Genomic DNA, 144,179 nt, shown 5'->3' on the forward strand with positions numbered 1-144,179 from the left:
AATGTATGCTAAAACTGCATTGTGCTTTTCTTTGAAACTATTGGGAAAGTTTTTCAAATGCCACATTGGAAAATTTAAATAACTGATGCAATAGATCATATGAATAGGTAAAACAGTAATATATGGAGGACTGTACAAGCAAATAGAGCATCTTTTCTCTGTCATCAGTATTGTCAATATTTTTATCTATGACTAAAAAACCTACATACATTGTCAGAAATACTTTCTTTTCCTCCCAAAGTATCCTAAATCTCCTTGTGTACACTTTCTTTTTGGCACAGTTTGCTCTTTTTCAGTAAAACGCAGCCAAAATTCCTAAGTTTCAGAAGAATCAACATCCTTAAATGCTGTAATTTAGATTCATTTTAGGCAGAGATAATTAAAATATTTGCTTCCAGATTATAGAGTCTTTACTTGCTGTTAATTTGGGGAATTGGTTTTTTCAACATTCTTATGCAAAACAGAGCTGGATTCCAGCTTTAAATGAAGGTGTGTGCCTGAGTACATGTAGAGGGCTGTCACCAGTATGTCCTTTAATTTTCTGCAGGTCACTTGCTGCAGAACCTCACAGTAAAACCAGGGGAAGTCAACCCAGCTGAGGGGGCCATTATGCACAAGCCCACTAGGAAATAAATCCCTTTTTTTCCACTAAAAATATAGATGTGAAGTCAGGAGCAGAGGCCTTTTTGCACACATGGAAATTCTTTTCAAAAACCATAAAAGTAATCAAGATCTTGCATGTTGAAAAACTGGTGTGTAACCATTACAACCAATCAGAAATGCATAATTAATTGAATGCTAATTAAATACAAATCACAGCTTGGAAAGAATACAAGTTTACAGCAGCTTTTCCACATTCTAGGATTACTTTAAAAATCCCCTTCTTCAACTTCTGGTAACTCCCCTTCTTCAACTTGTGGTCGTAAGTACAATATGGGTTTTCCATAGAACAGTTTTAGATTTCTTTAAATGAATGTTTCATAAAATTTAAATGAAAATCCCCTTGCAGAAATCTAGTTATAAAGTTTGTGTGCTTTTTTTTTTTTTCTCTTTTCTTGAAAGAATCTCCTGTCTTTCCAAGATCAAGCTCTTGTGAACACATGTCCTTCCAACCACAGTTCTCAGCTTCCCAGAGCATGCTGTGGTGGGCCCAGCAAGGGGCCCTGAAGATCATTAAGGGAGTGGAGCTTGTCAGACGAGGAGAGGCTGAGATAGCTGGGACTGTTCAGCCCCAAAAAGTGAAGGCTCAGGGGGATCTCATCAAGGTGTAAATATCTGAGAGGGGAAGTAAAGAAAATGGAGCCAGACTTAGTGGTATCTGGTAAGAGCAAGAGTCAATGGTCACAAACTGAGATGCAGAAAATTAATCCTATTTAAACATAAGAAGAAACCTTTTCACTTTCAAGCAGTGGAAAAGGTTGCCCAGAGAGGTTGTGGCATTGCTGTTCATGAAGATATTCAAACCACACCTGGACATGGTCCTGAGCAGCCTGTTCCTGCTGTTGCTGCTTGGAGCAGGGGGCTTGGACTCCGTGATGTCCTGAGGTGCCTTCCAACCTTAACTTTCTGTGATTCTGGAAAACTGAGATATTCCCATGTTACACAGAGACACAGGCACTGCTAAATCTGCAAAGCCAGTAAGTATTTTTCTGGGTTCCCAAATATCACCATACACCCTGGCTTTGCCCCAGCCTGACGTGGGGATGAAAATCATATTCACACCACTCCTGCCTCGCACCAGGCTTTGTAAAGATAGGAAGGGAGTCCTGGTTGGGAGCCCCAGCAGCTGAGTTGAGCTGCCCTGAGTCCCTGCAGGCAGGTTTGGATGCAGCCTGAAAGACTGATGGCTCCATTCAGAATTCCCACAATAGCCCGGATGACAAATGTAGGGTCCTGCTACTTCCCCTGAGATTAGAAATGACAAGCGAGTAAGATTACATGTTTTCCATGATTGCCAGATCTTGGCATGCTAGAGACTTAAGGGAGAGAGGTTATCCTTAAGAGAGGCATTTATCACACGCTCCGGCCAGCCTGGGGCAAGATACTGTCTTGGAGGTGTCAAAGTCCAGATTTCCCAAAAACTTAACAGCTGGACAATTCATCTTCTCTCCCCACTGCTCTGCTTATGTTACAAGAAAAATTGAGGTCATGGAAGTTTATCAAACAGCTAGAGAGATACAGAATTAGTTTATTTAAATAGAATTTAATATTTGGTAGGCTTGAGCACAAGCAAACACACAAATTTCAGAAAAGTTCAGATTTGCATCCAAAGACTTGAATTGCCGTTATTAGGGCATTCACTGAACAGCAGAAGTCACACTCAAATTAATAAAAACTAATTTAACAATTACAAAACCAGCAGGATGACTTCATTGTCATTTGCCACTAATGACAAATGTTTATTACAGATAGTGTATTTGTCTTCTGAGCTATTAAAACACCGTTTCTATTCATAGCTCCTCAAACCTTTCCTGTAAGATGAAGGATCCATCTCGTTCATGGAAAATAAGCCAAGCTTGTAGAAGTACAGCACCCCTCCCTATTCTCAATCAATCAAATCTGAGGGAGAGAGGGAGACTGATGAGAACAACCTACTTTTCTGTGCGTGGCATTCACTGAATGTGAAAAGGGGTTTCAGCAGGACCGAGAAAGTAGCTGTTGTCATGACAGCACTGGGAAGCCCAGGGACTGAAAAGATCTTCATCAGCTCACTGCAGCAATTCTGTGCCAAAGGAACTGTGCTGCCTGTCTGCATGCTGACAACAGAGCCAGGGGAATGCCTGCTTGTCAAACCTCTGTGGTTTTACGCTGCAAACTTCCCCACTCTTGGCCTCTGAAGCTGGAATATAGTTGCAATCTGGCAAAAATGGATCTCTCCTGCCCCCCTCCTCCCCCTTCAGTACTCCCCACACCTTCTGTTTCTCTCTCTGGTGTAATAAGGGCAGCACCCAGCCTTCTTGCACTCCCTTTTGCCACAAAAATGCCATGCTGAAGGCAGTAGTAACCTGTAAAAAACCCTAATCAAATACCAGCACATTCTGCAGTCCAACTCCATCGATGTAATGACTGCCACTCCTGTATCCTCAGTGTGAGAGACCAGCATGTCTGTGTGCTCTGGTGTTTGCCTGGCAGCTCCGGGGCAAGAGGCTGAGGACTTCTGTGGCAGGATCTGCTCCTTGGGGTCATACCCTTGGCAAGGATAGAATGTTACCTGGTCAGCTGTGGCCACTCCAACCCAAGTAAATGCATTGTCTTTCACACTGAGTTAGGCAGCCTGCTGTCTGTGCCAACTGTGCCCCCCTGTAATCACCACAAGCACCAGTGTTGGGAGAACTACGAGACTCTTCCATTCCCAGTGAAGTTTTGTTTTACAGAAATGACTAAAAAATGGTTGCTGCATAGGTGAGATCCTCATAATTTAGACAAGGAAAGAGAAAGTAAGGTCTTTTTGGCTGTGCACATATTGATTGAGTTCTGATGCTGTTTATTTGAAGCAGTGGGAAATGAGAACATTTGGAAACTTGCATTATGCCCCCACTGGTTATCACTGATGGAATGAAAACTGAGATTGAGTGCCTTACACCCAATCTTGCAACAGCCACCTCTATTGCAAACTAAATGACCAGATGTGTGCTCTCAGATGAGTTTTACAAGCTTTGTCTGAAACTTTGGCATCTCTGGTATTGATTGCAAAAATCACATTGACCTCAGTGGGGCCAGACTATCAAACTCAGCCTGAGATCTGGGGAACTGAGGAATTTTGAGGAACTCACAGCAAATCCTGATACCCTGATATTATTGATGGCTGCTAGGAGGTGGGGACTTGGCCCCCACCACACAGGAGAGCCTAAGTTGCACTGTGACCCCTCCATCATTCAGAATTTCAGTAGTTCAGAGGTTCACTCTCTCAGGAAGCCTGGACTACGTGGCAGAATTGGGAGATGTAGATCCTAAATTAGCTCAATGCCCTCATGATGTGCCCTATGGATGCACTGCGTGTCTTCTAATAGGCAAAGCAGCAATTCCCCTCTTCTGAATTCTATTCCCAGCTCAGTTGCTCCCAGATTCTCCAGACAACTGACTGCACAGGGGTGGCCAAAGCATTTTAGCATGTTGTTATGCAGCAATTTATGCATGGTTAGGATATGCATGAGAGTCTCTTTCCCAGGACTGCTCTGAGGTGTAGTTGTTTGTCTTTAAAGCTTCCAGTGAAAGCTGCTGTTAAACCCACACATGGAGTGTTCTCAACAGGGATGGGCCTAACTTTCAATGACATGATGCTTTTGAGTCTAGCCAGTCTTTTAAAACTGCTTTTTGTTCAGTCAAAGTGAACATTATGCACTTAATGATTTTTGCCTAGTGACACATGCAACCTGTGTTCACGAAACAAATACTGCCCAGTACTTTTTCTAGGCAGATCAGTGCCCCAAAACAACATAATACAGAAGTTATAGTAGGAAAAGGAGCACTATATATTCTTAGCAAGCTGTTGCTATAGAGGCCTCCTGTCAGGAGCAGTTTGGCTTTATATTGCATTTAACTGGATAATTTATCAGAACCATCATCTTTGCAGTTGCATTTCTGTCTGGGTTTGGCAACGCTAAGTATTTGTTTCATCTCAGTGAAAAGTGGATTTGGCTATTTAAAGCCTGGAAAACATAGGAAACTCTTTAGGGCAAGGCAAAAAAGAGCTGATTTTACATGTGGTGAATCTTACAATCCATGCCTACATGTCTTCACATAAAACTGGGGACTCTTAAATTGAGGAAACTATTTGATTTAGGTTGTGCTAGTGCATAAGAGGTACAACAAAGAGAGATGTATTATAGAAGTGTAACTCAGGCACTAAAAGCATTAAGGTATCAGCTCTGTAGAGAGCAATGACCTACTTCTGCCTTGTTTCTTCCAAGGAAAATCCTTTGGCACCACTTCAGGCCATGGTTTCTGTTCTCCCTGCTATCTTGAGCACCTGATCTTACACAAAAGTGCCTCAGACATGTTCACATCCCCGTTTCTCAAGCCCAAGTTTCATGTAGAGAGGAAGCAAAGCAGCCAATTAAAAATGGGACTTTACAGAAAAGAAATTTACATTCTCCTCACCATCCTCAAGAAAACATAAATTAAGTGCTGGACCAATGTCCATGAACCACTTGTATTTCAGATTTTTTATAACAGTACAATTTTGGAGGTCTTTTGCATATTAATACAGTCAGATTTTGGGACTTTCTTATATTGCAGTAAGTGGTCTCAGTCCCCCACCTGCACTGTACTATGGTAACTTATTTTGGCATATTGCATGCATATTCATTTCCATGACATGCAACATATTCTCATCAGCTCATGTTCTATAACTCAGTTTATATCATGCTTAACAAAGTATGACAAAATAAATGCTGGTTTAAAAGCCATATAAATATTGAAACACAAAGCATTCGAAAGTTACTCCCCTCCTCCCTTGTCTAATTATACTATTAATAAGCAACATGCAGAATTTCATCTGAGATGTAGGAACCACAAGAGATCAGATTCTTGCACAAATTCTCTCCTGTATCATAATGTTTGCAGTGTGAGTGTGTTTAACTTTAAATCATGCAATCTGTCCACCTGAAATCAAAAGGGCTGTTTCCATCTGGGCCCAGATCTGTTGCATCAACACAAATTCTGCTGCCCTGGTTATGCCCAGCTGCAGGTTAGGCCAAGAACACATTTTCTCTGTTTTGCAGTAATTTGTCTTGTAGTCCCAGTGTAATATGATTGTCCCCTTTTTATCTTTAATCGTTGCTGCGCACCATTAAGCAGCAATACCACGACACTTAAAAGTCACTTTGTCTTTCCATTTGGTGAAGCAACCCCATTTTTTGGGCAAAAGACGGCTCTGAGATGTGGTTGCAGCCTTGCAAAGAAACCTGTTCATGCAAAGTCGTATCAAGAACTTCTTTCATTTAGGTTAAAGGATCAAGTCCTTAACATTTGAAAATACACAATAAACACACAACACTGCATCATTGAGTAGGAAGGTTAATGAAAATACAGCCTGGCATTAACATTAAAAAGGCCCTAAATTTTTCTTCACAGGTAATTAGTTCACACAATGAAATAATCTCCTTTCTTATCCTGGAAACACATGCATAAAACAGCTCCGATAACATCATTTACATACAGGCTGCTGCATCCGCATGTTAATGTCTGGCAGTGAAAAGTTCAGACAAGTTTGTAATCCCCGATTTCCTGCGCGTGCTCAGCTCCCAGATTCCCAGAAGGAAGAGAAAGGGATACTAAATATTACTGAGATGACAGGTCAGCTGCAGTCCGCCACATCTGGACAGCTTGCGCAGTTACAGAGTTTCCCAGACCACGGGGTCTTTGACTGTCCTGGACATTTTTTTAAACTCATCTTGGTATTTGTTTCTTTTGTCCGTCACTTCTGGCCATGGCCATCATCCTAAGCCTATTGTCCTGCCGCCACTCGCTTTGTCCGCGTTGCTCCATCGCGTGGTATTGGGAGTAATCTGCATTCCCATTTAAAGCACTATCATGTCACCCATCAGCGATCGCTCGCTTTCATCCCTTAAAACTCCCACACAATGGCAACCACGCCGTGAGGACAAAGGGGCCAGGCTGAGAGGGAAAAGGAGGGAAGCTGCAGTGGGAAAGCAGCAGCAGCAGCTGCAGCCGGGCTAACTTTGTTCTCATTCTGCGTGAGCACTTGAACTTGCACTGATAACACCCGTGCCCTTCATCTCCTGCTTCCCCATTAACACAACTTATCTGCCCAGGGCAGACACTGGAAGGAAGCCTGGCTGCTTCTGCATCAAGGCCAGCAGGTAATAGCAGTGTTTTTCCAGCCCAAGCCAGCGAGGCCGTGCCTACCTCCAGCTGCAGGAGAAAGGGAGGGCTGCGGGAGGGAAAGCCTCCTCTTGCAGGAATACTGATCGCCAGCAGCACTTTCCGAAACACAAACCCAGCCTGCTGGGCATCCTTAAAATCAACAGCTCCTCAGCAGTTGCTGGAGGAGGCAATCCATTCAACTGCACAGAAATCCGGTTTGCTGCACTCAAAGATGCAGGTACAGCACCCAAGGGTTTGGGAATTGCCTAGAGAGTCTGCAGTGCTTAAGCTTTAACTGGGATTCACTCCTGTACACTGTCATCTTCTTAACAGTTTGGAGGCATCAGCTGTAGAGATCCTAGACTTCACAGACCGCCTATGATTAATTGCCTGAAAACGTTGTAAAAGCTAGGGATTTTGTTCATAGGTGAAATAACTGCAGTGCTCCAGCCTGGAACCAGCCAGCCAGGGAAGGATGGATGGGAATCCGAGTGGAGCACTTCTGTGAAACAGGCATGGCTCAAATTGAGCAAGGCTTTAGAGTCCCACCTTTTACAAACATGACCCAGCTGTGCTCCTTGGGGTCCGCGAGATTTTAATGAGGCAAAAATGATCAAAATGTCATGACCTCTGTTCTTCCTCGTCCTAAAATCTGGATGATGGAAATGGAGTTTAGCTAGGTTATATTTAGCTGATCACACAGAATTGAATAGCTTTAAGATAATGAAATAAAAGTTTTAAAATAAAAGCTGTGAGGTCAGAGAAGTTATCCTCCCAATACTCCAAAGGATCAGCTTATATAAGCAAGTATGATTTTTCCCAATGTTTTAGTCCATGAGTATTGACCAGTTCCTCTTCACTAAGGCAATCTCCTAAATGGCTGAGGCTGGTTCACTAATTTGCAGCTGCTACCTTGGAAACAGTGATCAGGATTTCACACATTATCCAGGCACTTTGTTCTTATTAAAAATATTTATTATTTGTAGGCACAATATACTAGAAACAGCAGTTACAAAATATTATGGGTCTGTTGGCATAGGCTAAGAAAACAGCCAGGAATGTTATTCAAAGGTGAGTTTGGTTTCCAGGCAATTTCCCTGCTCACAAAATGACACTTGCAGCTAGACCTGACCCCTACAAGCTGGCTTCTGTGCAGTTCCAGCGCTTGCACGTGCAAACTCTGAGACATTCTCCAGGTAGCCAAAAACCAAACACAAAATAGCAGCAGTCACCAGCGTCAGAAAACATTCACCAGAAAGTTTAGCCGTCTTTTTTCCCCTCCGCCTAGATGAGACCATTTCAGTGTATAACAACAGTAAGCCCAGCAGCCATTAACAGCTGCTTCCTAGATGGATGAGCATATTAAAAAAAAAAAAGAAAAAAAAAAGAAATAAAAAATCATGCCTCTTTAAAGCTAAAACATCTGAAACAGCCTCCATGTTCTTGCTGACTTGGGAATTTACCAAGAAGAAAGTTGCACAGTATGAAGCAGCCTACTACATGTGTAAGACTCACCAGAAATTCATATTGTGAAGAGGTGATTTATGAGTAGAGTCGCTGAATTTTGCAGCCTTTCTTCCCCCTCAATTGCTTTGAAATGTCCTGTCAATTAATGACAATTTTCTCAAGTAAATTCTTATGAATTTGTTTGTACCTACTAATTCTTCTATTTCTAGTAATGTAACTGTTACTTAGAACTGGTTTTTTTTCTAAATAGAATCCAGTGCTGAAAATAAGGGGGATTCAGATGCAAGTTACTTGGAAATGTTGGGTGTCTCTCATTATATGCTTTGACTCAATCTTTCAGGATGATAAGCACCTGCAGATTTTCATTACTCCAAGCAAGAAACTGATTGCTTGGGTTCAGCTGCTCATGTAGGGACAGACAACAGGGGTGTGGATAAGGCAGTTTTTCTCCACATAAGGAATGCAGAGTATTTTACACACTGGGCTGTAATGGGTTTAAAGATGCAGAAGAGAGCCCAGGATAGCACCAGTCACTTCACTGTGACCATATGACAACAGATGAGGATGAGGTATTTTCCTGAAAGTTTTCATTGACCAAACCTCGAGGCTGTAAGTAAATCTTGCTTGTTCTACATATAAACATGCAGAGTCTGCTTTTTTATCTTTATTTTTTTTAACAGTACTCATTTCACCTTCAAAAGAGCAAGAGGGTGTTTCCATTTTTAGTCTGAAATACTTTGAAGTATTCCCGTTCCACAGAATGGGGATCTGGATAGAATCTGACAAAAAGAAAAAATTAATTCCTTATTTTCAATTTGGTTTCAGTAATAAAGAAGTTAATGATCCCACATCTGGTTTTGTCCAGATATACTCTACAGCAGTCCACTGGAAACAGCACCATTTGCTTATAGCTTTACTTTCATCCCAAACAGAACCTAATCTGTCCTAAATAAGTGTTCTTAAACACATCCCTAGCCAGACTGCCACATGAGGCAATTAGCAACCTCTGTGCTGATGTCACTTACCCAGAGCTGCAATTAAATGTTGCTTGCAGTTTCACCACAGCAGCCAGATAATATTTAGACAGACCTTAAAAACATTTTCTTTGGCATACCACAGAATGAAGAAACACCACAAAAAAAGAAGTACCAAAACCTTCATTCCACAAGTAACATTTGAATGCTGACACATCTGGAACAGCTGGGTAACAAGTTGTGCGTGTCAAGTTCAGAAAGCAGCTGCTTTGAGCCTTCATTTTGGGTCAGGCATTTGTTTGCAGCCACCAGTATATTCCATTTTATTTTGTAGCAGCTTCTTCAGTGTTCCCATATGGACAAGCCAAACAGCTCCTAGGATATACCAGCAAGCATATTTTAGAAGAAATGAAGGCCAGATGTTGCTTTGTTATCTCCATGTGCATCCTTAAAAAAGTTAGATTAAGTTGTTTCAGATATATTATTAATGCCAGGTACAGGCAATTTGTTTATCGGTCGTTTAAATGTCAACTTTCTAAAGGATGGAAAATAACATTTTAACTTAGGATTCAAACTGAAATAAGATTAAACTACCCTAGAATAACTTCAGAAAATAATTATAGCACAATCCAGGATCACAGGGACCAAACAGTATTGTGTAGAGAAGACATGATGAGCCATTTCTGAGATCTGAATGAGTGCTACTTATGGTTTATTAGAAAAGGAAAAATAAAACCCCTCCACCTTATCTTTAAAATATAATGAAAAGTTTGAGGTAAGACTTCCCCAACAGCATCACTAATTAAAGGCCTTCTATTCTGCTGCTTTACTCAACCAGGATACAACTTAAGCCACCAGTCTAAGTCCTAGAGAAGTTAATAAATCTATTACTGACAGTGTAACTCATTAATGTTTTTCATGTATGCACTCCTGGTACATCTAGTGGATCCAATGGGGTGGACAAGAATTCTGTCACAGACTGTCCAATTAATGTGATTTTGATAGAAATGTTTCAATTTTTTTTTCTGATTTCCTGAAAATAGAACCCTATTGGACTCATTTTATGACATGTATTTCTGAGGAAATGTGAACCAAAGACTACTTTTTCCACCTCAGTAACAACATAAACAAGGTTTAGGTTTCAGCTGCCTGGTGAGGTCTTTCCCTTTGAGCCAGTCCACAACATACAAGAACTGCCAAGATACCAACTATAACTTTTTGAGTAATGTCACTTTATTAAGGGACTTAAAAGAATCACATTCTCTAGTAGCCTTGGAACAATGCAAATGGTGAACAAAAGACAAAAATAGATGTAATTGGTTCTGAAAAGCATGAACATCTGTAGAGAATGTGTTGCATTATTCCCAAGGACTCCTGCTTTCGAAAAAAAAGCATGTTCCATATATACAAGTGTCAGTGCAATAGCCAATAAAGCAATCAGTCAGAAATATAAAAATATCCTAGATACAAACTTAAAATAGATGTTTGAAGGCTGACCATATCAGTATTCTGATACTTCTATATCTCAGGAGTATGATCACTGGGATGACTTATTCTGATGAGGTAAGAAACAGTAGATGCTCTGTGATAACACAAAGCCATACATTTATTATGTTTTTTTCCATAAGACAAAAAATAGAGCACCCAATGAAACTCCCAGTCTTTGCAGCAAGTGCCCACAGGAAGTGAAATTATAGTCTATGCTCATTACTACATTCCTGCATCATTCACCTTTGCTGTCTTTGCCAACAGTTCTATCAGCAAAACTTGCTCATTCTCCCTCCCCTTGCCCAGCTCCTGTATAAACTGCACATTCCTCGCAGATACACCAAACCAACAACTGCTTTAGACACAGACAACATCTATAAATGTCCAAAAATCACTTAGTCATTCTTTCCTTTATTGGTTGCGATTCTTTCCTTGGCAGCAAGGGCAGAAAGAGATTGCAAAACTTGACAGCGAACAGCTCTCTGTAGAAGGGTTAGGGAGAGAACAGGGTGTGTCCTATTTGCTTTGCCTCAGGTGTTCAACCAGTGATGCCACTGAACTTAAGCCTTGGCTGGTTGAGCAATAAAAATCACATTCCTCTTTCCTCTGTCTTTTGGATGGAAGGATGCACTAATTTGGGGCTGCTGTTCCAAAAAAAGAGGGCGATGTGGTAACTTTTCAGCTGGATGCTGTCTGCCTGCATCATCATTCATCTTTCCTTCAGCCACCTCTTTCACTGTGACCCTCCCAGCTCTGCTGCTGAATTCTGATCCCTATTTTTTCACTTTTTAGAGAGAATGGCAGAACAACAAGTAGCCAGACAACACACTCTGTGTCTTGTGGCAAAGAGCACCAGGAAGAACCAGCAGCAGAGCTGGGAGTGCAACAGAATCCAACAAACATGAACTCCTACTTGGGGAGGGGGGCAATGGTAGTCATTCCAAACTGTTTGACTGTATCAGGCACTCCTCTATGAAAAAACACAATGAATTATATAGTCTCTAGAACAGCAATATTAACTTGATCAGGATATGATTTGTATGATAAAAAAAGTACAACAGGAGCTGGCAGCTGCCTTCCTGTGAAACTTGCCTTACCACTTATGGCACACACATGCACTGAAGCACACAGCAGTTGCCTGAACATGCAAAAGATTCCTTAGCTTTACATCCTAGATTCAAAAACTGTCCCTGAAATATTTTCATTTCTCATCATTCTTTTCTAAATCTCTTCTGTCTCAGGTAAATTCAGGCAGCTGCGCGAGATGGAACAGCGAAGCTGGTAACATCTGTAGTGTGACAACACTTGACAAATTATTTCAGGTTTTCTTTCAGTTTCTGGAAGATGCTACGCAGATACCAAAGCCTCCAGGAATCATCACACTTCTCTCCTTAACCCCACTGAACTTGGCAATCAGCATTTGCAAATATTGAATTACTGCTCACCACACCCCACTAAGACAGGCTATTACCTCCCATGTAAACAGACAAGGAACGGAGGCACAGAATGACTGAGTATTCCAGTATCACAACACAAGTCTGGGAGAGCCAGGAGCTGAACCTGTATTTCTTGCATCTCAGTCTCAGGTTGTCTGTTTTGTTCTGTGTTGCAGCCTTAATTCTTCCCTGAAGAGGAAGACTGGGATCTCTTAAGAGTCTGTCACTGCTACTCTGGTTGACAGGTGATGTTGCCAATGCGATAGGAATTGTTGCATTCCCCACATCAAAAGGTGGAACACAGTGTGACATCTGTTTGCTGGAAGAAATACTAACCATACAAGTCCTTAAGAACATCAACATTTATTTAATATGATATAAAAGAAATGGGATATGAACATTCGTATTTGAACAATAATAAGTGGCTTCTTATACTTACATCGTATGTGCTCATTGTATAATATATACACAATGAACATAATTACATTTGTACACAAACTAAGTACTGGATTGAAAACCTGCTTATTGCTGTACACACCCTAACCCCATGAAGGAAAAGCCCAGTACCTCAAAATACCTACACTCCATTTTAGTCAAGAAAAAGTAACCACTAACATTAATGTCTATGTTGACAGAAGTGTGGCAGTAACTGCTGACATTGCAACCTGACCAAGAAATCATTACAGCAGAAACAGGACATCTTTTACTAAGCAATAATAAAAATGGCACATTTTAAATATATCTATATGTATATATATATAAAAATTTTACAAATAAATTGTTAAAACAATAAATTGTAATGTTTAAAAAGTGTAAAACAAGGTTTAGTGGTGATATGTAAAATTAACCGGTTTATGCATCTAAAAGAAGCAAAAAAAGTTAACTTATATGATCCATAATTAAAAGAACATTAAACTCTGAAGAATAGCAAATTAAGTTCTGACTGTAGGCTGCACATTAAAAAGAGCCTTTATTTTATGTGCACAGAAATCGTAGCAGCAAGCTGGTATCAGGAGAACAATCTGAAGGTTGCTGAGTGTACACGTGGGCCATTTAAAGCTCTCTTGGAATAAACATTTTCCAGGAAGTGATAAAACGATGCTCTGTGGCCAAAAGCATCAGAACTATGAATTTCATAGATTTAAAATATACTGTACAATATCTTCTCATATTTTCATAGGTCAGGTCCATACATCTCAGGCATGAATTGTTTCAACAGAAGCCATTAGTGCTGAAAGACAGACACAGATTAAGTTACTCTATTTTAGCAACTGAATATTGTCTAAAGAACTCAGGGGATTAAACACAGCAAAGGATTCCTGACCTCATCCTAGCAATGCAGGTGTAGAACATAATAAAGTATCTTAGAAATCAGCTGTTTCCAAAACCTGTTTTCCTGATGAATAATACTGCTGTCAAGATATTTTGACAGCAAGAAGCAAAACCAAGATTTTTTTCAAATTTACACCACTTTGAATGAAAGTCTGTTTACTCTGAGAGTTTTATCCTGTTACACATGGTCACCTCCAAATGCTCTTCACCTAAAACCAGTAATAGTAGCAAAGATCCTAACTGGTCTTAGAAATGACAGGCACATTTTGAAGAGGGATGCAGAACTGTCGAGCTGCTACACTGTACTGGCAACATAGTTCAAGTGCTCCACCCAGAGCTTGCTGTGTTTTGGTAATTGCTGCAAGGACTTCTAGAAATAGTTTTCAACAGTTCATTGGTAAAAATGTTCCTGAGCTTTGAATCCAGGTGCCATATAAAATTTCATTATCCCTCCATTACTCAGTGAAAATGCAATGCTTAAAATCGAACAGTGTTAGTGGTACACACAGAGATTTGTCTCTGCAAAATAAGGACTGTGACAAAAAAGGAGCCTTGTGTTAAGGGGTTTCTCCTTAGTCCTACAATATCCTGTGCCACCAATTTCCTAAGGCAAATCCCTCCCGGCATCGTGCCAAGAGTATCATTTTTCTAATTGACTGTAAAAGCCAAATACAGGTATTACCTCTTCATTCCCTGAAATCTACTATATATTTTCCAGATGCTGCCTGAATCATTTGGTTGCATATGAACAGGGCTGATCCTAGAGCTTGGAAGTTCCCTTTGCCACATAAGACTTCTTGAAAATGAGGGATGCTGAATTCCTTTATGCTAAAAGATGTGCCAGAATCTCTCAGCAAAGCACTGGAAAACTGGAACCACAGCCCCAGAAAGGAAAGGGCAGTAAATAGTGCAGGCAAGCACTATGCTTCATCCATCTCCTCTGTATGCTAAGCCCAGCTCATGGCATGAATTTGTTTCGGAACTCCAAGGAAACAATCAACAGAGGCATCACATGCAGCGATGTGGAGTGTACATGCACATGGTTAGGAGCTTTTTCCAACTCAATCCGAAGACTAAAGAGCCATGAGGGCTGTGTTTGAAGTTCTGGGATCCTTTCCCCAGCACGGTGAGGCATGTGCAAGCAGAGCATCAGATTGACAAGTGCCATCCCAGATGGACCATCCTGTCCCAGCAATTAAAGCCTCTTTAGGGGCTGTAGAGGGTAGGAGTTTCCTGAACACAGGAATGCTCCACCTGCAGTACTGGCTGTGGGGATACACCTCACCAGGGGGCCAAGCCTTGGGCTTTAAGTGATGGGGCAGATCACCAAATGAGCGCCTTCCCTTCTCCAATTTATTTCTATTTTATTTAGCATAAATGCTAAAGAAAATGAATTTGCCAATCTGATCATCTGAGCTGAAAGCAGATTAATGCAATTGGTGATAAATCTCTGGTTGCTCTCCCCGTCCTGACAGGTGCCCTGTGCCTACGGACAGAATCCAGCAGTGCAGTTTCACTTTCATTACTGACCCAAAACTCAGCTGGTGGGGGAATGTTTGTCCTGTTTAAAAAGGAGATGCATGATAAATGTGTGTATATTTACACAGTGAACCTGAAAAGCATTAACACAAATCAGTATTTCCAGAAGAAAAGTCCCACTCATTTTTTTTAAATAGTTCTGTAATAAAAATTTTGAATAAAAGTACATGAATTCAAGCTAAATCTAATCATGCCAGACCACGCCCATCAGGAAGGCAGGAACAGTGTCAGGACTGAATGTGAAGATGGCATTTTCCACTTTCTCAAAAGGAAAAAATAATAAAATAATTTTCCTTTTTTTCTTTTAAACAGATTTTTTTTTTAAAACAGTTTCTTGCCCTTAGTTCATATGCAAAAGCTCTCTGTGATGACTAAGTAGTCTAATTTTGCTAAGATGAAACCTTGGCAATTGAGATTGGTACAGCAAATTTAAAAAAAAGGCATTTTCAGATGTCCTCATGCTAAATGACTGAACGTCTCAATTTTAAATTGTTCTTGATTTTAAAGGTTTCTTAAGTTACATTAGCTATGGCATTTAACATTGCCATTGAAACAAAGCTCATTCTTTGGTAGAAAGCTTATTTAAACAGACATTTCCTGACAACAAAGAAATGTGGATTGATTTAAATGCTGGTAAAGTGCTGAAGCATTCACACTGATATCCTACTAATTTTCTTAAACACTTGTCTAAACAAACACATACTTTATATTTCCATTGCCATTCATTAAGTGGGTAACATCACAGGTAGGAACATGTAAATCTAGCCTAACTCATGCTTTCTAACTTGATTCCTAGAAGCAATCACCCACTACAACAGGAAACAGCAGCTGTGTAGGGCTTTCTTTATAGAAAGAAAAAAAAAAAGTTTTTCAATTGCTGTTTCTATGTCTTAAGCCATAAATTCTTCAGGCCATTAGCCCATTCCCTCCTGTGCATCACTAAGTCTGAGCTCTGGTTGCCCACTTTGCCCATTACCATGACTGAAGCACCAAGACTCATTTGCACCTGTGCAGTGATGCTCATGCCTTAACTCCCTGTTTTGTAACAGCTTAGGCCTCTCGTGTAATTCCAAGGGCTATTACCCTGCCAGTTGTGGAGAACATGCTTGATAAACCAATTAGCCCTTTCTCTTTGTAGCTGGATGGAGAATGCACTCCTTGCAAGCAAATCAATACAGGGATTTGTTTGCTTTCTGGCTGATTTATATTCAACACTGCAGGTAACTCTGTCTTGCTGAGTATCAGCTACAGATGTTTCTCACAAAAATAACAGAATTCAAATACCTGGAAGAATATTAGGAACAGGAGGGGTGGGAAAAAAAAGAACGTACTTCTCTGTAACTATACACACATGAAATGTGATCCTTCTGTGAGCTGTGTCTGTGTGGATGGAGCTGGTGACAAGGACGATTCTGGTGAAGAAGGCAAACTTTTCACTGCAAGTCATACAGCAAAATAAATAAGAGTACAAGTTAGAGAAGCCATAATAAAGATAAGCTTGAAAATCACCATTTTAAGCCATGGTAAATGTAAGTAGGAACAAATGAAAGCTACACAAGTAAGGACTCAAAATCTGATCAGCACAAAAAGCACAACTTCAAGGGAAAGCATAGCTGATCCTTAATCAGGCTTAGAAATAACTAGTAGAACAGCAAACACATGAAAGCTGATGTTTTATGTTGCCAAGAAAGAGAGGGAAAAACAAGTAAAATTTAAGTAGTTGGGATAGGCCCAGACCCACCTTCATATCCCAGCTCAGATTAACTCAGCTTTTTCATTCTGCTGAGCAGTACAAAATGCACATACAAGTTCTGGTTTTGATTATTAAGTCACAGAAAGGATTGCTGACTGCACTACAAAGGTCCAGATCACCTTTTATATCCGTAAGTTGAACCATTTGGCTTGCTTAACCATTCCCATCAGCAAATATCCTAATAATGTCTTGAATTCTGTCTTCTCCCTTCCTCCTCCCCTACTCACTCCAGCCCCCCCTCCCCCTTTTTTTCCTTCATTGCATGCAGTTTTGCTTTATTCCAGTCTTCTCTTCTTGCAGAATAGTCCACCACCAGTCACTGTACTAGACAGGCAGTGTTTCCTGTTTCTTCATCTTTCTTACTCCCCAAAACATGACCAAACTGGGGTCTTTTACTTGCTAGTTTAAAATATTGGAAACTCTCAATGATTCCACAATCCTGGGCATATCTAAGGCCACTCAGCAGCAGGGAGCAATGGTAAAAAAATCTATATATATCCAGGACTGAGATGAAAAAGGAAGGATTTGCTCCAACCAACAACTACAGTATGACTCAATTTCTGGCAATAGTTATTTAAATCCCTGAATTAGCAGCTATAAAAGCTATATTAAAACCTCAAAAAAAAAGGGATTTCTGTAGCTGTCCACTGGGAAACTATTTTTCTCTACGTTATAAAACTGTTCACATGTAGACTAGCTCAGCACTTCCAATTCACAAGGGTTTCAGAGCATCAAAAGACACAATCAAAATGAAATAAAGTTTTACATATGTACTGTGTAAGTTGTGCTTCAGTCAAACTCTTTTCCATACCTGCTGCTGCCTGATTTCCTTTTGAAGACTGTGCTGCTAATTCAAATGAAGACACAATCCCTTCTTCTTCTTGAGCACTAAGTATTTCACTTTCTTCTGAGCTGGTTTTGGGTTTGTGGTTTGCAACTGTGGTCACACTCTGCAAGCTGCTTAATAAAAGCACAGCGTTTAGAACTCGCTCTAACTTAATTTCAGGTGTTAACCACTAAGTATAGGAGCTATAATTTAATTTTCTCCCGTTAATAGAAAAAAGTTGCAACTTGCAAGTCCAGGTAGCATAAATTAAGCAGGCATTTTGAAACCCTTCTACTTTGTATAGCTACACTTTTAAAAAGGCACCTGGAATTAAATTCCTTTCCTTTATATACTCCTGCAGTTTCCTATTGCTGAAGGGTCCTGTGACAAAGTTACGACCTAATGTGAGAACTCACTTAGGACCTGCAGTGCAACTTACACTGAAGTTATGAATCCTTAGAGAGAACTATCCAAGATATAATATCCCTCTAATTCTGCAAGGCTGCAAAGTAGTGAGGTAAAAATTAAAGCAGGAGATGTTGAGTATGATGTTTAGTTTGCTCCTCAGTATCAGCAATAAAGAGCATGCTATGGAAGCACTGGCTGAAGTGTTCATAATGAATTGATGCAAAGCTTGAACTGACATTATTAAACACATTTTGGAGGCCAAAACAAGGATTATGAACGAATTCTGTTTATAACTGGGACAACACTTGAAAATAACCATTGCTTCACCCACCAACTCATCACCTCTTACTGAACTCCGGCAGCACTTAAGCCTCTAGATTTCCCTATATGTAAACCACTCAAAACCATATAAATATACCTTGTCAGTATTTATGGCAGTTGCTTGGTCCATTCAGATAATAAATACAACATGGAAGTTTAAAATAGCCTCTGAACATCTTGTTTGATTTTTACCTTATATCACCATCATGTGTTTCTTCCAATTTATTTTTCTTTTCTGCTTTCTCTTCATTACTCACTTCTTTTGAGTCAGATACAACATGTGCATCTGATAAAAGATCATCAGCTTTGGACAGCTATAAAAAAATTGAAATCATGAAACAAAAGGCTGTAACACACACTAAGTGGCAGATAAGAAATACAGTACCAGGAAACAGTTTTATTAACAGACAAATTTTGCCATCATGTATACTTAGTAACTCAGAATTACATAACTTAAGAAATTTTTATCAATACCATGCAGGTTAATAGAGTTATCCTAAAACTTATACCAGAGTCTATGGGCAGGGCTTGACTTAATAACTTCCAGAACTTATCTGAACTCTTTGGATTGCAGCCTGCCTGTTTTTTCATGCTATCCCTCTCTTCATGATGCCAACAGAGATTCCAGATACTGCAATATTTTGTTGATAAGAATGAATGCTGCTCTTAAAGGTCTCTGATTACATGTGATCAATTTGAGTGTATTACATAATTTTCCTTTTGAAATATTTGCATATTTAACAAAGCAACAGTTAATGATAACTTCTCAATAAGGAAGTGTTTTTAACGGATAACAATTAAATTAGTTATTTGATTTTATACCATTCTCCATCAGATATGTATTTTAAAAAACTAAATATGAAATAGGAAAACAAAAGGAAAAGTGAGGAAAAGGAAAAGTACAAAGTGATTAACTGAGGAATATGGGTATAGAAAAAGAAAAAACCTCTACACAATACTTTAAAAAAAAACCTATAAGCAGGATGTGATTATGTAGAAGCAACTCTAGTAATCCATTCTTCACAGTCAGTCTGGTTCTGCTGAGTGTTAAGGGCACTTCAGTACCAGAAATACCAAGGTAATTCCCTGCCAGGTGAGGTTCAAACTATTTCAAGACAGAAATCAAACCAGTGACAAATACCTAAAAGTACAGGTACTGCCTACTTCCATGTATAATTTGTTGTGCCAGCTTTATTCTGCTTTCTATAAACTATTTGATGCACTACAGCCAACCAAACAAAAATCCAGGGACATTAAATGGCTGTCAAAAATTACACTGGGGTAGGCTAAGCAATGAATATGTCAATGATTATTATTTAAAGACCATATACATGAAAATTCAATGTAATTTTGTGAATCTCTATGGAATACCGTCTATCCAACAATAAGTCTTTATCTTCCAAGCAAAAGGAACTGGCTCATTTTCCCATACTCTGGTGTGTGTGCCTCAAAATACTTTTTTACTGCAAGACAAGCTAACAAACAGTTTAATAAGGAATAGTTCTGTACCTCTTTAGCAAAACTTGAATTATGTTCTTGTTCTCCATCATTTTTCAGTTGTGCTATTTCTTCTCCAGGACTTCCATTATTTTGTTTCAAATTATTTTCTCTACTGGTGCTCTCCAACTCCTTCATGTTACTAGACACTGTATCATCCTTTTTCCGATTCTGTGGAACAAAATTGGTATGTGAACACACTGTTACAGAAGTTATCACAGTCTCAGTTCCGAGCCTTGTGCTGTCCTCTGACTGTGATTAAAAAAAAATACTGGAAAAAACCTTAAGCATACATTGCAATAAGGAAAATGGAAATTGTTAAGGACTTGGAATTTCCTCATTTTTGTACCTTTCAAAACAGTTCAGCCTGTCTAACATTTCTTTGTCTGTAAGATTACTGTACTTTCTGCTCCCCCCTTCTTCTCCAGCATTTCAATGTCACCCTTATCTTCTGAAATTTCATTCATATTTAGCTCAGTCACACACCAGCTTAGCAGCATTCTTACTTGCATTCATAAGTACTGCTCTTTTTATAAAATAGCTTTTTATGGTTTAAGAAAAAAAAAATGATAAAAATCTGCTCTCAGCTCAAAATTCATAGTGCACCTGCATGTACTTCCTCCAATTATCTTGGGTATCCTCCAAGCCTATGGTGTGAAATGATTTAATAGAGGACAACATAATATCTGATAATGGCAGAGGATATTAATTACTTCTTAAAAAAATATATCCATTGCACAGAGAATAAGGTGATATAAAAATTTTGAGGAAGGATGGTAGAGGTGACTTAAGATTGTGAACTGTGAACATTATATTGGCAGAGCAGCAAACCAACCCGAAGGGAGGCTCATCTAAGAACTGGAGCTGAGAAAAATAGGAGCCATGGAAGCAGTAAATCTCAAGGCTGAATTCCTGTGATCTAACACATGCACTCTGTTAAGAGGAAATTCCACGTAAGTCAGTTCATAAATCAATGTCTTTGCTCTCCTAAATTAAAGTATGCACCCCTTATCATACGCTTGTGCCAACAACGATTGCGAAGCAACTTCCTTTTGTATTACGGTAATCACTTCAAAATTACACAGCAGGCCGTTTATAAAATCCTTTCTCCCCTCCAATTCTTAAATAACCAAACCACAGTCGAAAAGACTTCCAGCTGTTAATGCCACTGCACCATTTTTCTAAAAATCAATAGACACAGAAACTATGCTTTTAGAAACAGAAGCTATTACTCAGCATAATACCTCATCCTGGGGCTTTTAGCCAAATAGCATTCTGGAAGAATTTAAGTTGTGATAGAAAAAGTGACTTTGCAACATGGACTATTAGTTAAATATTCAATTCCGAGATCTTCTCACTTACTATATAAATTTCTTATCATCCCCAGAGCCCTGATTTCACAGAGAAGACTGAGGAACATGGTGAAATGAACAGAATTATTTTGAGTTCTGACACAGATTTGGCCCATTCCCTCACTCTGCTGCCCTGTGCTGGCTACCCAGGTACCATGCACAGGACTGCAGCTTCCTCACCTTCAGGTATGAAACAATACCACAGGGAAGAGATAAAGCTTAAACACCTCTGTAAAAACGACTGAACAAAACATCTGCAAAGCTTTGCTTTGCACGACCTCTTCTCTAGAAAGGCAGTGTTAATCACAGAAATATTTGTAGGAACTCCCTTCATACAGCATTCCTGATGTCAGCCCAAATACAGATGCTCTATTGCAAAGGCAAAACTGGAATTCAGAGTCTTCTGGGGATGCAAAGTTCTTGAAGAGAAAGTAACTTTTGTATAGCTCTGTAGCAGCTTACCATGCTGAGAGGGAAAAAACCAACTCAAAATGCAAACCTAAAACATCTTTGGAAATATCTGATTTCCTGACACTGCAATATATTTAATCTGCTTTTGGAAAATCAGATGTTTAAATGCCTACAAAACAAAAAAAGAAGGCATTTCCATACCAGTGGAAAAGCAAATAATTTTTAAAAAGTTAGTAAACAGTGTGGTCTGAAGAAAAAACTATTCCAGAAGATTAAAAACCCAAACAAACCAAAAACCAACCAAAAAATTAACTCCATTACACTACTGGAAAAGAAAACGAATTCTTGATATTAGAAAGTAGTAGGCTGCTTAATATCTGCTATCCTATATCTGGGTTTGGTTCAGCGTTTTGGGGCTTGTTTGTGGGTTTTTAGATATATCTTCAGAATAATATTTCCTGGTTAATGACAAGCAGTTATATCTTCCTCTTCTCTCTCCATCCTTCACCCTTGACTAAACTTCTTAGGCAAACAAACAAGTTTAAGAATGAGTGAAAAAAAAAGTGTGGGTTCTATTGTAACGTATTTATGGGCTTAAACACCACAGCAGAAGAGCACCACTTAGGAGCTCTGATCATAAACACACATTCCTACCTAAAATTGCTACAGATGTTTGAATATATTACATGGCAGAAAGATCAGCATTGACTTCATTTCAACAGAAAATGAGTCATGATTCTTCCTGATCCTGTTTTCAGTCACAAACCTTGCAATTTCATGTTGTTTGCTAAATCTGACTCAAACACCCCACCCTGTTAACAAACATCACAGTGCATAATCAAATGGATGTGGATTTGAACTGTCCGTTTTCCAAAAAGGCAAAGAAGTGGCTTCTGTCATTAGGTGTCAGCATGAAGGTTGTCTTTTTGCATCTGTGACTCTACAGTTGGTCTCAAATAAACTCCTTTGTTTTTTAACTGGACACATCAAAGCTTGTGATCACCGTGGGACCCACCTGTGTCACTTTGAATGGATTATCCCTGACAAAGGACGAGGTCTGGGAAGGAGACTGGTCTGAAACACCAATAATATTGAGTCCTTTCCTCTTCTCTCTCAGACAAGCTTGTTGGTGTCTCTTTATTCTTTCCATCTGTTCCTCTACAGTCATTCGAGGCCGTGAGCCTTCTGCAAGGCACAGCTGCTCCACTGCACTCCTTGGTCTTTCCTTAAGTGGAAGCAAAAATATATGTATGTGTTTCAAAAAAACGAGATGCCAAACTGGTAACTCACCAGAAGAGATCACTGATTTACTGAAGAGCAGAAAAATAAAGACCTCCTATGTATGTGAAAAAAAGTACAAGAACCAATTATCAATGAACACTGAAATTCAAAATAAAAGGAAGGAATAATTTGCTCTTCTGAACAGTAACATTACCATCACCAATGATAAACATTAAGAGAATGGGTAGATGCTCTCTCAAAGCCACCCTCTCAAGCTGAAACAATTTACCAGACATTATACAACTGGCAAACACAAGATATTTGACTGAGACAGAAACATAATTGAAATTTAATGATCCAGGACACTTATACCAGTTGATCTAATAGTAATTCCTGCCTTTTTATTTCAAGAAAAACTACAGCTGGGCATCATTTAACTGCAAGTGCAGGCTGAAACTAAGTGAATTTATTACTACTTAAAAATCTGTAATCCTAAGCATTATACTTTTCCCAAAATAACACCTATTTACCTACTCTGTTCTTGAAATTCACTGGTTTTCAGACAGATTTATACTTTTTTATGACAGAAAAATCGACTTCAGGCTAATCAGCTGCATTCAGGACATTTACAGTAACTGATTTCACTTATGAAAAGTGGTATTCTTTCTCCAGTCAACATCCTGTGAGCTTCTTTCTCCTCTCCCAGTCTTCTTACAACTTCTCCTCTACTATCTGGGCTGTAACTATGGTGAAAGTTTTCCTCTCTTTTGCACAAACTCCATGTAAATGTGTCTTTAACCCAGAGACTACAGAACTGTCTAATCTAACATTTCAGGTTTATTGCCTGCATACTGCTTATTACATCCTTATTTTTTGGCTGTTTTAGCTATTTCCCGAATTGTTTTAGTAATGAAATAAATAAAAGCCTGTGATTGTTATAAAGGGGCTGTTAAATTGCCAAATACAGGTCCTTCAAAGATACTTCATATGCTTTCAACTCAAGCCTGAACTTCAGCAGATCAGTAGATTTATCATTTACCATTTAGTTCTTGCCCAGTTTGAGTGTCTCCATGCAGTTTAACACACACAACACAACTTTATCATTCTGTCTATAGCTGTCTCCATTAATCTGGTATATAATGCTTTTATAACAGTGATTTCTTTTTTTTGTTAAAGAAAATTAAGATAACTTCAACTTTTGAAGTAACTACCAAACTTAAAATGAACACGTCCAATACTCAGAGGTTATTTTGAAGTACCGTTCTTAGATCTATCTTCTTATTCTTCCTCAAAGTGACATAGGATGCTATTGTTGAAGACTCTGGCATTGGGGATTTGGTTCTGGGTGGTACAACTCCCACAGGGAAATGTGAGCCTGCAAAACAGCAAAGCAACACACTAAGTGCTGTGCAAAACACTGCAAAAACTGTTGATTTGTCTTCTAGAAAACACATGTTGTCAGCCTTGGGAATTCCTCTTCAAAAGGCACATTCAGAAAGTGGAGAGGCCAGAGGGACTGAGAATTGATGGGTGAAGATACCGTAGGTCCAGCCAGCTCTCAGATGGCCTCACTTGTGTGTGCACACCCATGCTCATGTTTGTGTGTGACTGAAATCATCCCTGAGCCTGGTCAGCTGGGGAGTGAAAACAGGAGCTGAGGATATTCTGCTATAAAGCAACAGTTTGGGTCTCCTTTAGACAATAAAAAGGATAAAACACAGCAGAATTCCATTTTCTTTTTGTGTGACCTTTATGTACTACACAGGTCATCATATTCCTCTGGTCTCATATTTGACATGGTCCCATTTCTCTTTAAATGCTGATATTTGAAAAGAGAGGGAAATGGCTGGCATGAGAAGTGTTCAGTACTCTAATGTGCACAACCACTAGAAAAAATGTTTAAATTTCCTCTGAAATTTTTAATTTTTAGAACCACCCTCAATAAGAAACCACCATCATTTAAGTATGACTTCTTAAAACAGCAAGAAAGAAAACTCAGAGATGAGCTGCCTTTAAGTTTCTTTCCTTATCAGCTTAAAACCTTAAGACAGAATGGCATAAAACTGTTTACTGTACCAGCATAGAGCTGTAGTGGCATACACACCATAACAGAACTTAAACAATCAGAAATGGTTACATTTTCCTACTGCATGGGGATTGTTACTACGAGTGAATGCCCAGAACAAGAAATGTCTGTTAGAAAATTTCTATGCTCAGATGATAAAACACAGCTATGATAAACAACAGACCAAAGAGAGTTTTAGAATATACAAAGCCCCTCACTGCTTGCTACCACTGCAGCTGTTCTGTCCCACACCCCTAAATATTATTTATCTTAGAGGACACTGTGCTATTGCTGTCCCTGACTGAGGACTGTTTTTCTACAAATGGACGTAATAAAATAATTTCTGTCTTCGAGATAGAAAGCAGACTGGGGTGCTTAAAAAGTGTTGGGTTGCTTTATATAGTCAGTGTAGACTTTCTTATTTTGTCATGATCATTACCTCTTGACATAAATTACTATGAATAATAAGAAACATCACAGGTCAATAAAATGTAGGCATGTTGTCAGAAAGACAAGTTTCTCAATTTAGGTCATTGATGATTAGCAAATCTCATGATAAACCTTCCATTTTTTGCCACCAAATTAACAGAAATTTAATTATGTGCCTTAACATTTTATCTCAGCAAATACCCCAGAGAATCTGAATTGACAAATTGTGTGGTAAGTGCAAGCTTAATTATATCACAGTATCATTCACACAGTTTATACCCAAACTGTATGCTAACCTTAGTTTTAAAAACCTCTATGACCATTCTGATGAAGACAGTATCTTTGTGTAATTATGATTCTTGGTAAAACTCTGCTACTGTTGCACCAGCCTGCTCTGTAAATGGCTTCATCAAAGTACCAAAACAGAAGGGAGTGGTCCTGCTGGCACTGGAAACACCAATCCTTAGGGGTAAAAAATAGCTAAGTTTAGGTACTTTTTCTCCAAGCTCTTAATACGGTTTTTGGGAGGCAGTAAAGCTGAGCATTTTCCTGAAGTCACCTTTAACAAACTATTCTGTGTGTTTTAACAAACAGAATTGAGAAGTACTTCCTGGTAAAAGACTCTACCAAGCAATTAGTAGCTTTTATGGGAGCTAGATGAAGAGAAGAATCTAAAGCATTTAGCAATTGCAAAGACCTTTATTGTCTGTACACTCCAAGGTCATGATCATTATTCCTATTATATCAGAGGACAGAAGGCAATTCAACAATTACAAGATTAAAAAAAAAGAAAAAGACATTGTTTCCCTGCCTTATGAGAGCCTGAAAATTCTGTGGTGCTGCCTTTTTGGACGTTCCAGCGACATAACATCGGGAGCTTGATTCAAAAACTGAGTAATTGTTCAAGGGCAAGAACATAAAATGGGTAATTGTTCAAGGGAATGGTGTGTGGGGAATGTGAGTGATGTGATTAGACATGGTGTCAATAAGGATTTCAGGGTTGTTGGTGAGTGTAATGTTTGATTTTTCTGCGGTGTAATTGACTGAAATTTCTCTCGTCATATAATTAAATCATTATTTTATTGTGGAAGCTGTTCCATCAAACTGAGAAATGGACAGGCTACAAAGGCACGAACCATGAGGCAGCTTCTGTAACACAGCTAAGCTCTGCATTCCTTGTGAAAAAGCTGAAAGGTTGTAGTGCCTGGGGACGAACCTTTAGCAGAAGATTCTGATTCTGAAATTGGTTCTGTTTTTTCTTCACCATTAGACTCATCCACTTCTGCTACTGTAGTTAACTCCGGCTCGCTCTTATAAAGCCTATAATCAGGACCCTGAGGAACATCAAGGTGTGAGGTAAATAAAGAGGCAGTTTGGTACAAGTATTTATGTCTTAAGACCTAAACCCAATTATTTTGTGATAACTCTGCTCTCACTTTAAGACAGAGTTCCATTGTTCGAGTGCTATGGCAGAAGTACTTTTTGGTAGTTATTTTGAGTAACAATGTTTCCAGACAATCAGAAATTACAGGAAAAAATTGCTATAAAAAGGCAGAGTTGTGGATTTTTTAAAATTATCCTCTAGAAACAAGCTAGTAAAAGCTTCAAAAACTGAGTCCAGAGTTTTTTAAAAAACTAGTGAGGAGAAGAATCTAATTTTATGAAATTTAAGTCTTAAGACATTTTATATATGCACAGAAGGTATGACAGGAAAATGTGAAGAGCAAATGATGCAGCTATGAACAAAACCAAATAAAAGTAAAACCATAACACAAAAGTAGCCAGATGAGTAAACAAAAATGGTGACTGTGCAAAGGAGGGAGGATGCTTCAAGAACAACGTGGCAGTTGAAGCCACTTACACAGTAAGATCCATTTCTCTGATATCCTTGAATTTGGTACATCTTCTTTTCTTCTGTCAGATGTACTGGGCCCCTGCTATAACAGAGCAAGGAGCTGCTATCACTGGGCAGAGGGGGGATTATGGGAGGATGCTCTGTAAAGTCATAGGACCGAGGGAGTGGAGGACGAGGTGGGACTACTTCCTCTTCCTAAAGATTGTAGAATAGTCACCTTATTTAGACGTGTGCACCTGGTACAATTATTTATAACTTAAAAAGAAAAATATATTACCATGGCTACAGCAGCTATAGATTTTGCAATTAAAGGGACAATGCCACATTTAACAACAACAACAAAAATTCTAACACCTGCACTTCCTATTGGACATGTACAAACTCTCTAAATCGTCCTTTTAAAAATTAAATCCATTATTTTCTGCAAGATTTTTACATAAATTAAGCTTTTAGAAAGTTCTGTAAGCCAGATGTATATTGCATACACTTTAGATAATCATGACAATGTCCCTTTAAAACTGTAACTTCTAGCCAGATTTTCAGAGGAATTGAACATTTGGGAGCTCCCACAGTTTCAGCTCTTCTTGTGGGTGCTCTGGCTATCTGAGAACCAGGCTCAGTATCTGAATAAACATATAAAGCAATGTATTTCTTCCCATGAAAAGTGTGGTGGGTAGAAAACATATCCGTAAATCAGGGTTTATATTTCTATGGTAAGAGCCTAGGGAGAGGAAAAGGTAAGAAATGGAAAAGAGAAACATACCAGTGAGAATATAGAGACACAGTACAAATGAAAGCGTTAAAATTACTAGTGGAGGTATCAGTCTTTAAAACTAGTTCATAACGCAGTGTTTTTACAGAAACATACTGAATACATCCTTCAGACATCCTTAAAATGTTCAAGATAATGCTTGTTTTTTATCATAGCCACATTACAACTTCCATAATGCTAAAATAGTAAACATGCTAAAACCATACCTCATTTTTATATTTAATAGAAGAAAATGTCCTTGATATCATGATGCCTGTTTGGGGGAAGGGGGAAAGGTGTAGGGAAAAAAAAGAGAAAAATTATTTTCAATAAACAGCTTTAAAAAAAGTACTACAACCTGTTGCTATCAAACAAATACACCAAGCATCAACTTAAAGTAGTATTTGCTTGTTCTTTCCTCAGCCATTGTGCCATTTTTCCAAACATTCAAAAGCACCAGTGGAGCTTGTACTTTAAAAATTTGTATGATCCAATTTCATGTCCTATGAGACAAAACCATTGGCCTACCTGCTTCTGAAGAGCTTCTTTGCTGTTTATGTTTAAGTAAACCCTCCATGACATCCTGAATTCTCCACAGTTCCTTCTGAATCTGAGCACGCTGTATCCCTGCTGACTCAGTCTGTCAGTGAACAAACAGCATATATGGCCAGTACATTAGAATACACTGCAAGTGGGAAAAAAGGGGAAAACCTTTTTCTCTCTTTAGACCACACTGCGTATCCTTTCGCAGTGAAGGAAAATAAAATGCAGTAACGACAGACACTCTCCCATAAAACATTCAAATATAATTTGGAACAAGAAGTGTAAGATTAATTAATTTCATAATGCCTCAGTCAATTTGAGAGCAATCTGCTAGTTCAAACTTCATTTAAAGAACAGAATTTCATCTGCTGTCTGCAAAGAAAATCCAAGCAGACTTTGCACAGGAGACCCACACACAACCAGAGAGAAGGAACCATCAGTTCCAGCCCCAAAACAGGTGCAGATGAACACAGTGTTTGCACGCTGGCATATAAACCTATTTACATTCATGGACATACACACTGTGGACCAATCAATGCAAGGTTTACAGATTTTGGGCTTCCTTGTAATCTGATTAAAACTGCATAGAAAATCAACCCCCAGAGCAAAGAATCTGCAGTGCAAACCACACCCATCTGCCTAACCCAGGTAATCTGCGCACACCTCCATGTCCATGTCTCTGTGTGTGTGTCAAAGAGAGCTCTCCTTAGGAATTCAGCTCCAACACTGTCCACTCCTGCACAGTGAGTACTAAAATACACAGCAGAACCTTTCGCTTGTAAGGCCTGAAGGAACACCTACACATTTGCTGTAATAATTTATTTTGATAGAATGATTTAATTTTAAAACATTCAGTTAAATGGAAGGATTTGTGTGAAGATTTATTATGACTGTCAGTACAACTAAGGCCTGAGAAAGCCACCCTGTTTCAAAGCTGCTCACTGAAACAACAAAAAAAGGAAGCTTCCAGACAAAGGAAAACCAGTGTTATAACTTAAAAAAACAAAAGGAAAAAGTGAAGACTTCTTCAGAACTTACAAGGTAGAAAAAGAAATTGAAAGTTTGTAATTTAGTTCACCATTTGTCCCCCTTTTTTCATCTGTTTAGTTTTAAAACTCATAGAAAGTCAAAGTGAATTGAGTGTACTTTAAGACCTTTGCCGCACCTGAATTTCTCCAAGGCGATCGAGCTGCTCCTGCATATGGTTCCTTGTTACAGTTACATCATACTCCAATTTATCATATTCTCTCCAAGCTCTTTCCAGTTCCTAAGTATACAAAAAATTTAAAGCATTACAGATGCACATTCAATTAAAAAAAACCCCAATTTTTTTCTTTTTCCAGTGGCATGAAACTTCAGGAAGTAACACATAAATAGGTATCAGCAATAAATAAATACTTAATTTAGAGAATGCAATGTTTAAACAGCTTTTTGATTTTCTAATGACACTGAATGAAATTCAAACAAACAGCATTTTGTCTTTTCACCAACAGAAAAGATAGGCAAGGGCAAATTCTTCAGAATACGCCTTTATAGTCAGAAGGCATGTGGATCTTAAGCTGTCTTTCCAGCGAGGCAGAAAAGCCACAAAAATGGATGCAAATTTGTCTCTTTTATCACCCGGAATACACATGTGTGAGTGCACAGCATGTGTGTGCATAGGCAATGCATTATGCAAGGCAATGTAACTCATCCAGCCCTGCCTGCGAGGCTGCCAGGGAGCGCCCCGGGCCCGCGAATGCACCGCTACTTTACATATGTGCAACTGCAAACACCACAAGGAAAAGGTGGGGAAAAAAAATTATTCTTCTTTGAGGTCGGCCCCATCATCTCACTTTTGCAGCCTACATCAAGCAATTTACTCATTTGGAATAAATTAAAAAGTTAATGAGGGAAAGTGTATCTTGAGGATTTCCTTTCCCCTGGTTCCCTTTCCTGTGTCCAACCAATTCCTTCTACAAGATAGTCTAACATTCAGTTAGACAGCCAGTATTTCAGGGCTGACATCATACCAGTTTTACCACAGCTACCCCCTGGAATCTGACACTGAAATACCTTTTTGGATATATCTGTAAGTAGGCAAAAATGATTCTTTGTCATTTCAGTGCAGAAACCATCACAAAGCGGAAAAGGACAGCAAACAGCAATTCCTTCCTTTCCCCCCCTTTTTTTTTTAAGACTTTTAGAAGTGCATAATTTGGAAGATCTTTTAAATATAATGGCCCACTGTTAAGAGAGACTACGGCAGTCCTGCAGCTGGCTTTTGCTTAAAATAAGTCAAATAAAGTTTGTGCTTGACACTATTTTGCCATCACATGAAATAGCTTATTTTCGTTATTTACTTCTTCTGCTATCAATTTTTCATTTCATAAAGATGATAATCACCACACCAATAAAGTCTGTATGCACCCATTCCTGGTCAGAAAAAAAAAAAAAAAATTAGAGAAAGACCACTCAATGAATGCACTGAAAAGATCACTTTCCATCCGCCTTTGACAAAAACACAAGGGAGTAAAAGACAACTGAGTTTTTGTTGGGATGCAGTACAAAAATAAGCAAAACCAATGCAATTAAGAATATGAACATAATAATTTCACACTTCATTAAGTTTTGCTGGAAAGAACGTGGTACTTACTGCAGTGGCTCGGGATACTTCCCGACAAGTGCTGAGCAGTCCGTTCTGCAAGTCATCTCTCTGTAAGACTACATTTTGTATGGCTGCTGGGTTATCTGCATTCATTTCTATCTCCTGACTTGCTGATAGCAAAGCTTGCTCAAGCGTGTACTATTGTAATAAAAAGAATTATTTTTAATGTTCTGCATCATTGGGCTGATTTTCATTTTATTTCAGCTATCAATGTTCTGATAATAAGCATGTAAAATAACATCCAGTTTAGGTAATAAATACAATTGTCCTACTTTCTCCTTGTGTAGCTGTTGAAGCTTCTCCTCCAGTGCTTGCACAACTTTATCCTGTTCACATAAATGGCTAAGCTTAGCCTAGTATAGAACAGAAAATTACCACAATTAGCATTTTGTTATTTACATCTTCAGTAATCAAAATCTAACTTGATCAAATCATTACACAAATCTGTATAAAATGTTATTAAAATAAGAATTCTAAAATTATGAAGGCACCAGTCTTGCATTTTCAAGTTACTTAAGAAACCCTCTTTACTATGAAGTGCTATTATAACTTGAAACAGCATAGCTCAAAACATATAATTTATGATTCTACAGCTAAATCTTTACAACTTAATAATAGGTATTAGATTCTATTTTAATTTACATATTGCTTAGTATTATAAAGATGATTTTATACATTCACAGTCTGTCCCATGGTTTTTCAGGTCACTGTATCAGAGAGTTAAAATTTCAGCCAAAAATATAATATTTCCTGCAAGTCAGAAACTTATTGCAGAGACATGTCCCTCAATTTCATGATGCAATTTCTGTTGGCAATCACCTGTATGAAGTGGGTTTCAAACCCAAAAGCCAGGAGGACAATCATTGCCAAAATCAAGATACAAACACCAACATTTACAGGGAAGAAGGAATACAAATGACTTACATCAATGTCCAGCTCTTCAGTTCTATATTTGTATAGTGTACCCCTACATTCTTCTTGTGTTAACTATAAGGAAGAATAATATTGCCATAAAACAACTTAGTTGGACTGTGAAAATGAAAACTACTGTTCAACTTAAGAGCTTTAATACAGAAATCAGCTTTTGCTTGAAAGGTAAACCTACCACATTGAACAATACATATTTAGCCAATATACATTAATGAAGGTAAATAAATGGAATGTCAAGCAGACTGCCAGTAGAGCTGCATTAAATTAGCAGGCTGTTTCTAATGCAAACTGGAGTTTTAAAGATGTACAACTCAATCACACATGGATTATGTAGGAAGATGAAATTGCCAGAGTACATCTAAATAATGATGCATCATTGTGTCCAAGTTTTGTTATATGAATTCTAAATACAGGGGCTCATTCTACTCTGAATTAACCATTCTAGGCCCACTAAGGTCAGGTATTTCACAAGCAGGATGATCTGATGTGAATCCAAAACCAGAGCAGAATGACCTAAGCTTACAACATATATGTAAATATCTTGTTATAGATACGTCCAGTAAGAGCCACCACTTTTCACATGGATTTTCCATATGGATTTCCTACTTTTCATAGAATTTCCTCCCCTCCAACAGAGCATTACCAGAAATGCCACAAATGGAAGCTCTTCTATTTTATCTTTGGACCTAGGCAAACTTGTCTCCTCGTTCGAGTAAGGATACAAAGTACCTCAAAATACTTTCATACTTTCAAGCTCCTCACATTAAGTTCTTAACTTTTTCAATCTGTTACTGACCAGTAACAAGATTTTAAAGTATTTTACAAGAAAAAAGGCAGCTCCCCATTTTAGAGTGAACTGTCACATGCAGTAACTACTTAATATCCTATACAGCAAGTATGGACATAACACTATCAACCTTCACATTCTATTTAATTAAAAACATTGTGTGTACAGAGTCCTGACAGAGATGCTTTCCTTCCATGTGTCTGTCACAATTAGGCTATTGTGACTTTATAGTACAAGAAGGACTACCAAAACACAAGTCTGTGTTAAGGGACACTTATAAATAAAAGGACTAGGGAAGGGTTAATGAGACAAGCATTCCAAACATAAAATAAATCTTCAACACACTGAAGTGTTTCATTTCACGATATTATGCCCACATATCTCATGCAAATGTACCTGGTGACAATTTAGAAGTATGTATAGTGTATTAAAAACACACAGTAACTTTCTTTGAAATGGACAGTTCATGAAAATGAATGTTGGAATATGAAAAAAGCCACAGCACTTTTGCACCTCATGAATGTCACACAAATTGAGATATCTATTTAAACTCCCACTATTGTAGAGTTGTGTTGTTTTACTGTTGATTTTATCACAATGAGAGAAAAATGAGGAATGGAAATATTTAAATAAAACTCATAAACATGGCCAAATGTCTTTAACTTACAGAGGAAACCTAGTTATATTTCACAACAGAAAGATACTACACAAGAAAGATTACCCCCTATTAGAAAAATACACCTTTCCAAGTCACTGCTCAGCATTTTATGTGGCTTAGCTGGAAAAATATACTGCTTTTTCAAGCCAGCATTTTTTATACTTTTTAAAAAAGAGAAACCTTCATTTTTCTGGCATTTCAACCTTAATTATAGCTGAGTTTAAAACAGTTTGCCAATTCAGCATCCCTAGCCCTGCGTACCTCCTGAGAGGAACACATCTTAAGTATTAAGAAGAGGAAAACAGATTCTCAAAGAACACTGTAGCCATGCTAATTCTTCTTATTAAAATCCTAGCACACTTTTCAAATGCTACCAACTTCTTGCTTTGGTCAGCAGTACCAGCTCCCCACAATAGGCACTGCTGCAGAGCCACCTCATTTTAACATTTCCACTGCAACGCTTTACACAGACTTAGCACAAAACCTCCCCAAATAATGTGAATAACTTAATCCATCTCTGACAAAACAGCAGCTCCACTTCTCACGGCACATCAGTAAATCCGCTCAAGGCAAGAAGTGCGCAATGCTATCGCATCCTGCTGGAATGACAACGGGAACTGCAGCAGACAAAACGCAATTACACATTTCAGGCAAGGTTAACAACCTCATAACCCTGGAAAACGCATTATAAGAGCTCCAATGACCAAGTTATCAAAATGTACTTCATGTCATGTTCCACAAACGCCTTTCTTGCCAAATCGCTCCCACAAAGCCTTTGCCAGGACAGTAATTCCAGAGCAAGAGTGCCATCTACTGAAGCAGTGACAGGAGTTGCTGCTGGCTTCCCTTTCCCTCGACATCTGCCTATTCAAACACACCAAATCCATTCCTCTTAACGTGGGGAAACACACCAAAAGCCCCCCAGTCAGTAGAGAGCAGCACCCTGAGGACCTACGAAAAGGACTTAGCATTTCTGAAAGGCAAACTGCACATGCAGAGTTTGGCCAAATGTGTATCTTGCATGTGAAAAAGTAACATGACCTTAACTGAACCTCCTTCTTAGGTTAGAAATCCTTTGCCATCAACTGTACAGTCCCCACCTCTGTCACACACCAGTACCAGATGATTCCCGGAAAGGGAGAGATCCCCCATGATGGACACCATAAGGTGTTGCTGAGACACAAGTGGTTAAAGCTATTTAAGTAGCTGATACTGAAAACAATTAAGTGACAGCATTATTTCATTACTTTGTAAGCTATTTTCAGATTCCACTAACTGTTTTGAGTCAATAAAAATACAGGAGGACATTTCACACCCCAAAAGCATGCTATGCACCTCTGTAGGATGCTGCACTTAGGAAATTAAACCAGGACAACCTAGGACATTCTGTTGTTGAGCACAAGATTAAAATAAAGACTTCCAAGAGGCCTTTTGCTTTTTAAAATACTTCTTGCTATCAGGAAGCAGGGCAAAGGGCATTTAGCCCCATTAAGCAAGGGTCTCCTTCAATTTTGAATTCTGTGACATAACACACTTCAAATACATATTGAAAAAATAAGATTTTTAGCTCAAACACAATCATCTTGTGTTCATAACAAAACCTGAAACCTCTCAAAATCTAACACGCCTAACAGCTTAAATGTATGAGCTCCTATAATAATAATAAGCCATAAGCAAGACCTCCCTATCCTTATAGGAACAAAACACTTAAGGGCTATTTTTCTGTTATTTGAATTTATTAAGAACAATTATCCATGGCAAGACCTGGATGTTAGCTTGTTGCACTCAGATTTTAAGTTTTCCTCCTCAAGAGAACTCACATATAAGAGGAATTGAGGAAAATTTTGCTTTTTAAAGTCAACCTGTACTGGTTTAGAGAAAAAGATTAGTTAGAGAACAAGATTAACATTCCTCATCCAGTATTAGGAAGAAGCAAAAAACCCCAAACCAAGGTAGAAATGGGTCTAGTCCATAAAAATCCTTTTTCTCTTGTCTGTACATATGGAATAATTTCCCTGGCTTGTACTTGTGAATTTACAGCACAGTCTGCAGAGTAGACTGATGGGAGTCAAAGTGATCTAAATAACTCTGAGGATGTAACAAATCACAAACAGAAGTGTCTTATAAATGACACATTTGAAATAGATGTTTTTGCTATTTTACTAAAGAACCATTAATCATTACAAACAGGAAGCAAGACATCTGAAATTAAATACAAGCTTTTCTTGCTTTCCTTTGCTTAACTCTAAATGAGCTCAGACTTAAAACGGAACTGAATAAACTGAAGCTGAGAAAGATCCTTTTCTTTATCCACAGGAATGGCTGCAGTCATCACAAACTATTTCAGCATCCTGACAACAAAACAACTTTCAGTCACTTGCACAGAGGCTTCTCCCAATTATTCACATCTCTTTAAAACTGCAGCAGGAAAGATGACTGTTAAACCAATTTATTTTATTTGAATAAAACATTATACATTGTTTAGACTTTAAACAAGTTGCTAGAATTTTAAACAGGTCAGTTTTGCATTACAAAAGTTTAGAAGACTATTTAGGCAGTGAAACACTGAGTGTGTTTTTAGCCTATCCTGAAAGTCAGTTAATTCAACATCTCATACAGGAAACTTCATCCATGAAAGCAGAAGATGATGTTACTCTTCAGCTAAGGCAGCTTCTGCATAAGCCTTCCGACATGCCACAAACACTCTGACCTGAAGAGACCTCATCTCTAATGGCAACAGGTTATTCAGTCCTCATGACCTGTTAGAGTCACTGTTCCTCTGACAAGAATGTCAAAAAAGGTGTTTATTCAGTGTCAGATAGGAAGCAGCAGATGTGCCTGCAAGGTGAAGGCAGATACTGCAGCTGACAGCAGAGCTTCATCAGGGCAGCACCTGGGAATTTATTGGTATCCCCAAAGACAGGAGCAGATCAGCCCAGGCACAGCTACACCTCAAATATGTCTATTTAATATTAGAAGCTCGGGTGAGTTTCCCCTGACACATCTAAAGCACCTCTGCTCATTATACACCTATTGATTTCTCTGTCTTACACACTCTATCACACAAAATTGACTTGCTTTAACAAAATCCTAGCAGTCAGGCTCCTTTAAAAAATTACAGCAACCCCCCGAAATTTCATTGAGGGCTTGAGGACACCTTACTTCTCTCATTCCCCCCTTCAGGTTCCATGTTAAAGCTCCTGTTTTGCATTAGGAGCACAAATTGGATGGTCATGAAATCAGTCAATCCCAACCCAGCTTCCTTTGGAAAGCTGAGATTTTTTTGGCAACACTTTTGGATCGGAAGTAAACTTACGATGTGGAGTTGACTTTAAAGAAAATGAAACATGCAATTAAGCTGCAGCATTTTTTAGAAACACAGCAACAATAAACATCTGTTTTACATGGCAGAACATCCCCTTTTCTTCAAACTGTGCAACCTTTATGCATAATTTTGGCTCACAAGGGCATAAACGTAAATTCAAGGGAACTGGCCAGATATTCCCTTGTGAGAACAACACCTTCATTGTAGCTGAGGCAAGAAACTTCTTAAGCATCCCCTGCCTGACAGGGGCTATTCAGTTCGGCCCCAGCATCCGTAAGTCACTGCGGTGCCAACGGAAAGGGATTGGCCATGCTCATAAGTTAATGCAGGTCTCAACTCACAGAGAATATTTCCATTCACATTTCCGATTCTTCTTCCATCTTACCATTGCCAACCAGCACTACTGGTAAGTACTCTGTAAGTGTGCACAGTAAAGTCTGCTGTGACTTTATGAACAGACACTGCCTTCTGGATTTACAGGCCCCAGATCAAAGTAATTTTGATCCTTGCTTTCTTCAAGTGGCTAAAGGCTTGGTAGGTGCAAACAAAAACTTGTAAATCCACTTCCTAGAACAAAACAAAATTGCCAGAAATGACCAGGTAAACACCACTCACATGCTTTTGTAGTGGTCAAAAGAAAGAAGCACCTTTGAACACTAATTGCAGAGAATCATGCTAAGACAAATGTTGGAAGCTTATTGGAAGTTTCATGAATTTACTGGACGCCTGCATAAAGCACCAACTAATTAAATTGTCTAGACAGAAAAAGTTATTCAAAAGTGTACATTTAATACTAAACAACAAAAACGCAGCGAAAGCCATGCTAACGATATTGCAGCATTTTAGGAAGCATGGATGACTTGTGGGTTTCCAAAGCAAATCAGAGAAACACCAATGTTATGAATAAGTCTGAGGAACAACCAAAACTGTCACTAAGGAAAATTTTCGCAGATGATAAAGCAATTTCATTCACTATCCAAGACCTTACTTGCTGGTACAGTTGCGGTCTTAGCGCCGAGTTCTCAATCATAGTGTGAACCATGGTGATTAAAGGTTCATTCTCTTTCATCTATTTCAAATCAGGAGGAGCATACAGCAAACATCAGTTTACAGCATGGCTAGATTTGAAAGACGACACTGTAAAATATAGCCTCTACTTTAATTCTTTCTAATAATGCAGTAGATTACATTTTAACCCATGCTTTTTTATATATTCCATCATTCAGTAATATCAACATCTGAAAAGTTTAATAATATCGAACAAATATATCAAAAATAACGTAAATGCTCAAAAACCAATGTAATATTTATTCACCAACACTCTCCCTTTTAAAAAATAAAACCGCTTAAAATAAGTTTGGCTTTGCATGATATTGAAACAAAAAGGATTACTGGATTTTGCAGCAGGAACACTCAAACCCTTATCAGAAAACCTTTTAAATTACAGATTTAGTAACTCCGTGTACATTAAAAAGATGTAAGCTTTCCCAGCCTGTGAATAGACTTATGTTCATGTATCACAAAATGTCTTTATATACTGCACTGATTTAACTTTGAATCATCGCCTGTTGCATTTATCCACCCCCATGCACAGGTGTGAAACTATTTTGGATCTGGCAGGACATTTTCTATAATGATCAGTATTTATTGTTAAGCATGCAAATGTCACAATCGGGTTTTTTAGTACAAATTGCATACATTTAGGGTTTCAGAAAAGTGTGCAACACAGGAAAAAGTACGGCATTTTGGTTTTAGAAAGGAGACTTCCCTAACAATAGGGGAAAATTATGAGAACAGGTGGTTTTCTTCTCCAAAAGAAACTGAAAATTCACTTAATGCACAATCCTCCTCCTATTTTTGTTGGAAACTTTAGGACCTGTTGGAAACTTTAGCAATACCTGTTTCAGGTATGGTTACGAAGTGTGTGAAGGAGCATTCATGATCTTTCACTTTGCATTTATGTGTATATATATGCACTCTCTATGAATGTGCACAGCAAGGTTTTCTTCCATAGATGGAAATGCAACAGAATGAATTTTTGATGCCTTCTAGTATTTCTTGCCCCAAATTATTTAGGAAAAGCCTAACTTGTACATTTGGAGCAGTATTTTTTCATCTTATGGTATAAAAAAAGTTCTTATTATAGACAGAGGACCTTTTTGTTGTTGTTGTTGTTTTTTATCCACTGCAAAGTCTGATCAGGTGGTAAGTTAATCAGCCAATAAAAGGTACCTTAAGAAGCTTATGATGCTCTGTTTGTTCAAGGCAGAAAAAACCCTAAACAAGCAACCCTAGCATTTACTCCATCATCTCCAGTACACGAACAGAAAACCAGAACTGACACAAGAAGTTGTTCTCCCTCTACATTAAAATTTTCTCCAGAGAGTGGGTGCACTCCAGACAGTGGGGATACCAAGAGAGATCTCAATAGGAAGAGCAACAATAAGGTCCAAAGCCAAGTAATCAAACTACAGCCAACTGATATATTTATCAAAGAAAAATTTCTCTGAGGCTCTAATATTTTATTAGGAGCAATCAGGTTTGTATGCATTTTTATTTTCAGCATTTCAACAGCTTCTTACCCTCTAGCTAATACCGTTCTACAATATCTCAAATTTTTCTTTTCTGACCAACAACAGACAGCACCAGAATTAATTTCTGTTGAACTGTTCAAAGTTTGTTTCAATCCACATTAGAAAACAAGCAAAGTGTATTTGCTCAAAAGACATTTTGAAGTTATGTTTTGTTCTCTAGAAGCTCCAACTTTGATTTACAAGAGTTCTTCCAATATTTTTACTACCACTGATGCTTAATCACACTTATCTAACCCTGTCTACAAAGGCCAGTTATATCCAGGAAAGTCACAGTTCCTTAAGCCCCTATGGAACAAAGATCAAAATCCAGTCAATTGGTAAAGCAATGCCAATCAAAGAGCCTTTGGAGCAGTCAAATACAAGTGTTTTTCTCCTTTGGGATCAATGTTTCCAAAAAAACCCTGACATTTAAGTATTGAGTAGTTAGGATCTTGAGGGAGCGTCTCTGTGTCACAAACCTTCTAAAGGCTAAAGCCAGTGCACAAATAAATCAGAGTAACATGGGATACAGTGGCAGGTTCCATGCTCTAAAAGATGACAAGAATACCTATTTTGTGGTCTTCAACCATTATCATAAGGCTACTCTCAAACTGAAGCTGGACACTATTCACATTGAATAAACAGCTCAAGGAAAAATATTGGCTTGCTCATAACAGAGGCAAGCCTTGGTTTTCACTCATTTAAGAAAGAAAATCATTCTTGTACAATAAGGGACAGATTTTAGACCCTACATGTAACACTAAAAGTATAGATTCTCTCTAGTTAGAGAAGTCACAAAAATTGGAATTCATACCTCCATAAGCAAACCAAGGTTTGAACTGCCACACAGCAACAAGCCCAAATAAAATCCAACAGTCTTGGCTTTATCACTTCCTACTTCAAGTAAACAACTCTTTCTCTGCAGAAGTGATGTTTCATCTTTCCTTTTTTTGTACTGATGCAGTGTAAAAAAGCAGATAAAGACCCTACCTCCCTGACATGTGAACTACATGAACGGCTAGTTTATTTCTGAGTGGGTATTTCGTGTTTTAAACTGGAAAGCCAAGCTATCAACAGCTTTTCTCTTCCTCCCTTTTCCTAGATTCCACGTTTGGTAACACCCTACACAGATGACATTCCAGCCTGTTCTAGTGAGGTGGCAGCAATCAGCTGGGACAGTGGCTGCCTACCAGGACAGGTGACCTCCCTGCTGAGGTGACACTGTATGTTTTGGGTGACAAAAGACTCAGATTAGCCATTTTATCCATTTTCTCTCAAGCCCCCTGAGGGTAAAAGCAGTGGCAATGGGATCTTTTCTCCCACCTTCCCTCTGCTCTTCAATCCTCTGTCCAAGAAAGAAAGGAGGAAGCACTTCTCCTTCCTCCTTCCTGTCTTCTTTCTACAGTAATTCTGTCTCAATTTCACCCTAGAGCCCCTGTCCTTGAGCATTCCTTCTTCCTTTGAGTAAGGGAAAAAAAAAAGGGCTGGGTCAGCCACTTTACCTGTTCCACATAACCTTAAAAATACAAACAAAAGTAGTATCCTGTAAGGCGCTAACATAGGATATAGAATTTTAGGCTGAAACACAAGATACCATGTCCTTGTACTATTTCAGCCTTCCTTAATTTACTACTTGTTCCCAGAGCCACTTTCAGCATCTCAGAAAAAGGGAGATGAAGAAGAGAAAACAGAAGCAAAAACCAAGACAGTGAGGATGTTGGCTGTGGGACCTTCACTCCTTTATTTGACAACTTCTTGCTCAAGTTCTGTTTATTTTTAGGCACACTTTGAAAATGCAAAGAAACTAAAAATTAAAGTCCCAGCAGAATTATTTTAACTCCTAAACATCTAAGCTATTTACACAAATAGCTATTCCAAAAAAATGGAAAAAATAAAAAAAAAAAAGACTAAACTAAACTAAACTTAGTGAAACTTCTACTGTGACCAACCAGCCTGGGATAGGGAGTTTTACACAGATAACATGAGCTCAATAGAAAAGGGTGTTTCAGCCAAAGGAAAGTTTTACTATCAAGATAAAGTTCAGAAGTGTACTAGGAGACTGGTGTGCTGGAATTCTTGATAATAACAAAGATTCAAGTGGGACCTTCTGCCATGGCTTTATTTGCAAAGGACAAAAAAGCATGTCCAGTTTTTACTTGGGGAAAAAACCAACCTTATGTTCTGTGTTGGTCACTCTTTTTGTAACTACTGGGTACAAATAAATTAAGGAGACAGCTGGCTTGCATTCAGCAGCACACAATAAGTGATTCTTTAAAGTTTGATAACGCAGAAGACTTGAGATGGTACATGTACTCAGTGTCTCACACTGGCAAACAAATCATCATTGCCTAGGGTTGCTAGCTATGTCCAGAACTACTTCCTAAATTGGACCTGAATCTCTCTCCCAACTCTACAAACCTTGAGCCAGCAGAGTGGTTTGAAAAGAAAAGGGTGCTGGACAACCATTTACTTGGCCCTAAGACATCAAAGAAATCATGTGACTGGGTATCTGTGAACCAAGTCTTTTCAATCTTTTTTCCCCCTCTATCTCTGAACTTCAACAACAACAACAAAAATTCTGAAAGCATAATACAAAACCATCAGGAAGTGTGACACGAGAATTTCTAAGCATCGCTAAAGGAAACAGCCGTACAAAAACGAAGCGTGATTTCAAAACGGCGATGGAATATTCTTGATTCTTGATAAGAAAACCACCTAATCAGCAGCCAGCTTATTGCAACAGAATGTAAGTTACCTTCCCTACACGTGAATTTTAGTCTGCCTGAAAAGTCACCTGTGCAACCTTGTAGCAAACTTACTATTTATTGTGTACAGTAGTGAACTCTTTGTGACCAAGAAGGTGAGAGTTGAAGATTAAGGGACTGGAGTCCCACCATGTGCTATAAGCAAAGCAGGTTTTGACACTATTTTCAGAGATTAAATACAAGTGGAAATACCTACTTTAAGTACACAGGACATTTAAAATCAGAGAGGGTAAGTGACTATGCTCACTGGTTACAGATGCTGGCAACAAGGAGGAAAGGCCTCAATTACACTGGAAGAAATTTTGATTTTTTATGCTTTCCAGCATAAGGGGAAACTGATATCTGGCAAAGTAATGAGAAGTTACAAATGTGATACCACCCCTAGGAGCAGTGGTACTCAAAGCAAAAAGACACTCAGGGGGATTTATTTCCTACAGGTAGATGACAGTATTATAAAACAGGAGAAAAAAAGAAAAACTAATCAGAAACTGAGACAAGTATTCCAATCTGCTCTTCCATGATTTTGTGATTAAGGTAATGTATTTCAGACTTGACTTCTAAGTTGTTCTGATTCCTTGCATCTCTGGTATGGCACAACTACAGACTTACACACTTTCCTAAATTAATGCTTACCACATCACATTGCTAAATTTTACCTGGTGCAAGTAAAAGGAAAATAATTTTTACCACTTTGCATCTTGTACGTAGACAGTTCCCCCCATTTAATCCTGTCCATCATACTCACAAGCTTGGCTAATCAAGCAACAACAACACAGTTTACACTTCACATCAACAGTTATACTTTCTTGAGAATGAATTTCAATGTTGAAGCCAGAATCACTCCCTTATTCCAAAATATTATAGACTGGAAATATTTGAGTTGGATGAAATATTTTGGTCTAATTTAGCAAGCAGTTTGTTCCTACTGTTTTGGACCTCCTGCAGCCCCTTAAATAAAAAAATATAGAGATGTTTAGAAATGCACTGCCATCCAACTGACTTGGTCATAATTCCCACCCTGTTTTCAAGAGGTAACAGGAAAATAAAGCTACTGGGTGAACCAAGCCCACGTGAGAGTGTGTATTCTTTGTCTCTGTGCAGAGCTGGGGTTTTTAATAACTCATTGAAACCCCAGTAGAGGAACATGCAGAATATAAAAGTTCTAATGGGTTTAAGTGTAAGGCTCAAAAGTCTCATTAAAAGGCAGATTATTACAAAAAGTGATTTTTGTATTTTTAACCAATGGTCATCCAGTTGCTTATTTTAGTTCTAAGCAATTATGACTGTCTTTTATAACTGCTAGCAAAAAAAAAAAAAAAATCCACTTCAAAACTTCTCAAACACAACTTGTACAGAAATCCTACTTGGTCATGCAACATGGCTATAAAGAGAAGTATGTGATATTGCAATTCTTCACTTGGCAATCAATTATGTTCGTGAAGACAGAACTCCATAAGATAGCAGAAATTGAAAAGAACCAAAATCTTACTCTTATATAAATCCTTCAGAATGAACTGAGAAAAATGAGAAAATGAGTCATGTTATGATTTCTTTTAAATATTTCTTCATGTTTGACCTCCTTTTCATTTAATGTCCTGTAGAAACACCTAATTCTTCCTAATTTGAAAAACGGACATTCTCAGAAGTACCCATTTTTTATAAATTGCATGTGTGTCATATGAGCTTGGAAATCATATTAAGACTGGTTAAACAAGGTAAAATGCTAGAGTTAGTGTTATTATGAAAAGGACATTAGGAACATATTTAGAACAGAAAAATTAATTGGTGATTGGCTACTGTTTTGTGACAGATTTTAAATTTAGGGATTTTTTTTTTCCCCCATAACATCTCAAATTTGTGATCGATTAAGATATTCTGTGCTGTGGGCATCATCCAACTTCATAAAAAGCACTGAAAATCCTTCTCCCCAAATATTTCCAGCTTTGATAGGAGCAGGCAAAAAGCATTAAGAAATATAAATGCACAAGTAAATTGCAAATCCCACCTGGTGATCCAAATATATGGCATTCCTTTGAAGGTGATGTGAAAGAATCTCATTCTAGCAGGCAGCAGTCAGAGAGAAAAAGGAAATGGACAGAAGGTGCAGAATGCATGAAAAGAGCTTTAAAAGATGCAAACTAGACAGTGATCTTTCTGTTTTATGGAGAAACGTAATGCTGCTTTTAACTGCCTTTTTTTGTTGAACTGTTAACAAGTTTTGAGCCCGAAACAGAAGTGATGAAAGTTTGCTACGAATCAGACTATGAACTACTACATTACATTTTGGTTTACAAATAAAATACAGTAAGCTTATGTAAAAGTCCACTACACAGGCAACTATGAACCCTTTGATAAATCTGCATTTTAAACACATCCTGCTTTTCACAGATTAATTACAAATAAGATGGCATCTGAGAGGAGGCTGTATAAACAACAGATTAATCTATCACAACTAATTTTGTTTGTAATACCGACAGATTACAACAACTTAAATTTTAAAACTGAACTAGAACGTATTTTGAAATATTCCCATGTAATTTTGACTTGGCTTATTTCAAAAAGTAAAACCTCAAAGGCTTAATAGCAGAACACCACCCACACAAAGGATTAATGTTACTCTATTCAACTCGCACAGGAGTCAGAAAATCTCGCACTAGCAGTACAAAGCAAACGTTGATTAATGAGTGACTAGGAGTTAGTGAGAATGGAACATGACACACATTGCTTGGTAGCTGACCTTTGGGCTGCTGGCCTCAAGCTTTAGCTGCATGAGCTGTGCTAGTGTGTGTTCCCGGATACTACTCAGCTCCGCCTGCTGCCGTCTCAGCTTTATGAGCAGCAGCGTCAGCTCCTCTGGCTGAAGGAGTGCAGTGTGAGAAGCCAAAGAGCAGAGAAAAGGTTAATTGGTACCCCAAACAACACTTCAGTAAAATAAGGCACACCTTTATAAAAAGTTTACTTCTAAAGTAACGTAAGGCGCACCTTCTGAGTGCCTTACAGAACCTCTGACAGTCACACAACACATCTTCCCCAACTGAACACTTCCAAATATGAAATGAAGTTAACTTTTGACTACTCAAACCAGCAAATGCCATAAAAGCGAAACATTCTGTTATTAAGGACAAAAATAGTTGAGGATTTTGCAGGACGAAATCAGTGCAGTCCTCAAACTTTTCCTGACGTGGATATCGAATTGATGATATTGACTTAAGTCAGAGGGAGACAATTCCAGCCCTTAGGATGTCATTACCTGTACACGGGCAGCCATTTGAGCTTGGTGAAAGAATCAAAACATGCCCTCAAGACAATGGGGTTTTTAAAATAGTTCTTCAAATGTATGGGTCAAAATTGAGAGAAAAAATGATGACAAACCCATGTTAACTGAACTACCTCAGAAATAATCACCTTTCAAAAAATAAATCTGCAGAAGCATGACAAAAATAATTTTCCAACCCACCTTCCACAGGTCTGAGGCTGCCAGTTATTTTATTGCTTTACTTTTATGACTAAGCTGTACAATACAGCCTTAGGAAGGGACGAAGAATAGCATTTAAGACTCAAGATTATATGTATTATGGAAATAAAGTCCAACTCAAATGGGTATTTGTCAGGTAATTCCACACAGATCAGATTAGGTCAGTTCGGGAAACTCTACCTGAACCATTTCTGGGAACCATTTCTATTAGCAATACTTCAAAGAAAACAAACCACTGAACATCACAAGTATTTCTGTTACGTTCCTGTTTGCTTCTGTTTCTTACACTTCTCCAGAAGTCAGCCTTACAAGAGGTTAAATATCCATCCAGCATGTTGATTTTCTCATAAGCCCTGTGAGTTAAATAAAGCCCAAACACAAAAACCTCCTAAACCCCTGCTTGCTCTCTCCCACAGCCACAGAATTTCTGCAAAGCGAAGAAGTAAAGAAAAGAGCTCCAGAGAACCACATATGAAAAATGCTGAAAATGTTTCTCAGAATAAAGAGGAAAAATCCCTGAGAAGCAGCATGGCACTGGCACTTTTGTGAGGGAACAGACGAGCCCACAAGAGGGAGCAAGGGATTTCCACACAGCTTCAGTGGGCAAAACCATTTGCTTTTGAGGGAAAACCAACACCAAACCCAAATTGTCTAAAGGTAGTTTTCCTTCTTACAGTACTCTTTCAATACCTGGATTTAAAATACTTAAATTTCAGAGAGTAGGAGTAAGAATCTAGACTGCTATGAAAGGCATTTTCGAGTTCTCTCCAAAAACAGGCGACAGTGCTTTCAATCTGGAAAGTAACATCAATTCAAAGCACAAGAAGTCTTGTTTTTAGGAATATGAGAACAAGAAGTAGCATCTTCAAACAGAAGGAACAGTGATCCACTTTTTCAAGATCAAAACTCCTTTTGGCATGTTCTGAAAAGGCCCAATTTTAGTGCATTAGGAATAAAGCATTTAATGGCACTCCAATCCAAACTTTTTCCCATAGAGGAGCCCTTAGAATGGAACTCCTACTCCTCTCTAGACCTGCATAATGTTGATGCAAGTACTGTGCATTTGATGCAGGTCTTGGGACTCTTGCAACAAGCACAACACTAAATTTTCTCAGAGCTACTTACAGGTTTCCTCCTCTGGCCCTTGCAACATTCTGCTGTGGGCAGGATTTCTGGGTTCTACAGGCAGAAGCTTGGACCTCCTTGCCCCTGTGGAGATCAGCCCAGCTCCATGAGCAGAGCCCAGGAGAGCTGAGGGGGCCATGAACCCCAAGAAATGACTGCAAGGCTCAGCTGCCAAAGGCCAACCCACAAAAGTCGCTGGAGATGCCAGAAATCTGTGCTGGGAAGTGCATGAAACAGGGCTCAAGGCAGTGGAAGGACTGACTGTCCACAGCGTGGTTCCAAAAGGGGGGAAAAAAAAAAATCTTTTTTCTTAATTCATAACTCTCTCAATCAGTATTTTCAGACTGACAGAGAGATGGCAAAAAAGGAGACAAAAACTGGTAAAAAGAAATGACATAAATTTAGGGCAGTTTTTTGGCTGAGAGTCATGTTTCAATTAGGAAAGTGGACAGTACTCAACAATATCACTTTGAAGAAACATCTTCAATGAGAATTTCAGCTCTACCACAGTAAAGTGTCAGAAAGGACATCATTTTACAAAATGCTGTTTTAGTATCTCTTACATTTCCAAAAAAAGCCAAACTTTACTTCTAGGATTTTCTAAATAATTAATGGAGAAATAAGTGCTCTGTGATGTAGTCTACCCTCTCCCAGGAATTTCAGCAATGTATCAACGATGATTAAAAAATAATAAATCTGTATTTCCCAAAGAAAACCTTGACTCAGCAGCTACACATAATTCTCAGAATTCCGTGGAACCACAGAGCACTTCTCTCCTTGATAATTTAAATAAAGGCTACATTTAAAGCAAGCTTTAAATACAATAAAATTTCAGTGTTGCCTCTTCATACTTAAAGGATTGTTCTTTAAAAAACTCCTGATGTACCAAATAAAAATCCAACTCACTGTTTTGCCTTGGAGACTCTGAGGAGTAACAGGCTGTAAACCCAGACCTGCTGGCATCGACCTTCTGTCCGGCACAAAGACATGCTGTACAAAAAAAATAGCACAGTATGATCCACAGTTATTTCTAAAGACTCAAGAACTTTTAAATGCTAAAAAAAAAAAAGTCAAGCCAACTTCACTCTCATGAAAATTTGCTATGATCTGTGCCAATCGTGCTCCCTGCTGATCTACTTCATAGGCCATTCAAGTAGTCTAAATTTTAGAAATACCCCAAATTTCATGATTCATTTAATTAACAGTTCTCCCTCTTTGTTGTTGCCCTACTGATAGACTGTGTAAACTACAATTTTAGCTTTTCACTTATGTTTCTCATCCTTTTCCCCCCTCATGTTTCCCATCCTTTCTTCTCTCCCTTTCCCCACCCTTTCCCCCTCACCTTTCACGCCCTTTTTTCTCCCCGTTTTTCTGTCCTTTTCCACATCACATTTCAAAGTGACACGACACCGTGACACTCCTCAGGCAGTGTGTTTGGGCACCCAAACACTGCATCTTTCACTTTTAGCCATCCCTTCATCTGAGCCCATTTTCTGGGCTCACACTTCTGCCTGCTTTGGAAGTGGCGTGTCACAACTGACTTCCACAGGCAAAGCTTAAAATATCCTTAAGACTTTGGTCTCAGAACTAACATTCAGGCCTTGCCAAGCACAGTTCTATCTCACATTTCCCGTGTCTTCAATTTTGGATCAAACTTTGTTTGCTGGACAGGGCAGTTCCTGTTCTCATCATATTAGTAGTCCAGGTCTTCAGAGAATGCATATCCTGAGTCTGTTCTTCCATTGGTTTTGCAGGGCTATATTTTGCCTACACCACAGGGTTGCCTAAACCAGGAGTATGAGTGGGCACAGCCTCACATACATGACCTCCTAGAAGTGAGCAGGCATAAAAGGGAAAAGAGAAGACCATCCCACCTCTGCCTCCCTATACACACAAAAATACACAATTTTTGTACTTCAGCCAGTGCCAGGGGTGTGGGAAGCAATTCTTTTTCTGCTAATACAGTTCAGAAGAAAACTACTACTCTGTCCAAGCAAGGAGGAAGCAGGGGAGGATTTGTAACTCAGCAGAGGGCCTGAGTCAGATCACTTCTGGGAACCACTCTGAAGTGGTGGAGTTGATGCACCATCCCCAGCCACGAGCCAGGCCTACCCACAAATCACATTTATGTCTGATGATATACCAACAGACTACAGTTCTATTTCCAAAGCACAAGCAATATAACCAATAATATTCCCCAGAGTGGATCTTTATTATTTAATAAATGTAGACATTGGCTAAGAACAGTGAAAAATATGAAATATTAATAAATATTAAATGGTTAATAGAAATTTTAAAGGAAGCCTGGACACCAAGAGACAGGTTTAACACAAAAAGATCCACAGTCATGGCAAGATACCTCGGGAAAGTACATCTACAATGATTTGTGAGAAAAAACATTGAGGACTTGCTTCACCAGTGTTGCAAAGGGAACTCATATGATGCAGTTCATTTAAGGACAGCTGAACAATAGCAATTTGGGGAGGTAGTCCTTTTCTGTTTTGCTGGAGTCTCAAAAGATTAGTGGCAGATGGCTAGATAAAGTAAATTCTGTGGGTGGAGTGCAGCATTCTTGGGGCTGCAGATGCAATTTCTATTTCAAGAATAATAGGGAGGGTCTTGGAATAGTAAGGAAAGACACAACACAGGACAGAAAATTAGTTGATAAGAAAAGAAATAAGAAAACTTTCAAACTGAAGGGTGACTATTTTGGAGTCGGCAATGCCATTTAAACATATACAAGCACTCAATTCAAAAATAGAAAAAAGGAAGTTTTGGCATCTGCTAACTATGTTCTCATTCCTGCATTTTCAAACTGTGTCTTCACTGATTTCCAAACTGAAATACTCACACACAAAGAGATTCATTCAAATGGGCAATTGGACATGAACACAATTGTTTCATGTTTGCCATGTCTTGCAACACCACCCTTGCCTCATCCTTTGAGGAGAGAAAGGATCAGCAGAACAAAACCAAAAGCCACAACAAAACCCAGCTCTTCTTTCTGGATCCTTTTCTCTTGGGAAGCAGTTCAGCTTGAGTATCCTCTGCCTGTCAGAGTGACCTAACTTAGGCAGAAAATACAGCTTGCCCTGAGCAGGGTGGCCACACAGCCCAGCTTTTGGCTGCCTGAGGAGGATGCTTGGATAAATGTACACATGGCTTAGGCTCCTTGACTCTGTGCTGGAAGAGACCTCTTCTACCTCTCATAGAAGCATCCCTCTCTCCTCCTGGGGCCTTTAGCTTTTTTTAGTAGCTTTTTGTTCAAAGTATGTAAGTGTCCAGTTTCTTATAAAGTTGCTGGATGACTAGAAGATCTTGTTCATCTTTCCAGTTCCAACACATGAGGTAGCTCCTGCAAGTTCAGCCTTATTCTCTTGCCATTTGATTTTACCACAGTTCAGCTGAGGATGAGATCCAGGAAAGATCTTCAAACTTTAATTGTGAAAAAAAAAAACAACCCAAAAATGGTGTGGTGTTCCTCCCATGCAGCTCCCTGCATATAGAGGAGGAGCATGGAGAGAAAAGCAGCAACTAAGTGCCTACAGAAAATTGCACGTTTCAGAAAAAAAGCCATCTTGAACAAAACCAAAATGAAGTTTGGTGAGCTAACTCTGAAGCTGTTTGGAACAAAGTCCACAGTGTGTTGCAAAGTAGTCTTACACTGAGAGGGGGGATGATGAGGTCAAGTACTCTCTGCCACACAGGGACTTCTAAAGATTAAAGTTAAGGCAGGTGAAGGGCATTCAGGAGCCCTGGCAGTTCCTAAGCCAGCAAGGATCAGCTCTCACCCTTTCCCAGGAAACAGCTTTGATTTTCTGCTGACAGGATGATCATGGACTGAGAACACCATTCTTGGAGTCACTGTGAAGGTTTTATCTGTACTTAATCACTGTGAAGGATCACAGATAGGAAGAACTTTTCTTGGCTCCTCTTCCTACCGAGCTATCCAAACCCAAAGAGAGTCTGGCCCAAAGACTGCCCCAGTTCTCAGTGAAATGACCCATCACATTTCTAAATTTTAAATTTCTTCATGTGCAAGCACAGCTGTTACAGGGAACAGTCTTTATAAGGGGAAATTTTGGTCTAGTCCTATGCCACTGGATTCAATCAGAAAACTTGTACAGGAATATGGGTTCAAAGCACTTGGGTCTCAATTGTTTGAGTGGAGGACTAATGACTTCATAAAACTGTCAAAATTTTTTACAGTTTATTGTCATGATTCCTCAGGTAAGTGGACATTAGTCTCCTTTCTGTGTTATACAGAATAAAGAGTATTTTAATTGTTTTATGTCCTTCTCCAGATATTCTTTCTAACTCATCACTTGTGAACAAGTTTAAAAAAGGTAAAAGCTTAAAAGGTAACAACTGTTAATAGGAATTCTGCAAATGTAGAAGTCCAGCCAGAGATGTTAACATTACAGTCCTGCAGTACATGGAGAAAAATATATTGGTGACAAAAATCGATCTTCTTGTGGGTTAAACACTCCAGCAGGTAACAACCAACATATTGCCAGGCACACTAAGTTTTAACTTCTCATGATAGAAGAATTACAGAATATTGGATAAATTCTGTAACTTTCTGTTTAGATGGCCATCTAAGCAGAAGTGCAGCACTGTACATGACAAATATAGGCTACATAGCCCTGGAGAAGAAAGCTCAGCCCACCTCTTAACTTGGGACAGCACTTAATGGGCACAGATGGGACTAAGCTCTGGAGAGACACAGCGTGACATTTTCAAATCACTGTCACAGAGGGGTTTCAGGAGGATTTTGAGAACCTAAAAATAGAAAGCCAACCACTGACAGCCATCAAAAAACCCACGATCTCTGTGTAGATGGGGTTTAAATGTTAACTTTGCCCCACTGATTTCAAATAATCAGTCTTCTAATTTCCCACCTCTTAAAGACAGGTGTGTTTTTGAATTAACAGCAAAAGCTGGTTGTGTAACTAATGAAATACAAACCAAATAGCATGAAAAACTCAAGGGAAACAGGAGGCTTGTATAAAAGATACTAAATACTAAATGAAATACTAGCATAAAGTGTTTAATGAGGAGAAAAAAACATCAGGAAGAGAAACATGGCTGACAGGACAAGTAGTATGTGCTCTGCAGCCCTGACCCCAGTGATGTTTCCCAGATATGTGAGGACCACTGATTACTCATTTCCAGAGCAGTTGAGGCATAAAGGCTATCAAAACAAAATGACTCCTTTGGTGAAAGGGATCTAAAAACTTTAAAATACAACACCTGATGATCAACTCTAAGTTGTTTAAATTGCTTTAAGATGTAGTTATAGATTCATTTTTCTCTGCATCAAAAGAAGACATCCAAGGACAAAATTTTTGGAAAAATGCTCAGGAGTGTTTTACATCCAACTGAAGGAGTAATTTTTACTCAATTATTTCCAATCCATTAAAACCCACGGTAACACAAGCAGGCTGGATGTATCAGAGTGGCACATATGGCACCCAAGTTTACAGCTCCTTGTGTCTCCCTCTCAGTGGTGAAGACCAGAAGAGTTAACACTGGACAAGCACTAAGGCTGTGTGCTTTTAGACTGGTCTTCAGTGATCTCCCTAGTAACTCAAAGGCATAAAAAGGAATAATACACTTGGTTTGCTGCTGGAACCCAAGGCAGCTGAACTTGTTGCTGAGGAACAAAAAGCAGCATGTGGAAAGAAACCTAGGATTTTGAGTCCTCTTGGAGCTACAAAGGAGATAGATTTCTGTACATGCACAAGCTATTCTGAATAATTTGCCTATTGACTCCTTTTCATTTTCTTTTTAGTGAAACAGATTATTGTGGACAGTAATATCAGGACATGTCTTCATCAACTAGTGTTTTAACAAAATACATTTTTACTACCCTTAGATTTTCCAGTACTTTTTAAAATCAAACCTTTCTCCATGAAAACAGTGATGTAACAATCTCGGTTATAATAAAATACACTACAGTGCAACACGAGTTTTACAGTAATCAGATACTTTCTACTGAAGAGCCCTGTAAGTGAGAGTTTTAACTATTAAATGAAGCATTTTTACCTTTGTGTGATGTGTCCTGTGCCTGCGATCAATGGTTACATCTCCCCTCTGCACCGGCGATGACACTTCCGATCGGTACGTCCGCTGTGGGGAGTATCCCTGGAAACCAGCGATGGACCCGTGCGTGGGGGACGTGGGAATCGAATGCATCGTCTGATCAGAGATATTCATCATGGTTTTTGGGCTACTCAGGGTGCTGTGCCTGCTGAGAGTGGTCTGCTTGTTGTAGAACTGGCGCTGCTGCCACTCGTAGAGCTGCCACATCGTGTCATCGCGCATCGAGCGCCGCTTGTCCTCGGCGCTCACGGGCCCCATGGCTCTGTCATAGACCGAGGGAGTGACACTGCAGAGGCTGTCTGGACGTGTCTTGCTGTTCCTTGGCAGTGTCCTGTACCCTTCTGGGTACCGGGGCAACACCTGAGCTCGATGGCTTGGCATGTTCCTTGGTAGCGTCTGGTAGGAGATTATGCTGGAAGACAAGTTTCCTTTTATTAGCATTAATATTATGGCAATATGAAGTTGTTCACTATGGGTTGGGTTTATCCAGCTAATGCTCACCTTTTATAATATTTCAAATGCCATTTAAAAAACGCACAAGAAAATCAAGGCAACAGTTCAAGAACCAATGATACTGAATGAACGCACTGCAGCAGCCAAAAGTGGATCCTTTCTCTCTGATTAGCTCTTGCTGATATAATCCATATTTCATCTTTTTACCAGTTTGCCAGTCTAGTAGTGTCAAGTTTTGATCAAATCTTGCAAGTTGTCTATATGCTGGATAGGTGAAAGTTTTTACAGTTGTAGAGTTCTACACTGTTTCCATACGTTTTCCATATTTCCATTTGAAATGTTTGCTTCTTCAAAAGTGAAAAAATATCCTGTTGTTTCCCTAAGAAAGTCTTGAGCAATTACTGTGTACTTAACAAAAACCAAAAAAGATTCTTTTAACAGCATTCCATGGGAAAACTGCAGTAATTGTCTAAATAAATTATATTTTGCAATTGTCAAAGACAAGCCATTCCATATCAGCCATTCAAGTGAAAAAAGAGCAATATCTGTCTTTGTTTGATAATAATACGTTACTGCTTTTCAACTCGGATATGAATTCAAAGGCTTATTTCTTTAATTTTTTGCACTATTAAAATTTTGGAGTTCTACAGTCATTTAGCAACTTTCAGCACTAGTTGAAATGCAAAATTTCCTATAGCAAGGATCGATGCATACCTAAGTATGACAAAGCACATCTTGTTCATTTTTTTCGGAGGACAAAATCTAGGTCATAAACATTGATTCATTCACCCCTTATCTAAAATGCAAATGAGCACCTCTTAAAACCTTTTGCTACTGATCAGGCATATTGATGCTTGCTCAGAGACAACAAAAGCAGCCTCAAATTGGACCTGCTTTAGCCATGAGAGGGCAGCAGCTTCCAGCTACGCCCCACACTAATGCGAACTAAAATCCCTGCCTGCACCACGAGGCACCAGAACCTGAAAATGGTTTTGAATAACTTCAGCGCCACAAAAAAACAATAAAGAAATGAGGTAGAGCGAGTGGCAAGGTAAACCAGCATTATGCATGTGAGATCCTTATGGAATAACTATCAGAGAAATTGATGATGGTAAAACCCACTTTTCACTGAAAATAGTTAAGCTGAGTATTTACCATCACCTGTAACACTTTGAAGATGAAAACTGCTATAAAGAGCTTTATGTACAAAATCTGCTACAGTTTCTGAAGCTTTTCAAGAATTAATAAAGAATTATCCCCGCTTTGTAGATTGGACAGTTTCCCATTCTTGCAAAAAAGTTATGAAAAGGGAAAAGGGATTCTAAGTTCTAGTGTTCCGTTGCAAAATCTGCTTAAATACCTCTAAATTTCTTTAGTTAACATACCATTAATGATAATAATTTTGTCCATCTCCATATTTACAAGCAAATAAACAAGATGCTTCTGAGCTCTATATCTAACTTTCAGAAGAGAATTGTAGCTATACCCCGTAACAGCTACAGTGAGGCCTGACATTTTCATGAATATATTTAGTAGCAAGACACACCTCACTCACTGAAGCTCCTCACACATTTTATTAATTAAATGGGCAGTGTAACCCTGTTGGCACCTTTAAATATCCCAAACTTGCAAAAAAGCTGCCTGAAGTTCTTACCGTGTAAACTCATCAATTTAAAATCTGCATGCAATTACTTATAGTCTTGAACATTTAGAAAGATAACATAATCCATCTTCAATTGGTAAACCATGAACACTGTAAAAGCTCCATCACCTCAGTATCAAGCCTTGTTTTACATAACTCAATAAAATCAGAACAGATTTTCACCAATGTACTGTTGATAATTGCAAAAATGTTGTTCCAGTCAAACCCAAAACCCAACTCCAGACAGAACTGCAGCTTCCAGCTGTCTTGCACACAAGGGGAGACTGCTGCAGCTGGGTCTGAGGTTGCAAAATATTTCTGCAGCTGTCATCATAAATAGCTCCCTTATAATTGCTCCCATACGAAAAAGAGGCTTCCACATGTGTTTACAGACACCTTTAGAGGTTGTCTGTAGGACTAGTCCTGGGTAGCAACAGTGGTTCTGGTGTCCAAGTTGGACTGTTTGGGACAGCAACTTTGCTGCTCAGCCTTTAGGGGCTCAGTTCTGCAACGTTACGAGTATCTCCTTGTAGTGAAACCTCAGAACAGTCCTTCATCCTAATGAACACAAATACCAGCTGGCCCCAAATACAGACCTTCCACATAAGAATCAAGAAAGGGGGGCAGAGTGCAGATGGAAACCTGGTGTTTTATAGCAGGCATTTATTATTTCAGATGAATCTTATATAGGCAAGGCAGAGAGACAGGCTTACATCCTGGGTTAGCAGCAACAAAAAAACATCTCTTGGTCCCAAAAAAACCTTCTGTGTTTTTTCGCATTTGACAAAGACCACTCAAGGGAACCACTTTTGTGGAAAACATTTTTTTCATAACTGACTTGTGCAAAATTCAGTAAAATGATGCTGAAGTGGAATGTGTTTATTTTTCATTTAAACCACATTGATTTTTGGTTTTAAAAAGTTTGTCTTCCTTAAGGCAGCAGTTTATTCATGTGGCTTTTGCCAAACTAGACGTCTAGATCCATGGAAACAACAGATAACACCTTCAAGAATTAAAAAATCCATTGCCATCACTCTCACTACTTTTTTGGGCAATCAAACTACTGAGGGGTCAGCCTGTTCCTCTAAAAAAATTTGTAGCTCCACAGTGAACCTTTTTCATTCTATATTGTGGACAGCTAAGAGCTCCTCTATTACATATAGTTATTACATTAAACCTCTTTGTTAACATTTCAGCATTCATCCTAATTTTTTTTTCAGTCTGACACACCAGAAATACTCAGTTGGGTCCTCCACGATTTCTCTAAGGCAGATACACTAATACAGATGCACTGGAAAGCAGCTCTGTGGAAAGTCAGCAACTTTTCCCCATAAAGTAAAGGCTACTTTTCTCAAAACTTCAAGTTACGGTTTTTACAGGACTTAAACAGCCTTAGGAGCCTCTCACCCCAACTTTAAGCTTTAACATAAACCAGAGCTTCTTTCTACTCTCATTTACCAACTTTGATCCTACTTAAATTTCTGTCTCCAGCCAGAAATTGGCAGGCTGAGCAAAAATAAAATTTTAAATTTAAATGAAGCCACATTTAAAAGACATCACTATGTACATTAGAAATTTGGATCACTATTCAAGGCCGTTTCCACGCAAAGCAAAAAAGATAGCTCAAGGCCAATTCTCCTCCAGTTTGCTACTTTTATGTAGAACTGCATTTGAAAGCATTTATGGTATCAGTACCACCCTTATCTAGGCAAACAAGTGTTCCCTATATTCAAGAATAAAATACTGTTAATTAGCAACATATTGTTAATCGCACTTCCCGCTATTTGATTCCCACAATGAAATCAGTTTTAGGGTTTTTATACTTGTTCACAACTGAAAAATAGCACAGCTATTCTAATTTCTTCTGTTTGGTTGCAAGTTTTAAAGTCCAATTAAAAGAATTAACTGCATCAATGAGCCTTCTGAGTTCTCATTATGCAAGTTTAAATAATAAAATAAATGTCAGGGTGTGCAAGTCCCTGTCTGTATTGCGAGTTTAAACTTGATCAAACTACTTGTGATGAGAATCTCATGAAACAACACATTAACAATTCCTAATTATATTTAATGAAGGGCAGTGAGGAAATGTTCGACCTTGGCAAGTGGAAGCCAAACTCAGGGAAATTTTTCAAGATTTTGCAAAAACTGAGAAGTCCCCAGTCCCGTATTTTGAAATTTGTTGGGGAAACACATTTTCTGAACTTGGTTTATCTTAAGCTCTGCTCTGCCATCCATCTATACTCAAACTCCATAATTTCCAGCTCTTCAAAACATCTCCTTTGATAGCATCTCCATACTTCCCATCAAATGTAATATTAAAAACCTTTTACATTTTCCTGCTAGAGCTGTTTGTCTGTAAGCCAGCCTGGAAGCAACATCCCTACGCTTCTGTCAGACAGAGAAATTGCTATTGGCATGACATCCAATATTGTCAATCATTCACCCATCATTTTAAAGCTTCATGAATAAGCACTAGAGCTCAATATTATTACTGGGAGATAGCTAATTTCATGAGAAGAGAAGGTTTAAGCATCAAGTTAGATTTCTGTGTCTTACTTTTAGATAAATCTCCTCTCTCCCTCTTCATTTAAAGCTGGTTTAAAGTTTAAAAGCTCCTGGGAATATTTTTTTTAAGAATTTCAAATAAAGTATTATTACAAGAATTTGTGAACACAAAGTGCAGAAGAGAGGGCAATTTCAAGAACGGATTTTAAGAGGAAACAGAATTTTTATGATTGATGACATCATTTCCCTGCTAGGACAGGGAAATTTCTAATGCCGAAAAAGGGTTTCTGGCCATTTTTGTTTATCGAGTTATTAATATACTTTAATTTATTAATAATGATTCAAATGCTAATAAAAGAAACTTTCATAAATCTGTTCTGAGAAGTCATCCAGGCATTTCTTACAAAGAACAATGAAGAATGTTTTTATGTCATATAGACCAAGACTTAAAGAAACTAACCAGGGTACAAAAGTAAGTATTATTTATTAGAAAGCCTAACAGGAAAAGAAAATAAAAATTACACAGTACTTACCCTCTTGTTTCCTCTTCCTGTCCTTTCCCCCTCTGTATTTTGATCCACTGTTCCAGCTGCAGCATGGAATTAGTTCTCTGCATAACCCGCTCGGACTCCATGTGTGCCTGCACCGCGTTGTGATGAGCCCCATCTGCAGCGTCCGCCAGCACAACTCCCATGGATTTCCTCTCAGATCCATTCAGATGGACGGGTCGGAAGTGCCCACCCGGAATGGTGCTTATGGGCAAAGTCCTGTACTCGGATCCCAAAGGATTTAGCTTTACACTGTTAATTTTTGTTAATGGTTTATCTTGCCCGACTTTCTGGAATCCGTATTTTTCAGCTTCCAAAGCTTTCTTCTCCTCGTTTTTGTTCACTTCTTTGTTTTTCTGGTTGTTTTGTGCCTCTGGCTTAATGAGCACCCGATGGTTTGAAATATTATTTGCCTCTCGAGGTGATGTATTTTCAACAGTGAACTTCTCTGTTCTGGAAGGGAACATATGACAAGCTATAACACCGAAAAAGCATTCATTACAAATAGTAATGAAAAATTTAAAGTTATTTCAGTGAACCCCTGTCCATATATTTTACAACAATATCTTGACTCTGAGAGAAAAAATCAGGACGTTTTCACAATAATCGAGGACAGGCTGGGGGGTTTTTGTTCCCGTTGTTTTGGAGGTTTTTTTCTTTTGTTTTTAATTTTGTTTGGGGATTAGTGCTAGTGGTAGTGCTTGGTTGGTTTGCTCTTTGGTTGGTTGATTTGGGGTTTTTCTGGTTGGCAAGTGTATTTTTTTCTTCTACACTTCTCTCTTTCTTTGCTGTTTTAAAAACAATTATAACATGAGGTAACTTACTTTCTGCAGTCACCAGTCAATCAACTCCCTAGAAAAAATGTGCACAACAGGAAATAAAGCCAGAGTCTGAAAAAGTGGATGTTCAGTTCCTGGAGGGCTGAACATTTAAAGGGTAAAAATATTCAGTGGCTCTCCAAGAGCTACTGAAATGTCCACAGCCTGAAATTCAGGTGATTTTCAAAGGCAGCTTGTGATTCACAATACTGCTGAATTTAGCATACAATGAGTTCCTTTAAAGAAAGCAAATGACTTTTCATGGCCATTGGTATCAATTAGGTTTCTCTGGTACATTATCACTTTGGCTGGCACAGGTTTTGTGGAAAATGACTGCGGCTTTTCTAATTTTAAGGGGAAAAATAGCTTCTGACTTAAGGAACTGTACCACAAAAATAATGATATTTTTAGGATTGCTACTGCTTTACAGTATTTACACAAGTACTCGATGTGTGCAGTTCTATTAGTGATCTTTTTAAAATTTCAAAATGTCAAGAAGATCTATCTTTTGCTGTACTGGGAGGACCTGAACTTCAATTCCAGCTCAGATAGTGAGTTTTGGTTTTAGCTCACTAGAAAAAAACCACCGCCTTAAAATGTTTTGCTCTACATTTTTTTGGTATGGGAGGAAAGAAGAGGAAGAGATACAATTCCTTAAGATTACATCTCTCTGTAAAACCAAACTAAGAACAACACTTTATTTTAAGATGATGTCGAATTAACTTTTTGTTCTGTTCTGCTTTTTTTTTTTTTGCAAATGCATTATTCATCTTTGTAACTGTGTCCAGTTCAAGTGTCTGTAAAAAGGCCAGCACACACACAGCTGACCAGGAGCAATAATGCTTATCCCATTGTGAACAAAAGGCATTTATTTTTCCCCCACAAGACCTTAAATTGTTCCTGAGACCAAACATTTCAGCCTAGCTTCCTTCTCAAGGTTGTGGAAAAAAAAAAAGGATCACCTCCTCACTCCCACCTCAAAACTGTACTACCCAGTCTTCTAGCAGAAACCAAAGGAGTTTCCCAACAGGAACGTTGACTGGCAAACTCCATTTCCCACAATTATCATGTCAAAAAGGGTGTTAAGGTTTCAGTTTTCAGCCAGCACTCTGCAGTTTCCAAATGAATATAAGGACTACCTTGCAAATAATTCTGAACACAGGCATTAATATTTGCAGCATGTCTCAATTGCACCACCCACCCCCTTACATAACATAAAACTTTTTATAAATCGTTCTCCAGGGGCTTTAGAGCAGAAAAACAGGTGGAAAATCCGTGGTGGAGAGGGAGAGTGGCATCTCTAGGATACTCATCCTATATGTGGCAAAGTCAAAACCTGGCACTGTGTTCAATTCACACTCTCATAGTACTTTCCACTGTGTTTTAATTAAAAACCAACAACTCCAAAAATCACAGAATTTTTTTTCCATGCAGCCTCATGCTGTATCACTTGTTACTATGGTTATACACAGCAGAGCCAAACATTTCCATCTTACAATCTTTGTGATGCTGTAGAGGCTTGAAGGACTGATATTCAGAGTTCTGGGCTCTCTAACTTGGTGAAACCACATCAGCCAACTCTGTGTGAGCAACTGAAGGATCCACAGTGAAGGATCCATATGGGAAAAAATTATCAGAAACTAACAGGCAAATGTAACAAATATAAATCCATATGTATATTTGGCTCCATATTTATAGCTAGTTCTCAAAGACATATTCAATGAGGCTTGCAGGCTATTTGAGGACGGGATGGGGAGAAGAGGAAGAGAATGAGCATAGAACATGGGTCTTTCAGCATATGCTGAATGCAATTTATAGATTTCTGCAACCAAACAGGAATCATATGTATAATATGTAATATGCAATACAGGAAAAGTACTATTTTATGCTGGTTTATATAAAGAAATAATTCTGAAAGGGCTGGAGAGGGGGGAGCACATGCTTAATGATCAGATGGACATGAGGGTTGTGATTTAACCAAGCAAGGCAGAGGCATTTGAAAAGGAAAAGCCATCTTTTCCAAGCCCAGTGATGTCAGTAAGCCCCCAGTGTGGACGTCTCTATGCTAACAAGTGCTTTTTTGGCAGCCTGGCTTATGCTGTTCAGGGAAAGTAACTACACCAGGAGGGAAAAAGGCAATCTTTTCTTAGTACATGCTGCATCACTGAGAAGAAACAAAGGCTGCAGCTGACAGTGAAAGGACAGAGAAATGACACTGAAACCTGGAGAGTGGAGAATCAGCACTGAGGGTAAAATGGTAAATCAGTGTGCTGGTGGACGTGACCATCTACAAACACAAGCAAGCAAACAGGACTCAGATACAACCCAACTGTGGCCTGCAGGAATACAGCATGGAATAAGCAAGATGTTCTGCTGATCCAGAGAGGGTGTTTGAGACCATATTTTGAGTCATCAGTTTCAGTAGTTCATCACTGACTAAAGTGGTTTAATCATTCTAATAGGTCTCTCAGTACATTATTAAACTTCAACGCACTATCTAGGTAAAATCAAAAATGTTTAGAAAGGAGTAATTACAATTAAGTTAATAGGGCCAAATACTGTTTGTCCTTCCCTGCAACTAAACACCAGAAGGGGATATTTCTGCTGTTAACAGAAAAGAGTTCTAAGAGAAATGAGTACATTTTTATTTTCTCACTTCAGTATCTCACTTGTGGTTTATGTCACTAACTATGTGTGGAAAATAAGAGTAGAAGAGTAGCTTATGAAAAACTTGGCAACATCTCTCCCCTCCCACCAACTTAATGTTTTAAATATTCCTTTTATCTTTATCCTCTCCAAAGAACTCACATCTCCAGAAAAATAAGGACACAAATTAAAGTGCTAAAATTATTTAAAAGATTTGGTTTCACAGACCGTTGGATTTGATTTCCAGAGTACCATAAGCAGTGAAGTACCCTGATTTCTAGATTTAAAGAACTATACTGTAAAAAACTCTTGATTTATCATTGGGCATTTGATATTAACAGGCAATCAAAAGTGGCCCAGCATCAGGTTACATGAATATCTATGGCAGCAAGTTCTTAATTACTCATTTATTGTATTGCAAGTATCTAGTCTGTTAGACAACTGTAGTCAGTGCAATGTCAGAACCCCTAGAAAGAACTTCTGAGAAACAAAAGCACTGCCAAATTTGGCTGAAAAAAACTCCTTTATGTTTAGAGCATGCCATGCCAAACTTTAGGTTACTTAGAGATGAGGTAATAAAACACTTAATACTTAACAGATTTTTACAGGGAAGGAGAAGTATTTCTTCTGCATAAGATCATATCCTGCTACGTTTCATTTCAAGAACTGGTTTGATAGCCAAAAGATGGATTCTTTAGAAAACAGATGTCTGAAGGGTTTTCTTCCTTATTATAGCTAAGAGATATTAAAGTCTTTGAGACTTGGTTTCTTGAAATCTATTTGGTCTGAAGTAATTATTTCCAGGCTACCAAAAAAGTTTTCAAAGAGGTCACATCTACTTCTGCTTCATTCTGAGGTTCCTTGCCTGAACCAAAACAAGACCATGTTATGTAAGTTGCTTTTCTGACAATTGTTTGGCTGTTGGCAAGCCCGTTCTCCCTGTGATATCCAGGCAGATATTCACAGTACTGCAAATAGCAAATGAAGGTCACTTCACTGGTTCAGAAAAAGATTCAGAATTACCCCCTTCAGTTTTATTCCTCTACAAAGTGTTTTTACAATTGATATGTGATTTTTGTTTGAAGTAGAGTGGGTTTGATTTGGTTTAGTAATTTCTCCATACGTAAATTACCATTCTATCTGCAATACAAACCCATTTTTTCAGATTAAGTTTATTACTATTAACTTCTCTGGTACCTGTGTCCATGAGATTTTTTTACTACTTTTTTAAACTTAAGAGTTTCTCAGCACTGCTGACATTTATTTAGCTCCAGGGTAGCAGGAACTAACAGAGTGGAGAACAGATCAAGTGACAGCAGCCATCAGCAATAAGTTCTGTGCTGTCAATAACGAGGAGCTTTTAAACTTTCGGTTGATGAGGTCTCCATTAGAGATGCCATGGAGCTGACCCTAGGGACCACATTCCGAGAGGAAACTGCTCACTGGAGAGACAGCAGCAGACAGTGTGCGGTTTCTGAGAACACAAAGCTTCCGGTGATAAGCTGCTTTTCGTTGTCAACACACAGGCACAGAAAGATAAGGCTCCAGATCAGGTAAGCATAAATTTGATGACAGCTTAATGATGAACAAGAATGGCTCCCCACAGGTTGCCCACAGGTACAACTGGTTAATTTAGCTGGAAACTCCAGCTGTGAATTTGAGAACTATGACAGTTTTAAGCCACAGGCTACCACCAGTTGAGCTGCTGTTGCTCAGTCAGGAGGGCAGGGAAGTCAAACACGCCTGCACACAGCATTTGTCATTGGACTTCTTCTGATGCCACTGGCTAAAGGGATAATTCATTTTTTTCTTCTAGCTCCTTACAGTCAATATTCAGAACAGAACTTAGATTATTTCTATTACTTCAAAATTTTATCCAATTCTGTCCAGTTAGTAAGGGGTCTTCAATATAAGCAGAAATCACTTCGGCCAATTTACATTCTATTTTAAGGACCACCCTTTCATTAAATAAACTAAGTAAGAGAAAGCAATACACTGTCCCACTGTTTTGTCAACCCACACTACCTTTTCACAGGCTCTGTTTGCACAAGTGCTGCATCTATCATGGCTTTCATCCACAACTCCATTTCCTTCCCTGTATCTGTGCAGAAATAATAGGTCCTCATGTTTGGATGAGCTGCCTGATTGGAAATGACATGGTCATTGCAATAAAAATGAAAGGTTCTGTAAAGGAAGAGAGACAAATATTATTACTGCATACTCACTCTAATGCTTTATCTAGTAAGACTTCTGCAAATAATATGATCAGAAAAAAAAAATCAAAAGGAACACTACAATGTTTCTTGGTCACTGCATCCATATTTTCAAAATAACTGCCTGTAATTTTCAATCATAGTGGCTTCTTCATTAATACATTAAATAAAAAGCACTTAAATTTCTTCAATCTACTAAAAACTATATTGAGCATTCATTAATATAGATTAATATAATTCTTATAAATAAGATTTTGGCATGGATTTTGGCAGTCTGAATGATACAGTAAGTTTTAATTTGTACTTACCATAGTAAATAAATGATGTCTTGCTTAGGAGACCAAATGAAGTGCCAAAAGGAGCTCATAAAACAACAACAAAAAAAGTCAGGACAAAATATTTAGTAAAGTAATTTATATCATGATTTAAAAGATTGTCATAAAACACTCCTGAGAGTGATTCATGTAATTTTGTGATTTAAGTGATAATAAATGATTATTCTTATTTATGTGTAAAGATACTTTGTATCTAAATAACTAATGAACTTTCATTAGTGGGCTAAGTCCAGCTGCAGATGCTGGTTTACAATTAGTAAGCACCACCGAATATTTAAGATCCACGAACTAAAGAGAAAACCCTATTACTAAGTGATATCCATCCATTTTCCCATTCTAGTGATTATGTCTATATTTACATCAGGCTAAGTACTTGAAACTTCTGCTACTCTATTATGTAAAAATCAGCCTCAATCTTTTTTTACCAAATAACTCTGTCAAAATGAGTTCTTATGACCAGGCTCTCGTGCTTTCAGATATAAAATCAAATGGAAAAGCTGATTCCCTTACCTTGAAGGCATATTTGCGGTTAATATGGTCCTCAGCAGACAACACAGATATCTGAAAACTAGGCAGAAGTATGCTCCCCAGTATTCCTTCCTCTTTCTCATCTGGGAATGCACACTTGGATTAGAGAAACAGCCTTTGGACACACAACACTTGCATTCAGACACTTGATGAAACTCTTTTAGCCTCACACGAGCACTAACAAGAAGTTTAGCTCAGAGGAGAATGCATTAAGAACCAGGAGCCCAGACTAACTTTGAAGAGAAGATGGAAGTCAAGCCTCTAATTCAGTGACAAGAACAAGAACACCACATATCTACTGCCTGCTCAGTAAAAACACCTATGACAACACAAGTAGTTTAAAACACTGCTTACGACTGTTGGCCTTACCAAAAATGTGCACATTCTTCTTCTGATCTCAGGCATATTATGCTACATAATCCCCATTATAATATTTAATTATAAATTATAACTATAATTCCCACAAAGAGTTTACAGTCAATTACATTCCATTTGTAAGAATACATACGTTTCAGATAATTTGTAAAAAAAAGCTCTCCCCCTAAACAAACACCCTTTTCCCAGAACCTTGTCTTACACAAAATTTTAGATCAATAGATCATAATAAAAAATTGACATTTTAACTAAAAGCCACATCCAGCTTTTAAATCCAATTATACTCTAATAAAGGAATAATTGGATGCAATTCACAAAGTCAATCTTAATTGTGTTTCACGTACAGAACTTCTATTTGTAATCAGTATCTTAAGAGACTGTCCCCCATAACTCTTCTCTTAGTTGAAGAGAGTGCCCACAATAAATGACTGTGTATCTATGAAATTAAGATGAAAACACAGGTATTACAAAATGTCAAACACGAAAAATAAACACTTACAATTAAAATACTTCAACAGCACAAAAGGATTATTGCTTATGTGTGAATTTTCAAATCTTTTCCAGGTTCTTCTTTTAGTCCTTAGATTTTGAACAGGCAGAACCTTCATTTAAGTTATTTATATGGGGAAAGTTGTGCCCAGCCATTTTAGTATCACCTGAGAGATTAGATGTAAAAACTACGCTTTCTGGGATAGTTGTTTAATTGCAGAGATGAGCACAAAATGATTCCAGTTAGAAGGCAGAAAAGAAAAGGAGTGGATTTGCTTTCAGGAACTCAACAGTACCCTTAAGTATGACTGAAACCATCCCACCTTCCCTTCAAATATTAACTCCTTGCTAGCCACACACAAAAATGTGCCTTTTTTCCCCCCTGTCTCAGAACATGTGGCAAATGTTGGGGTTTACTTTATTTGGACTTCTGTTTTGGGGAAAAGCTCTCTTCTGCTAGATTATATTTTGACTAATCACTGAGTAAATCCCCCCACTAGTGCCACATAACAGCATTAAGCATTTTTGTTCCACTGAAGAGCTGCATGTCTGGAGGACTTTGGTCTTTGTTAAAGACATACCGCTACATTCCAGCTCCAGATTTTAAAAATCTGTTTCCAATCAGGCTTGCTTTTATCTACATATTCCAGTGCCCCATACCCATCTTTACTTGTGTGCTGTGTCTGAACAGTACACGAGAAAAAAAAGGAGATCTTCCGTCCAGTTCTAAGCACTTTTATTTGTGCCAACAACAACCTTCCAATATGGAAGTGGACAGTCCTTCATGCCATGGGGGAACAGAAAAAGAGTATTCTCTAAGCTGTGAAAAAATACAGTGACATGATTTTTCTTTTCATCTATAAACTATATTTCAGCTGCCAACATTGTAACACGATTGTAGAAGTTTAGTAAAATCTACTAACAAAACCAAAAAAACCCAACAACCACAACTGCACAACCACAAACACAGTTTCTGGTTTGATCTGGGAGCAAGTGCATGACTCTCCCTGTTCTATTTTTTCAATATCTGAGACAGAGTTAACAGAAACATAAAAGGTTTAGTGTAAAAGCTTCTTATATTTTAGCAGCCACCTCTAATATATTTTGGACTCTCACTGCACAGGTTTAATTCCATTTTAACAGCTTTAACTACTTTCTAGTGAGTGATAGCTAAAAGCTACATCTATCACATAAACAATTCAGGTTATTCTGCTTGTATTTCAGCTTGTTGGGCAGATTAACAGTAGAAAATAAAACTAAGGTTATGGAGCAATTTATATTTATTTGTTGTTGGTTTTGCTTATTGCTTTTTTTATTTTGACAAACTTCCTGTGCAGTGCTTACATTCAATTTAATCTGTCCTTAAGGCAGCTATAATGTAGCACTTTCTTCACAACTTTTTGAAGAAGCCTGAAGATGTGTTTAAAATAAGCCTGTAAAAAGCACAGAGTATATAATGACCACTTAGGTAACCACAGTGTAACTGAATCAGTCAGTCAATGCCTCCATGACTGAAATTTTAGCCTGATTTTTGACTCACCAGGGGTTTATCCAACTATGTGTACCACTTGGGATAGAGAAGCAAAGTCTAATTATTGTATTTGAATAATTCAGAATTTGTTAGCTAAACCAGTTGCAAACAGAGCTTTTATGTTTCAGACCTGGTTTGTCTTTGACTGGATCCATGCTGCACTTTCAGAGAACACCATTTTAACTTCATCAGTCTCTGCTTGCAGCATCACCAGCATCAGCACCAGTTCTACCAACTCTGAAGTTTCACCCCAAACTGAAACCCTTTGCTACCCTTCACCCACAGTTAAGGCTGCAGATGGCCCTGTTTACACTCTTCTATTCTGCCATGCTTTACAATCCTCTTCATTCTCAGCCTCCTTTAAACTAATACGGTCGTACACTTTATTTCAGGATTGTCTGTGTTTCCCTACGCCCAAGTCCTATATGTTTATCTCCTCAGGAGCACTACAGTTCATGATCTGCAATGGTGAAGGGATCACTAACACACGTAACTCCAGACTAGAATGAGAAGCAGCTAATTTTTTCCATGTAAAATACGTCTAATCTAGCTACATGAGGTTACTCACAGATTCTTTTGTTCCAAATACAGCAGAGACTTCTACTCACATGGAATTGGACAACATTTCATTTTATAAGCATTCATGAACACTGATTAGAGTTCCCAAAGGCATATATATCTTCTTTATCATTCTAAAGGCAGAGTTTCAGCTCCCCTGCACTAAATCCCTTCCCCGTCCCCATTTCAGCTGCTTAATTTGCATGAAAAATCAGATTTAACCTGGCATACTTAGTTCTAGCAACAGAAGCTGTGAGAAAACCACAACCCAGAATTAAGTAACAGAGGTGGCTGTGAATGGGTTTGCCCTTTGAGCATAGCCTGGCAGGCAGGAAGCAATTATGTGAAAGTGGTAATTAAGAAAGAAAGAAAGAAAGAAAGAAAAAAAGATAAGAGTAGCAGGCCTGGATATTGACAGCTATACAACCATTTTAATCCATTAAGTTAAGCAGCAGCTTATTTCTTACATTTGAGTGGTGTGTCAAAATTCATCTGCTTCCAGCAAAATTAGCAAATGAAGCTCTCAGGAGCTGAACTTACCTCTGTAATAGAAGAGACACAGATCTGAGAGCACAAACCACCTCTTCTTCCACAGCTTCATTCCAGTGCTATCCTGCATGAATCACAGTGATCGAGTCAGAACCCTCAGACTGGTGGCAGCAATGGTTCACAGAGTGAACCAGGCACTGCACAGCTGGGCTGTGTGTGCTGGTAGCTCATTTTCTTGGCTATTTTAAGTATTTGACTTCTCATCCTGACCTGTCACTGCAAACAAAGACTGTAACCCAGGAAGCCTGAAGTTAACAGAGAATCACAGAACTGTTTAGGTTGGAAAAGGCCATTTAGATCACTGAGTCCAGCTGCTACCCAGCACTGCCAACTCCACCACTAAACCATGTCCCCCAAGTGCCACACTGACACATCTAATTATACTTCAGGGTTGTGACCCCACCACTTCCCTGGACAGCCAGTTCCAATGCCTGACAATCCTTCTGGTGAAGAATTTTCTGCTAATATCCAATGTAAAACTCGAGGCTATTTCCTTTTGTCTTGCCACTTGTCACCTGGGAGAAGAGACCAGCCCCCACCTCACTACAATCTCCTCTCAGGCAGCTGTAGAGAGTAGGAAGGCCTGCTCTGAGCCTCCTTTTTTCCAGGCATGCTAAAGATTACAACCTACCGTTTAACTAATTAAAAAAAAAGCTTTTTTTTCCTTAAAGAGCAAGATAGTATTTCAGGTACATCCTCCTTTGTTGTCTGAAGAAACTCTCTGTTGAACTTTGTCTTCTACTACCACTCATATATCTAGAGCAAATTTCTTTCCTAAATAAAGTTTATTCCTACAGCAATTTAATTTTCTTTTATGCTTATAACCAATTTACACCACACAACTCAGAATGAAAGACTGCCACCACTACTGCAGTGTAAATAAGCCAGAGCCTTGCAGCACACACATCCGGGTAGAATCTGATTTAATAAATATGTTAATCTGTTCCAAGAAGAAAAGTATGTGTGAATTAGCAATATTCTTGTAGTAAATAGCTTTTGTGACAATGAAGAAGAGGGATTCTGTGATGACAAACTGTGGGGTGGGTTAATTTTTTGGGTAGTTTCCCCACCCAAGAAAAGCCAGGATAATTTTTAGCCTCATATTTCAAGCTCTGCTCTTTTTGGGGTGGGGGAAATGAGCTGAAAGAAGAAGAAAGGATAAACCAAGCATTAGCAAGGAAATGTTATTCAGAAAATGTATGTTCACTTCAAACATCTTCCAGAAAGGGAGCTGGCTCTGGACTTAAAAATTATCAGAAAAATGACAGAAGAAGGTCCTTACGTGCACAGAGACAGCACACCCTGAATGAAACAAAAATTGCCAGTCTCTGTGACTACATAAACATTATCTTAGTATCAGAAAGAAACCTGCAGAAGCTTTCACTGTAAATTTTTGAAGACCATACCTGTTGATAAAACTCTTGACTAAATTGGCTTTCAATGACTACCACAACATGGCAATAAATATCCAGCAGCACACTTTCTTACAAACACCAATCAAACATCACAGCATTCAAATTGTTTACCACATAAACCATCTCCAACTGGATCAAAAACTGGTTGAAGTGCCAGGCCCAGGGAGTGGGCGGCCAGTGCCTCATGGTCTGCCCCAGGGGTCGATACTGTGGCCAAGACAATTTAACAACTCCATTTATGAGCTGCACAGAGCTCACCCTCAGCAAGTCTGCAGATAACAAGAGTTAGGAGGCGTGGCTCATACTCCAGATGGTTGTGCTGTCATTCAGAGGGACCTCGACAGGCTGGGAAATTGGGCAGAGAAGGATCTCTTGAAGTTCAACAGAGGGAAATGCTCAGTCCTCCATCTGGAGAGGAATAACCCCATGCACCATCATAAGCCAGGAATGCACCCTCGTGGCAAAGAAAGGCAGCAGCATCCCAGACTGCATTAGCAGTGCTGCCAACAGCTGGAGGGAGGACATCCTTCCTCCCTGCTCAGCACTACAGAGGTCTGGCTGGAGTGCTGTTCAGCACTGGTCTCACTGGAACAAGAGAAACGTGAACGTACTGGAGTGAACCCAGCAAAGGGCCACAGAGATGATTGAGGGATTGGAGCATCTTTCATATGAAAACAGGGTGAGAGAGCTGGGACTGTTCAGTCTGGGGAGAGAGCAGCTTAGGAGGCATCTTATGAGTGTATATAAATATCTGATGAAAGACTGTAAAGAATGTGGAGCCACACTTTTGCCAAGGACAAGAAAACAAACAACGCACACAAAAGAGCAGAGGCAAACTTCTTTACTGTGAGAATGGTCAAATACCATCACAAGTTGCCAGAGAGGTTGTGGTGCAGTCTTTATCTGTGAGGATATTCAAAGCCCAGCTGCACAAAGTCCTGTCCAAGACTCTCAAGCATATGGTGTGATTCTGGGGGTGTCCTATGCAGGGCCAGGAGCTGGACTCAATGATCCTGACTGGGTCCCTTGAAGCTCAGCATACTCAAGCTGAGCCTGCTTGAGCAGGGGAGGTTGTGCTAGATCATCATGAGGTCCCTTCCAACCAAGACAACTGTGTGATTCTGTGCCCCAAAACACAGCAACAAAATCTCTCACCTTTTGTGAGAATTTTTCACTCTCAACATTGAACGACAGTAGAGGCCACAGCATTGTCTAAACCTGGGAAAATCTTCCACTAAAAACACACTTCTGGATCTTATTATCTGAGAGTAGTTTTTAAAAACTGACTCATCACCAGCACCCAGAAATCTGTGCAGGTCATTCCAGTCTATCTGAGTAGGCACAGTAAATGACAACGTAGATCAAAATTACATACACACATTTGTCTCAGCTGAGTTTAAATGACAAGTTCTTACAGAGTTCTTGGTGGATTTGAAAAATAGATTCTTATTATGGCCTAATGGGTTTTGTTGTTCAGTTTTTTTGATCAAGCTACTGCACTCTGAATTCCTGCAAACCAATAAAGTGCAAGGGTAGTCTGGTATTGCAGAATAGCAAATCTACAGCAGGCTAGAACACTGTCACAGTACTACGGAGCACATACTTCAGATTAGTTTACACTCCACAGGAAAACCTAAAATAATCTCTGGTTTTAAGATGATTATCTTTGAATTAAGAAAATAGAAATACCTATGTGAAATATATGAAGAAATGGCTTCACTTACAATTGTTTAATTGAAATACTATTTTTAGAAAAAAGAAAAAGATAGAGTCTAACAAAAGAAACTTAAAAAACACCCATACTCTGGGTCATACACCCTTGTCCCACGATCTTGACATGCCTGAAATTAAATCAGCTATTTACTACCAACACCTGCTTAGATTTTTTAGAGAGAATCATGTATATATAATCTATCAGTGTTCACTTGTCTGATGGCCTTATTTGTATCAGACTGATAACCAATAAGTAGTTAATTAACTGAAGACCCCAGTTTATGGCTTCACTCTGCTATTGCTATCGTATTTTATAGAAGTGGTTGTCTTTTGTACTACACACATTAGAGGAAAAAAAAAGAAGGGGGTGAAGAGGGGCAGAGTACCTGTTTGTAGAGCCAGCCTCGTCTGACAACTGGTGCATTAGGATTTCTCTTTATGGAGTTCGATCTCTTTCCAAAATTATGAACCTTCTTTGAAGATCGCGATGTCTAAATTGAATGGAACACGTTAAAGAAACCATGACACCAATAACTGTAGAAAAATCAAAACGCTTTTGTTTTCTGTAAGATCTTTTTCTTCTTTGTGTTCCTCTGGGGAACTGCAGAACACCAACTGTATTCTTTTTTTTAGGTAATTATTGTGATGGTTCTGCTGGTTTCAGCATTTCGTTCTTTTCTTCTGCAGAGAATATAAAGACAAATCCCAAGACAAGTACTTAAAGGTATTTTGGGGGTTTTTTTAACAGGAAAAAACCCAACCAAATACATATCTGACCTTCTTCTAAGGTAGGTAGAATGCCTACTGAGCTGTAGGAAGAGGTAAACTCACAGAACTATTATTAGTTATGAAAAATTACATCACCTGGGCAAGCAATTCTACTCTTTCCTGCTTCCAACACTGACCTAACACATGAAAACTTGTTCAGATTCCAACAAGATATAATTCCCCCTTTCCTAAAATATACTGATTTTTTAGTATTCTTTCTTTGTTCTGTGATCTCTTGGTTGGTTTGAATACTCATTATTTTACTTGCTTGCACTGAAGTCAACTTAGAAACCTTTTCATGAAACTCCAGAGGTCACATCAGCTGTTGCTTACACTTTTTACAATCTTGTAATCATCACACATGATTAAGAGAAGTAGGAAAAATAAACCATTTTAGATTTCATCCTTCTACTTGAATAACCAAAAGAAATTGGAAAAGATACAAAGAAACCTGCAGTGCTTTGCCAATTCACACTTCATTCTTCTCAGCCTACATTTATAAAGTTTGTTCTGCAACTAAAAGAGCCGAACATTTACTTGTGTTTTAAATTCTGTAAGAATTGGTGCCTCAGAGACCAGGAGATGTGATAGAGAAAAGTACACTCCCGTGCAGAAGTAAAGTTCAAGTGAATTTTTAAAGCTACATTCTCATCTCTGCTTCAAATCCACCATTTGAATTGAGACAATACAATCCTGTGTTTCAGCTTCCCTATCTCTACTACTGAGACTAATCATGAGGTTATGCAAAATTCCCAAAGGAGGAATGCTAAACAAACACCCAGGTTTTGTTGCAAATGAGGGTGTGGGGTCTCTGTATGGAAATTTTCTCAACACACATCACAGAACTAAGTTGGGTTTTACATGTGCTTCAGAGAGAATCCGGCAGCAGGTTAAAAAAATCATGAACTGAAAACTTCATTTAAAATGATGAGGAGCATCTGTCAATGATGCCATTAACTGAAGAATACAACATTGCTTGGCAAAAAAAACCTAATAACATTACAAAAACTATGTGTGCTTGCCTAGAGTCTACAACACAATGAAACAAGGATGTTTTGTATTTCCTTTTTGCAAGAATCACGAGGGAATACAAAAACAATCAGAGTGCTTTTAATTTCCCTTGGAGATACGGAAATTTGACTCAGTTCTGAAAAGCAAGACAGAGCAAGCAATTGAAAACCTAATTAAGAATAAATGTCAAAAACTTCCACATTTTCTTCTGAAAAATTCTATCAGTGCAAAATGGACCAAGATTTGCAAGAAGCCAAGAGAGTTATGACACCCAGCTGTGAAGAAGGAATAATACATAACAAAGAACATACAACAATCCAGTCATAAAGTGAACTAATCTCTCCCTGTTAACCTGTGTGACTGCTCTATTGGCATACCACACAAAAGCTGTGCTAACACTTTGATCAGAAATAATTTAACACTCATACCTACTCTAATATTAGGCATTCAAAGTTCAAAACCTCTCAAGAGTGCTCCAGAATTCCTATACTTGTAAAAATAGCTATGGCATTAAGGATGCTTCTGAAGACAACCAACCACTTATGTCAAGTCTAACAAATTCAGATAATTTAGACAACCCTCTCTAAGGTAGGTCTGATAAAAACCCATATTGACTCCAATTTCACTGAGCTAACAGCAGAGTTTTAGTGGGTTACATCCTACCAACTGTGAATACAAACTTCCTTTAATTAAATGCAGCATCACAAGTGTTTTCTAATTTTAGTTAATACAGAGAACACTTCAGATGACTTGTAATTATTTTACCACACACTGCATAAAGAGAATAACTTCACAACAAATTCTGAACCTTAAGACAATGAGTATTTTGGGATATTGAAATACTGTAGGTGCATATATAAACTAATTATGAGTTCTCAGACTCCAGATCACCTCCTCCACTTGTTATGCCTGCGATCCCTGGTCATCCTGTGGTCTCTCAGACATAACTGATTATCTGTGTGGACATAGGAAGACAGAAAAAAAAAAAAGAACGGAAGGTTTCGAGTACTTTTTACCCCACAGCACAAAAAAATACAGGACATACTGCCCAGCTCCAGCTTCTGGAGAAGGAAAAGAGAAAAAGAGGATAGTGAATGAATGATCCAACTACTAATCACTTGTTGGAAGGTGTAGAAGGTAACAAAGCAAGCAAACTTCAAGTCACACCTGGTACTTAGTCACATCTGATGCATTCTAAGGCACAGTCCCAGCAACTCAGATGCCTCCAAAATCAGCACCTATGGGAAGAACCCTGCACAAATCCAGTACTGGGAAAGAAGCCAAGAAGTCCAGCCAGTGATATTCACTGTTTTCCAAAACTGAAAAAACAAACACCAGCAGGGTTTTGAACTCTGGGTAACAGACCAGTCAGCATCTGGGGCTGCGCATTTCATCACCCTGCAAGTGTCTTTTCTCTCTGCTTAGCTGGTAGAAAAACACAGGATTTATGTGAGGCTTCTTCCCCAGCTTCAGAACTAGCAGAAAAGGAATTAATTAACATTAAATGTATTGCATGTATATTTGAAAAACATAGGTTGAGAACCTTGCTAGTAAGGCAATTTTTTCCATGTCAACTCAGAGAGTACAAATATGTATCTTTGTTACTTTCAACTTCAGTTTAAAAATATGTTGCCAGTCTTCAAGGCTTACATTATCTTGCAAACCACAGAACAACATGATGCTACTTCCTGGATTTTATAGGCAATTTCGGTGTCTTCCAGTGCTGCAGTTGTCCATGAGCTGGGTGGGTTTGTGCCTCAGCATTTGCCCTTGGACCAGGAGGTTACTCTTGAAGCAAATCTCCCAATCATTCCCTCTTAGTGTGCTTTGGTTTGCATAATAAAGCAAACTGGATTTCATTTAGGCGAGGCTAAAATAGAAGATGCACAAGGAGCACTACTGGACAGTCTGAATATAAACCACAAAAACACAGTAGGGATGTTCAGCTCTGAGCTGTACTGCCCTTCACACTGCTCCTGCTCACCGTGCTGTTTGCTAATGAACCCCATGACTATTAACCCAAAATCTCCTGGAATCGGAGCAGACCTGTATGGCTACACCTAGAGCAGCCATTCAAAGCTGGACTGGCTTGAAATACCTATAAACAAACTGATTAATATTAATGAGCACTGGGAAACATCCCAGCTGTAGTGGAGTCACCAGGAGTTCCTCAGCAGCTGTCCTGGGCTAACACGGCACACCACTTCCTGGGAGAAAATTGTTCACCTTATTCTGCTGATAATCAGGACAGCAGTGAAGAGCAGCAGATCTGAAATGTGGAGGGTGACTGGTAATATGACTGACTTTACACATTAAAAAGCAATTCAGGACACATAATCCTGTTTGTCTAGGTAGTGATTTTAACAGCAGGAAGAAAGATAAGATAAAAAAAAAAGACACTACTAAAACAATTTCTTCATTCTACATATATACTTCTGTAGCAGTCTGAAGCCTGCCTAGACCTTTTTCACAGCCAGGGGTCTGTGCTAGTGGCTCCATGTTTGGAAATATGCTTCAAGCTAACAGGAGACAAGCAGCACTTAACAGAACTGCAGTGTGTTATTTGGCCCCCCTCATGTATACAGTGGGAAAGCAAGATTGGAATTAAGACTTTTACTGGGCAGCAACTGATTTTTGCCTCACCTCATATTAGCCCCAGTATTAGACTCCAGAGAGTCTTTCTGACACAAAATAGAAACTTCTCCAAGTTCCCTATCTATCTGGGATCAATTAATGTTAATGGCAGGAAGAACCTTCTTCTGTACCCCTCAACTGTCTGAAACTTTAGCTGTACCCCAAACTTTTTTTCCATTCCTCATTACATGCCAGTATCAGGTGTGTTCATGAGTTATCTCTGAGAACAAAAACCACCTAAAAAAAATTGGTTTGGCAACCACACAAAGCATCCTTCTCCTCTGTAATTAATTCTCTGTAACTTCCCTCACCAACATTTTTTTCCTGTTTTATTGTGCTGTAATATACCAGGCCTCTATATATTATATTCAAAAGCTAGTAAGACAGCCAAGAATTTCAGGCTCTACTGTTTGAAGACATGTTTGAGTAAAAGCACAGAAGAAAATCAGTTTTGTATCCAGGTACAACCCATGGGCCATTTCTACATAGGCATCTTTAGAAATGATTCAACTCCTTAGCCTTGAATAGCTGCCAGAAAAGGCAGACTGATATTAGCTGTGGTTATACTTTGCCAGCATTCACCTCCCAAAATCAACATTTTTTAAATGGTGGTGCACTAATTCAGACAAATTCACACCTGAAAACTGATGGGCAGTAATTACACATACAGACACAATAATCACATTAATATTTTAAGTGCACTTAAATAACTAGAACAGGAGGAATGAAAAGTAGAACAACAGCCTGTTTTTTCAAAATATTATTTTCACAGGGAACTAAAGTGTCATTAATCAATGAAAGTAAAAGTAATCACTAAGTGGGCCACAGAAACCTCAATTTCCTTCTAGAAGACTATGGAACAAACACTAGGCTAAAGGGCATTTTCAACTACTCTTTTGAAAGAGAAGTGTGAAAAATGTAAGACACATGCTCCTAAATTGTAATTAATTTTGCATATTTAACCTGAGATTGCTTCCTAGAAAATGAATTTCAAGAGAACTAGCTTTCTAATTACTGCATTCTACATCACTATTACGACTCTATCAAGAAATTACCTTGGGTTTTTTGCTTGCTTAGTTGTTTTAGGGCTTAGCCAGTTTTGAGTTTATTTTTTGCTGTTGTTTGGCGGTTTTCTAGTTTGTTGTACTTTAAACTGGTTTTCCTGCATGGACTTACACATGATCATATGAAAGTTGAGATGGATTTTGTTACTGTTTATAATACATCTGTGACTCTCTATTTTTCCCCCCAGCAACATTAATAGATTAAGACATTTTTCTCATTAAATAACAGTTTTCTAATGTAGGTCAAGGATCCTGCCTGTCTCGTGAGGTATGTAAAACAAAAAAAGTCTCCAAAATGCACTTAAAGGAACCCTGCAATGTTTCTTACCACACGGTAAGTCAATTATTTCAATCCAAGTTTCTGACATTACGGAATTTCCTCAGTTAGAACACATTCTAAAGTTTATTTTTCCCTTGCAGGCTGGATTAATCTGCTGAAAAAGCATTTCTCAGGGTTAAAATTTTCAATGACTAGCTAAAGTATAGGGTTTTTTCCCCCTTGTTTAGCTCTTAACTACTGGGTAGAAGAGATGACAGCTCTTGTCTGTCGTCACTGATCAAAGCTGCTATCTTGGTCTCTTAGGAAACTTAAGACACTTCTTAATTTTGTAGCAAGTGCACTTATCTCTCAGGAAAGTTGAAAATAAAACAAAAAAAAACCCCAAACAGACAATAGGCTCATCAGCTTCATCCGATAAACTTAAAAGTTGATAAGAACATCTGGGCATTTACCTTCACCTCCTGAGAAACTGGGTGAATGGAGAAGCAAAACACAAATTAAAGTGACCCTAGGATTCTCCTGAACATTTACCAGGAATTTTCCTAGGAAGGCAGGACTTCTACTTCTGGTCCAATGGCAGGAAATCATTCCCCTGCTGTTTAGCACAGGGTCACCTCCCACCTCTCTCACAACTCCTTCTTACCCACAATTCCAACTCTCTCTGTTTTACCTGGAGACATCCAGGCAATTGTTTGTGATGGAGCAATTTCTGTAACAATGCTGGCCCAGATGCCTCATCAGTCACTCAAGGTTTTTGCTGTTCACACAGATCAGAAAGGTCAGGTTCTGTAGACAATTTAAGTACGTGCAAGTCATAAAATCTGAGATACCTGATGGAAATTACAACTACAGTGACAATTTGTTTCAGACACTTCAGTTTCCAAATTAAACGTGGAAGCAGTCAAGTGCCCTGAAAAATATATAAGCTTTGCTTCTTTCTTTCAGTGGAATACTAACACATAGCACTGTCTAGTACCTTCTGGAATAAGTGAATTATTTCAGTCCTAATTTATTTGGACATAAAGACTTACTCTGCCCAGAGGGCTCATTGGATGAGCAGCATAATCTGATGTCAGATTATAGTTAGTTGCTTCACATATCATGCTTACTGGTCGCTCCTTCTTTTCTTCAGATGACATTGCTGCAGCAGTCCTGAAAATAGAATATGTAATAGCACTAGAACATGCTGTGTGTGCAGACTGCTAATAAAAAGCACCCCTAGATGTAGGCTTGTACAGCCTGTGTCCTACTTTTCCAATTTGAAAGCAATTCAAACTTCACTGCAGAGTTACCTGCATTGTGTTCTAAACTCAAATCTATTATAGATGAATTTTAAGATGTTGTTTAAAAATAGAATTTCTCTATTAGTGCAAGGTGTTGGTGGGAGGGAAAAAGACAGGTATGAGCGTGAGATGGAAATGGGAAGAAATGCTTTCCAGAGACCCCATCTGGCTTTGCCCCACTTTGGTGAGAACAGGCACATTTGTGAAATTTGGCCAGTTCTGATGGTTTTCACTCGAGCCACCGTGTAACGTGTTGCAGCAATGGTGGTGAGTAGGACACCCAGAACCCAGACACCAACAGAGTCTTGAGGTCAGATATGAGCTCCATGCAGAGCTTCTTGCATTGCTGTGTATTCTACAAACTAATGCAAAGACAGCAAATCCAAGTTATTATCCAATGATTCAGGAAGTGTCCCAACTGGCCAAGGAAATAACCAGCTGAGGAGAAACTATGAGGCAAAACATTATAGATTAACAGCTTGTGATTGTCCCTAAGTGATTATAAAATGTATCCCTTTCTGGAAGTTTATTTGATTGTTATATAATATCTAGGTCATTTACTAAAATTACAGAAAAACTAAAGTGACAAGTGGAAATTCATAAAGTGCATAAATATGATGCATTTCTATCATAGAACTAATTTGGGCTATGTTTATATCTTAAAAGTTAGCATAAAATATTTATCATTACTTTCAAGTAATTTAAACAAGTAAAACTATCTACATGTTGATCTGACTTGGAAAAAATATTGCCACTAGTAATCACTGAATCTTACTTCATTATTAATGGCCTTTAAAACCTGTGTTTTATAGGGTCAAACAGAAGTCACTTACTGCTCATTCACAACAAAAATACAGTTGTCCTGCGAAGGCTGTCCTGTTACTGGATGTTTGCAGGTTACTTTTCGTTCATTATGACTGTGAAAAAGAGATAAAGAAAAGTATTAGGAAATAATGTTTTGTTTTTCCAGCTCGATGTAAATCCAGTACATCAAATGTATCAGTACAGTGAAAACAATTAAGAATATTTCATTATGGCACACAACAACATACGTGTAAACACTCACAAATGCATATATATATATATATATATATACACATATATATACTAAGAAAAAGGATGAGAACTAGTATTGAAAAATCTTCATTATACACTGAAAAGAGACAGAAAACACTGGTACTGGGTTGGTAACCACTTTGAATTTTAAAAAGTAAAAGTGTTTTTAGTCCATATATGAACATAGATAATTCACTTCAGCTATGACTTTATGTATTCATAAACAGGATTTCAGCTGGACAGGGACAAGTTAAACATGAGACACATACAACTGCTCTGTAAGGATAAAGTAACACCACTGTAAAAGCAGTTGTCTTCATCCTCAGCACATGAAGATACTAGTTTAAAATTTCCAATATTACAGAGAAATACTCAGTGACTGGAATAAGAGTGAGGGGGTTGCAATCACAGTTCTACTTTTGCAGGTGGCTTTTTAATTCAGGGTGCTGCTCTGAAGTACCCTGCAGTGGCAGGGAGGCTGAGCTTCACCCTCAGCAGCCCAAAAATGCTCACTTGGCATTATCTCATTCCCCTGAACTGCAGATCCTGATAGATCACAGTGGCTCCCACAGCTTGGCAGAAATTGCCCAAATTCAACAACTATCAGCTGCTGCTGTGCAAGAAAGAAATGTTTGGATTTGAGTCCTCCAGCCTCTGAAGGGAAGGAAGAGAAAGGGAGGGCTGGTTCTGGGCTCTTCAGTTCAAGAAAGACAAGGAGCTACTGAAGAGGCGCAGGGGTATGGAGATGATGAGGGGACTGGAGCATCTCTCCTGTGAGGAAAGACTGAGGAAGCTTTGGTCAGCCTGGAGAAAGATGATCTTATCAATGCATCCACCTATCTGAAGGGTGAGTGACAAGAACACAGGGCCAGGCTCTCTTCAGTGGTGCCCAGCGACAGGACGAGGGGCACAAACTGAAACACAGCCAGTTCCACCTGAATATGAGGAAAAAGTACTGTGAGAGTGACTGAGCACTGGAACAGGCTGCCCAGAGAGGCTGTGGAGTCTCCTCTGGAGAGATTCAAAACCTGGCTGGACAAAACCCTGTGCACTCTGCTGTAGGTGAGCCTGCTTTAGCAGAGGCTTTGGACTAGATGATCTCCAGATCACAGGCACTTTATCCTTAACACCTACTGCCTACTCACTTAACCATCTGATCTTTCAAAACTATGAAGCACAGCTCATCTCACGAATGTCACGCTTTCCACCCTTCTTGCTTCGTAAAAACAACCTCAATTTAACAAGCCTATCTTAATATTCTCCACTTTTAAAATAAAATTCTTTGAATCATAACAATTTGCAATTTTAGAGCGTTATTGATTAAAAGCTGCCTCCAAACAAAAGCCGAATAAAAAATCCACATTACTTTCATGGTGAATGAATGGATAAGCCTTCATAAACCTATAGTGCAAGACTAGAAAGGTAACCCAATTCTTTGCACTTCCTCTACTGGGATTTTAAAAACCTACTGATGCCTAAATGGAGAGACTGTGTTACAGCTTACTGAACGAGCTAGCCATTTCCAGTACTTTATCTTTGTACTAAATTCAGCAGATAGTTCTAAGTTTAGCTCCTGAAGAAGCTGTTGTTTTAGAAATGTATCAATTACAATGAGGAGACAGGAAAGAGACACTCCGAGGACAGTCTGTGCCATTTCTAATTGCCGTGGTCATACAATGCCTCTCAAGGAAAGTGGCCCAGATTAAAGAGAATTCAGATTCAAAACATTCCTGAGGAAGCATCCAGGTTTATTTGGTTGGGTGTTTTTTCTTTTGTGATCCCTCTTTTTCTTCCCTTCCAGAAACTTTCTTTTTTTTTCCCCTCTGACATTTCAGAAACTCTCACACCAAAGTGAAAAAAACAAACAAAACCTACGGAGATGAGCTGGCCAAAAAAGCTTTGCCAAAACATTGCTTTCTTGTTTGCATTAAACCTTGACAGGTCACAGTCAGCTGACATCCATAAATGTAGAAATAAGTGGATCAGGACTTCTGCTCAGGGACCATCAATACTCAGGCCCACCCAAGAGGAGGCACATCCCATGTTTTGTGTGAGTGCACCTCACTGATGATACAGGAAGAGGCCAATATTGAAAGACTGCAGTGGGGAAGCCATGCAAAACCAGGAGAGAAATAAGGGAGAGGGCAGAAAAGTGAGAGAGGAGAGCAAAGACAGCAATATTCAAGAATATTTTGCTTCAGGTTTGAGTCATGTATCAAGTTAGCATTGCAAAACCACCAAAAAATCCTTGAGGAAAACACGGTTTTCCTCACTGCTCACACAGATGTTGAGATGTACAGGAGGTAGTTGGGATTACATAAAAAAGGCAGAAAACATATCACAGACATGAACCATGTTCCTGTGGATTATGAAGTACTTTCCTTCTGGATCTGCATAATCACTTCCTTCTAAAAGGGCAAGGCAAAGGAAAAAACAGGCTTTTCTTTGCCTTCATCTTAGACACAAGTGACATCTCACAAGTGAACACTGGAAATTCAGCTTGTGCAACTAAGAGTGATGACTGTAAATATGTCTAACAGGATGAATAGATTTTAAATACTTCCATTTGAAAACTTTTTCATTACTCATCTAATTACTGCATATTTGGCAGTAATTTAGCTGGTATTTTGACAAGACTCCTCTAAATACTTGCACAAGGTGTAGCGAAGCTTGATAACTATTGTCATAACCCTCCCACATAACAGTAGCTTAAGGCATTTGTTTTAAACTCCATCTTGCAGAGCACAGAGTTTTATTCAACTCTATTCAAGCTACAATTTGATATTCACAGTCTTCAACATCCAGTTTAGACAGTTGTTCAGCTATCCATAAATTTCTGGGTACACACACATACACTTGGAATTTCAATTATTATACTGTTATCTATACATCATCAATAAATCTCAGGGGAAATAAAGCAAAAAACTGAGAGTTTTTTTTAATGAGAACTCTAATTTCAACTTTATACCAAGTCCAATGTGTAATTCAAAGTTTCAACTCTGCATATTTATGTGTCTGTACTTTTATTATGTGGAAAGAGAGTGATTCACTTTGATACAGCCAGATAGAAGCCAGTGTGTTCCTTTTACTTATGCAGAGATACAGCCTCCTCCTTCCAGTTTTTCCTGTGTTTTGAGAACACAGGATAACCATACACAAAGTCTTCTGCACTTTTTCTGAAGGCCATAACTGATCCTTACTATTTTAGGATCCACATTAATGGCATAAGAGAGACAAAGACAGGAAAAAATTCCCTGTGTATTTCATTACTACTCATGAGCATATTCTCCAGACTTGGTAAGTGCCACAAACTATTCCTCATTAATAATTGCTACTGGAATGTGCTGGGCTTCAGAAATGACACTAAGATGACATGAGATGAGCATTTCAATGCAAAATAAAGGATAGTTCTTGGCATGGATGAAGATAATATTCTATGCTTGATTCCAGCAGTGGTTTGATACCTGCCATAAATGAATCAAAACCAAACTAAACCAAACCAACAATAAATAAGAAAACACACAACCCTAACCACACCAAAATAGCCTCCCATGGGTGGAAGGTCCATTTTTAGTTATCTCAGTGCAAGACAACTGATACCAACCTAATAGCACCAACCCGACCCCTTTTCTTTTCTACAGAATTTTCAAACTTCTCCTTTCCAATTCTTTCCTCTGAAAACTGCAAGCTTTAGCATCATTAATAAGGTATTTTAGTTCTGGCACATGGACAAGCCCTGAGAGCAAAAGGATTTATCCTGTTCAGTTAGAAGTTGACAGTAACCTTGAATTTGACTCATGTTATTTGCCTTCTTATCTACTCCCTTTCTCCTTTCCATCCTTTGAGACTCTTAATCTCTTTAGGAGACAGGATTATTTTACTTGTTTTCTAGACATACTCAGAAAAACCTTGTTGTGTAGTTTTAATCTACTCACTAAATGTACAGTCAACAGCAATCTTATTGTTGGCTTAATGTGATCCAAGGACTACTGAAAAAAGAAAAGCACTCAAATATATCATTCAGAGATATTATTCTATTTGCAAGCAGCAACTGAGCACATCATTCCAGGTGCAGAGCTTGCCAAAAGAAGTCCTACACAAGCAGGTTTCTTTGTTTTCACGCTATCTTGCGTTTACAGGACTGCTGACCCAAAATGCTGTGTACCAATGGTTTGTTCTAGCACATGTTACAGAAGCCAGCCAAATCGAAATTCTGATCAGTTTTGCTATTTTGAAATTGCTATCATCTTTGTCAGAATATTGGATAGGAAATTAACTCAGATAACTGCAGCTGGAACGGAGAAAAGAGAGATATGTAATCCAGTTGTCCAGGATGATGCACACAGTTGAAATGAAGGGTTAGACAATTTTTGCTCTGGAACAGAGCAGTTCACTCAAAAGTGGCAACAAAGATCAAAGTACCAGAGTGGAAACAGTTGGTTTGGGGTCTCTCCATTGAATGATTTGGTTGAGCTCCCAGTCCTCTTAAAAAAATAAAGGGAAAAAAAAAAAGAGCTGGGCCAGAACTCCCAAAGATGCATCTGGTTTCCTCCCACTAAAATTAAAACTAGATGCCACTTCAAAGCTTCTCTCATGCCCTTTCTTTGTAGCCTTTATTTATGTGTTCCTCAGTGCTAAGGCCTTCTCATTTGCTTATTCTCAATGTGGCCATCAAAGCAAAGGTTGAATACAAACAAAATCACAAACCACGACACCACTTTGAAGAGGCCTCCACATCTTTAATTTAGAAACACTGTTCCTTTTGACAAATGAACACTGAAGAACACATTTCAGAAGAATACTACACCAAATATCTGCTTCCTAGCACTTACTCTATGTCTTATCTAAGATTTACAGACTGACAATCTAACCTCTATTATGAATACACACAAGTATACTATATATCACAAATACACTCAGAGATATTTCTTCTGGGAAGCAGTTTTATGCATTTGTCATGACAAAATACTTTAAAAGATGGCAAGTAAGGTAAGGAGACCAAGATTACCAGAGCAATAAATTCATTCTCTCTGCATTAATGCTGAATTTTTGCACTGATATTTAAAGGTGAGGTGGAAACAAATGTAAGACAAGCCTAGGCCAGTTTTGTTTGGCTTCTGTGAAGCCCTTCATTCTTCACCTGGGAGGGGGGTGGGGGGTGAATCAAATCAGCCATTTCTACCTTGTGTGCTTGCTTTCTAGCATAAGAATCTCTAATTTCTACTGGAAATAGATGCAGTAGCTTACAGTAACCTAACAAAGAGTTGTCTGAACTCGGAAAAAATTTAAGTAAATGTAGTCCCTACACAACTGTAGCAAGGATGTGGTCTGTGGCTATACTGACACTTCTATTTTACTAAATCTGTAATGTCTCATTTTACAGTAAACAGCAAATGCAAGCACTTTTTTGCCAGTGCTACCATACCCTAGAATTATGAGCCTTTTTTCAATTATGATTTTTAAACAACAAGTTTGGAAATGGGGCTGCATGACTCCACAGGGCAACATCTGAGTATGGTAACAACATCAGGGAGTCCCAGCAAAAGGGGGGGGGGGGGAAAGAGACAGCCAGTCCCAAAGTGTTGACAGACCTGTAACACATCCCACACGCTGCTAAGAACAAAGTGCAGAATAACCCTTGGTGTGTGCACACGCTTGGGAAGGTGCAGACAAAATTCCACTCATTTTCCTGGCAGACAATGTAGCACCTCAACTGTAGTTACTGCTGCCACCATTTTCCTGGGCTACTCCGAGTTTATTTTTTCAGGCAACCTGCCAGTTCTGTAGACTTTTCCTCTTGAGCCCTTCTCAGTTACAGTTATAGCAGCTTTGGTATCCCTGCTGCTGCCGTAGTGAAAAGCATCTGGACATTTCTACACAACTGACTGTACTCCAGCTTTTCATTTATTACTGATTTTTATTTTCCAAAAGATTAAGCACTGCTGCCCCAAAATTATAAACCTTCTTCTCAATGGGACCTTCTAAACCCACATTCATATTCCAGTGAAAATCTTCATACGAAAACAGCTTTTTCTCACTTGAGCAGATATGATTAACATGCTCTCATGACACATTTCCAACGTAAAACTAAATTTATGTAAGCAAGAACAAATATTAAAAAAACCCTTTCAAAATGCTGGGATGAAATAGTTGCCAAAATAGCATGTACTCTGTTAGAGATTGAGAAGGTTTTAATAAAAGACTCTTCTTCCTAATCAAACACTCCATTGTCAGAAAAAGTTACTGTTTTCAGGCTTCCCAGAACTTTGTAGGAGGTATCTTTCATTCTGCAGGTAACATATCTGGGAATTTGTAAAATACTGAGACTCAGTAAGGGCCACAAAGCCATTGTTGTAATTTGTGAGATGTACCTGCCACGTGTCATCAATTTATGTAACATTTCACTACATTTTAAGCCCTGGGCACAGGATCTATCAGTACCTTGATAATAGCACTGCAGATGAAGAAAATTTTCAATTCTGTAAGTATTAATCTGTGCTAAAAATGACTAACACAGTTTGCTATCTGAGGTAAGTTTAGGAGAATAGTGAGGTACGTGTTAGAAGGCAGAACTGTCTCTAAGCCTCACACTTGAAATCCAAGGATCCTTCAATGGTTAACTACCTGTAGAACTTACAAGAACTAGAGTAACATAACAATTCTGAAACCCCACAATGTGTTTTCTGAAGAGAAACACGATTTGGAGCAGCATGGCTATGCAGATGGTTTGTGGACCAGAAGCACCACTGGATTCTCCAGTTTGGCTACTACTTGTCTCTTGTGGATGACAGGCCACTCATTATCATCTTTGAGAGGTCATAGAGAGGTGCCACCCTCCTCTGCTCAGCCCTGGTGAGGCCATGCCTGGAGTGCTGTGTCCAGTTCTGGGCTCCTTGGGACAAAAGAGACATGGAGCTCCTGGAGTGGATCCACCAAGGGCTACGGAGATGGTGAGGGGACTGGAGCATCCCTCTTAGGAGGAAAGGCTGAGGGAGCTGGGGCTGTTCAGCCCTGAGAAGAGACAGCTGAGAGGGGACGTCATCCCTGTCTGTGCCTGTCTGCAGGGAGGGCTCAGAGCATGGACCGTGGGGCCCAATAATGCTGGGACAAGAGGAACAGGCAGGAACTGATGCCCAGGAAGTTCCACCTAAATATGAGGCAGAACTTCTTCCCTGTGCAGTGACCCAGCACTGAACAGATTGTCCAGAGAGGCCATCTCCCTCACTGGAGATATTCCAGAACCATCTGGACACAATCCTGTGCCATGTGCTCCGGGATGACCTTGCCTGAGCAGGGAGGTAGGACCAGATGAGCCACTGCGGTGCCTTCCAACGTGACCCAGTCTGGCATTCTGTGAAGACTGACAGCAGATGTCTGATCAGCTAATGTTTTCCAAAAGCTCATTTCCCTGATGCAAGAGGGACACTGCAGCCTCTCCTGAAGAGGTAGAGAGGGTAGAAGTAGTTAAAACTAACTTGTAGAGAGGGAAACAAAAAGCCACATTCAATTAAAACAAAAAACCTCCCAAAAAACCCAAACAAACAAAAAACAAAACCAACCAACCAAAAAAAAAAACCACCAAAAAAACCAAACAAACCCAAACAAAAAAAAAACAAACCACAAAAAAACTCAACCCCCCCCCCCCCAAAAAAAGAACAAAGAAAAGCTGTTCCAATACAAAGAAAAAGCTGTCTTTGCTGCTGGATTAGACCACTTAGATTAGCACACTAATAAACTGGGGCATTTCATTAATATGAGTAAATTAGAAACCACTAATTAGTATTTTCTTACTCATACAATATTAGAGATTTTCAGAACAAGAAATAAACCTGACTTGAATTTACAAGGGACAAATGAACATTGATTGCATGAGCACAACTGTACAATACTACCAGCAGAAATTCATCACACCAAGTAAGTTAGATATAATTCAGTTGTCTTAGTCACCCCCTCAACAACTACAAGCATCAAATTCAGTAAAAACTTTTAGAAAATGCTTTTATAGCTACATACCAACTGTTACTGTTTTCAAAGCTCACTAGACAGAAAATTATCTCCACCACATACCACTAAGCTCAGTTATGCAAGCCTTGGCCTTCCTTATTTATTAGAAGCCTAAGTGAAATGTGCTCTTGAGCAAGCATTAGAAAGAGAAGTAGAAATTCAAAAGGCAATTCTGACTCATGCCTCCATTTCACTGTATGAAATTTAAAGATATTTTACCAGAGAAAGCTACTTTAATAGCAATTCCTCTTAGCAATTTTAACTCATTTTTCAATAATTATATTTTGAAAAAAAAAAAGCTAAATATACTTATAAGAAAAGTGAATGTAGACAATTTAAGCCGTTTAATACCTATAGATGCGTACATATGCATATTAAAATATGTTAATGTGAGGCCTACGCAAAAAGGCCAGTCTTGCTGTCAAAAGTACTCCCAGCTGAGGTCTGATTTGGGTCGGACTTCTCTGCAAGCTCGCTTGGTACCAGGAACTCAAGATGCCTCCAGTTAGTGTACCCTGTGAAAAGCTGCTCTGCCATGTCTCCATTTCCACTGGGCTTGAGGAACCTGCACCACTGTCACTCTTCTACTCCTCTCCAGCACTGACAACCTCGACTGTCCTGTCACTCAACCCAGCCCCTTCTCCACTCAAGGTTCAAAAGGGAGCTCAGTGGATTTGGCAATCAGAGGACACAGAAAAACCAAGATAAGCTTTCATTTGGAAACAGTTGTGCATTTGTTCAACAAACTCCTCCTCTAGAACTGCAAAAAAGTAAAGCTCCTGAATTTATTAAGGTACAAATCCAATGGATATACAAAAACAGAAAAATATGTATAATTTCAGTGAATTACTACCTCAAATAAAGCAGCAGAATTTCAACAGGCATTTGGTAAAACCACAGTGTTGCTCTACAAATCTCACTAAGCACATTGGGATCAAGAAGACCAATATTCATTAACAGAAGTAGTTAAATACCTTATTTATCTTAAGTTTTCTACCTTTGGTGACATTTCTATCTTTCTCTTAACTCATCTACTATTACTTATCATTATTCATGTTTCTTTGCTTTTTGGGTTTTTTTGTGTGAATGGTGGGTTGCTTTGGGTTATTTTTGCGTTTGGTGTTTTCTTAAGATTGTGTAAATCACATCAAATCCCTTAAACATCTTAGACAAGGTTATACAGAAATGTAACAACATTACACTGTCTCCAGACAGCTCCACAACTTTCATTTCTTGATCAGTTCAAATATGTGGGAATTGGCATCGTCACCATACAGTCACACCTCTGGTAAACAGCCATATTTATTAAATAATAACATATTTCTATTAGCAACTCAGTAGAAGTTTTAAAAGAAAACCATGCTTATCAAGCACTTACATCAGAATATATTGGGTCATAACTAGACCCTTCCTAAGTCTGCTGAGCAAGAAAAATGGTCTGGCAAACTTCTGGTAAGTCATTGTCATCTGGGAAATGATTAGAAATCTTTCTTTTAGCAATCTGACAGAAGAAAGCAGCTGAAATGTTGGTGCACCCCCTTGTATATCAGTTGTAATTGTGGTATGCATTCAGACACAGCCCGTATTTCAAGCTGTCTCTCCCAACAGATCCTATTTTTCAAGAAATAAGCACCGAGACAGAAATTTATAAAAAATAATTATTTTATAAATGAACAGTCATGACTAAAGCTTTAATCACTGGCCTTCTTAAAGCCATTGTGAGGATTTAATTGAATAATCTTGGTGGTCCACTGACAGAGCATATGCAAATATGTGCAGCAGACCCCAGAGGATAATTAATTGAAGCTTACACCATGTGTGGGCCTGCATTCATCTCAGACAAAAGAGTACAAACTCTATTAAAAATATTCATTGCCTGTGACGTAAAGTTCAAGCACAGAGACGCGCGGGGTATAAAGTGTGGCACTGAACTGGAACACTGAACATGTCACTTGTCATCTCCAAGGTCCGAGGGCGCAGCTGAGCCTCACTCAGCTCTCCTTTCTTTCAGCTGATTTGGGTGCAGCCTCAGGAGCTGATCATTTCAGAAAAATTGTAATATTATTGCCTTAGAAGAATAGCAGTAAGTTGTTCTACAAGTCTCCAGAAGATTAAAACATCAGCAGCAAATAAAATTGGTTTGGGATTTGTTTGACATCACAAGTAGATCAGAAATTATCTCAGGATTTTCTCTGAACTCTCACATCCTTTAAAAGAGACCCTACACCATTTCTTTAAACATCCATACCTAATGTTCATTTGCTCCTATTTCAGACTAAAGATCCTGGTGCAGATATAATGTATTTTAATTTAGAGGTGAGAACGCCAATCAGGCTTGTGGGGAAACCTCGAGAACTGATCTAACTGCAAAGAGGCCACATTTCCCCTCTTTTATTTAATTTTAAATCCATCACTGCCTATTATTCACCTTGTTAACTTCAAGTATTTATAACAAGTAGGCAGGCCTCAACGCTTCAGCAAATACTGCTTTTCAGGAAAAGCATCATTACACTGTCCACAGAAGAATACCAAAGAGCAGCACACTTTGACGTGGTGCTCTCACAACTTCATCTTAAACATCGACACAAGTCCTTATCAGGCAGAGAATGTCAGCCCAGATGGAGCCACCTTCTGATCTACAGCGATGGCTCACTGCTGCTGTGGCTGTCAGAGTTCAGTGACTGTCTGCACTAATTGTTGGTGCTAATACCTGTCAGCAATTAGCAAAACCAGCCCTTTGCAGCACTGAATTCCACACTGCGTAATGCTATTAATCTACAGCATCAACTCCTTGCTTTGATGAGTCTGATCAAAGAGCAATGGAAACCCACAGTTTTATGACACAGAAACAGGCAGAGCCAAATTACATCCGAAACTGGAGACTGGTGCCCTCCCTCTGTCACCAGGCCCAAAATGGATCAGTGGGAGCATTTATCCAATAGTATCCCATGCTGCATCCAAAGCAGCAGGTTGAGGGAGGTGATTCTGCCCCTCTACTCTGCTCTGCCACCAAGTCGATCAGAGGGATGGAGCACCTCTCTTATGAGGAAAGGCTGGGAGAATTGGGATTGTTCAGCCTGGAAAAGAGAAGGCATTGGGTGATCCAACTGTGGGCTTCCAGTGCCTGAAGGGAACCTACAAGGGAGAGGGAGAGAGACTATTTCCAAGGGCCTGGAGTGACGAGACAAGGGGGAATGGCCTCATACCGAGAGAGAGTAGGTTTAGGTTGGATATTAGGAAGAAATTCTTCCCTGTGAGGGTGGTGAGGCCCTGGCAGAGTTGCCCAGAGAAGCTGTGGCTGCCCCATTCAAGGCCAGATCAGATGAGACTTTGAGGAACCTGGTCTAATGGAAGGTGTCCCTGCCCATGGCAGGGGGCTGGAATTATATGATCTTTAAGCACCTTCCAACCCAAACCATTCTGTGATTTTACAATTCTACAGTCTAGATGCTCGAGAAGAAAATGTCCAAGGTTAGGCAGAAGTCAGATTCATACCAAAAAATGCAAAAAACCCCAACCCAAATAACAAACTCTCTTTCAAATACAATTTTAGTTTGCTTTCTCTTGATCTGTTATTATATGCATTATCAGAACTGGCAGGATCCTCTTTCTGTTAGTTCAGAATACACAGAAAAAAAGTTAGTTACATTATAGCATTGTTAATCAAATCTTGCTAAGACTTAAGATTCCCAGCTGTGCAGAATTCTTTCACATCACTCAAACATCTTCTCCCAAAGTTATCACAAAAATGCCAACTTAGAAAAAAAAAAAAAATTAGGAAAAGCAGTTCAAAGGATGCTCCCATATAAAAAATATCCACAATTAAAGTTATTATGAGAAAATTCATTGATTCTTAGAACCAGTCTACCCAACAAATAGCAAAAAAAGCAGGTCAACCTGAATACATTAAAAGATTAAATCCTATTTCCTTAACGAATGTTTTGCTTTTTCCAATCTCAATGCCAAGTTTCTTATAAAATAGATGAAAACCACAATTAAGACAGACAGTTGAAGAGGCAGCAACACCAATACTCACTATCAGGTAAGGAAGCAGAGCAGATGAGTAACACTTTCTCTCTAATTAAAGTAATTTGGCCTTTTTAAATGAAGAAAAAAAGAATCTGTACAATGGGTAAACACAAATGAATTATTTAAAGTGTTACTGTTAGTATACCGCACTAAAAAAACCCGTTTCAAAAGGTGACTTGGCTAAAATAAGTACCACAAGAACAACAGCATTTAGGTAGCAGGATAGATCATTATTCAATCTACCAGATGAAATTTTAGAACCCCATCTGATCAAGAGTTTACGTCTGCCACCCACTGCTTATATGCAGACTGTCAATCACTTTGATGCCTGTTGATCTCATACAACCAAACCGTTGGCTCTAGAAGTTTAGATACTTCCATTTGACAAAAGTATTTCTTGGCTGCCTCCCCTTGTATTTTCACATCTTCGATTTCAACACCTACACAGATTGATCTGCATTATCCTTTTACTTCATAAATGCAAAGGAACAACTACAGTTTATTTACAAAGTGAACTGTCAGCACATTTGACAGCTCCGCAGGAAACATACCCAGCAAAAAGACATTACAATTCAGCAGTCCCCTAGTTTTACATCCTGACTCTCACAACTGTATCCTTATCTCACAGTACAATGGAAATAACAATTAATATTTATTAAAGACTTTTGCTGACCCAGCAACACACACTGCTTCAGCAAATGGCACACCAGGTTGTTCCTTCCAAGGTTAAACTGCAGCAGTAGGGAAAACTACAGGACAAGACCTCTTGAACAGACACGATGCCTCCAATGACCTTGCCAGCATTTTCTTCCATTAAATTCATACCTCAGTGAGAGCCAGAATCTGGGAGCTGTTTTTCTTTCTCAGGTGATTTTTCAAGCTCAGGGTACAGTACAGTGACATGGAACTGGCTTTTCTGGCAACAGCTCACTATTGTGTTAAGAACATCTTCAGCCTCAAGCAGGCAAAAGTGATGATTTTAATGTGAGAGCAGCTCATCTGCACCACAGATTTCTAAGACTGCATCTTTATGGTAATGAAAAATATCCTGGCGAAGAAGACTCAGTTCATTGACAAACACCTTATGCAAAGCAAAAATGTTTATTTCATTTGTGTCAGAGCACGGGGTCAGTGACAGAAAACCATTGGGATGGCAGACATCACACTCAACGTCAGTCATTTCATGTGATTTTAAAATGGCAATGAAAATTCCAAAGAAAAACACCCTCTGTACTGGGTGGGAATGTAATTTTTTATCGACTTCTTTAGGAACTTGTTTAAGTTTTTCTTATGTTGAATCTGGCTTTGGAAACACTTTTAAAGGACTAGTAAAATCGTATCCAAAGAAGTCAAATTGACTGCTGTTTACCATATGGAGTATTACTCAATTCTCCTCTTAGCAGTAGAAAACATGAACATAAGGAAGAGATTTGCAAGGCAGGGAATGTTCATATGAAACCCAGAAGTGAAAACTCCTTCCATCCTTTTTTTCTTTCTGGATTACGCATTGTATCAGGAAAGCAGATTTTAGGCTACATTTCAAGACTATAAAACAGAGGATTTGTAAAGAAATATGTTTTTACAGTATCTCTCACCTTATAGACTCTTTGCAAAATCAGCAACTTTAGAGATATTCCAGATCTATAAAGTAACTATGCTATGCAGAATTTTTACAGATCTCCAGCTACTCAATACAGTTCTACTTGTTATGTACCTTCTAACATTAAATTGTTTCTCAATGGTTTTCTTCTGGCATGCCAAATTTCCTTGCATTCTTTCTGGGTATCCAGCCTTTATGCGGGTGTACTCCCTTCCTAGATCCAAAGCGTGGCAAGTTTTGAGATGTGTTTATGGCCAGCAGGTTTGGAGTAGCACAGTACTTCAGAACTGGCACAAAGAGGAAAAAAAAACAACACCCCTGGTCATTCCTGTCTGAAAACACCAATATTTACTTGTTTGCTTGCTTTAAACCCAGATTGCTGGTGCTCACTGAAGCTCCAGGCACCATGTAGCTCATGGAACAGGAATCACAGATCATCTCTATCTCCATATCAGCCTATTTTTGTGCATCCTGCTCTGATGAAGGTGGCAGTGAAATCTCTAGAACAGGCTATTGGCTACAGCTGTATGGACAACAATGTCACTCTTTAATGGTGGACATCACAAGAAAAGTCACTTGAAGACACAGCCTTTGAAGCTATTTGTGAATATTATTCTCCTCCTATGCCATTTGAATCTCATAAAGCAATGAATTTCAACAACGGAAGGCTGGGGGGAAAGAGAAAAAAAAGACATCAGTTCACCAGCAACTTCTCATTCCACGTGAAGAATGGGGAGTAAAGTAAGTTTTGCATGTTGAAAACAAACTGTCACTTGAATAACTCCTCCATGGAGAACAAATTTAGGGAGTTTGACTGCACTGTTGCCTTGGGCTGGGAAGTTTCCCCATGCCTGTTGACTATATGGTGTGCTAACACTCAACACGCTCCTGATCCATGCCTGGCCTCAGGCAGGCACTCTGAGGATGCTCTGCCAATGACCAGTCAGCAAAAAACACTTGCCATGGTCTCCTCCCTCCTCATGCCCTTTTCCTGGAGATAATTAAGGCAAAAACCATCCAAACCAAACAATTCAGCCTACTTCATGCATTTTAAAGGAACAGAAAATGCACAAGCCAAAATACATATTGGTCGAATAATTCCAGATAAAATTTATTTTCACTTTTACTTGGAGAGTTCCAACCCTGAAATGACTGGCACTGCCCCGTAACTAAAGTTTTTAATGATTTAATGCCAAGCTAAAAGCTTGGTTTCATAAAACGTATGTTATAAAAGCAAACATGGTCTCCACAAAATAAGCATCTTCAGTGTTTTGCAAAAAAGAACATTCTAGAAAATGATAACAAATCAATGTATGAGGCAAATGAAAAAAAAAGTGAAGTTCAAGCAATAAATTCATCAGCTTCCCCAAAAGCAAGTGTGAACAAGCAATAGTGCCTTGCCATGAATGTTGTTCATATTTCTCCTCATTAGGCAGAAGGTATTTTGAGGTAAAGAATTTGTTCCGTGATCATCGCTCTACTTTACTGCTCAGAAATTTGAAATCAGAAATTCGTCCTTTCATCTCTCCACCTCCCAAAATAAACCCCCCACTTAAAGCTTCTGAAAATTACTGTCTGCGTGACAGCTTTCACTTGTTTACTGCAAAATATTTGTTTCTATGGCTAGATAAGTGAAACTGCAGATCACACTGAATGTTCACAGCTGGAGTTCCAGCAGGGATCGTATTATTTAGATAAAATAGGAGTTTCAATACCAGAAGAACCACATGTAACCCCCTTTTCCCAGTAAAACAGGCAGACTGATACACCTGGCTCAGTTTAGAAGCAAAGCCAGAAGTTTCTTTCAGTCACATAGTTCAGTGACATATAGCTTTAAATACATCAATATATTCCTCTTCTAGCTTACATTAGGTAGCCACACATTTAAATGAAGATATACCTTAAGGTTTAAAAAGTCTGCTTATATTTAAACTGTATCCTTTTCTCCTTTAAAAAAAAAAAAACAAAAACAACCAACCTAATCTGGAAAGAAAACGGGGAACTCATGAGCTAGAATGTAACTCCTGTAGGTTGGAAAAAGTAATTGGAAAATTCCAGCCATCACTACTCTAACTATGGCTCCATTCCGTTAACCAGCAAACCCAAGAAGTTTCATATTAGCAACCATGATCAAGCTAACACATGCAGTAAGCATTTCTAGGCCTATACTTAAGAAAGGCCTCCCATTCCACTCCCTTTTCTTTTCTGGAAAGAATTTAAGCACATTATTATGTGCTTAACTGACTAACTTAGAAGTATAGCTGCATGGGTTTTTTTGCTAAAGAAAAGCAGGGAATCAGAAGTTTATGCACAATCCTAACTGTCAACAGAACAGCAAAATAGTTATTTCTGCCATTCAATCTATACAATTCCAAACCTAAAATGTTACCAGCACCTCATTTTTGTGCATAGCCTCTGTATTCATTTCCATCTAATAGTACATTCAATAGGGTTTATGCATATCAAAAAGCACAGCACACTTTAAACAACTTTGAAGACAGTTTGATATAACTGCCTATAAAAACCTATTTTGGCTAAGCTCAAGCCACACTAAAAAAACCCCAACAAAACAAACTAGTGATAAAACTTGCAATAAAATTTAACTTATCAAGCTTTAAGAATAAAAAAAAGGCCCCAAGTACGTAAGATAAACATCTCACTTAAATGAAACATTAAAATTTATCTAAATTCAACATTAGAATTTATTTGGAAACTATAATGACACAGAAAATAGTTCTTCTATTCATGACAACAGAATTTAAAAGGCACACAGCTCATTGCTTTTAGTTCTGGGTTGGGAGCCAAACCACCTACATGAAGAGTCAGAGCTACAAAGGAACTTCAATGCTAACAGTCATCTTCCAAACCACGTAAATCATAAATATTACATCAATTCTGCATCTACAATTTATCAATGCTGCATCACAAAAATTGCCAGCTGATGCATTAATGAAATTACCCTAAACACAGGTCTCTGAAAGCTGATGTATTACATCCACGTAGCCACCCACAGCTCTGATTCAGACCATCCAAATTCAGTCTGGAATTATTTCCTGATGAAAATCAATACCTAACTTTTGCTGAGATGAGTTGCACTATTCCCCAGAATCTTCAAACAGATGAATAAGACATTTTTGCCTGTATTCATCCATCAAGACTTGTCATCCTTAAAAGAACACCAAAAGAAACCAAAACCAAAGTGACACAGCAAAACCCTGGGCTTCCCTTGCTAAGTACCTCTGTGTAGATATGTGTGCTGTAATTTTCTAGCTATAAAAAATATAAACCTTTTCAAAATTGGAATCTGACAAGATTTCCAAATGCCACAGGACTGCAGCAGTTTTACAATGAGACTTTTAACTGCCAGGGAGGAGAAAAGAAGACAAGTATTTTATATTTCTCCTATGACGAGAAAACAGCTACCATGAAGTGGAAACTGAAGTATTTTTCAGTTATTTAAATCCTAAGCTACAGCCAGATACAGTTTTGTGGGTTGGTTGGTGTTTTTTTCTGAAATAATTTTTATGCTGACAGATTTTGCAGCTCAATATATGACATCCATACAGAAACAGACATCCAGCTTTGCAGGTGATATCCACACAGATACATACACTGACTGGAAATGTACCTGGTTTTCCATTTTGTGCCCTGAACAAGCATCTAAAATCCCTCAAATTACATCTGAAACCTGGCATTCAGTAACACTGCCATATGAGCTGTGTGTTAAAATCAGATACCTTACAAGTGTCTATTTGGAAAGTTCTTCCCATTCAGCATTGCAAGCTAATTTAAAAAAGCTCAAATTCCTGCTACGTTCAATCTCCAAGGCGTGATTTAGCAGACAAGCATGTCTAAATAAAAATCTTGGAAGTTAGACACAGTTACAGTAAGTAATAAACACAACTACTACCTGCAATTAGGTTTCTACTTAAAATCTTAACTTAAATGCTAAAAAATTGTATTCTGCTTTGCATATATTGCGAGTTATTGAATGCTGCATTAAAAAAATCTGAAAAAAACATTTTTCCAAAGAGGGAGGAAATGCTTTATGTCTTAAGAAAAACAGTTGTTAAAATGCATAAGAATTACTCACCAGTCTCCAGAGACATTAATTCTTTACCACAAGCCTGACACACAGACAACAAAACACACGTAAGGATGTGAGGGACGACCCTTTTCCCTTGGAAGCTGTTTCCCAATGAGTACTGCACAACCCTGACCCAGAGGAAAAGCAACTTAGCTGTCAGGATTGCTAGACTCTGAGAAAGCTGATACCAGAGTGATGTCATTTATTCCTGAAATGTTACTGCAGCTCCAAACTATTGACTCTCTCCTACCAATAAAATCTCATCCTCCAGATGATGGAAAACAAAACGTTTAACAACAGGATTAAGTTTCAACAGGAGCTAATAGTACAGATTTTAACGTTCTATCTTGAGGTTAGACAAACTATTACAGTCAGAAAAAGTGAAAAAAAAAAAAAAAAACCAAAACCACCACCAACAAAAAAAGCCTCAGATGTTATCTAAATATGCTCCTCTAACTAACTATCTCCAATCTGCAAAGATTTGCTTTCTGGCAGCAGTAGTCAGAAAACACTTCGAGAGGTGAAGAGGAAGAGCAAAGACTGGCACTACAGCATTGGGCATCTGGCTACCAAGCTCCAGCTAATTCAGCTGAGAAGTTCTTGGCCTGGCAGGGTGGCCTTCAGCCAGGTCACCTTTCTCCCTTTTTCAAATTCTTTCTGCCCCAAGATTTGCCCCACAATGTAAGCTCAATCCTCAGGAAGTCCTTGTACAATTCCATTGTGAAACATTTCTTTTGGATGAAAAGGAAAAAATAATAATGAGCAAAATCACAAGCCTTATGTGCTAAAATCAGGAACTTTTAATACTGAAATAGATGCAGCCAAACTGCTAATGCAGGATGTGAAGCTATAAACACTGCAAAAAAAGGAAAGAAATGATCACAACAGGCACTGCAGGAAATTTCTCTACAGGAAAGAAAAACCAGGGACTAATATTCTACTTTAAATATATAAAGCAAGAAGGAGATGAAGAACATGAATAAATTACGTGGTACATAAAATTCACTTTAGTAAGAGTAAAAAGCAGAGTTGCAGGGATGGCTGGGGTCTTCTACAAATCCCAAATTTTAGACTAGAGCACAGAAATCTTTCATACTAAAATCCTGAACATCAAAGATAATCTTCATGAATATTTTCAAATCAGCGTCACACACATCTTTAAATATGACAGCCCACAGATTTCCAACAGTCCTGAGCCAACACCATGCTAATTTAGAGCTGGTTAGTAATCAACGGGGGCACTGAGTGGGCAAGCACCGCCTTCAGTCAACTACACTGAGGGCAGTGCAAGCCCTTCTGCACAGAGCAGGCCTGGATTTTTATACATTTATTAGTAAAAACATGTGCACTACAAAGAGACAAATCTTGCAGAAAAAGGATGCAAATTCACAAGATAAATCACTACTTTTTAAAAAATGATCCCACATGTGCAAGATGAGAAATTCTAAGGAATGCATAAAGTAACAAACTAGAGGGAACACAAAAGCCTTCAAAGTAAAGAAATGGCAACTCAAGTTAAAACATCAAAAACGTTCTTCTGATAGGAAAGAATAAGGCCTGGGAAAATACCCCAAAAGTGGCACACAGTCAGAAAAGGCTTAAAATGGGGATCAAAACCAGAGTTATCCTTCCTCAGTTTTCAGTGTGAACAGCATCAAAACCAGAAGCTGGGCGGCAGAATGAACTACAAATAAATGCACGGCACAAGCTGCCATGGGGGCTAGGAAGAAACTGGTTAAAGAGAAGCAGCCAAGTGCAAGGCCAGGACTCAACTGGTGCACAGGACACTCCTGCCAGAATCCTGTTCAGAGGTAATGGGTGAGATCATCAAACTCTTCTGTGTCAGAAAGAGGCTGGCTTCAAAATCCACAAGTGCTAAACCTTGAAGGCAAGTGACCTATTTTCAAACAATTTCACCTGTCACACTTAGAATAGCAAAAATCTGGAGTGCAAAACCTGTGAAATGCTGTTTCCAAAAAAGTACAGAATATGAGACTTGAGCCAAATACTAACAATGTAGAAATGAGTTGGAAAATTGAGGAGCTTTACCATCAGTCATGTGTTAAGTAATCAATATTAGAGACTGTGCCTCCTTTTCTTGCTCGGCACATTAAATTTACAGAACTGATCCACTGCTTGAAATGAAGTTAGCAATCTTTTCCTCCTTTTTTTGATAGCATATGATAAGTTTTATAGAAGTAATTAATCTCCTGTTAGCTCTGTGGCATTTAAAGCCTCTCTTTGTAAGAGATGTGCTATTTCCAGAAGAATCTAAATTTCATTAATAGCCTCCAGCCCTGAGTTCAGTGTTAAGATCTGATGAAGCATTAGCACGTGATGTTGGAAGACAAAGACCAAAGCAGCTGGAAGAGGGAAGAACCACCAGTTCTGAGACACAGTAGCTTACCAGAATGTAAAGGCTGATTTTGAAAATCTTAATATTTAATTACACCAACTTCCTGTTTTTATCCAGTTTTCAATTTCATTTAAAAAATAGTTATTTCATAGGAAAAATGACCATTTCTGAAGGCCTTCAAACGGAGATTGCAGTCAGTGCTGAAGCATCATCATTTTAAACGAAGAGCTTAACTTCATGAAAATATAAGATAGCTAAGACTCATCCTAACAGTCTAAATCAGAGTAGGACAACAGGACACAATTCATCACTGTTGAATGAGAGTCATGCACTGTTCCACTTAACGTAATTTGCTATTTTTAAGAAGAAAAATTTTGTTTTTTTCAGCCAAACCAATACAAAGACAAAACAACATAATTGGGCTGAAGGAGCAGGGGAAAATGAAATTGCTCTGGGCACATGTACAGATGACCACATGGCAATCTTACCTATATTTTCCACAGAATGTAGGGGTTTATGTTCACGTCTAAGTTACTAAGGTCTTTACCAAGTTATTTTACTCAGGTCTTTAGACATCTGGTTTAGGAACGTGCTTCTGATTAGTTCAACAGGCTGCCTTATAGACAGTCAGTGTAAGTGCTGTAATATACAAAAACCTTAGGTCAAAAAAGATGTCACACAGGAATGAGGCTCATACAAAAATGTCAGATGAACAAGACTCTTGGTGGTCATCAAGTTCAACCCCATGCTCAGAGATAAATCCAATGCCAGATCAGATTGCAAAGGCCCTTCAAAAATCTTCAAGAAAGACATGGAATCATTCTGTGCTCAAGAGGCTTGGGGTTTTACTAATACTATTTCAATCTGTTAGAATGTACTTTATTGCAATTTATGACCACTGCCCTTTTTACAGTTCTGAAAAGTCTGTCTCATTTATAAAGCCCATGTAGTTAATGAAAGGCTGCAGTTAAGTCCCTGCTTTTGTCTTCTCTTCAGGCTAAACACAGGAATCCACTTCAGCTCTTCTAGCACGTCATATATCCTGGCCCTGTAGCCGGCTAGTGCTGGACTCATGTTTGTCTCCCTCTCTCTCTCTCACACTGATATGACCGAGACCAGACAGATTATTCCAGGGGTATTCCAAAGCAACAAACTGATGGGAATAATCACCATTCTCCCCACGGCAGCTCGACAGTTAACCTTCATCCCCATTCCAGCACGACATCCTGCTCCTTTCCCACCAGGACCCCCCCCCAGGCCATTTTCCAGGATGCTGCTCCTCCACCTGCACGCCTGCCTTTGCTGAACTCCAGCATGTTCCACTCTGCTCACGCCCCCAGTTTGCCGAGGTCCCTGGGGGTGACTGACCTGCCCTCTGGCATTCTGATCCCTCCTCCCAAGGGTGCTGTTATCCAGGAACTTGCTGATGGTGCATTCCTCTTGATTTGCTGATCAGTGTTAAAATAGTTTCACCCCAGCAGCAACTCCAGGAAAGACTCCTTGTAAACAGCCACTGATTTGAAACTTCAGACTATCGACTGCTTAAGCCTTATGGTGCAATCAATTCTTCACCATTCATCCAATCCATACCCCACACTTAAGATACAAAGGTACCACATGAAGATAACATCAGAAGCCTTGCTGAATGTAAGTGGTTTCCACTGTTTTCCCCCTCAGTTGCAGAGGCAGTCATTGTAGGAGGTAGCCAGGTTGGTCAGGCAAGATTTTTCCTTGGTACACCCATGTTGGCTGTTTCCAGTTACCTTCCAGTCCTTCACATGCCTAGAAATAGTTTATATAAGAATTTGCTCTTCAGTATTCTCAGGGAAAGAGGTGAAGCTGGCCAGTGTTAGTTCCCTGGATTCTCTTTCTTGCCTTTTTTTTTTTCTTTGAACACAGTAATGTTTGTCTTTTTCCAGTCATCAGGGTTATCCATGTTGATAGAAATTACTCTCATGGTGACATCTGTCAGCTCACTCAGCACCCTCAGCTGTTTATGTTCCTAGAATAAGAATCCATGGCTCTTTCAAGCATCAGTCAAAAAATAATTTATAAGTGAATGTCATATTAAAATAAAAAACAACAAAAAGCAACCTAGGAGGGGTAAGGGTCTCAAGTCAGCTTTTATCTGTCAAAACAAAAGAACAGGAGGTGGAACAACAAATGACCCCATAGGAAACTGTCTTGGGGTGACTTGATGTTGTATTCCCTATCGCTGCACAATGCCCAGAAATTAGTATATACACCTTTCTATGCTTTTAAACTGAGCCTAAGCGGAGAGAGAAGGAAAAAAGCCTTCAAGGATGCAGAGATAACACACTCTCGTTCTTGGCATTTTTTTTTGGGGGGGGGGGCTTCTGTGTTCTGCTGCGGTGGGAGAGGAGCCGAGAAAGCACCCTGATGGCTTGTTCAGCAGTTTTTTGGTTTCTTTCCTCCAGAGAGTTGAACTTTGGTTTTCCTGGAATTTCGGATTTTTATCCCTTTTTCTGCTGGACTGCTTCAATAGCAGAACACATCGGGAGGACTTTCCGCCGAGCACAGAGGGCCTGGCCCTGGGCCAAGTCCCAGCTCCGAGGAGGAGGGAGACCAAAGGGAGGACTCTTAACATTTTCCCAGGTTTTTCTCAACAGTGAGAGATTTTATTATTTAGCAGCACTATCCTTTCCCTGTGTGTTTGTTAAATAAATAGTTTTTATCTCTTTCATTTTCCTTCGAGGAAAAAGTTTCTTTTTTTCCCGAACCTGGTGGGGGAGGGGTGGTTTATAACCTGCCTTCTCTCAGAGGATACATTTCTAAATTTGGCCAAACCGGCACAGAAACACATCACTGGTCCAGGTTGCTGGTATGCTCCAGGATCTACTGGGAGCTGCCATCTGATATTTCTGCTGTATCCACAACCCTGCTGTAAATCTATGACTGAGAGCACTGAAGTGTTACCCAAACATTTCTTTAAGCTTGCTCTGCTTAGTTTAAGCTGTATACACCATGAGCAAAAATGATGATGATGAATTTTGAAGCAGGAATTCTGACTGCTTGCTGTTGACAGTACAGACAGAACAAGTTTTCCCAAAGGGAAAACCCAAACTTGGCTTGCAACAGGAATGTCTTGTTCTGTCCCAAACATCAAAGAAGTTAAAGACATGTAATAGAAACTGCATGCAGCATGAACATTACCAGTCCAGCAACCTTAGCAGGGAAGGCAAGGCCTCAACAGCCCATGGGGCACTTGTTTCCAATTACAGTGACAGACAAAGACACTGACAGAGAACCTGAAATGAGCTTGGGAATAACCAGTCAGCATTTAGAGTTGTAGTCTGTCTAGAATAACATGTTTAGAGTTTATATACAGCCTTTGATTCTGTGCCTTTAAAATGAAAAGAAACAAAGTGAATGTTTCCTCCTTCCCAATGCTTTCAAAGGAAGGGAACAGCATTTTTAGATTTACTGCTGAAAGACCAGGATTAAAGCAAGTATCTGGTTAAAGACTACATTAATTTTAAAAACATATATAGATTTCTCAGCTAAAGCATCTTCTGTTAAAGCAAATTGCACCCCAATGCAGTGATGTAGTGACATCTACTTTCGTGCTGCAGGAGCTGCCATTGAAACAAAACATTTCAGGAAATTTCAGCTCACTGCTTAAATCAACACCAGTCAGAATCTACTCTTCACACAATTACAGAATGGTTTGGGTTGGAAGGAACTTTAAAGATCATCTCATCTCAACCCCCTGCCATGAGCAGTGACACCTTCCACTGGTACCAGGTTGCTCAGAGCCCCATCCAACCTGGCCTTGAACACTTCCAGGGATGGGGCAGCCACAGCTTCTCTGGGCAGCCTGTGCCAGGGCCTCCCCACCCTCACAGTAAAGAATTTCTTCCTAATACTCAATCTAAACCTGCCTCTTTCAGTTTAAAACCATTGCCCCTTATCTTGTCACCACCTGCCTGTGTAAGTCCCTCTCCCTCCTTTTTCTAAACCCCCTTATCTCCTTCCCTTGCTTTTCTAAAATACACTTCATGTTTTATCCAGAACGCAACTCTTCAGAAAAGAGCAAGCGCGAAACCTGATTATCTAGGAATTTTATTCACTGTAAAACAGGTCTTCAAGCATGTGCCAGACACGAAGGACCCACAGTCTCCCACAACTCAGCACTAAGGCCTGAGTCTTCTGAGATGGAAGACACTGATTCCATTCCCTGAAGCCTGTGACAGTCTTCTGCTCCCCCCAGTGGCAAAAACGCAAATAAAATCCACAAGGAGGCCACTGAAGCAGCATCACTTGCTTACACAGCACTGTTCTCCGAGGTTCTTCAAACCCAAAATTTCCAGTATGCAAAGGATTTTTGTTCTACAAAAAGTAAACAACAGTCTAAATCAACATTTATCTTTATTTGTGCAAAAAAAGCTTTAGGAATTGATATATATAACGTAGTTGATAATGGTAACATTTAAAATTAATCTATACTCCTGAAATTGACAGCAATTTTCTTGGGTTACGATAGAGGAAAATAAAACCACCTTTAAAAAGAAAAATATTTTTGATACAAGTATTAATAACAATCTTCTGTTTAAACAAAAACGTCACAGAAAGGTGCTGCCACACAGACATCACTTGCCTATTCTTATCAGCCTTCTAATGTTTTCCTTCTTTTAAGCCTCGAATAGTTTTTTAAAAAGTGAGCATAATAAGAAAACTTATTTCCTGAAAGACTAACCAAATGAGTATTGAAAAAATAATTCCGACAGTGCAATTTGAGGATATATACTTAGGTACAGTAAATACTCTTCTATATTTAAAGACCGACTGCAAAATTACGTTATTTGAAATATTTTTTGGCTTGTATTAGTGGCACCTGTGATAATTTAACAGCTGCATTCAGTAAGGAATGATAAGAAAAGAACCCCAGGGCTTTTTTTTTAATTTCATGCACTGAATGAGGTGAGACACTGAACCCACATTTGAAGGTCTAAAACATTACCACAAGACTTTAAACACCGTATTAAGGAAAATCATTTACTGAAACTCACCAGTCCAAACTGAACCACTGAATGCAAATATAACTTGATAAAGTTACCCTAAAACTTAATTCTAAAATTTTCCTGAGGTTTTATGCAGCCCAAAAACTTTCCAACACAGGTATTGAAAATCACCTATAGGCTGTACTACTTTTAAATATATTTAAATGTGCAGTGTTTACAAAAACTCAAAGCTATCTAATAGGTTAAAGAAGCCCCAAATGATATTGCAATTAATATGGTTTAAACTGCACCTAAAGAACTTCTATTCTGGAGCTTTTCCTCTTATTTCCAAGGATTCCTTTACTTCTAAACCAGAGAAATAACAGCCTGCATTACTTTTGCATACTTCAAGTTTCTTAAGTGCTATTAAGCTAAAGCCCTTGGACTGTCACAAAGCCATTCCAGCCAGACATCACATCCTTTATTTATTCTGAGGAACTAAACGGCGAACTCTCACTGAAATAAGTGAAGTAAGTCAGTGAAATAAGCGCTATCCACACAGAGTAATGATGCCAAATGTTGATATTAGCATTAGTACATGCTGCACTGAAGCCAGCAAGGCAAGGTTTACACAAGGACCTTTCATTACATCCATGGACTGCGCTGGAAATGAGTGACAAGCAGAGCCTTTGCTTGAACCTAAAGGCAGTGCTGCTCTTTGAGTCAGGAAAGCTGAAAACCACCATGCAGAGCTGAAATTAGGTGTGTTCATCACACCAACGAGAAGACTGGAGTTTTAGAGTCCAACAGAGGGGAGCAAGACTTGTTAATTTCATTTTATATTATTCTTTCTGTTTTCTCTCCCTAAAAAAGAAGGTGCTAAACCGGTGGGATTGGCTGAAGTGGTCAAGAGAATTATGTGGTTTAAAACCACTGAGTTCATGAGTTTTAAGACCTAACAGATTCCTGAATTTCATTTCCATGCTTGTCTTTCAAATGTATTTTGCAGACTTTCCCTGAGGATTAAGATGACAGTATGACAAGCAGCTTTCTAAGGATTTTTCTCCACTGTCTTTTAATGATTTTGCAAATATTCATACCAGTGCACAGCAGTTGTTTAGCTTCACTGGCATGGTTTCCAAAAGTACATTCCAGTCAGGTTAGGTCAGTCATTTTGCTATCTCAAAAATAATCAGGACATCAAATATTCACTGTTCACTACTCAAGCTTGAGGAGAAGTATTTTCCCCCAATAATTATAACAAGATTCAGATTACAAACAGTTCAGCTCTTCACAGAGTGAATTCTGATGATCCACATCTATTGGATACTGCCTGTCAGAACACATGAATTTAATGTTTTGACAGAAACAGAATTACTGGTAACCATCTTGAGTGTCATAAAGGACTTGACTTGATACACTGAAAAAGCATCTAGTTAGAAGCTATAAGCTTCTCTACTCTACATATTGGTGTATTTGTTTCTAAGACAGATGACATGACAAAATTATTGATAAATAACTTGAAACCTGTAAATTATAATTTCTGCCTCTAGAGCAAGGAGTGTGGTGTCAACAGAATCAGCAAAGGAATCCATTGTCTTCAACTAATTTATTTCCTAGATAAAGAACAGTAGGGACTTTCTCACTGATTATTATTCCTTGTTACTGTAATTCTTCAATAAAGAATTATTCTTCTATGTTCATTCAATATGACAAAGCTGCAGAGAAGTGGAAGTGTATTCACCAGTCACAGTGTCTACATTTTTATCAGTAAGAATGGTACTGGTGTGTGCATGAGGTCCCACAAGTTAAAAGTAAAGCAAGTGTAGACTATTTGCAGACACCGAAATGCTTTTCAGTGAAGAAGGGTCCAGTGTTCAAATTGTAAACTTTTCCTCAATGCCACAGGGATATCAGAGCTTTGCAGGGAACCAGCTGGAAACATTTTAAAACTGTTAAAAGTGTTTTTCTTCTAATGTCTTTCAAGAAAACGGCTCTACAATTCTCATTTAATCTTTTATATAAAACTGTGGAGGCAAGAGACAAAAAATTGAGCCTGGGAAGCTAAAGAGCTTCCTGGATCAGAACATCTAGAAGTGTTAGAGAAACTACAACATGGTTGTGGTTAGTGTAAAGCAGTGGCTAGACTTACACATACAGGTATGGACACACCCCATGCACTCACACTGCACTGACTCTGACATTTCTTAGCTTCTCTTCTCTTGACTGATGTTTTATTACTTTTTCACATAGTTCTCTTTGCTCCAGCTTCACAGAGGTGCAGAAGTTTTCACAAATTTTTGCATGAAAATGGAGAAGGGGAATGCAGTCAGAGTCTCTCAATATCACTTCAACACAGCTGTCAGAAAATGACACATCGCTGCACTATGAGACATGTCATTATAACATAAAATGAAGGAATAAAAAATAAATCTAATTCTGTTGAAGTCCCGCACTGATTAATGTATTTAATAGTCCTGTCTCAACAAAATCTAAACTGTTCTTACTTGGTTTCAACATAGACAAGGTAATGAAATAAAAAACTGCATCCAGTGGATGAAATTATCAATCTGAATCTATCCTGTGAATGTGAATCATTACAGGACACAACGAGACAAGAATATCTTGGTGCTCAGGGCCCTGAGCTGATGAATTAAGGATCTTAAACTTTGTTACAGGGGAGTGCAATGGTAAGATACCAGAACAGACTGGACTGTGAGTTCACTGGAATTTCTAAATGGAATAACACAAAGCTGGTAGCTAAGATATTAAAACCAATCCAGCTTCATGAGCAAGAAGTTTCTCTGGGGCTATTTGGCTTTTCTTCCTATGGGGCCAGGTGCAGCTTTGCACTGACATGCATTTCAGTGGTATTTGACTGACAGTCATCATCAAGCTAATTGCATCAGGGATGTGCCCTTTGGCTTCACTTTCTGCTTCACCAGGCTTCCCCTATGATCCTGGTTAAGTAAACCTCTTGTTTCTATTTCCAATTTGTACTACCATGATATAAAATACTCCCCGTCGTGAAAGCAACTAAGTACAACTGTGAGATACTAATGCTGCAATGGAAGGTTGTGAGGAACATTCTCAACCTATTCTGATCATCCAGGCAGTCAGAAATTAAATCCAGCTGCTCCTGCAGGAAGCACATCACGGCCGGAACCACACTATACTTGGAGACGCTTTCAGAGGCAGCACTAAAGAACTTATTTTGACAGCCTCAGTGTGAGGGCTACTAAGGATATCTGTCTTGTCTTTGCTCATAGAGAGAACAAATGCACTGGGCAGAGTGGGCTGAAACAGATGGTATTACCAAAACTGGCATTTAAGTCTTGCCTCTCCTTCTCTGCTATGACAACCTTGATGGCTTGGGCTATTTTCTCCGAGAGGAAAAAAAAAAAAAATCATCCTATTTCTCAGAACAGTAAAAAAAAGAAAGAGGAGGTCTAACATAGACTTGCCAGATACAATGTCTCGTATCAGACAAATTTCTATCGAGTAAAATTGTTAAGACTTGTATTGATATCCTGCGTTTTAATGACAGCTCTGGAAACTTCTTCATATTTCTTGTTTCCCCTCAAAAACCTCCACAATAAGCTGAACACACCTTGTCAAAAAGAACTGTCCATTTTAAAATAATGCAATAAAGCCATTTTGCTGGTCTTGTTTTTAACTAAATCATGGATCACACTTAAAGGGACCTCAGTAAAAAACACTCCATAGCAAATGCTGTTCCATGAAAACTGTGCAGGTCCTCCCACTAAAGATGTTACTCAGTTTTGTCACCAAACACCATGTTTTCACTGATTAAAAGACTTTTATTCAGCTGCCCATATGCTAATTTTCATGTAAATGACAGATTTTCTACCAATATGGTTATGATACCTCTACAATTCCCTGGAAAAAAATCCCCGTACACATTATTATATATATTATGGCAAAAGAGGCAAAGGGACCATCTGAAATATAAAGACAGACAGACAAATTAGGGAGTAAATTTTAAAGACTAAAAATACTGAAATTCTGATTAAGTTAATAATTCCTATATAAACAGGGAAGTATAAAACATGGAAACCTTTTGATATTTGAGGTTTTTGGGCAAGATATGAATTGCACACAAGTCCCTTCAAGCAGCCTGAAGTACATAATAATTAACATTTCCTTTCTTTTCTCCTCAATGGTCATACTTTGAAAGAGCATCAAGTTTTGATTGGCTTAGAAAAAACTAAGTGACTGTACGGCATGTGCTTCCAATAAAATCAGATTAGTTAAAGGAAAGCACAAAGCAATTCCAGTTTTCTTACAGCCTTTGACATGTTTAAATACTAAACCATTGTCTCCCCACCACAGCACTGAAATGTGCTAAGACTGAATATCCTGAAAACATTTTAAAATATGGATGCATGCAGCATAAACATAAGGAAAGTGATGTTGTACTGGACACACATTGAAAAAATTAAAACTCATGTACCACTTTGAAGAACATTCCTGTACTTTCTTTTTCTCTGCCCTATGCTTCTTGGGGGGGGGATGGAACTTCTGATCTCTAAAAAGGAATGTTTTACTCTTGGTCATCTTTTATGAAATTTAAAGCTCCAAACAACCCCTTTATATAAAATCACTTGCTAAATTTTCTCTGACAGTTATTCCTGATAAGTATCTATTCACTACTGAATTTCAATGACCTAGTGTATTCATGGCAAAAATCTGCCAAAATTCACAGGGCTGTGTTTAATACCCATTTTAAACCTCAGTGTATTGAAAAAGTAGACAATTCTTAGCTCATTCAGCAAGGACTTAGCCAACTCATTATTTCTACTCTCTTGGTACAAAAAAAAGCCAAAGTTTTTAAAAATAAAACAATGCCAAATATCTTACGTTTTCACTTTAACAAAGCCGTTTCTCAACTTACACTAGACACATACAGACAGAACTAACAATGCCTTCTTTACTTTTCCATAAAATCTCACACTCAATGCTGACATTTGAGCCAATTATTTTAAATGAGTACTGGTGTACATTTTCTTTTTCATTTGGAAAAGTAAATTTAGCTCATGCTTGTGAAACATAGCTCCAGTCCTTCCTCCACTCTATTAAAAAAAAAAGAAACTAATAAATGGCAGTATCAGATTGTAGCAAACTGTCTAAAATAGGTCAAGATCTGATGCAGAATGCTGACAAGGTTTTTAGACACAACCTTCAGCCTAAAATTGTCACAGGCTCTCCATCTGGCACACCAACTGAGTATGTGCAATTGTCAGCAGTAGTAAAATCTTTCATTTAGAACACAATGTGAATGGAAAAGACTGAGCCTTCACTGTCCAAAAAGATTTTAATAATTCAAAAAAGTTGGAAGGCAGCTAAGGTGATACATATAGAAAGGTTCCCCTTCACCCCACATCCTTAACTGACTTTTTTTCCCCCCTGTACAAACAATTATATTTATGAAATTCAAGCAAGAAGTTTACTTAAACATTATTTCAGCAGTGGTGCTCCCTCAAAATGACTAAAGCCACCACCACCACATTCTCACTGCTCTCCTGGCCAAAAAGAGCCACACAAGTCAGTAGCTTTTTATTCATGTGAAAAACAAAATTAATTTTTTCATCCTCTTGAAAAATAACTCAACAGGTTGAATTACATGCCTCATATTTCCAGTCACATGAGCGAGTTCCTCAAAGATCCTTCCAGAGACCTCCAGTTTCTAAAAATCAGAAAATCGACATAGTGGAGTCCTAGGAACTTAGATCTTCCACTCTGGTATTTTATTGTGAGTTACAATATACTGATCTACAGTAAAACAGAAGAAAATCCTAATAACGGCTGGCATGTCTAAAATGACTGAATCATAACATTCTTTAACATGGAAAAGCATAATTTTATTAAATTTCAGTTCTCAATTCAGAGTAATTTAAATGCATTTTGAATAATCTTGTTCAGCCAGCAGCCCTTACACACATTCATCCTCCCTCTCTGCATGTTCTCTGTGTGTGTGTATATATATATATGCACACACACATCTAGAAATGTAAAGAAATCAACAAAACTAGCACAGAGTAAAACTGCAGCAAAACAAAAGGCAGTATATTGTTGTCAAGTTTTCTGAGTTCTTAAAATAACCTCTTTATGCACAAGCACCATTAAGATCATAAACACAAGGCAGATTTTTTTCCACAAGCTATCCATGACCCAAGGTGGACCTGCGTGTTCAATACAATGGGTATAGACAAGAGAAGCTCTGCAGAGGAGACAGTACCTTACCTAAAAAATTCAGTTGACCTTTGTAATGATAATGGAAGAATTTAGCTTTTTGGCAAACTAACCTGAGTCAGCACTTATTTCAAAGGAAAGAATAAACATTATCCTGAAGAGTAAAATAGACACGATCAAGGTTATAAAAATAGCTTGAGATGTTGAACACTTGCAAACTCCTGCTTTCCTTTAGACTAAAAACTGTTCCTTTACAAAAACTGTGAAATACAACTTCCTGAGAGGTTTGAAGTTCTCTAGGACTGCTGTTTATCCAGAAATTCTCCTATGGTAAATCTGTATAACTTCACAGTATTTTCCAGATCTCTGTGAGACGCAGCTCATGGCACCTGAAGGCACCACCATTATGAAACAACATGTTCCAGTTATGAATGAAAACTCAGTGTTAGAAATAACATGCTTTGAAGGTAGCAAGGCAGTACAGTGATTTATTTTGCACAACACAGGTCTGCAGTTACCCCTGGCTGCCTCTCTTTCATCATGTGTCAGAGCAGCAATCTAGAATCCCGTTCTGGCAGCTAAAGCACAGCTTTTCTGATGGGATATGACAGCCCTTTGCCACCACAAGGCCTCAATTAAATGCATTATCCTCAGGCTTTAACAAAAATCTTAACTCCTGCACCCATTTACATCATTTTCCCTGGAAACCCTGCATTAGGGGGTCAAGCAAACTCAGGTACAGGCACTCAAGATTCACCCACACCACCCTCCATCCTGTCCCTCCTCCAACCAGGAGTGTCAGAGCCATGATGAAGCTCATGGGCTTATTGATTCTACTCCTATAAATCAGGTCAGCTGGAATCATAACAGGGGTTATGTTCGGCAAGAAATCTCTTTTGTCGGACTCAGCAAATTCAGTGACAAGCAGCTTTTCCCATTGTAATTCAAATCTTTTATCCGAAAGACTAAGGTTTATATCCACAATCACAACAGGATAAAGGCTATGCACTTGTAAAAACAAGCTCCCCTCCCAACCCCAAAACATTTGTGAATGCATTAGTTTTAAGAGCTCCAATCTCAATCCAGTGATGAACAGCGTCGCACCGACACCTTAAAATACACAGGAAGTTCAGTCATGATATTAAATCACCTTTATTCACCCACAGGTAAGTGAACTTTTTTTTGGGAATGGAAGTGGGTGGTGTCAGTTTATCAATTCGCTCCCTGCTTTTTACAACCCCAGTTTAGAGGTTTTAAAAATATATTGTCAACTGATTTTTTGCTACAAGTTAAATGCCTTGCATTAAAGAATTTAAAAGTTGTATCTTGCAGATGCTCTTGGAGGAAAACAGGATTTTAAATCAAGTGCAAGAACTAAGCATTGATAATATTTTGAATCATAAATCCTGCCTTCCCACAGTTAATTAGAAGTTAATTAAATGTTAAGCTGTATCAAGCATTCACCTTAACTACTACAAGGACTATAAATTTACTCAGAAATTCCTACTGTATCTTATCAAGGTGTCCAATCTCAGTCATAACAAAGAACTAGGAAATACCTTCTCCTATTCCTTAGTTGGTTAAAGAAGGAAATACATACATAGCAGTAAAACTAACATGACAACACCTAACTTACCCTGTTCAGCAATTTGTCTGGAAACCAAGTACTGTAAATATCCTTCAGCATTGTCTTAAATACAATTCTCTTTTGCAAGACTACCCAAGCTCCCTCTAAAATATGAGATACACTAAATAATCCAGGTCTTAAGCCAAAATTGGTTTAAAAGAACATAATGAAAAATGACTGAGAAGCGATCGTTGAAGAACTGTTGCTATATTTAGAATAGTTAGAAGAAAAAAAGATATATGCCCATTTGTCTGCCCAGCCCAGCATTCCTGTTAAAAAAGCAATTCTTCCCCAGTAAAGAAATTAATACACACGTACCAGAATTATTTTACTGAAGTGAAGGACAGCAGAGACATTTCAAACAGATACCATTATTAGAGAAGAGAGACAAGTGTGAAGCTGAGTTTTATCTGAGATATCTAAAGGCATCAGAAAGGAAAGAGATGAATACCAACTCACCAAAAACACTGGCGATCTAACAGCCAGGCTTGTCTCACATCTCCAGTTGCCAGTTCCAAGAGGAATCATATGTGCACTGATAGAAGGATGACAAAAGGGCACGCTGTGCTCTCCTCCACTCCACTTGAGTGACAGCTCTTCTAACAGGGAACCGAGACACACACTGCAAAATCTCAAACAGTGGGGACCTGAGAGAGCATGCTCAGTGTCTAATTTAAAATGGCCTGATGCTTCATCTCAGCAGGAGATGGCCTACTTCCAAACAATTTCAGAACTTTAAGTCAAATCTAAAATCATTAATTGGAATACGCAAAACTCAGCCACCAAGCAGCATTGATTTTTTCTCTCTTTTTTTGTTTTAAATCTGGGCTGATGCACAGACAATTATTTGCACTACTTCCCTGCAGGGCATCCTGAGGCTTAAACACTATTATCATGTGCTCACTGTAATTACACGATGCCACTGCAATAGATTGAAAACCTTTCCTGGATAGGATATGATTTGAACTCTCAGCAGCACAATTCATAAATCAGACAAAGACAACAGATCTGCTGAATTGTCTCCATATTGATTTAAGAATTATCCTACCTGCTGATTTCTGGGCAAGGGATTTTTTTAATTAATTTTTAATTTTTTTTTTTTTTTTAGGGTGGGGGAGGCAAGAAGAAAGGCTTGAGAACTGTCTAGCAATTGATTTATGTTCCAGAGATGTTTACCTCCACTTAAAGTCTCTTTATACATAAAGAAACCATTTAGCTTCTTAATGAAACAATTTATTTGGATATCAGATGTCAGGTTATTCACATGCAAAAATCCTGTGAGCCAGATATTCAAACCTTTTCCCCTCAGGAGATTAACATCTTTTAATACACCCACAGACAAGTGGTACAGAAGTCTTCTGTGTTTTGGTTTTCTCTGTCTCACAGTCCTGTTTCCATATTTATTGTATATTCATTTTTTCAAATGAATACACTAAGTTTTCTCCCTCTTGTGAGAAGAAAAAAGCTGCACCCCAGGCACTTCTGGTTTTTTAAAATGCTTTCCTGCTTATCAGTCAAGCTGAAAGCAGAGCCAGGCAGGCTACTTTATAAATGCTGTATTTTAAAGAATGCTTATATAAAAAAGAAGCACAGCCCACCTCCTGGTCTGTGCCACACCTGAGCGTAAGAAAAAGACTTGGAATAAACTCTAATATCAAGTCCTCTATTTCCAGTATGGGGGATATTGGTTAATACAGTGGTTGGTAGAGAAGCAGGACATTATTCTTAAGTTTCACTAATGTCCACAAGTAACTTAAAAACTGGGTTTTCCAATCTATGCAAAAATGCTCGTATTTACTACGAGAATCTGCAATTTCAGACACAGAGTTGTGAAGTCTAAGACCTACACTCTGCACTCCTATGCTTTAAAAATCCTCTTTATTAAGGTAATTATTTTAACATAAATCCTTGCCCTTTTTTTTCGCACAAAATGAGAGGAAGTCTTTTCACTTCAGCAATTCCTTCCAGGCATAAACCCAGAAGTCAAGGTGCACAACAGAGCTGTGCCACAGCTGAACCTGATTTCATGAACACACCGAAACATCCCATTCCATATTCCAGAAACAATACTACATCACTGTAAGAAGTAGTTTATTTATAATCATGTCATATTAACTGCATTCACTTGATTTTTAATCACATAATACCTTGGTAGTTAATGTTCTCACACCGATACATACAAAAAGCATCCTTGCTACAACATATATCCACATGGCAAAATTCAGATGAATTCTGCAGTCTACCATCAAGTGATGAAAATTCATCTTCTTGATAAGAATTCCACTGTTTCTTTGCCAGCTAGCGAGCACTTTAAAGAAACAAGTGAAACAAGTATTAAATCGTATTTCACGTTTTTACCTAAGCTTTTATTCTTTCATCATCTAACTTTTCATCATCTGCTTTGTTACTGCTCTCTGAACTTCCATGTAGATTCAGACTGGTGAATCAAAGCATATTTTTAAAATGCAAGGTGTCATGAACATAAGAGTTGCCTCTTGAGTGAGAAATGTCCAGACAGGCTTGCTCTAGCTTCATTCTAAAAACAAAATAAAGAAATAAATGCCATTGACTTGTACAAATCCATAGGTACCTAATCAGGAGTTTGCAGTTTCCACATATAGAAGATGAAGGGCATAAAGAAGCCACTAATAAAACCCATTAAAATTGAAGTAAACACTGTTCTCTTGTTTCAAGCTCATTCCCCTTTGCTTCCCAAACTCCCACCAAGCTGAGCACAACTTATGAGAATTTCCTTTGAGCTAGACAACAGTTCACAAGTTCATAAAATCTGCTCTGAAGTTAAATTTCTGTGGGCATATTCTTCCCCAAAAGACAAATTTTCATGGAAAGAAACCCCCTCTGCACTTCTTGGACAAGTGCCCAACTTTACAGAAGCGTAAGGAAATTTTAGGACAGTCCTGGTTTTTCTGTTGATGAATCTGTATTTTATTGTTTTAATGACCTACAAATTGTAGCCACAATAACAAAACACAAGGGGGTTATGAGCAGCACATAAAGCCAAAATGCTTTGATTCCACAACTAATGCAAAACACTTGCAAAGCAGTCTCTTGCTGACCTTGAAAGGGTTCCTTTACAGTGACATAAATTTGAGTTTCAAGATCTGTTCTACTTGATAAGGTAGTTTTACAGTAAGTGAGTATAAATTTGCTGATTTGCCACGTAATAAACATGTCTTGAAAGAAAAAAATAATTGAATTAATACATAAGTAGGGAAATGTAGCCTGTACACAGGACTTCTAGAAAATAGTTCTTCTGACCACAACAGAGCTGGGATTAAAATCAAACAGCCCTGGAAGCTGAAACATTTTTCTCGAGTTTCTATACTGATATATCCAAACCAAAGTTTTGTTGCCACACAAGACACTAAAATCATGCCAGACCACTGTGTTATAAAGACAATCAGCCTCAGAGAGTGTTGCAGGAATACAAACTAATTTCAGCAAACTCTCTGCAGACAGTTAGAAGCTAAGTTAGAAAATGTCTAATGACTGAAGTGGTGGTAGTGGGTTTTCTCCTTTTAATGTATTTAACAAGAAATCAGGTGGTAAATACTTTATAACATCTTTCTTACCAACACCTTCTTCACAACAATTCACACGTGAACAGCCCTGATCACCTGCTCTGACAGCAGAGCAGCTCATTTTAACAACATGAGTGTTCAGCAGTATATTTAAGTTAATTTTCAGTCTCAATATCAAACTTGCCGCTCTTTCAGAATGAAATATGATGCACTTTTAGGGTTATAACTAGGCTTTTTAAGGATTTTATTAAGAGCCTTGATTTATGTAATTGATGTTTTTAACTTAACATGATAAATTCTTCAGTAAATTATATACACCTGAGTTGCACAAGACTTTCTGGCATCCTAGAAAGAATTCCACAATGATGTCTCTTACACATGAGCTCTTTTCAGCTCTCTTCTCAGCCTTGGCATGATGACACAAGCAGCTTTCCTGGATTTAGTTACCAGAAGTAATACCTCAAGATGTCTCTCTCGAACACTACATCACAGATACATAAGAATTCTTCCATTTCTCTGTAAAGCTACATTCTCCAGAAATGGGTAGCAATTTAAAATCTGTCTGCCATTATCTTATTATGTCTTATCTATCAGCTGACCTATTCAAGTGGAAAGAACATTTTTTCAAACAAAACAAAGAAAAAGGATATATCTGTGTCTAGACAGCCACAGGGGAAAAATTACATATGTAAAGTTCAAAAGATGAGTAATTTTTCTCTTATTTCTCTAGTGTAATTTACATTCTTGTTTCTATTCATAGTTTTGACCGTGCTACATTTTTTCAGTGTTTCTGTTGTGCAACATATATTCTCTCTTTTTTGTTATTTTCTAATTATTTTTGCACCTTACTTGAAAATACTGTCCTGGTTTACAGCTTTTCTTTCCATCCCATGTTAATTTTGCCTTCTTTAACTTTCTTCTCCTGTATTTTCCCTGTTAATCCATGTCCTACTATCTTCAACACTGAGAGCAAATGAAATAGATGTTGAATCTTTCTCATGGGGCAAACAGAACCAAAGGACCCACAAAGTACATGTACATTTAGTACATCAGCTGGTAAGTGCCCTGGATTTTATTCCTTAAACTATGGCAATCTCTGACAAGTCTGACTCTTTACAGTCTTTCACTCTTCAAAAGGCCACAATTAAATTGAACTGTCAACTCTTTGAGCATTCCCATTTCTATTGTCATTTCCTTTCTACATATAGGCTTGTGCTCAAGTTACAATAGTTTGTGCTCACGCTCTTGAATAAGTAAAACGGAAAAATAAGGTTTATATCTGCTGTTCACAGCTTATAAAAGCAGGCTGCGTGTTGGTCTTTAATATGTGACCATAATGATTCATCTGGAAAATTGTGTTGGACAACATGCCAGAACACATAAAACTGCCACTGCTGCCCACATTGTTAGTGCTGTTTCCCAAGTTTAAATGTATATATTTATATTACAGGGTGTCTGAGACTAAGACCAGGTCTGAAGCAAGCAGCACCTTTCAATAAATACAAGCTACAGATGTGCCTATCCCAAAGACAAGCTCTAACTACACAGCCAACCCTCTGCCTATCCTCAGAGTAGAGAGAATTCCCCTTCACCCACTAGTCTCTTAATAAATTTGCTTGCCTTTTAAAAACGGTCATTAAATTTAGAAACACATTCAATATGAGCAAGAGAACAACAGTGCCTGACAAAAGAACAGTACTTGCTAAGGTAAAATTTTTACTGTTTCTAAAATTCAACCTGTTAGTGACACTCCTTTTTATTTTATGTTTATTCCCAGAATTGCCATTAAAAGAAATCTAACAAATGATTCCATATATGAGTAAGTTTACTTCTGCTGCAAGACTGACGACCTCAGGAATCCAATCTGAATACTCCTTCTTAATGTCCAATGCAATTAATTTTTCTACAAAATCTTTATACTGCAAGAATTGTACAAGTCAAAGAAAATTTTTTAGGGCAACCTCACCACTGACCTGGTCAGTGGAGAACACATCCTTCAACTCCATCTGGCATCAACAGAAGCAGCATAAAAAATATTTTTCAGTTTTTGATGCAACACAGAAGTGAAACAACCCACCAAATACAAGTTTATGTGTAAGAAACACTGGAACTCAGCAGCTCCTTTGTGCTGCAGGACCTACAGACATTTTCGAATCCTTATTCAATAACTGTCACAAAGCACAAATCCCTTTCATTAACTGATAAAGCCAGAGTTAAAACTGCTGCAATACCATCTGGAAAATATCTCAGTTCTCCTCTCAAAGTAACTTTCCAGTCAGCCAAAGTGCTTTGCGACATTCTTAAACTCATTCTGAATTGCAGCTACATGTGTGCTCATTAAGCTGCTTCTTTCTATTAATGGCAGGAATTGTAGTAAAAATATCCTTTTGTAGAATTATCAGTTTATAAAAACAAATATAATGAATTTAAAATTAACTACTTAGAAGAACATGCTATTCTGACAACTTGCTGACTGTGTAGTCAGTGCAGAATTACAACCACGAGCACTGGCTGAATTACTCTGAACAAGCACAAGATTTCTGCCTCATCTCCAAAGTCTCTCAATATGCAAAAATTAAGTTGACGAAATACTTGCAGTGAAAGAGTGGAGAAAAAACTCTTCTGCATTAGAGAAAATGTAATATATTGCAAGGGAAATGTGAATACCACTCAAACTGATTAAAACAAAATATAGATCAGCATCACTAAATAGCAAAGTAAGAGAAGTTTACTGAAACAAAAATTGTAAAAGTGCTCAAATGGAAAAAGGAATACAAAGTTCAAGGAAAACTCACAAGTCAAAAAATAAATGCATTGCAGGCTCTGAGGAATCACTTGCAAATGTGTAGAGGGTAAAAATGGGAGACAGGCCTATATCTCAAACCTAATACAGCTCATCTTTCAAACTTCAGAATCAGAAAGCTTTTCAACCAAAAAAAACCCCTTAAAAAAATAAATAAAAACATTCACAACAGCTTTTCAAAATGAATGCCATAGCTCAGAGAACTATCAGGTAAAACAAACTAACAACAACAAAAAAATAAACATAAACCAAACAAGTGAACAAATAAATGAACAAAACCCACAAAAAAACCCCAAAACATCTAACAGGACTCTCAGCTCAGAGAGAATCTGGTTTTCCTGAAAGCATCCTATAAGGTCACTCATCAAAGCTGCTGAAAGGAACTAAGGTGCCCGAGGTTAAGAGACGGCAAGGGGTTCACAAGAGTGAAAGAATACAAATTAATAAACCTGCAAGGGCTTGAGCTCACAAACTCTTCACCCCGATTTCAAAGAGAGAGGGAATACAGAAGCTGAACTCCACCACTATTCTCAGGACCAAGGATGCCACTCAGGATGACAACAAGGGCCCAGGTGAAGCATTACAGAGGACTTAGACAAGATTAGGAACACAAGCAGTAGAACAGCAAGTGATATTTAATAGCAGCAATGTAACATGATACTAATGAAAGAAACCTCTGTATTTACACAGGAGCATGTAGTGACAGGGCAAGGGGGAATGACTTCCAGCTGGAAGAGTGTAGAGTTACAATAGATATTGAAAAAAAATTCTTTACTATAGGGTGGTGAGACACTGGAACAAGTTTGCCCAGAGAAGTTTTGGACATCCCATCCCTGGAAGTGTTCAAGGCCAGGCTGGATGGCTTTGAACAAGCTGGTCTTGTGGAAGGTGTCCCTGCCCATGGTGGGGAGGTTGGAACAAGGTTATCTTTAAAGCCCCTTCCAGCCCAAAGCATTCCATGATTCTATAATATTCAACAGTGGGCTTTGAGATGATCATTTCCACTATGGAATAAAACCTTAGTATTTTAATAGATACCACTTCGCAGGCTGGTCATCTCAGAGAATTCACAGAAAGTTTTGTGCGCACATATGAAACAACACAGAGCTTTGGCTAGCTTTTAAAACAACTCATGGAGAATTGGTGTGGGGTCAGGGATGAATACAGAAACCCATCAGGAGCAGTTAAATACAACGATATGAGCTCTGACTCTAGAAGTCACTGAACCAGACAGCTGTTGGCCAGGAATTCTCGGGTAGGTTCTCCAGAAAAAAACCCAAACAAAGCCTCACCTCTGGCAATCTTGTGGCAAATGCTGCAAAACCCAGCGAATACACTGTTCAAGAAACCGTGAAGACAGCATGTATCAAACTGAGATAATTTCTCCTACATTTGGCCACCTTTCTCAGCTAAAGTGAAGCCCAGTAGGAATGATGATCTAGCATCCATTAAAAACTAGGGGGGGTTGGGTTTCAAACTTAAAAATACCTTCAAACGGTTTTTTCTATTCCTCTGGCTTCTTCACTTTCTCAACAAGGTAGGGCATGATCCACCCACTTGTGGCACAGAGTTGGCTTCCACTTCAGATTACACAAGCTTGCCATATGTGAACATCTCCCTCCAGCAGGCCAGAGATTACCCACTGCTGCTCCCTATTTCCCTATGAAATTGATGCAGCATGGATTGTGGAAGGGAGAGTAGAGTAATTCTCAAGCTACAGACATTGACAGATTATGAAACCAGTGAACAGGATAATTAAACTCTGAGCAATCCACAGCTAATTTGCAGTTGAACTTCCCTACACAACGCAGGTCTGTAATTATAAATTTCCATCAGATACTTGATACGAGTCCTCGTTAGGGGGGTTTCAGAGACAGATGCCTGAAAGAAGGATACTATTTATTATACTTGGACAACAAAATTCACCAGCCAGAGCGTAGCTGTTTAATTCTGTTGTCAGCTGAATCACCGGATCCAGCACAGTGGATTAGCCCCTAATAGCACAGGCTTTCCTTCTGTCCAAGCTGCCAGCAGCTCAGCGTTGCCCTGCCCAAGAACTCCACATCAGACACCAGCCTCCTAAAGCTGCTGAAAGCAAATTTAATCACAGTGACAGTAAAAATAAAACCAGCACAGATGAAAATCATCATATTCGGGCTTTCTCTTTTGTTAAAACTGATTCAACTGATATAATGAGCTTTGTGTTTCTCAATAGGAAAAAGCCTACATACATCAATAAAAACTAGAGGGAGCAACACTTTAAATGCTTTTTTAATTGACTTTTGCTTTCAGGACAACAGCCCAGGGATAAGGTTTCATTATCACTCCAGTATTTCATGTCCTTCAAAAAGTACACAATTTATTCTCAGGATACCATTCAAACATGATTCACAGGAAATAAACAAACCAAAACCACAAGAAAAATCAACAGTTTAATTGGATTTACATGACTAACAAAAATCTCTTCAGCTTTGAATCCTGCAGTCAAATTTTAGTTAAGATAGCATACACCAAGAATATTTTGCAAGCTGATTACATTTTCTTAGAATACCCATCTTTAAAATGAAGATGTATTCACATAACATGCACTCATGTGCTTTTACAGCATCTTTAAGAACAGAAAAGTAAACCCTGGGGATTTGAATTCCTATAAGTGAGAGACTCATTATGATCCAAAGCACTTAAAAGAAGAAAAATCACGGGAAATTTGAGCGGTAAAGTGTATGGTATCTTACATGCTGAAACCAAACTACAAAAACCCAATTAGTCCAAAAAGAAAAGAAAAAAATTAATGAACAAGGTAGCCAATATGTGTGCCTTCAATGCAAGCCAGAGGCAATTCATTCACAGCTTTACTTTTCTTTCAAGCAGCCTCTGATGGGTTTTTCTTAAGGCTAAGGTATTACTAAGAAATATACACACACACTGAAATACAAATAGTCGCAAAGCAGTATTAAAAGCAAAAATTTTTTTTAAAAATTGTTCTGATATCCTACTTGAAAACCAGAAAAATAGAAGAAAGATCAAATGCTTTATTCTTCACTGGTGATTACATGAGAACGTAATTACTTTAATCCTCTGCTGAGGAGATGAGAAGAACGAATCAAAATTTGCTTGTGTTTCTAAACTGCTGCTGATTTTGCACCTTTTAAGCCATTTGTGACCCGAGATTTCAAAGCAAACTGCTTGAAACTCAAAAAAAAACACCCTAAAAAATTGCATAACTTCAAATAAAAGAAGAAAAGATGACAAACTGGTTTTATGAAGAAAATTACGTAAAAAGACCGAATTATTTACGGTAATACAGTGTTTGAAAAACAGAAGCTTGTACAGTGCAAATTCAGGTACACCATGAGGGTGCAAACAGCATAAATGGACAAAAACTGTAAATGTGTTTATTCCTACCTGTCTACAAGTTTCTCTGCACAACAGCAGCTCTGTCCACTACAGTGCATTAAACACAAAGAAGTTTGTAAGTGCAATGTGCAGTTTTATAGTAAATGATTTTGTAGACAGAAGTCACCGTGTTTGTTTGACCTCAGAACTCACCCATGCACAGAGCAACCCCTCCTGGACCATCTTTACATCATGTGCAGCTACAAAATACTCGAGAAACCATCTCCAGACAAACAAAAGTTTAACATTTTCATCACATGAATTCCTCCATCTAAAAAATCTCTGTTGTCTTAAGTGCTTTAAGTGCTTTACGTAGAACTACAGATCCCCATGCAATACCCTATGCTGCACTTCAAACATACCAAATTATACCCTCAAACCCTTGAAACAATAGTCTAATTTACTATGTATATAAACATGTAGTATTGTAGCAAAATGATGAAAGAGCATTAATTATGGATTAATACTCTTTCTTGGTAAATCCTTAGCTGCTGAGACTATAATGCTGAGATATTATGGTATTACCAAAATGAATCATTATGCTCTCAATTGCACAGCGATGTCAGCAGAGCTGAAATAGGTTGGCAACATCCTGCCACTAGAGAAAAATAAGGTTTTGTTGTATTTCCTTAGCAAAGGGTGTCTTACAGGTGTTGACATCTGCCAAATCTTGTACTTGCATGGGTTAATGAGACAGCAGTACGAAATAACCCCCAACTATTAACTGAGGATTATTAGTTGAGTATTAATGGATTTTTTATTTGTTCACCTACACCAGGGCAGCTCCTGAGGCATAGACTTGCAGCTTCCAGCTCCCAGGAAGTCACACCAGAGTCCATCAGGACCTGCTGGGATATACAAGATAGCACAGCAGTGCTTGAAGATTCAATGACATCTTTCCCCTATTTTAAATAATTCATTAACATGTGAAAAGCAAACAAACAAAACACAACCCATATTCAAAACTCCACACTCAAACACTCCTCACTCAAAAAAATCCAGAGGAATTCAGTCACTTGTTTAGAGAACTGGAAGTTTGATACACAAAGAAAACGTGCTTATCAAAAACTAAGTTTCAATGCATGTGCTAATACTCTAAAACCCTGATCCCTCTCTCTGAAGCAAGGTGTGTTCAGACTTGTGTTATTTTTTTAAGATTAAATTAGCCTTGATAAGATGCTCCCAGTGTTCTTATTGCATCAAAACATCAAAATAATCTACAAGCAGCATTGAAAAAAATTCCACTGCAAGTTTTAATACAACTGTTCCTAGTAAATGTATTCAAGGCAAAATACTACCATATTCTGAAAGCAAGTTTTTGTTCTGGTTAGTATTACTCAGTGCATTACTAAAGAGTTTCTGTTAAACACAGGAGTTGCAGGGTTTGTGGTGGTTTTTTGTTGGTTTATTTTCTTGGCTGGTTTTGTTTGGTTGGGGTTTTTTTTCAATAGCTTGCTATAGGGTAATATTCAGAGAAATCCTTTACTTACCTGCTCCCAGATTTTAGAACTGTTATTTCCTTTAAGCTTTATAATGGGAGGTAAAAATCAATCTCCATAAGCAATAACCTAGTATTCCACTGCCAACTCATGTAAATAAAAATTACCCAAAGAGCACATTCAGATAAAACAATGCAATCAAAAGCTTGTTAGAAATACCAGTATCTGAATTGCACACATACAGATAGTTCAATGCCATTACTGTATGATCAGTCAAAATTACACCATCACTTCACACTTCAAACATGATAAAGAATGTCCTAAATGTACTAAAGAATGCACTAAAGCATGTCAAGCTGACTTGTTTTTCTTTCATACAGGGGTATTTGGATTCTTTAGTTTTACATTGTGGCATATTACTTTTTTCCTTTTCTTTTTAATCTCTTCAGACAAACTGCTTCAGATTTTTGTATGCTTGAGAAATGACTTGTGCAAGTTGACTGACAGGCATTTGAATTTCCTGTTGAGTGTCAAGACAGAAGTTACCTTTGATGACTATCAAATTTATTCCTTCTGGATATGAATTTTAAACCCTACATTTTTATTTTAAAGACAAGATCTAGCATTTCTGCTTTTTTAAGCCTTAGTAAGAGATACTCAAATATGAAGTGTCAGCATTCATGCTTGCCTGTAACATGCATTTTCTCCAAAGCTTTTGACTTTATTAACTCAAAAGTAGCATTAACCCTCAAATATTTAATCCAAGTTTTAAAGTTTGGAAGCAACTTTAGAAAGACAAACTGACTACTACACTGGTACCCTCTCACAGCAGCTTTCTGCTTTTGAACTATGTACAGAAAATTTATGCCTGTTAGGATGCACACAGGTTAATGTGGCAACAGGTCCATTCTAAAAATCATTCCCCAATTCCTCTTCAGTCTTGAAGCCATTAAGAAATTCTACTTAGATGCCAACTGCTTCCCCAGAATTCTTCCCAGTAGCCCAGAACAACCCATATTTAAATGATTCAGATATGCATAACCTAAACAGTTGGAAAAACAGGTTTTATTCATGATGGTAAGTACAATGTAATTATTAATTGTATGAAGTATATCTGAGAATAATTACACATAAACCAGTCCTCTTTGGCACTGCAGTACTTGGCATGGTTTTTGCAACCTCAAGTCACTTCACCTGGAAAATCTTATTCTTGTGCCAAGGAGTCAAATGTATCTTGCATTAATATTTTAATGTGGAACATACATAACTTATTCACAGAAGTATGTGAACGAAGTAACTTGATCTGCAGTGTAAGTTAACATACATATGCAACTTGAAAAAATTACAATACCCCCACCAAATAAAAACTAAATCCCATCCAAATATTTAGCTTGTCCCAAAAAAATGAAGCTCATTATGTTAGACAGCCTAAATTTACTAAAATGAGCCTCAAATGTTCTTCCTGGCTTGAACAGCAAGAGCAGAAAGGTTGCCACAGAAATGGGTCTTACCCTAAGTGAAAGCCTTTTAAATAGTAAAAGAGACACAAGGTAAATTTATTCAGAAAAAAAAAAAACCCCAAACATTCTCACACTTGTTTGTTTTAGACTCCATCTAAGGTTTCAAAGATGCTGAAAAAGGACTGCTATGGTTTATCCCCATAAATCCGTTACATGAATTTTTATACAAACAGAATTTGCCTTCAGAGTGTGGAAAATAAAAATAGTAAGTTTCCTGGAGAAAAATATGTCTTTCTTTCCTCTGGGCTTTCCTCTTTCTCTACTCAGGGCTGGGACAGAAAGGAGGGAGAAGGAAAGAGGGCAAGAATGGATTAAACAGTCACAAATTTCTGTTCCTAGCAATAACAGAATTACTCTACCTTTGAAATCTTTTATCATTACAAAAGTCACTCTTTCTTCTTCTGAATCAATGATTTGATTTAGTCACACTGATATGCTTGTAACCCACCAGTGACCTGTGCCTTCAAGACACATAAGGGATTTGGTCAATTCCAGCAGATTTACAGCCCAAAAATGCAGTGAGTTGGACATTTCATTAGTAAAGTGCCACATTATTTAACATTCACAGCACAGGTATTTTAAAGTTCTTCCATAAAGGCTAATGTTTTTATCAGTCAGTGAACTACATATTCTTTAGGAGATTTTCCATCTATACTCTGATGATTTTAAAGTGTCTGATATGATTGGCAAAAAATATCCAAATGTTTTTGTTAACAGGAATAACATGATAAACAGATTTTAACTGCATTTTCAATATGTTCCTTGAATTGGTTTGGACACAAAAGTCAACACTTCCATAATGCAACGAACTATTTCCATTCCCTCTCCTACATTCAATCATTCCAAGGACAAAAAAAGCAACATTTAAAAATATTTTGACACTTCCCTCCCCTTTAGATATTTATACGCTAACTGGTTGAAAGCACAGTTACCCAATGAAGACAAGAATGCATGTCTTTCACAGAAAGGATGAAAACACCAACCACTGCAATTCTTTTTACCCTTGACATACCTAATTTTCCCATGCCATCCTCATTTGTGTCCCATTAAATTTTATTCCACATCCAACTCCTACATCACTTTTTTGTCCTCTCAGTCCACTTCCAAGCTTATGCCAAAGTAAAACCTTAGACTGGACATCAGCTGTGTTCTTGCAGGAAAGTTTGCAAAGAGGAAGGAATACTGAGAGCTTGAAAAAGGGCTAAATATACTACCTGCTTTAAACAGACTGTATAATCTCTGCTAATAAAGCAAGGCAATATTAATGACAGACTTCTTGCTAGAATAATCCTAGTCTTTATGTTCAATTCAAAGCCTCGCTTCAGTTTAATCTTTAACACATGCTATTTATATACACTGTATTTACAGTATGTGCATGCTGCATCCAGTATTTAGACTTGTGCAACAGAGAAGCATCACCTCTTACTCAGAGGTTGAGCTATTCAATTTCCTCTGAGAAATTCCACACAACCAGGATCTGAAAAAGAAAAGAAAAACCACTCCTGAGCCAAGCTGCTCAGCATAAGCCACGTTAATTCTTCCAAAAAGGTACTGTGCCCTTGGCAGCGCTTGCTCCAAGTCTGGGAGAAAGCTGACAAAAATCTCCCTCCCTCTTCTCTCTTGGCTTTAACGTGCTTGCCCACGTATTAAGTGAATCCAGCTCCTCCAGCAATCACTGGGACGGGCAGGAGAACAGGCAGTAAGTAAATGCTGCCATCTACCAGAAAGTCAAGAGTTTTCTTTTTCAGCTGGCAGTAAGAAAGCAGGGAGCTGGGGGGAAGGCAGAGGAGCTGCTGGGTAAACACAGCAGCCAACTCTTATCCAGCTGTAATCTTTAAAACATAAAAGCCACTAAATAAAACCGACAAAGAAAAGACCTTTCAAAAAGTGGTACCTGGTCCAAGTACGGAAAGCAAAAATGTAAAGCTGCAATTCAGTAGGCCAAGAAAAATTGCCTCTGGCATATGGCACAAAAATCAAACAGAGGCTTGCTCCAAACAGAGAAAATACTCTCAGAATCTTAAGAGGTTTGATCTGCAGAGGCAGAAAGAGCACTCAAGACAGGCAAAACCACAGTAAAATAGCCAGCCACATTTTTCTCATTGGAGAAACCAAGTTCCTCTTAGAAGTGCTGAAGTGTTTCTTTATAGGCAAGAGAGTTATAAAGTGTCTCAAAGCAATGTCACTACAGAAGTTTTATTTTAGAGAACTGGTAAGTGAACTGCAATTAAAACCACCTGGTTAAATTAGTGTTTCTTTAATTATTCTAAGGAAATAAGGAAAAAAATGAGTAGTATGACATAATGGCTGCACTTCGCATATAAGCTGACTTTAGTATCAGAAGAATGAAGACACCGAAGGGTGATCCTGTGTGCTATTAAGTGCTCCACTCTTTTCCAAGTTCAGCTTCTGTACTGGGTGGTGGTCAGGTATTAAGAGAACATAATTATCAGGTATTCAGTGAAGAACATAATTAATAGACATTTTAATATATACACTGTACTGTGAAAAAATCAGTATCAACTCTGTAGGGGAAAGCCTCACCTTGCACATTTACTGTAGTGGAATCATATTAATCAGAGCCATATGGTTATCTGTAAAAATGTGTTTGCTTTTTTTTTTTTTTTTTGAAAGTCCTTCATTCAGATCTCTTAAAGAAGCCCCATAGTAATGAAACAAAACCTGAGCCCTGTGTATGTATGGGTAAAATATGCAGAATACCAGACCCATTATACTCAAGATTATTCACAAGCTCTCTGAGAAAGCAAGTGAAGAGAACAGGAATAACTTGCAATTGATACAAAATTATTCAGGACAGGCAAAATTAGATGGAAGAGGGCTGCTGAGAAAACCCACAATAGCCTGAGCCTGACATACAAGATAGCAATTGAAAGGGGCTGCATTAATTGAAAATGGATTCTTACAGGAAAGAGAAGCACAGCCAAAGATCAGGCTTGGATTAGGTGCTGCCTCTTAGGAAAGGGCTGGAGACCTACCCTGTGGTTTCAAAAAGCATCAGCCCAGAGGCAGTCAAAAGGCAGAGAAGCTGAAACAGCAGCCAGCCCTGACACCACTGAACTCCACGGGCCATGGAGATCCAGCCTTGTGCCCCTACTCCAACTGTGTGCTCCTTCAGGGACAGCAAGGAACGGGGATAGTCTGAAAGAGCTGAGGTTCAACTGGACTCAAGCTCAGAGAATGGGGAGGAGGAACACAGGAAAAATGGTGCAGATAAAGCAGAGAGCCAAACTGGCAAACAATACTGAAAAGTGATACTGAAATTTCCTTCTGCACACGAAGCATTCGCCATTTCTTGAGGTGGAAGGAACAGCAATATGACTAGTAGCTTCACTGAAAAGCAAGTTTTGTTCAACAAAAGAAACAAATGGAACAAATTCTTTCTCTCTCATCACAAAGTATTCTGGAGAGCAAAAAAACCCACACACATTTGCAGAATAAAAGTATTGAAATACCACAGGATGCTTTGGTGCAGCATTTAGCTACACCCACACACCCCATAGATACCCTATTTTTATTGTATTCTTTCCTAAAGGTCTTAAAATTCACACACAGGTCTTCTCTTTGGTCTGCCTAGTACAACCATTTTGAGGTTATACTCTAGATGACCATTGATTAAAACGAAAAACAAAAACAACTCTCCATTTAGTAGACAATTAAAACTATAAAATTCAACAACTTGGACAAAATGTCCCAAAGGCAGCCTTAATGTTCTTTTTTCCATAGGAACACAGGTATCAGTGTAATAATAAAATAGAACACTTAAGATTACAATAAAATCCTACCCTGAATATGCACTTAGGGAATGCACTGGAATTGTTTTGAAACTAGTATATAATCCTTTATGAGAACAAACTGATGCTTGTGGGGCTTTTCTCCCCTCCACTTACTAAAAAATAATATGTTAATCAATATTAACGTCAGAGCATAGAAACTGCACTCCCAGCTAACTAGTTTATTAACAAATAAAAAAATCTATTATTCCCAACAAGAAAGTTTTCATGCTCCATCACAAATTTAATTACTAATGGCACTTCAGGCATCAAACCAAATTTCAAAACTAACCCTTCTATCCCTACATCACAGCAAGGTTAACATTATAACTCAGGTGAACTGACTTTGCCTTCCATCAAGAATTTTGCCAGCAATCACAGAAAGCAGCACTCGGGTGCCAAAGCATTAAAAGACTCATTACTTGTTTCCCAGGCAGTCTGCTCAGCCATTGCTATACGTGTATTTTTAAGAAACACACCATTAACTCCCCAAGGACAAAATTAATTTCCCTGCAGAAGGAGCATTTACATATAAAAACTTGGTAACCAGATGAACAAAGGAAAATAAAAAATTTGGCTCCCCAAAGAAAACACCTGGTTTAGCATGCAAAGCAAGGAGGATTGCTGAAGAGGACAGACAGTAAGGTACATTATACTGGCTCCAGCCTTAAATAACCACTGAACAGATACCACATAACATAACTGCTCTCATACCCTGATATCATTACAAACACATATAAGCTATCAGCTGCCTCACAGTTTTAACTTAGAAAATCCCTTTCTTGGCCAAGAAACCAAGTAGTATTTTGATTTGTATGCTACACCTGATACAGGAAACTTAGTCAAGGACTAGTTCCTTATTGTACATGCAAGCATAGAATAAAGCCTCATACTTCAAAGAGATTTATATTCAGAGAGGGCAAAACCAGACCACAACTGCAGACAATATGCAACAGAATGCACCTGATGAATTACTTATGGAAAGCAAACAAATCCATCCTGAAAGTAATACGCATTTTTAAAGCCTTTCAGAATGTAGAGTGCAACATCAAAAAAACAAAAAAAAATTCCCAAAACTGAACAAGCACCAGCCCAACAATCAATGTGAAAGTTTAACATGTCTAAAGTGACAAATTAATTTGAGAGTAGAAATAAAAATGCTCATGCACAGCACATTCTTAGCCAATAAATCTAGGCTATAGCCAGACATTTGAATGCTTTCATCACATGTTTAATAAACAAAACAACCACGTGAATGTGTGTTAACACCGTGACTGTATACAAACACAGACTGCAATTGTAATCTGTCCCACCAAGGCTCTTGAAACTACCAGGGACATTTTTCCCTTTACACTGTTATTTTCCATTATATTATATTATATATAATTTTTATATATTATATATAAATAATACATTTTTAATATATAACTATATGTATGTATAACTATATTATATATATTTTCCATGCTCCAGCTTCAGAGCATTAGTACTTGTCCCAACTACCAGACATAGAAATCCAATTACTCTCACTCTGCTGTAGCTGCTAGTGTATTTCTGGAGTTACATTCCCTTCCAGCTTCTTCTTCTGGTAGGCTACATAATCTCTCCTTCAAAGTTGTGTTTCCCTGACTCTCTGATTGCCTTGTGCTGCTTTTGGTATCTCCAAGTCTACACTCACTGGATGTGATTTCCCCTGATTATTCTTGCTCAAATACAGTGCACCCATGAACTTACAACCCTTTCACTATTTTCTACAGTATATTTGATGTGACTGATGAAGAAAGCAGGAATTTGCACATTCCGAAATCCACTACTGCCTTTAACAGGGGTCTAATTCACCCTCATCAGGTTTCCACTCCAATAAACAGAAATGGGGACACCTGGTTTTCACAATCCAAGACTCCCAGCATGGATGAAATCACCAGCACTGCTCAACCTCAATAGGCACACTTCATCTCTTCAGTATTTGCGGTATTTTTAGTTCATCTCTACAGCTGAGGATGCACCTACGCAACGCTCTCACAATCAAACAAATCAACTGCAGAGCAACCTCTAAGATTTAGTTACCAGCTCTATCCAGCATGACCAAATCCTGGCAAGAGCGAATACAAGAACAAGATTGTCCTCCAGCAAGGACATAAGAATTTGCAAATTCTTACAATAAAACTACTCCCTTGCTGACAGGGAAATCAAGATGCTTTTGAAAGTCAATTCATTACATAAGGGCTTGAAAGTGATCTTGCAACAAGGAAATCTTAGTGGACAGAATATTACAGAGAAATCTCCTGTTGATATTAGAATAATACCAACACTTTACTTTTAACACAGCAAACATGTCACTGCAGTACTTACAACTTGGGAATAAACTTCCTTTTTTGTACAGAAATGCTTAGTCTATCCTACAAGCCCCAAAAACCTGCTTCAGAGTTTCCTTCTGAAGCAACAATCATTGTGTGAACATTTAAAACAGTCTCTTCATCTGCACCACTTATGTCACTGCTCTAATTTTTCCCTTAATGAGGTAAAGAGATGTTTTTTGAGGTTCCTTCCTTGCTGTTTTCTGAGAATGAAGAACCATGCAGCAGTAGAACTGCAAACAAGTCACCATGATGCCTGTGGACATGATGGACTGGGAATGGCCCATACCCAAATGGGCTTTCAACTTCTATATAGAAGTATTGCTTCGTAACTATGGCAGCAGGAACATTAATCGGATTTAATATCTAATTATATCTATTTCTTTACTCATCCTGTGTATCTTTTTAATAAGATCTTGCATTGATTACACATTTTAATACTAAATAATTTCCCCCATATAACTACTGACAACCCCAGACTAAGTAACTGTAATGAGCACTAAACAAATCAAGCTTTTTCAATATTTATTTGTAGGCACAGCATTTTTGGAAAGGAGCAACAGGGGTACTGATCCAACTTGTCCATTTTACCAATACCTCAGTATTGAAAAAAAAAATATATATTTTGGAACAAAAAGGAGAAGAACAGTTTGCCCATGGAGAGAGTGATAATATAGGATCAATTTATACATTAATGAATAAATTATTAATAACATAATATTGCAATTTCCTTAAATGATGAGCTACTTCCTCTTAACTGCAATATTTTACAGCTTACCTATGTATATTTGCATATTTATATGAGTGCTTCATAATTCCAGAATACAGGGCAAAATCAGACATGGAAATCCTCAATACCAACCCCTGGAGCACTCAGAGAGTCTTTGCTGCCAAAAGCACTTCAGATAGGACTGGTTTTAATGGGACTTGACTATCAGTTGGCTGGATATCAGCTCCTACAGTAACCAAGGTTGACCAGAGAAGTCAATTCCCAGGATGCTCCTAAGAATGTCAGAGGAGCAGCTCCAGCAAGGAAGCAGACTCAAAAGTCTTCCTAAAGGACAACAGTATGACCCTACTGGAGTTTAAGCAATCCACTGCATCTGCAATCTTTACTGCCCTTGTCCTGCCTGACATGTCAGGCAGTGAGAGCAAGAGAAGAGTAAAATGAATACAAAAGGAGAAGAATGGGTTATGTGCAAGACTACACCAGTGGCAAACCCGGCCTTGCTACTAATTCCAAGTTGAGGGACCAAATCTCATAACAAGAATGCATAGAGTCTCAGAGGAGGAAATCAAGCATGAAAAAATGATCCAGTATTTATAAAGAAATAAGCTGGAGGTAACCTGGAAAAACTCCAACAAGCCACAGAGGTAATTCAAAGCATTACCAAAGACAATTCACTCAATGCCAGTCCTTCCTCTCAAATGGAACAAAGATCAAGCTTGTAAGCCACAATTAGTTCAGACTGCATTAGACTGTTGAAACTCTGGGGCTGCTCTAGCCAAACTAACCAATTATTTCACTCCTCAAAGACCTTTCCCAGGCTTAGAGACTTCCTTGTCCAGGTTTCCCCTACCAATACTACATTAGCTATTAAATACTTATCACATATATCCTGTAAGAGTCACCTTAACAAAATAATACATATTCCCATTTCTCTTCTGGTTTTCTCCACCCTCTCTTCTTATATGCTGAATTCTCACTTTTCATTTCATGTCTCTACAACTGCTTTAACTTCTCCAAGCTAGGACATCCCATTTTGTGTCAGACAAACTCTTGCATTAACTTGCCTCTTCTTATTTCACTTCCTTTTAGAGCAGGTTCAGTCCTCTTGATACCACCCTAATACTAAAAATTAAGAATCCAAGCAATCTTTACAGGTTCCTTGTAAAGGAAATAAAGATTATAATGAAATACTTAATTCTAAGGTAGCATCTTTCTGGAGTACATCCAGAACTGCCTCTCATTTCACAGAGATTAAGACTATTACTCCTCATACACTGCTTAGGAGATCATGATTACTACTGACTTGAGAAATAAAACTCCTTTCATAAACACCATCCCTCATCCCTTCCTGACATCAAGAAGGCTCTGGCATCTTTTCTCGGTGGGACCTCAAAAACACACAACAAATAAAAATCAACCTAAGTCAGTAACAAGGTCTTACTTCATATGGAACGAATCCGAGCTGACAGCCTAAAGGCACTGGCAGCAGCTTCCTCAAGGCATCATTTTTATTTCAAAAGCCAGTTTGAACACACTTTGGAAATGTGGAAACAGGCTTTTGTCTATACAGAGTTACACAAGAGGGCCACAGGGATCCAAAGAGCAGATAAAAACAGAAGCCTGGAGCTCATGGCGAATCTGATGCTGATGTGAAGAGATCCCTCACCTCCTGAACTAAAAAGTTCTGCCTGTTTTTAAAGCAGCAACACAACCACACACTGCACTTAACACTGCAGATGGGTTTAGTAAAGAATGCCCAACCATGAGGGTATTCCACACTCAGCTGTTAGGACAATGAGATCCACAGTTTCCAGACAGCAGCTACAGAGAACTCATGGGACGACGTAACCTCCTAGCTGACATTTCTTTAAGTAAAACCTACTGCTTAAGGTGGTGTCACTCTGGTAACAACTCAAAGTCTCACAGTTTCATGTTTCTCATCACTGATAGCTGCTGGAGAAGGAACAAGAGACAAACTGAAAAATTCTCATCGTAAGGAGCTCCTTGAGTAACAGCACCTTTTGGAAGCATCTGGTATTCAACTAGAGAAGCTGCATGAATGAGATGACTTAATTTACAGTTCTACTCTGCAGAACACAAAGCAATCCTGCTAAAAGCTATGCAAGCATTTAGAATTGAGCAGGACGGAATACACAGTTTCAGACTGGTAATGAAGGAGCTGCTAAATGTTCTTCACCATAACAGCAGCAGCACGGAAGAGTCTTATATTCCCTTCCTAAAATCTGGCACAATAGAGGTAACACACTTGAAACTATAAAAAACAAAGGAATTAACAGTGAGGACCTGCAGAGGGAATTTTAAGGTGAAAGCAGAGCAGAGGCATTGTGAAGAAAGCTTAAAAAACATGTCAAATTCTATCTTTCTCTCTGGTTTAACCACTTTTGGTGTGTAAGCTAAGTCTTTAACAAGTCAGCCCAGGAATCGCTACACCACAGTGTGCCAACACAGGCATCCCTTTCGAAATAATTTCTGAGGTGCCTGAAGGTACAAGATTAAATCCCTTAGGAATGCTAACTCAAAACACTATCCCATTTACAATAACAACTTGAGTGTTGTTGATGTGGAGGTTCCAGCAGGATGTGCTGCAGGCAAATTACCTCAAGCTTATCACACTGCTCAGCTACGTCCACTATACTGCTGAGTTACGTCACTTTAATTGAGTAAAAAAGCAACTTAAGTTGTGCTGACTGCTGACAGACAGGAAGACTAATCTGAAGGCACATTTCAAAAACTGACCTGCTGTCTGAAGTGATGTGATTTATTCCTGACTCTGAAAAGGAGGACAGAGCTCCTGAGCTGGTGGAGCATTAGACTGAGAAGCAGCACGTAAACATTCTGGCTCTCATCACAACCTGCTGCAGCGACGTGACAGGGTCAGAAAGGCATTCTTTAGAAGGCAGCTTTCACTACTGCTTTTCTGATTGCTTCCCAAATCATTTCCCAGCTAAATAATACAACATGGAGACGTAAAATATGCAAACTTTTATTGTGGTGTTTTTGAGAGGAAATTGTGCAAAACCTTGCTGGAACGCTCAGAGCATTCTAGCAAGAGTAAATAACCACCCATTGCCCTGCTGTCCTGGGAGGCAGGGATAAAGCTGCAACTGAATTTCAGCTTTGCTCATTAGGTAGCTTTGAAGAGTTGCAGAATGCTGCTTTGAAGAAGTCATCTTTTAGCGTTAAGAAGATCACTGTCCTGTTATGCCTCAGCCTGAAGCCTGATAAAATGGCATTCAAAACATCTCTATGCTATATTTAGTTTGTTTTGTTTATATTTAGTTTGTTATGTTTTCAGTGACTAATTAGAAAAGAAAGGTGCTCGTTGCTTACGAGCCAAAAAAACCCCAACCAAAACCCAAAATAATCCAAAAAAACCCCAAGGTAACATTTTTTTTTTCCTCCTAGAAACACAAGTAATTGTACTTCTCTCCTGATGGTTCCCTAAGAATCAGAGTGAACCCTAACTAAAGACAGGGGGAAGACTTTTAACCTACAAGCTGCAGTAGTTTTGTTTCTGCAGATACCTTGAATTTCCAGGCTACACAGCAGCAGTCAAAATGTGGAGGCACAAATTAACTCTGGACAGGGTCATTTTGAGTTAACTGACGTGTTTGGTTCACACAGCATACATCATTTGAATAAACATGATGCAAGCTCTTTAAAGAAGCCAGTGCTGCAATCTGAAGTTTGTATTATGCAACTTGTATTAATTGGCCTGTTCACTGCACAGAAAGATTCCACCAGCTGCAATCTTTGTGTGACTGCAGCAAAGGAGTGGATTTTAACTCTAGTTTTTAAAACTTAAATGTTATGCCCTTAAAATAGAAAGTATTTTATGGAAAAAAAGACGAAAACCAACAACTTCCTGCAGTTATTTCCTGAGGCACTTTTTGCTGATTTTTATATGCAATGAAGCTAAAGTCTCAGAGAGAAATGCTCGGTATTTGAACTCTTTAAATGAAATTCAATACAAATTCATTTACAGCCAGTTTCTACGCTGCCAGTTTGGGATTATTACTACTTAAGTATCAAAGTCATGCACCACTTTGGAGGCTTTTGCAAGCCTTCATTATTTCCAAGAACAAGATAAAATGGTTAGTAACTGACAGAATTCTTTATTATTTTTATTTTGTTAAAAAGTCAAAGGTCTCGTGCAAGAGGAACACACGGAAGGTGCTCATTTGAAACAAAGAGAGCCAAGGAAGGCAGGAAAAAGAAAGAGTAAATCCAGCAGTTGGGCTGGGAAGGGAGGGAGCCGTAGTGCAGCTCAGGTCCACATGGGGGACCCAAGCCTAACACTTCAACAGCTCCGACACAGAAAATTACTGAGGCAAGGTATCACAGCTCTGGGAGAAGTCTGAAGTCTTCCCAAAGTGGCACGTCCAGGCAAAGAATCTTTTTTGATTATCACAGAAGTAAGAATTAGAGGTACACGAACATCGCGGATAAAAGGGAGGAGAAGGACAAGCACAGATCAACTCACTGACACAAAGGGACAGGACACGCTGGGGACTGACCCCTTCCCCCGACTCAGCACTTGACAAACTCAACTTCACATTTGTTTCTTGAAGAGTTGACTCGTGACCCCCCTGACTGGGGGCGATCTGCAGTAACCCACCAGTTGTGTCATAAAAGCCTCCACTGCCAAAACAGCCAGGCCCCAAACAGATTCTAGAACACTGAGGAATTTTCTTGACACTTCCTCATTGGTCGTCACATTAGATATTCCGAAATAGTTTCTCATTACTGCTCCCCAGAGCCATTTCCTTCTTCAATAGTGACTACTTAAAAGCGAAGATGATACCCCAAAAGCATTTTAATATCGAAGAAAATTACTTCAAGTTGAAGCACCATGGCAACTACAAGTTGCTATGCATTTTGAGTTTATCACTTCTTTTGAATTTCCATTTATAACAAACCAGAGATGTTTAACACCCAAACACACTGACAGTCCAACCCTCCAAACAATGACATTTTCAAGTGTGATTCTTCATTAGTCAACAAACAAAACAAGAAAAAAGTTAACAAAAAGTGTTTTACTGGCAAGAATAAATACTGAAATAATGAGGGATGGGGTGACCCTCATAAATTGCTTATTGCCATAACAACTACTAACATTCTTGCCAGTCTTTTCATATGGAAACGTGGGGGGTCATAGGGAAGTGAATGTGCTCACATGAGGTAAGGAAATGTGAGAAATGCTTAGAATGTGAATGGGAAACCATATTAGGATAACTGAGGATATAAAGCAGAGATGAACACCTGACAGCAGTAGCCAAGCTTAGAAAAAAATAGAAGTATTCATGTGGTTGCAGAATGTCTTTACATTTCCATTTACAACAATCTTCCAAGTCTTAAATGTTAAAATCTGCACATGCAATACATCTGAAGATGAAGATCAGAAGTACAAACTAAGGTGCTTTTCTTTTTTTTCTTTTTAGAGGGAACCATTTTTCAGGAAAAGGGTAAATTTCTAGAAGTTATAGAATCCATAGTAATGAATTTTTCTGCTTTAGGCAAGAAGAGATCTCAATGAGTTAGTACCTATCCTAACAAACTCTTCACATTCAAGCAGTTTAAGACCTGCTCTAATTCCTGTGCAAAAAAAAAATTACAAACATCCCCAGGTAATAATGTAGCTTAGATTCAGTTCTTATGATTATGCACCTTAACTACATCTTTAGCAAAACGGATGATTTTTTTTAAAAGACTTGTTTATTTTTAAGCTTTCATATGTTTTGGACTTCTGATGAGATCAAAGTACTGCTCCTTCAGAAGAGTTACTGAATCCAAATGTTTACAGGGAAAACTTAAACACAGAGTAATTGCTAAGCACACAGTACAAGCAAATTTTTGGTGGAAAGGCATTATTTGGGCTACAATGTAAAAGTTTTTTTCCCTTCTGGATTTATTTCAGTCCAGTTTCTGTATTGAGAAAGTTGAAACCAGAACCATTTTCTCATTTACAAAACTGAAAGGTTCAAATTTCAGTTTTTGAAAAATATTGAAAACATTTTCAGTATTATCTACCATGAAACACATTCCATGTGCTTCTTGCAAAATACAACTGTGTATTCCTCTTGCTTCCAAGAGCTTCCCAGTAATACCTAACTGGCCAGGGAGTCTCTGTCCAGGGTCCAAATCATTTCAGTTCAGTGATTCTGCTTTAGCATGGAGCAGACACTGCAAATTCAAACCAACACCTGCCTGTGTGACAGCTGTAACTTATGCCAGGAGCCCACTTCAGACCTGCAGGGACCCCTTTTCCTACACAGTAATTCAGCTAAGCCCTTCCTGCCAGTACACAGTACTGTGGGGCTCAGATCACAATCTTTTGAGGAACTGAGTTGCCAGAGTTTGTGTGTGCATCTCTGTTTAAATACAAATCCTTTGTTTGAAGTAAGTTCTTTAAAGAAAAGTCAGTTTGCTTTGTGGAAACGTTCATATATAAAGCATTATATATTTCAGCAATTTGTTCCATAATGACACAAGAGAAAATATGACGTTTTTCATATTTTTCTTTTGTATTTTTGCAGCTGAGTGTGCTACAACAGTCACTTTTGCTATAAAAGTTACAGTTAAAACTAATGTTGGCAGTCTTTGTGCACTTAAATAAAAGGCAGATAGTGGATTTCTTTTCCATTCCTACATGAAATATTCAAATGAAGTACATACAAATAAGCACCTACATCCAGCTAGAGGCTGTGTAAAACTGATAGATTATGGATATTATGTGTTTAATATACTAATTGTCTAACTGCAGTGCATCCTTTGTGACCATCTTTGCTGTAAAGGCCACTAGAATTCATTAAAATAGGAAAGGGAAGAAAAGTAGGCCCTCCTGAAAATTTTTAATGGTCTGCAAGGTAAATGATTTTAAAAATTAAGAATTTTTACTTTGCTGCCTTAATTGGCATTTCAAAACTAGGAGCTTTCTGAAAAGAAAGCTGCAGCAAAGGATCACATAATGGAAGGCACTCTTACAAGACCAAAGATGATCAGATTTTTGTAAAAGGAAAGAAGTGTCAATTAAAAGATTCACTAGTTGAAAGAAGGCACATCACAAAGTTTTTAAAATCCTGAGCAGTCACAATCCATGAAAACTTTTGAACAGAGGGGAAAATAAGCAGGGAAATACGTCAGAAACTGACTATATTATTTTGACTATTGGCCATTTCCTGCTGATAAATAAGTAATAGCCTATGTTAAAACCCTGTGAGCAATTAAAAGATCGCAACACACACATTTAACAGTAACTGACTACAGCAGCAAGTAGAGGACACAAGAACAGAACTTTTAAAGCAAAACCTTTGGTGCCATGGACACTGCACATTCGGTTTGGTTTGGTTTTCAAATACGCCTGAGGAGCTACAAATTACTTTCGTAAGTTATCACCTGAAACAGAGCACAGGAAAAGGCAAATTTCTAAAAGCTACTATTTCTCCTTCAATGGCCTCTCTTGGCTGTCAGAGTAGAGCTGCAGGCCCACATTTCCTGGAGGAAGGAAGAGTGGAATCTGTGGAAGAAAAGAGTGCTCCAGCTCACAGAGATGCTCAAGCACAGCACAGAAATCTCCCCAGTTTCCAACAGAGGGAGCTGGCCAAACTTGCATGGTGGTTTTGCTGGTCTCAAAATAGAACTCAGAGGTAAACCAACCACACAGAATAACTTATTCTCACTTCTGTAGGAAGCAGAACTTAAACATGCCAGCAGCCAGGCTATATAAAAATGGAGAAACGTCACATTTTTTCAAAAAAAAAACCCCAAAAAACAAACAGAAGATATTAAGGCAAGCAAGTGGCAAGATTCTTGGTTTAATTTATTTCAGTTGAATATGAGCACTTAAAAACAAAAAATCTGTGATCTTTTCCAGTTAATAGGCTACTTAAATGTCATGAACAGACTGTCAGATGGGGCACCCTTTTTGCCCAGTGGGCAGAGAAGTTGCAAATTAGCTGACAATGATTCCAATAATCTGAAAACCGGTCTTTTTTTTTTTTTTTTCTTGCAGTCATGGTTACACCTTAAGAATCCCTTTTAATAAAGTTTAGAAGATTTCTTTTTTTCTGGGTTTAAAAGCTGCTAAAAATCCACAGGGCTGCTAAATCTTATCTTTTTCTATAACTGCATAAGAAACCATGATAACGAATTATTCATTGTCACAAGTGTGAATGTCAAGCTGTGACCATCCTGACTCCGGACAATTTGTGAAAGAACTCTTTGATGTGGATTTAAATTAAAAGGGCTCTTCCTCTTGCCCCCAAGGTGCAGTAAAATTCAAATGCAGACTTCAGTATTCTGGCCTCATTTATAAATTACTTTTTGACTGACAGAAGACTTCCAAGAGATTCTCTTTAAAGTAGACGGGAAGATAAGAAGGTGGCTGTTAATCATATCCATAACATGCATGCATATTGCAGCTCCCAGTCTTAAAATTACCAGGATTTTATATTTTTAGCACTTGAAATTCTTGCAGAAGCAAAATTATGTTCCTAACATTTCTCAGAAGAAAAAGCAAGACACTTCAGTATTTTCACATGTAAGAGCTACTCGGATTAAGAGCTGATAAGGATCTGTAACTAATTGATTAAGATGCCAGTTGATATCTACTAGAGATAAAATACAAATGAGCAAAATCCTCTCATATATTACATACACAATTAATGCCTGTCTACTTTTGGAAAAAATGGAAATATTAGTTCCATCAGGTTACTTGAGGTTATGAGAAGACTTCCAAATACACTTCTACACATCCCCTCCCCCCAGCACATCTAGAAGTCGATAACCTGAGAGCTCAGGGATGTACTCTGGCAGTTCAAGAACTAAGACACATTAAAATACATGCTAATTTGTCAACTGCAAGCTACAGATTTTCTTTATGATGAGCTATAAATAACAGGCACATCTCTTGCTGTGTTGCCTTTCCTAAGAGGATGACACAAAACTATCTTTGGTAAAAGTGGAGAAGTCAAGCAACCTCTTAAATTTAACATCTAAGCAAGGAAATCTCTTAAACCACCGTAAAATGCTGAAGTCTATCTGAAAGTAGACTCATTAAGGGACCAGCTCAATTTCCGTATCTTTCAAGTTTCCCATCATTATTCCCCTTCATTGGTTCTTTACATTTATGTAACATACACAGTGTAGTCCATTTTCTGCCATATTCAAATTAGAGACTTCCTTCAGAAAAGCACTGAGTGTTTCAGGTTGCATCTGCCACTTAAAGCACCTTCACACCCAGAAGAATGACTTAAAATAGTTCTGAACTGCCTACCACTTTTGAGAGCTGCTCAACTTCATTATTTCAGAAGTTCTGCTGTTCTTATCACTGCTACAGGTGAATTCTAACCATTTCAGGTAAAATCCCTCCAGAATCATCACATGGGGACAGCGGGCTGCACACAAAGAGGACTGTCTGACACATGTACATGTATACACATGACGCCTATCAACACATGTACATGTAGTCATTTAGAGAGCTAAAGCAGACTGATACATGCAAACCATCCTCTTTTTTTGCTGTGTGCTGGAAAATAAAGCATTGCATCACCAACACTGTTACTAACAGAAGCGTCCAGCTACAAAGTGTTAGCCAGTCCAAAATGTGCATCTTCCAACAGTCTTGAAAGATGCCTGACCCTGCCCCCTTGCCCAGGCAACAAATCCAAAATCCCCAAATCCTTAATGCTGAACAACTTTTATTAGCACTTTATTGAGTCATTCTTTCTGCTCTTGCTCTTTCCTTTTCTTAGTTTTGCTGTTGCTGTTTTCATTTATTTTAATTTGTGAGTTGTCAGGTAATAAATTCAACTTATTTTTTGGTAGGTACCAATGTGATACACCATTTTCCATGTTAAAAATCAACACCCACTCACATTCATGAAACTACTTCCTGCCGTGAGAGATTTTTGTTATATCTTAGTGTTGAATCTTCTCCCAAAAAGATTAAACTTTAATCTCCCTAAGCCAAATTTATTTAAATATTTCGGTCTGAAAATTATAAATCCCAGTTATACAAAGCTGTGTTTATGAAGTCCTACAGTTTTCACTCGTTCCTTCTTTCACACTGGCATAACGCACTATTTCTCCACAAAGCAAAAAAAAAGTCAACACCAGCATTACAGTTTGTGTAATCCCAAATGATTTAAAAAGGGAGAAAAAAAAAATTAAAAAAAGAAAAGAAGGAAACCCTCAAGAGCTTCACAGCAGTCATCAGGTACTTACCCTGGGGCCTAAAACAAGTTTTTCTTGTTGACTGACCACACCAACCATAAAGTTCATAGTTTAGCATGGAAGAACACACTCCAATTAAGCAGTGGTGTACAAAAAGGATGTTTACTTTTTCCTTCTCTGCTAGTCCTTGTTCATTTATAACCGAGGTAAGATAATTAATTGCCAAAGCTCCTCCACCCCAGCATTACTCATGTGTTTTAAGCAAGAAGTGGAACATAACAGTGAAAAGCTTAAGAGACACTGTTTGAATCAAAGCAACACAAACAGCTAAGCCAGCATTTTACTGCTATTACCTGTTTAACTACACTTGAAAGACGAGGTCCTAAACTGGTTGTAAATTGTTGTAAACTGTAAGTTCACCACCTGCACCACCGCCCAGGAAAGCTACAACCACATGGACAATGTTGTGCAATGCACTTAATACAAATCTCACTCAACCCCATGTTCACCAGAGCTTCACTGGGTAACTTCTAATAGCTACAATATTGAGGGTCTTAAAGCAGTAAATTAACTTTGCTGATGAATGTCCTCCATTGTTTGACGTGGCTCTGGTAAAAGGACTCCCACAAAAGCAACTGACTGCTTTTCTTGCTCCCAAAGATGAGGTTTCCGTGCTGGAGAAAATGCTCATCAAAAGGGGATGCTAAGCACCTATGGAAGAAGTTTTATAGGCATTTGCTATTTCATGATGTCAGATGAGAAAGATACTGAAGCTTTGGACACACCATTGCTCATTTTTGAAAGATGTCTAAGAAAAATATTTGGTGGATCCTTTCTTGATTTGGAAAAGTAATTAAACATCCAGATGCCATTAAAAAAAAAAAAAAAAGAGAGGAGGAAAATATTACAAGACAGCTCTCTGAAGCTCAAAAAAACCAGGCACTTTCACACATTGCCACAGCAGACATAATAACAGGACTCCTTCTCCCACAGATGAAAAGGAACAAGTCTTGCTTTATGCTTTGGAGCATATTATTAGTCTAAAATACAAGTGTTTATTCCACTTCATTTTAACTTATGTTGGCCTTATGAGGAAAGGTAAAGGCTACAGTTTGACATTTGGGTCACTTCAACAAGAAGCTTAAATTCTGTTTCTCTGCTGCTGCCATGAGTCAAAAAAAACCAACTCGTGTCCTAAATTCTCAGTTACTCCTGCTCAGATTTCCGAACTCCTATCCTGGCAATTAATACCCTCTTAAGCAATCAATCTGCAAAGAGTAGTCTCTAGGTAAGCAAACCCAAACCCATACAGCCAGAACTGGATCACTCCTTCAGTACAGGGACAGCATTCCCACCAGGAATAGGCGTGTGCAACCTCATTCTACAAGCTCTGTGTCTAGAACGAAGGTTCTGAGCCCATTAAGCCTCAATAGCCCTGCATCATTTATAGCCTTTAAGTACAGTATTTGTGGTTCCTTGCCCTGTGCTAATCTCCTGCAGTTTTCTTCCTAAATAACATTTTTAATAGAAGATCAGTATTTGAATACTCAAAAATAATCCACCGTAAAAAACAGCCACCCCTAAACCCCACAACAAATGTACACTGATTTTACTTGAAAAACCACAGTCAAAGAAATTAGCATGAGTTAGATAAAAGATCAAAGCTTCTCATATAAGGTGACACAACTGCAGCCATGACTCACACTCACTATGTTTCTGAAAGAAACAGGTTTGACCAAGTGAAGAAGTTGCAGACTCAACAGGTAGGGTGTTCTCAATATCCTGCTCCATAAATGAGCTGCCTGTAGTATTTTTGTTACTCTTGCAAATAGTCTGTCTTGTCCAGATGAAACCATGGCAGTCAAATAGAATCTTTTTAAGTCTTTTTTAGCTTATTTGCCCCAACACTATTCAGAGCAGCTACTGTTGTGATGGGGTAGGCAGCTGCGGTTGCCTGCACAGAAATATGAAGCTTCACTCCATGCACCCTAAAAGTTAGGTAGAATTTCCCCCAGTCTATTCCTCACTGTACCACTTCTTCATCTCTGCTTCCAAATTTTTTCCAGACACATGAACTAAAATTAACTCCAGCGATGATCACACCAACACAGATTCTCTCAAGGAGCTGCCCAAAGTTCATACTTGCTCTATTTTCTGAATGTTGGAAAACACCACACTTTGGAAAGAATCTGGTTAGGCAGCCTTCTCTCTGCTCTACCAGGGAATGTCA

The 144,179-nt window shown here is 38.5% G+C and overlaps 1 protein-coding gene and 1 long non-coding RNA gene across 17 annotated transcripts; one reads left to right on the forward strand and one right to left on the reverse strand.

Moving 5' to 3' along the window:
- Positions 1-10,480: 10,480 nt before the first annotated feature.
- Positions 10,481-112,655, reverse strand: LOC121673010 (pleckstrin homology domain-containing family A member 5-like). Of its 16 annotated transcripts, none has more exons than XM_042046008.1 (28): positions 112,637-112,655; positions 79,078-79,161; positions 77,993-78,113; positions 71,591-71,695; positions 68,068-68,140; positions 64,557-64,657; positions 63,524-63,639; positions 58,020-58,487; positions 52,830-53,298; positions 47,688-47,771; positions 44,919-45,038; positions 44,187-44,240; positions 37,832-37,912; positions 32,068-32,130; positions 31,416-31,496; positions 31,132-31,281; positions 29,662-29,763; positions 28,482-28,593; positions 28,181-28,227; positions 27,209-27,397; positions 26,564-26,681; positions 24,113-24,228; positions 22,648-22,857; positions 19,882-20,040; positions 18,565-18,686; positions 17,629-17,774; positions 16,416-16,500; positions 10,481-13,424 (listed from the first exon to the last, which is right to left on the reverse strand). In XM_042046008.1, the coding sequence occupies exons 3-28, from the start codon at positions 78,098-78,100 to the stop codon at positions 13,406-13,408; spliced, it is 3,498 nt and encodes a 1,165-aa protein (XP_041901942.1). In that variant the 5' UTR covers positions 78,101-78,113; positions 79,078-79,161; positions 112,637-112,655; the 3' UTR covers positions 10,481-13,405. The 16 variants fall into 16 exon arrangements, with proteins under 16 accessions (XP_041901942.1, XP_041901941.1, XP_041901943.1 ...); XM_042046007.1 differs by lacking the exon at positions 112,637-112,655 and adding an exon at positions 97,027-97,151; XM_042046009.1 differs by lacking the exon at positions 112,637-112,655 and adding an exon at positions 97,027-97,150 and having other exon boundaries at positions 16,396-16,500.
- Positions 20,693-21,411, forward strand: LOC121673011. Its single transcript, XR_006019112.1, has 2 exons — positions 20,693-20,822; positions 21,257-21,411. It is a non-coding gene; the product is annotated as an uncharacterized LOC121673011 (long non-coding RNA).
- Positions 112,656-144,179: the final 31,524 nt, after the last annotated feature.

The sequence above is a fragment of the Corvus kubaryi genome, unplaced genomic scaffold, assembly GCF_017639235.1.
Source record: "Corvus kubaryi isolate FWS band 111438036 unplaced genomic scaffold, C.kubaryi_AGA036_p1.0 65088, whole genome shotgun sequence".
Lineage (NCBI taxonomy): Eukaryota > Metazoa > Chordata > Aves > Passeriformes > Corvidae > Corvus > Corvus kubaryi.

Excerpts from the sequence above, each read along its gene's own strand:
- LOC121673010 (XM_042046008.1), bottom strand. The coding sequence starts at position 78,100 with ATGTCATCTGAAGAAAAGAAGGAGCGACCAGTAAGCATGATATGTGAA. Across the intron at positions 63,640-64,556 it reads ACCGCAAATATGCCTTCAAG|GCAGCTCATCCAAACATGAG; the intron begins GTAAGGGAATCA and ends ATTTCCAATCAG. Across the intron at positions 31,282-31,415 it reads AACAGCTACACAAGGAGAAA|TACACGCTTGAGCAAGCTTT; the intron begins GTAGGACAATTG and ends TTATTACAATAG.